The sequence below is a fragment of the Microcaecilia unicolor genome, chromosome 5 (genome assembly GCF_901765095.1).
Source record: "Microcaecilia unicolor chromosome 5, aMicUni1.1, whole genome shotgun sequence".
Lineage (NCBI taxonomy): Eukaryota > Metazoa > Chordata > Amphibia > Gymnophiona > Siphonopidae > Microcaecilia > Microcaecilia unicolor.
The window spans coordinates 110,395,834-110,525,969 of record NC_044035.1 but is presented as its reverse complement, the minus strand read 5'-3'; the positions used below and the strand labels follow the sequence as shown (position 1 = coordinate 110,525,969).

At 43.2% G+C, this 130,136-nt stretch overlaps 1 protein-coding gene across 3 annotated transcripts; it reads right to left on the bottom strand.

The window, feature by feature from the left end:
* Nucleotides 1-14,058: 14,058 nt before the first annotated feature.
* TMEM72 (transmembrane protein 72) lies at nt 14,059-92,477 on the bottom strand. Of its 3 annotated transcripts, XM_030203177.1 has the most exons (6): nt 92,195-92,477; nt 32,177-32,243; nt 32,020-32,091; nt 30,555-30,644; nt 21,843-21,982; nt 14,059-15,938 (listed from the first exon to the last, which is right to left on the bottom strand). In XM_030203177.1, the coding sequence occupies exons 1-6, from the start codon at nt 92,262-92,264 to the stop codon at nt 15,490-15,492; spliced, it is 888 nt and encodes a 295-aa protein (XP_030059037.1). In that variant the 5' UTR covers nt 92,265-92,477; the 3' UTR covers nt 14,059-15,489. The 3 variants fall into 3 exon arrangements, with proteins under 3 accessions (XP_030059037.1, XP_030059038.1, XP_030059039.1); XM_030203178.1 differs by lacking the exon at nt 30,555-30,644 and having other exon boundaries at nt 92,195-92,474; XM_030203179.1 differs by lacking the exons at nt 30,555-30,644; nt 32,020-32,091 and having other exon boundaries at nt 92,195-92,473.
* Nucleotides 92,478-130,136: the final 37,659 nt, after the last annotated feature.

Here is a 130,136-nt window from a genome sequence, read left to right as displayed (position 1 = left end):
CCCTTCAACCAAAAAGGTGCCTCCACTGCTCCTTCTAAACCGGGTACGAATGTTGTTCAGTCCTAAATGTAGCCCAGGCTCTAGCTAGTTTTCTTCCAGTCTGTCCCAAATGCAATGAACCTTCAGTCCGGAGTGCACAACAATTCAAACTAAAAACACCTCTACAAGAGCCACGTGAAAAGAAATGTGCTTTCGATTCGGATTCCGCCCGTGCATGCAAGTATAAACGCAGGATCAGGACAGCCGAGGAATCAGCTGGAAGCAGATTAAGGGGAAAAGTCAGATCTAGGAAATTCCTCTCCAGCCTCAAGAAAACCTCTCCCAAAAAGCCCTGGGTAAGAAGCTCGCAAGACACAACGGAGGTCACTTACCGGCTAAGAGGGACAGGGGCAGGAGGATCCAGTAGCAGAAAGCAGCCAACACCTGCAGCTCCATGATCCAGATCCAATTTCAGGCGCTTTCGGGACCAGCGAGTCTGGGCTCCCCCATGCCTAGCAGCGCCCCGCACTTTTCAGTCCTCTCCGGGCCTTCCCCTCCTGCTCTTTATAATCAGCGCAAGGCAATACATCCCCCACTACAGCACTTCTCTGAACAGGAGTCCACCCCACCGCAGGCCGAAGCATCTCTCGCAGGCAGGCAGGCAGCACCTCGCGTCTGCCCTGCTTGTAAAAGAAGTAAATCTTCTCCTCTTCGTCCTTTCTTCACTGTGTCCCGCCCTCGCGGAAATAGGAAGTTACCTCAGAGGAGAGCGGGACACAGTGAAGAAAGGACTAAGAAGAGAAGATTTACTTCTTTTACAAGCAGGGCAGACGCGAGGCGTGCCTGCCTGCAACTCCGCTTCACAAATTTTTTTTTAAAGGCAGGGTGGGAGCAGCGGGAGCGGAGCACCCCCCCACTTGCTGACACCCGGGGCGGACTGCCCCCACCGCCCCGCCCTTGCTACGCCACTGGATACAATGGATGCAGTGCATGGAAATTTATCTCATGCACTTTCATCGTGGATATCTTGAAAACCAGATTGGCTTGGTGTTCCCTGAGGACTGGGTTGAAAAACACACTGCAATGGAACTGAGTTAAATGAAGTTGTTTTTTGTTTTATTTAGGACTGTTTGAGGCTGTGCTGTTTTCTCTGTTGATTTTTGGTAAACTACAGAGAGTTGTTTTCCACCATTGTTTTTTTTCAGACAGACCTGTGATAGAAACTCCATTGAGGTTTGTTAAAAAAGTCCATGACTCTCCTGGGGGTGGTTGAGATTTCTGTTCATTTAAATTATAATCCTTAGCCAAGTGTTCATTTTAACAGTTCTAGAAGCAAAAAACATTAGTGCGTGGCCATTAATTAAAAAAAAAATTGAAAATTGTCCATTTTCTGACTGCGGCCTTAATGTATAGGAAAAACTACTACTACTACTACAGCATTTCTAAAGCGCTGCCAGGGTTACGCAGCGCTGTACAAGTTTAAACATGGGGAAGGACAGTCCCTGCTCAAGAGAGCTTACAATCTAAAGGTAAAAACTATGTAAAAACCCATATAAGGGAGCGCTAAAGCCAACTTTTCCCTCAGCTTGGTAAAAGGACCACTTATAATTTAAATAACACAAAATTAAACAGGTGATCAAATATACACCTTTCATCAATTCTCTGACATCCAGCCAGGGCCGCCGAGAGGGGGGCACAGGGAGGACAAAAGTCCCGGGGCCCAGGCCTCCGGGGGGGGGGGGGGGGGCGGCGCCGCCGCCGCCGCCACCTGGCCCGCCCTCCGTCACTCCCGGAACTAACCTTAAGCCTCCTTTCACTTCGTAGTAAGCAGCAGCAGGGCAGGCCACTCCTTCCTTCCGTGTCCCGCCCTCGCCTCACGTAACGTCCACGAGGGCGGGGCACGGAAGGAAGGAGGAGAGGTTTGCCCTGCCGCTGCTTGCTGCGAAGTGAAAGGAGGCTTAAGGTTAGTTCCGAGGGCCCGGCCTGGTAGCGGGTGGAGGGGGGGCCCGGCGACCTCGGGAGGGTGGGTGGTTGGGCGGCGGGGGGGCCTGGTGATCTTGGGTGGGCGTCTACCTTGGGTGGGGGGGCCGGGGGCGGCCTTGTCCCGGGCCCAGCTCCGGCTCTCGGCGGCCCTGCATCCAGCTTAATGCTATTTAATTAATTCTAAACAGAGTAGTCCAAATTGTTGTCCAAACAATCCCAAAGTGAGTTTTAAGAGTGTGTGTGTGTGTGTGTGTGTGTGTGTGTGTGTGTGTGTGTGTGAGTGTGCAGTTTAGACTTTTCTACATTTAGAGTTTTCAGAGGCCCTGGTGGGAAGGAAGGTCCCTGCCAGTGGACTGGAGAGTTGGGATTAAAGAATGACATGGGGATAAAATTTGTCCCCGTCCCTGTGGGTTCTGTCTCTGTTCCCACCCTGTCCCCGCAGGCCCCATCTCCATCCCTGTCCTGTCCCCGCAGGCCCTGTCTCTGTCCCCGCCCCTTGGGCTCTGTTCTTATCTGCAGAAGCCTTGAACACTTATGATTTTATATTTACGGTAAATCTTTTTATTAAAGTGTGAAAAAGAACAATATGCTGTTCAACTGTTGTGTATAAATTACAAATAGAAAACAATAACAACGAGAAGCTATAATAAACCCTTCCACCACCACCACCACCACCACCCTCTATCCTTCCAACCCCAACAACAGCTGACTTCTACTACCCCAAGAAAGCCTAATCCACCCTGTTAAAATGTCCAGGGGTATGTCCTAGAGGGTAGAAATATGCCCTATGAAGCACTGTTATGATTTTTTAACCTATGGATGAATAAGAAGTCATCAACAATCTCAGGATTCAGTCTAGCTCTCCTGCCTTCCACAGTCCCTCCTGTAATAGAAGACGTGTTCTTAGAAGATGTTCTGGTAGCAGGATGTACAGGATCCCCCATGCAAATTTTGCTAGCTGTGGCCAGCATGTTTGCTTGTTTTTCCAAAAAAAAAAAATACTGTCGTCTGCATCAATCAAACATAAATAACAGTCCAGTTCATTAACAAGTTTCAAAGTAGAAAGTGACACAGGGACAAAGTTTGTCCCCGTCGGGCTCTGTCCCCATCCCCGCCCCCGCGGGATCTGTCCTTGTCTTCACCTCATCCCCACGGGATCTGTCCCTGCCCCATCCCTGCGGGCTCTGCCCCCATCCCCATCCCTATGGTTGCCAAGGGTCCCCGTCCCCATGTCATTCTCTAGTTGAGGTGTCCCTGGGTGGGAGGAAGCCCAACCCAAGGCGAGTGGTGTTGGAATGAGTTGCAGAGAGAAAGTATTTCCCTGTAGAGAATGACAGCAGGAGTGAAGTTTTGTTTCCTTAATTCAGGGCTCAGTTGGTTGGTATACATGGACAGAATATGCTGAGGTTTCAGAATTACAAATACTCCAACCAAACCGATTCAGTGTTACAAAATATGTGCAGCCTTTTAGAAAATGCTCTGTACAGCATGAAATGCTGCTTAGACAATCAAGGTTTGAAACCATGAATGTTGCAAGGAATTTTCCAGAGGGGTCACTGAACTGCCACAGTTATATGCAGTGAGAAGCCAGCAGAGGGGATACAATAGTGCATTTCTGAAACACACAGAGGATTCAGTTTCTCATAGACAGAAAATGGTACAAACTGGCAGTGAGGGCCCTATATGTTAAAGTTTTGAACTTAACACCTGTTGACCCCAAAAGTCAAGGCACATTGGAGGTGTTCTCTGCTACCACATATTAATATATGTAACCCTAGGTCAGGGTCGTCGGCTAAGCTCCATGGGTTAGATACTCAGGATGACGAGGGCTCACAAAACAAATTCTGCTTCAGATGATGTGGGCGCAGGCCGGGCCCGAAGATAAGCCTCTGGTAGACCGAACAGTATTCCCACCCTGGGGGATGCAAAGGTCCGCTTTCTGAAACTGCTGGTCGTTATTTCAGAAAGTGGACCTTTGCATCCCCCAGGGTGGGAATACTGTTCGGTCTACCGGAGGATTATCTTCGGCCCCCTTGCACATCCAATCAAAGTCCATTAAAAGTCTGTCCCATCCTGGATTAGAGATCCTCTGGCTGGCAAGCAAAGTCCTAAATGGAGTGGGGCTCCTCTGCACCCATGTCCCTCCCACCTGGGGTGTCTTTTTTCACCAGGAACTCCTTCTTTTGCACAGTTCCCCTAGACAGGGACACAACTCAAACTCCCTCTGCTCCCCGGTCGAGGTTTCCAGCAACCAACCACTCCAGAGTCCACCTGTTCCTCTCCGGTTCTCGGTACTCAGGGTCTCAGCGGGCGTAAGGCAACCAAAGACTCAGCTCCACTTTTCACAGTAACTTTTATCTATTTTCTCTGCCCCGTCTCCAGAGGTTGAGCGCCCCTTATTTCCACACACCAGGCCAGCTTTACCAGCCCCCATTGTAGTTAGCTACACATCTGGAAGCCCTTGATAGTGAAGGTCTTGTTAATTAATGCAGACATTAACACATACTAATAGTTAATGCAACACTTTGTTGTTAATTCCTTGATTAAACAACTAACCCATTTTAGTAAATAAACTTCTCTAGAAGGGATTGCAAATTAAACATTTAAGAGTTGTTTCTATTCTTTTTCTGTTCTGTTTTATACATGAACAAAAGGCATGGATAGTGACCATTTCAATAAAACAAAGCAGTTGTGGGAAATGGATGACCTGTACGTCAATATTGTAGATTTCTTGAAATCAAACCAAATCTTCTGCTTAGCTTCGAATTCTGCATTTACTGTAGGGCAGGGCAGGGCTTTATTTGTGGGCTTAGATAAAAAGGAAGTGGAGCTGTTGAGAGGTGTTCCTGGAAGGGAGGGGCTGGAGTAGAACACTCCAGCTGCTCTGGAGTCTGAAAGGAAATGGTGGAACTGCATTCAAGGTTGTTTGCAGAGAAATTAAGCCATTCTTTTGGTTGTTTGATTATATCATATTCTTTCACCAATGTAACGCAGATTTTTAAAAAAGGTTCCAGAGGTGATCTGGGAAATTATAGACCGGTGAGCCTGACGTTAGTGCAGGGCAAAATGGTAGAGATTATTATAAAGAACAAAATTACAGAGCATATTCAAAAGCATGTATTAATGAGACAAAGCCAAATTGAATTTATTGAATGGAAATCTTGCCGCACCAATCTACTACATTTCTTTGAAGGGGTGAACAAACATGTGGATAAAGGTGAACCGGTTGATATTGTGTATCTGGATTTTCAAAAGGCGTTTGACAAAGTACCTCATGAAAGACTGCAGAGGAAATTGGAGAGTCATGGGATAGGAGATAGTTATCTATTGTGGATTAAAACCTGATTAAAAGAGAAAACGGAGAGTATGATTAAATGGTCAGTATTCTCAATGGAGAAGGGTAGATAGTAGGGTTCCCCAGGGGTCTGTGCTGGAACTGCTGCTTTTTAATATATTTATAAATGATCTAGAGATGGGAGTAACTAGGGAGGTAATTACATTTGCTGATGACACAAAGTTATTCAAAGTTGTTAAATTGCAAGAAAATTGTGAAAAATTACAAGAGGACCTTACGAGAGTGGGAGACTGGGCATCCAAAAAGCAGATGACGCTTAATGTGAGCAAGTGCAAAGTGATGCATGTGGGAAAGAGGAACCTGAATTATACTTAACGTGATGCAAGGTTCCACATTAGGAGTCACCGACAAGGAAAGGGATCTAGGTGTCATCGTTGATGGTACGTTGAAACCCTCTGCTCAGTGTGTGGCATTGGCTAAGAACGCAAGTAGAATGTTAGGTATTGTTAGGAAAGGAATGTAAAACAAAAATGAGGATGTTATAATGCCTTTGTATTGTTCTATGGTGCGACCGCACCTCGAACACTGTGTGCAATTCTGGTCACTGCATCTCAAAAAAGATATAATGGAATTACAAAAGATACAGCGAAGGGCGACAAAAATGATAAAGGGGATGGGACGACTTCCCTATGAGGAAAGGCTAAAGTGGCTAGGGCTCTTCAGCTTGGAGAAAAGACGGCTGAGGGGAGATATGATAGAGGTCTATAAAATAATGAGTGGAGTGGAACGGGTAGACGTGAATCGCTTGTTTACACTTTCCAAAAATGCTAGGACTAGGAGAAAATATTTCTTCAGTCAGTGTGTAATTAAACTCTGGAATTCGTTGCCAGAGAATGTAGTAAAAGCAGTTAGCGTGAGGGCATAATCGAATGGCGCTGGCCAAATAGCTGGCCGGCCATCTTTGGGGCTGGCGCCGTAAGTGGGCGGAGCCAACCGTATTTTCGAAAAAGAGTTCGCTGGGTTTGAGATGGCCGGCATCGGTTTTTGGCCATAATGGAAAATAATGCCGGCCATCTCAAACCCGGCAAAATCCAAGGCATTTGGTCGTGGGAGAAGCCAGCATTTGTAGTGCACTGGCCCCCCTCACATGCCAGGACACCAACCGGGCACCCTGGGGGCACTTCTAAAAATTAAAAAATAAAAATAGCTCCCAGGTGCATAGCTCCCTTACCTTGGGTGCTGAGCCCCCAGAACCCCCCCAAAAAAAACCCCACTCCCCACAACTCTACACCATTACCATAGCCCTAATGGGTGAAGGGGGGCACCTACATGTGGGTACAGTTTTGGGTGGGTTTTGGAGGGCTCCCATTTACCACCACAAGTTTAACTGGAGGGGGGGGATGGGCCTGGGTCCACCAGTGGCGTAGCCAGACTGCCAATTTTGGATGGGCCTGAACCCAAAGTGGGTGGGCACAAAATTTTCTCTCTACCCCCCTCCCCCAGCAAAATTTTGTCACGCTAATCAGATGCATTTGTCACACAGGGTAAAGTGCTGCTTTTCAGTGCATCAGATTTCAGAAAATTTATTTAATAGCCTAACACCCTTTTCAATGAGCTTTCAGAGGCCAAAACCTCCTGCCTCAGGTCAGTATAATGCTGTTACGGTATCCTCGCCTGACCTAAGGAAGGAAGTATTGGTCTCTGAAACTTCATTAACACAGGTACCATATTACTTTATCCTAAATTAAAAATAAAATTATTTTCTTTACCTTTCTTGTATGGCCATTTACTTTTTCTCATTGTGTCGCTCCCAGTCTCTAGATTCTGCTTTCCTTCGTTTTCGCTTAACTCTTCTGCCACGGTTTCCTGGCCATTTCTCATTTTTCTCTCCTTTTTCTTCGCGTTCTTCAATATTTTTCTGCCTCTCTCTCTCTATTCGACGAGGCCCTCCCTGTATGCCAGCGCCAGCCCCCATTGCCGGCCACTGCTGCTTTTCCTGTTGAGCAGCAGGGCCGGCGCTACAAAAAAGAAGAAGCGCTAACGGCGCTAAGGACGAGAAATGTTAAAAAAAAAAAAAAAGTGCGGCACCGGCAGGCACTGTCTCGGCAGCCTTGAGGCATTGGCTGCTGAGGCATTGGCTGCTGGCTCGCAGGCTCCTCCCGCAGACGGTGGGCGGGCCTGGGCTGAAATTGGGTGGGCCTGGGCCCACCCAGGCCCACCCGTAGCTACGCCCCTGGGGTCCACCTGTCTGAATTGCACTGCACCCATTAAAAACTGCTCCAGGGACTTGCATACTGCTATCAGGGAGCTGGGTATGACATTTGAGGCTGGCATAGAGGCTGGCAAAAAAGTTTTTTTTTTGTTTTTTTTTTTTGGATGGGAGGGGGTTGGTGACCACTGGGGTAGTAAGGGGAGGTCATCCCCAATTTCCTTCAGTGGTAATCTGGTCAGTTGGGGCCCCTTTTTGAAGCTTGGTCGTGAAAAAAAAGGACTAAGTAAAGCCGGCAAAATGTTTGTCAAGCCTGGCTTTTTTTTTCCATTATCAGGCGAAGCCGGCCATCTCGTGAGCACGCCCCCGTCCCCCCTTCACTACCCTACCGACACACCACCTTGATATTTCACTGGCTCCGCGACGGAAAGCAGTTGAACCCGGCCAAAATTGGCTTTCGATTATACCAATTTGGCCGGGTTCTGGAGATTGCCGGCCATCTCCCGATTTGTGTCGGAAGATGGCCAGTGATCACTTTCGAAAATGAGCTGGATAGTGGGGTTTAAAAAAGGTTTTGATAACTTCCTAAAAAAGACATCCATAAGCCATTATTAAGATGCAGTTGGGGAAAATCCACTGCTTATTTCTAGGATAGACAGCATAAAATGTATTGTACTGTTTTGGAATCTTGCCAGGTACTTGTAACCTGGATTGGCCACTGTTGGAAACAGGATGTTGGGCTTGATGGACCTTCGGTCTGTCCCAGTAATGGCAACACTTATGCTCTTATGTGACATTGTGTTTTCCTTGAGGAATTATCATGTTCTATGCCAATATTTTGTTTGCTGAAGTTTTCAGAAATGTTTTTCTATACATAGCTCTGAGGAAGTAAAGCTATGACTTGCAACAATCAGATGGAAATAAGTCTGGTTTTGGAGAGGAAATAATAAATAAGTAGTCCAGAAACAATTACTGCACTTTTTATTTGGTGCAAGTTGCAAATAATTATCCTTACAGCTAAACGTTATGAGTTGAATATTTGAAATGCTGATGAAATGCACAAGCATTCAGTTAAACTTTGTATGTTTTGGGGCTCATTTTCAAAACAGAAAAATATCCAAAAAATGGCAGAACAGGCAGATAATTATAATTGTTGCAGAAAAATATGTAAAATGTATAATCAAACCAACACCAAACAAACGCCCAAGTCCACTAGCCACTGAAAAGAAGATGTTCCGGGGGAGGGGGGGGGGGTTGTGGGTGTGACATGGGCGGTGTTACGTCATGAACATTTATTACCAATAACAGATAGCAAAACGACTTCCTGCTACTACTGTTACTACTGTTTATCATTTCTTTCGTGCTACTAGATGTAGGCCTGTACACTAAACGTGTAAGACATAGTCCCTGCTCGACAATGTAATTAAGACAAACGGAAAAAATGAGCGATAACGGAATTTCTTACAGACATGGGTTCTGAAAGGATGAATAGGAGTTAGGAGTTAAAAGCAGCCTCAAGAAGGAGGGCTTTTAGCCTAGATTTGAAAACAGCCAGAGATAGAACTTGAGTATTGACTCAGGAAGTCTGTTTCAGGCATAAGGTGCAGCAGGATAAAAGGAATGGAGGTTGGAGATGGCAGTGGAGGAGAAGGGTACAGATAAGACAGATTTACCTGATGAGCGGAGTTCCCAGGGAGGAGTGTAGAGAGAGATAAGAGTGGAGAGGTACTGAGGAGCTGCAGAGTGAATGCACTTGTAAGAGGAGTTTGAACTGTATTGAGGGTGGGGGAACTCAAAAGAAAACACCTGGAATTAGACCTGCTTTAAAAGTATCTAGGGTAAGGCTAAACTTGTCTTTAGACCCATTTGTGATTTTGCTGATTTGGAGAGTGGAGAGTTGAAAGCAGGGGCGTAGCCACGGGTGGGCCTGGACGGGCCCAGGCCCAGCCACTTTTGCTCCAGGCCCGCCCAGCCTCTTCTGCCCGCTTTCCCCGTCCGCGTGGTCCGCTGACTTTTACTGCCTTGAAGCGCCATTCTCCCTCCACCACCTTTGCGGAAAACAGGAAGTTGCAGAGTAGGCGGAATGCGCCTGAGAAGAGGCTCCGACGACGTGCACTGGCAGAAGGCGCTTCAGGTCAGTAAAAATGACCAGAACTGACCATGTGCAGGGGGCTGTCTCGGTGGTGGTGGTGGGGGGTTAGCGGGTGGAGAGGAAATGCGGCGGCGGTGGGGGGGGGGGGGTGGTAGCAGGTGGGGAGGAAATGTGAGGCCTGTGCCCACCCAGTCCACCTCCAGGCCCATCTAAAAATTGAACTCTGGCTACGCTACTGGTTGGAAGTAGTTTTTTGTGAGAAATAGTGGAGAGTTGCTGAGTGCTTTGTTATCTTTGTGTGTTTGCCCCAGTCTAAACCTTTTGACCCTCTCATTTCTTGCCTTGTCTCACCGCCTCCAGTCCTTGCCCACACCTGCTAGCCCTCTCAGCCACACCCATCCTTTTCTCTGTATCTCGTCTCCTTTTCTCTCCAAACCCTCACTGCCCACAAACCCCAACACTTCCCATTCTACATCCCTACCTTCTTGTCTCCTGTCTCTCATTGCTCTTCTGTTTGTCCAGTGTTAGTTTGTTACTCTGTTCTTTGCTGCTGCTGCTGCTGTTTGTATGAGGGCTGTATGCTGTTAATGGGAGAGTGAGTGCTTTGTGATGCTGCTGTGTGTGTGAGGACTGTTTGCTAGTCTGGGAAAGTGAGTACTTAGTGCTGTAGCTGTGTGTGTCTGGATTGTTTGTTGGTGGTGGGAGAGTGAGTGTTTTGGCTAGCTGTTGTGTGTCTTACTCACATCTGTGTGCTGGTGAGGGTGCCGGTGCCAGCTCTTACTAGGTGCTGAAGGTGTGCATAGTGGTATTTCTGGGGTCAGTGAGTTGCATCTGTGGTGGTGGGACACCTGCACAGCAATCATGGATGTGCTGCATTCTTTGTTGGCTCACACCTTGCTGGAGGTGGATGAGAGTTTGGAGGGGAGTCCGTGGAAGAAGTATCTCTATCAGAGAGTCTTCAGGCCCCGCACTAACTTCCTGGACCTCACTGACCAGGAATGCCTTATTAGGTTCCGATTTGACAGGGCTGCCATACAGCTCCTCTGTGACCATCCCCTCCTCCAGTCCAGGACACGCAGGAATAATCCTGTGCCAGTCCACCTGAAAGTTACTGTCTCCTTCGCCTTTCTGGCCACCAGTCAGTGCTAGCAGTCAATGCAGGCCTCACCCAGCCTGCCATCTTCAGCTGTCTTGCCCAGTTCTTCGATGCATTCCTCACACTTCACACTATATTACCTTTCCCACTACCGGCCAGGCACTCCAGAACAACATAGCTCAGTTCTACGCCATAGTCCTGAGGGACCTGGCCTCGCAGTTGTCCTACTGGCCTGGGGTGCTGTGGGTTCCATCCCACAGCAGCTGTAGCTGGTTGGGTCACCTGTGGGTTGGCTGTGGCTCCTCATCTGCCTCCTCTGCTTCTATTGGGCCATCTGCAAATGCCGCGGGGAGGGGGGGAGTGATGGGTTGCTGCACTAATTGCTCCTGTTCTTCATCCCCTGCAGGTGGCTCCTGACTGGTGTGCTTGGCATGCTCTTCCTCTCCCATGGAGCCATTGTGGTAGCAGCCACTGAGTATCGTATGGAAAATTATTACAATGAGCTGATTAGTATGTAAATGTGCATTCTGAGCGATGCACAGCCATTTCCGAGCAATGCACATAAAGGAACACCTACATTTTATGAGGAAATTTTAACGTGAGCTGTCATAGCATGACAGTAATGAAGCTGAAGAGGCAATCTTCTGTTCTTGTGCCTTTAATTCCTCCTTGTACCTGTTCTTGTATGTTTACCTTGTGCCTTTAATTCCTCCTTGTACCTGTTCTTATGTCTTTATCTTTATGACTTTAATCCCTTCTTGTACCTTTATCATGTGCTTTTTAACCCCTCCTTCCCCCTGAAGAGAAACTCATCTAGAGGGAGGTATTAAATTAATTTCTGTCAAGGTGGCTGAGCATTTGTCTTTTGGAGCAAAAAGCACGTTGTCGAGGCGCGCCCACTACAGTACACCTACTGTACAGTTTCACAACATTTATCATGTTTACAATGACAGTTGATCATGCTATTCTAGAACAATAATGTATATTAAAAATGATTCAGCATCTTGATAGCCTGTAGTAATCTACAGACCTTCAGTCAGTTGGGTTTTCAGAACATTAATTGAAAATATCATGAAAACTTGACTGACCGAGAGTCCCTCAGATTGGCAGCCAGTGGTCTGGAGTGCATGTGTTCTGATCTTAGTAGAGGCTTTAATTCCTCTGCTTGGGCATATTTTGAAAGCTATGATGACTTTGCCAGATTTGGGGCAGAATCCATTATTATTTCTACCTATCAGCAACTACCTCTGATTCCTAGTACTCAGCTTACAGAAGCTATTTAAGCTTTTCTGAAGATTTTGGTCAGTAAAAAGCAATCCCTTGTTGTTTGGCTAATACTCTCAAGTGAAATAGAATAAGGAGTAGAGGTACCGAATAGTCACGAGTTCTCATATTAATAAATGCCACAGAAGAAGTAAAGCAGATCCTTTAAATACAAAAACACTTTTATTATTATTTATTGATTAACATCATGTTGATTTGCTTTAACTTTACAGGAAAAGAAATACAGTGGTTAGGCTGTTTCCAAGAAAAATGGGGAACTATTAGTTCTCACAGTTTGGGGAAACAATCTCCAACCTAAAAATGTTCTATATACACGTATATTTCAGTAAGAAATTATGACACAATGCCCTTACACTACTTTTACAAATCTAAGAGTTTTCAGCAATTGGCATGAAACATATTTGGTGTATCTGGGTAGAGGCTGACCAAATTTTGTTTTTGAGTTTGGTAATGGCACTGAAACTGACCTAAAATCCTTTTTCTGCACATTTTTGGTTTTTCGTCCGAAAGATTATTTTAATTTTCAGTCATGTTTTTGGTTTTGGCCAAAAATGACCATGAGGGGCATTTTCGAACGGGGACGCCCATCTCTAAGGGTGCCCATCTCTGAGGACGCCCCCATGAAGGGGTGGGGCATCCCGTATTATCGAAACAAGATGGGCGTCCATCTTTCATTTCGATAATACGGTTGGGGACGCCCAAATCTCAACATTTAAGTCGCCCTAAGAGATGGTCGACCTAAATGTTGAGATGGTCGACCTTAGAGATGGACGACCTCAGTTTTCGCTGATAATGGAAACCGAGGACGCCAATCTCAAAAATGACCAAATGCAAGCCCTTTGGTCGTGGGAGGAGCCAGCATTCATAGTGCACTGGTCCCCCTCACATGCCAGGACACCAACCGGACATCCTAGGGGGCACTGCAGTGGACTTCACAAATTGCTCCCAGGTGCATAGTTCCCTTACCTTTGGTGCTGAGCCCCCCAACCCCCCCTCAAACCCACTCCCCACAACTGTACACCACTACCATAGCCCTAAGGGGTGAAGGGGGCACCTACATGTGGGTACAGTGGGTTTCGGGTGGGTTTTGGAGGGCTCACATTTACCACCACAAGTGTAACAGGTAGGGAGGGATGGGCCTGGGTCCGCCTGCCTGAAGTGCATTGCACCCACTAAAAACTGCTCCAGGTACCTGCATACTGCTGTGATGGAGCTGGGTATGACATTTGAGGCTGGCATAGAGGCTGGGAAAAATGGTTTTTTTTTTTAGGGTGGGAGGGGGTTGGTGACCACTGGGGGAGTAAGGGGAGGTCATCCCACATTCCCTCCGGTGGTCATCTGGTCAGTTTGGGCACCTTTTCGAGGCTTGGTTGTGAAAAAAATTGGACAAAGTAAAGTCGGCCAAATGCGTGTCAGGGACGCCCTTCTTTTTTCCATTATCGGCCGAAGACGCCCATCTCTTAACCACGCCCCCGTCCTGCCTACAGTACACTGCTGACACGCCCCTGTGAACTTTGGTCGTGCCCGGCGATGGAAAGCAGTTGAGGACGCCCAAAATCGGCTTTCGATTATGCCGATTTGGGCGACCCTGAGAGAAGGATGCCCATCTCCTGATTTGTGTCAGAAGATGGGCGTCCTCTTTCAATTATGCCGTTGCATGTGTTTTTGGTGGAAGCTGAAAATTTGTGCTTTGTCCCATTTGTCTCGCTCCCTCTCTACCCCTAAATAGGAGTTGCTGCTCCTCCTGGACCTCCTCGACTGCCACCCTCCCAGGGCCAGTGCTAGATATGAAGGGGCCCAGAGCACATGCTATGGAGGGGGCCCCAGAGCATGCTTGCATATTGTCTTTCAAATTCAGGCAGGTTTGGGGCCCCCAGTGACATGGAGGCCCAGGGCAATTACACTATTTACCTACCCCTAATGCCGGCCCTGCTCCTTCCTGACCTGTAGGCTCTCCTGGACCTCTCTTACAATCTTTGGTGGTCTAGGGCAGTGCTTCTCAGCCTAGTCCTTGGGGCACACCCAGTCAGTCAGGTTTTCAGGATATTACAATAAATATGTATGAGATAGATTTGTATGCACTGCCTCCCTTGGTATGCAAATCTTCCTTATGCATATGCATTGTGGGTATCCTCAAAACCTGATTGGTTGGGTGTATCCCGAGAACTGGGCTGAGAACCACTGGTCTAGGAATATAACCGAGGCAGGAGCGATCCACAGTTACATCTGCCTATTCTGGCTCTGCTATCAAAATGGCAGCCATGACTAGGGGCATTGCTTTGTCTTGACTACACCACTAGACCTCCAGGGATTGTAAAGTAATCCTGGAGAGAGGGAGGGGGGCTAATTTTTGCATCCTTTCTTTTTGTACTGCATTTGTAAGTACTGCAGTTATGATCTTGCACAATAGTTTATATGATAAATAGAGTACTCCAAATAAATGTTTCTGATGCAACATTTAAGCTGGAATTTGTCTATAAATTGGGGATGATAAGCTGCTTGGGAATGAGCCTATCTGTGGAGTTAAGACATCAGTTATCACTCCGAGTGTGGTGTCAGCCACTGTAAAAGCACTATGGCTTTAGCTGTTGTCCACGTGTGTGGAGGCTATTTTGCTTGGAGGTAAAATACATACTTTTTGATATTTAAATTATATTCTGGCTTGAATGCTGTAGGTTTAGCAGAGGGATACAGACTGCAAGCTTTGACAATCCCCAGTGGCCCTCACTGGTTCACATTCACACAAATAAATTTGAGGTTTCGGTTTCGACCAAAACCAGGTGATCAGTTTCAGCTGGAGTTTTGCTTTTGGCCGAAAGCTTTTAGACAGTTTTGGTTTCAACTGAAACTGAAAAAAAAAGCAGTTTTGGTTAGCCTCTGTACTTGGGATACAGAACAACGATGGAGATATTTGGTATAAAAAGTAAATCACAAAATGACAGTTTCCTAAACAAACAAAAAACATCAGGGCCGCCGAGAGACATAGCCGGGCCGACAGTCAGGACCCAGATGATTGCATTACCGCAATGTCTTGGCGGCACGCAGGAGCAGGGGAGGACAGACCTGAAAGTAGGCAGCAGGAAGAAGCTTGCTGGCACCGGGCCCGGAGAATTTTGCCCCCCGTGGCCCTGAAAAACATGTAGAACATAAGAAGGCTGTCACTGCTTTTCCCTCCTCTTATTGCAGGGGCCATCAAATCTGTTCGAGTGCCACAAATCAGTCTGGTTTATAGGACTGTCACAGTGATTATGCATGAGATATGTCTGCCTACCCTGCCCACATTGCATGCATAGTCAATGTGCATGTCCTGAAAATCAGACAATTTTGTAGCCTTTGATGGCTGCACAAATATATTACATCTAGCCTACACTAGCCCTTGGAGTGTAGTGTGGAAATCTTTAAAGAAACTCTAAAAGTTCTGCCTCATACATTTTGCACAAGATGCTTACATTTTAATGCTGATGCTAAAATCAAATTCATCATTAAAGTGAGGACGAGAAGGGGCAATGGGTGAAAGTGAACTGTAAATAGATTAAAAGAACTTTTGCAGTTTAGAATAAGCCAGTGGTCATTTGTGAGATCAGCATATTACGAGAGTCTGGTGGAGTAATAATTGGAGCGGTATCAGATGTGGTCTCCTCTGGTTCACTTTCCTGCTCCTCGAGACTTTCTGTTATTGATGGAATAATTTTTATAACCTTTTCCTGAAACTGCACCTGCCGTTTTTGGTCCACTTTGTCCTCTGTATCCTTTGGGGATAGCTTATCTTTCTTAACCCTTAGAATGCTTCCCATCTGATGGAAAAGTGATGCCTTTTTCTCCACGATGGTGCTGTTGAATGTATATGTCTGTTCTGTGTCTCCTGTGTGTGTCATTGCCACTGCTGTGGCTGTAGGGTCTGCATATTGTTCTGTTTGGCCAGATGATTCTTTGGTTGGCTTAAGCTTCTTTTGCTTACTTAACAAAAAGTAAGCCACTCCTGTAACAACAAGCATTGTACCTAAAAGGAGAAAATGTTTGATGTTTGTTATAAAATCAGTGGTGCAAAGAAGATATATAGGCGTTGCATACAGGTTGTAGTACTTTGCATTCAATCAGTAGTGTAGCTAGAACCAAATTTTTAGGGGGAGGGGTTGTCCATGTGGAAAATAGGTGGACACTAGGCATCTCACTTCTATGCTACCCCTTTCCTCTTGCATTCTTTTTTTTCCATTTAGAAATTTATTTATTGAACTAGTAGAGCAAGTAAATAGCAATCTCAAAAGCAGAGCGATAACAACAAACAAAGATCACCCCCAACAAACCCTTTACCCCTGAAATTCCTCTTGCATTCTTTCCCCCAAATCTGAAGCTGCCCGATCAGCTAAAGTGTGGCTGTTAGCGACTTAAAGTGCCGCCACTGACAGCATTGCAAACATGCCCAGTTCTCGCACATTCAAAAACACCCTGAAAAGTACAGAAGTGCAGAAATTTCAACATTTTGTTGGGTTTTTTTCTATTATGCAAGCCTCCTTTTGAAAAATACACTTCCTACTTTCAAACCTTATAAGTAGTAAGCTTTTGCACACAGTCCATTATGTGTGAAAGTTTGTTAAATTTACAATTAATGAGATGCTGCAATGCAATATTATGCAAAGCTGCTCATTAATTCACCAAGCAAAAACCCAGTGAGTGATGATGTCTTAGTACATCATTTTTCACAAACATAACTACACCCCACTGAGATATACTTATTTTTTACTGTTAGACTCCATAGCAAACGTTTCTCGGACAAATCTGCATCTATAGCCTGGTAATATTAAGTGAATAGTCATGTCTACTCCTTATATGACCATTACATTACATCATTTATTTATCTATTTACTTGCTAGTTTTATATGTTCCATCATAAAATTTCAAAATGGTTTACAATGAAAATCAACAAAACACATAAAAAGAAGCAACATTGCTCATCCATCTCAATATCCCTCAGGCTCCATATGCTGTCACAAACAACTATGCCTTACAGCTCTTAAAGAAACGTAAAAGGTCTGCAAATTCTATAAATCATTTGATTGACCATCCCACAAAGCTTGTTTCAACATGCCAAATATCCTCTGGCCTATCCAGCTGTCTTTCTGAGATGAACACAATGCACTTCCTGGCTTATAATACCTAATACGGCCTGTCAACTCTACTGGAAACAACCCACATTAAAATCTTAAGAACTAAAGATAAAATGTTAACCTCAGTTTTCTTCTCCATCTGTTCAAATGTGATGTAAAAAAATCGAAGCTGCTCAGTGCTAATGCCAGGGTTAATCTAGTTTAAATATTTCATTTGGGAAACTGAAGATGGGGAAGAAGGTTGGGGATGTGGTTGCCTAATACATGAGAAATTAAGTTCTCTCTTGATATATATTTAGCTGGAATGTATAACATAGTAACATAGTAGATGACGGCAGAAAAAGACCTGCACGGTCCATCCAGTCTGCCCAAGAAGATAAATTCATATGTGCTACTTTTTTATTTGTACTGTCCTCTTCAGTGCATAGACCGTATAAGTCTGGCCAGCCCTATCCCCGCCTCCCAACCACCAACCCCACCTCCCAACCACCAGCTCTGGCACAGACCCTATAAGTCTGCCCAGCACTATCCCCGCCTCCCAACTACCAGTCCCGCCTCCCACCACCAGCTCTGGCACAGACCGTATAAGTCTGCCCAGCACTATCCCTGCCTCCCACCACCGGCTCTGGCACAGACCGTATAAGTCTGCCCAGCACTAGTCCCGCCTCCCAACCACCAGCCCCAGCACAGACCGTATAAGTCTGCCCAGCACTAGCCCCGCCTCCCAACCACCAGCTCTGCCACCCATTCTAGGCTAAGCTCCTGAGGATCCCTTCCTTCTGCACAGGATTCCTTTATGTTTGTCCCATGCATGTTTGAATGCTGGAATGTATAAGTTGTTTATAGTTTAGAACAATGTTTTTGCTAGTGTAGGTATTTGCAACTAGACATGAGGTCACTATTCAAAACATTGATGCAGTCATTGTCACCACTGACCACATACTGTACATTTGGGTTGTATTTATCAACATATTACATTACATCCAGTTGACTAATTCTCTTGGCTCAAACCCTCGTCGTCTCTTTGCCACACTGAACTCTCTCCTCAAAGTGCCTTCACCTCCAACCCCCCCTTCACGTTCCCCCCAGACTCTGGCTGAGTTCTTTCATGATAAGGTTCACAAGATTAAACTTGAATTCTCAACCAGGTCACCTCCACCTCTCCTTCCCTTAGTCCATTCTCTCAACCCTCCAACCCCTGCCTCCTTTTCTTCCTTTTCTGAAATCACTGAAGAGGAAACTACACATCTTCTTTCCTCCTTGAAAGGAGTGTGGAGGAGTGGCCTAGTGGTTAGGGTGTTGGACTTTGGTCCTGGGGAACTGAGTTCAATTCCTGGCACAGGCAGCTCCTTGTGACTCTGGGCAAGTCATTTAACCCTCCATTGCCTGCCGCATTGAGCCTGCCATGAGTGGGAAAGCATGGGGTACAAATGTAATAAAAAAATAAATAAAACTACCTGTTCCTCTGATCCTATTCCCACCCATCTCTCCTACTGTCATCCTGTTTATCTGTCATATCCTCAATCTTCCACTGTCTACTGCGACTGTTCCTGATGCCTTCAAACATGCCATAGTCACACCACTCCTTAAAAAACCTTCATTTGACCCTACCTGTCCTTCCAACTATCGCCCCATCTCCCTCCTCCCTTTCCTATCCAAGATACTTGAACATGCTGTTCACCGCCGTTGCCTTGACTTTCTTTCATCTCAAGCTATTCTTGATCCACTTCAATCTGGCTTTTGCCCCCTTCATTCAACTGAAACAACGCTTGCTAAAGTCTCCAATGATCTGTTCCTAGCTAGATCCAAAGGTCTCTTTTCTATCCTCATCCTTCTCAATCTATCTGCTGCTTTTGACACTGTTGATCATAGCCTGCTCTTTGATACGCTGTCCTCACTTGGATTTCAGGGCTCTGTTCTTTCCTGGTTTTCTTCTTATCTCTCCCAGCGTACCTTTAGTGTATACTCTAGTGGATCCTCTTCTACATCTATCCCACTGTCAGTTGGTGTACCTAAGGGATCTGTCCTGGGACCTCTTCTCTATCTATACTTCTTCCCTTGGTACTCTGATCTCATCCCATGGTTTTCAGTATCATCTTTATGCTGATGACTCCCAGATCTACCTCTCCACACCAGAAATCTCAGCTGAAACCCAGGCCAAAGTATCAGCCTGCCTGTCTGACATTGCTGCCTGGATGTCAGTGCCATCTGAAACTAAACATGACCAAGACTGAGCTTCTTATCGTTCCCCCTAAACCAACCTCTCCTCCTCCCCCATTCTCTATTTCTGTAGATAACACTCTCATCCTTCCTGTTTCGTCAGCTCGTAACCTTGGGGTCATCTTCGACTCCTCCCTCTCCTTCTCTGCACATATTCAACAGACTGCTAAAACCTGTCGTTTCTTTCTCTATAATATCAGCAAAATTTGCCCTTTCCTTTCTGAGCACACTACCAGAACCCTCATCCACGCTCTTATCACCTCTCGCTTAGACTATTGCAACTTGCTTCTCACAGGTCTCCCACTTAGCCATCTCTCTCCTCTTCAATCTGTTCAAAATTCTGCTGCACGACTAATATTCCACCAGGGTCGTTATGCTTATATTAGCCCTCTCCTCAAGTCACTTCACTGGCTTCCTATCCATTTCCGCATACAGTTCAAACTCCTCTTATTGACCTATAAGTGCACTGGGTAAATCTCTCTTATCTGCACCCTTCTCCTCCACGGCTAACTCCAGACTCCGTTCCTTTTATCTTGCTGCACCATATGCCTGGAATAGACTTCCTGAGCCGGTACGTCAAGCTCCATCTCTGGCTGTCTTCAAATCTAAGCTAAAAGCCCACCTTTTTGATGCTGCTTTTAACTCCTCACCCTTATTCACTTGTTCAGAACCCTTATTTTATCATCCTCACCTTAATATTCCCTTATCTCTTGTTTGTCCTGTTTGTCTGTCCTAATTAGATTGTAAGCTGTCGAGCAGGGACTGTCTCTTCATGTTCAAGTGTACAGCGCTGCATATGTCTAGTAGCGCTATAGAAATGATAAGTAGTAGTAGTAACATAGCCCACCGTTAAGACGTGTTATTTTAGCACTAGCTTGGCTATTTTAGCACAGGTTCCATTTTATATAACTAAACCCAGTTATTAATAACTGGTGTTAACAGTAAAATAATATGTCTTAATGGTAGCCCATGTTGATAACTTTCCCCTTTTGTTTAAAATCCATGACAGTTCTATGTATAAAATTTTGGCTGTTCTATTTGCAAACGGCTAAAGCTATACACCCAGAAAAGGGACACGATTTGCGTTGAATCTTGTACTTCCAGTGCATGGGTGTATTTTGCCTGCTTATTTTGGGGAGGCATGTAAATCATACTGGCAATGGGGGAAAAGGGCTTCAATTTTGCATTAGCATCTGCAATATTTGGGGGTACACTGCCCCCTTATGCTCACACCATATCATGCTTGGTGAAATTCAGCTGCTGAATGTAAATGTTATACATTCATGTGTCAAGGGGCAAATAGCACATACAGTAATGTAGCCAGGAGTTTTTAATGGGGGGACGTCTCTTGTCCCCCTCCCCCCGCTCCCTCCAGTCTTCGTCCAGGCAGTGCCAGTAGCTGCAGCATTCATAGACTGAATGTGGCCTGCACCGAGGCTTTCTCTCTGAACCGTCCCACCCTTCAGAAAACAGGAAATTGTGGGGTGGGACGGTTCAGAGAGAAAGCCCCGGTACAGGCCGCAGGCAGCCTATGAGTGCCTCTGGCACTAGCAATGCCCAGGCGGAGATTGGAGGTAATATTAAAGCAAGGAGGTAGCAGAGGGAGGGAGGGAACTGCAAGAGCTTTATGGGGCTGGGAAAAGAAGGGAGAGATGCCAGACCTTGCACAGAGGGCAGGAAGCAGGGGCGTAGCCAGACTTCAGTGGGAGAGGGGTCCAGAGCCCAGGTGAGGGGGCACATTTTAGCCCCCCCCCCGGCGCCGCCAACCCCCCCCACCATTGCCGACTCCCCCGCCGCCACCACCACCAACAACTTTGCCCCCCCCTGCCAACGACCCTCTCGACTCCCCCTCCCGCCGCTGCCGTCATAATCGCCTACCTTTGCTGGCGAGGGACCCCAATCCCCACCAACTGAGGTCCTCTTGCTTCCCGTGCAAGGCTTTGTTCTGTTTCTGACGTCCTGCACGTTGTAAGTGCAGGACGTTAGAGTCACTGAAACAGAACGAAGCCTTGATCTGCCTTCGCGAAAAAAGGAAATGACGTCAGAATGAAGGCGGGACTAAGGCACAAACATCATCCGAAGCAAGCAGGGGAAGCCTGGAGATGGCCAGCACGCAGCAGGGCTTTAAATAGCGCGTGCTTCGACGGAGGTAATTAAAAAAAGACGGATGGGAGCGGGAGGGTGGGGGCGAAGGACATGGTTGGACATGCTTCGGAGCGGCAGGGGAGGTAAGCATGGCCTGTGATGGCGCCCTCCTGCCATGCTTACCTCCCGCAATGGAGCCGGCTCGCCCCCAACAACAACCGGCTCGCAAGAGCTGTCAAAATTTAACAAGCGGCTCTTGTGAGCCGGTGCGAGCCGGCTCCAGCACACCACTGTATGTGCCACTGAAAATATGTGCAACTTTGGCCAGTTATACTTTTAAGAAGTTAAACAATGGCTTTGCTGATGAATATTGACTTCAATGTGCTCTTGTGAAATGCTGTTTATAGAGTACAAGGGAATTTTGCTGTATGGTCTGACAGGTACATATTTTAATTAGTAACTGAAGTCAGGTTTAGAGTCTCCTGTACATTTACCTGGGATAGTTACATGCCAGACAAGGACTGGATGCAGAAAACAGGCAACAGACAGCAATACATAACCCAGGAACTTCTGGAAACCTCCAAGCCTTGCTATTTTCCTCCAACACACATACATCGTAGATTCTGATTGGCAGCTGAAAGACAAATATTTTCTTTGTTTAAGGCAGTGGTTCTCCACCCTGTCCTGGATGTATACCTAACCAATCTGTTTTTCAGGATATCCTGAATGAACATTCATGAGATATGTTTACTATACTCGTGCATTCAGACATCTCATGTGTGTTCATCATAAATGTCCTGAAAATCAGTGTAGTGTGCGGTGGTGGCGAGCAACTGGGCACAGCCCAGTTGCCCGAATGGTCAGCTGCCCCTGGTAGTTGTAGATAGTTTGTCTATTTGTGGAAAGGGCCTAAACTTCTTCATAATTTAGGTTTTATCACTATGGAGCCCATTTGCTAAGCTGCAGTAAGCACTAATGCGTGCTTACTGCAGGTTAAAATGCACTATTGTGGGGCTCGCTCAGGCACCCTGCGGTAGTTTTTGCATGTGCGTGTGCTACCCATATGCTAAAAAAATAGTTTTAAAAAATTTTTTAGCTCTGGGGTGGGTCTGGGATGGAGAGTAGGGGTGTTCTGCGCTAATCAGCGCAGCTACATTGCCGTGTGCTAACCGATTAGCACATGAGTGCTTACCACCCACAAAATAGGTGTCGGTAAGTGCTCGCATACTAATCATCATGTGCTCATGGGAAAATTAGCACGTGGCCATTATTGCTGAAATAGAAAAACTGGCCATTTAGCGACAGCGTTAGGAGTGGCCTTAGGGTGTGGTAAAGACCTGCTCTGGAGTAGCACAGGCCACTTTTTAACGCTGCTTTGTAAAAGGGCACCTTCGAATGGTGCAAGACATAAGCAAATGGAAGAAAATTAATAAACTTGCTGAGTCCGATGGTTCTTTATCTGTTATCATTGCCTAGATTATTGTGTTTGTATGAGAACATTTGCTTAATCAAGCACATTATTTTGGATGACAAGGTGTCGGACTATAACCTGCAAAAAGCAAGCTTAGGTTAAGTACACATTTAAAAAAAGAACAGTAATATGTTAATGTTGCATGCAAAACAGTATGTTACTGAGATCGGAGGATATGCGTAGTCTAAAAATATGTCATTTTCTATTATTCTGGCTAAACAAAAGGGATTTTATAAATAGAATTTTCAAAGAATTGGAATTATACTTTGCTGTGTTCTTTTTCTGCGCTCATTAAGTTCTGCTTTGTAATTGTATGCATAATGAGAGAAATGAAAAAAAAAAAGAAAAGAAAAAGGATTTAGATGAAATAGAAAACATATCTTACCTAATTAAGGCCTCTGTTTACTCACATCATATCATAGCAGGTTTGTGTGAGCTTTCTACCACAGGAAAATTTACCATGGGATTCTCTAACCTTTAGTGCCACAATAACACAGGCTAGTGAATCCTGCAGTTTTTAGTCAGGAAAAAAACAAACCAAGCATGAGTGACCTCTCATGTCCAGCCATTTTGGTCACTGAAAAAGTTATGAGGGGTGGGGGGGGGGGGGGGGGAGGGAATTGCCATGTACCTGTAGAATCCTGCAGTTATTTTTGGTTGTATGTTGTTGGAGCCAGGAATATTACATGTTCCTCGTCACAGCAAGATCAAGAGAAGAACATCAAGTTGGGCCTACTATCTTTCACAGGGCTTATCCTGCCAGTCAAAAAAAATAATTGCTCCCCCCACCAGTCCTATCTCTAACAGGTGGGCTCCTCCCATCCCTGATCTCCAATCCCTCATCCTTTATAAAATATCCAAGTTAAACTCCTCCCCCACCCCTTTGATCAATTTTCAAAATAAAGAGTGCGCCCCTACCACCCACCTGATCCCTTTGTAAAAATGTTCAAGTCCCCTCTGCTGCCCCCAATCCAACCCCCATCCTATCACCTACCTGACCCTTAGTGTAGTAATACAATACTACCACTAGGGTTCTGTGGCTGCCAGTTTGGAAGTGGCCACAGCCACTGATGCAGGAGCAACTGGGGATTGCTTCTGCTCCCCACTAGCCACTAAAGAGACCCTGGCAGTTGACAAGTAGGTGATTGGGGTTGAGGGTGGGTCAGGGGATGCCAGAGGGATCTCAAATTTGTACAGATTAATCAGGTGGGTGGTGGAGGTTCTGGAGGGGCTAAAAGGAACTGGGGTAATGGGTGTGGCCAGTGAGGTGCTTTTTTTAAATTTTAGAATGGATTGGCTCTGAGGGTGGGACTTGAATATCTACAGGAATGGGGATATTGGAGAACAAGATAAGTGTGGATACGGGGAGGCCCACATTTTTGTAGAAGGGATTTGGGAGTGGGAATGCTATTTTGGGTACATTAGTGGCCCCTTTCAGATGCTCCACAGTGCATTGCAAAAAAACTCCAGATATTGTTAAATTTTAATGGATGATGCAGTTTCTAAAGTTTAATGCAAACTGTGTTATTCATTTGACATAAGCTGCTTGCTTTAAACTTGCATTAGACTTTAGAAACTGCATTATCCATTGCTTTGCAGCTCATTATTATTTAATATGCATTGTGGTAAAAAAATCCTGTGTTAATCTGAATTATTTTCATGGGAATGTGTGCACTTATCTGCAAAAGTGCTAGCATGGTGCCTAAGTGTTATTCTGCAAATATCCACTTAACTGACAAAGCATGCATTTGCAAAGGGGGGAGGGGGCACACGTGGGCAGGACATGCATGAGCTCCCACATATGTGTGTACCTTAACCTGTAAGTTACACATCCCCCTTTTGCATTTAGGCATCTGCACCCAAGTTTCATTGTAAGTGGGTAGGAGCCTTGCTTGGCCACTTAAACTATGCAGAATATTGATGCCTGGGTGCAATTCTTCTACCTGTGCTCTCTTTCACTAACCTCACCCCTTTGATGACACTGGCAGGGGCTTAAAATTTATAGGCTCCTGAGATGTCTTGCTGAAGAGATGCGTCTAAGGGGCACACCTTTTAACGTGCTCCTTTATGTGACTTCTTTTGCATAATGTCATTGGTTTTAAAGATTTGTAAGACATTTTGAGTATTTTAAGATGTTATTACTGGCTCTGAAGACTATTTCATATTATATTGAACCAGTATTGGGGAGGAACTATTATAGAGCAGTTAATTATGAAATGGGAAGAAATAGGTTAAGGAGGTTGGCATTGGCAGACTACTGGTAGATTATCAGACATAGGGAACAGTCCGAATTTGGCTAAGAAGACATATTGGGCTAATGAACAGCGAATATATGAATGTGCATTCAGTTGTCTCAAAGGCTATTTTTATGAGAGCTGTGATTATGAACTATGATCTAGGTTTATTGTATATCACTGAAACATGGCTCCCCAATGGGAATGGCCCGATATTGCTGGAACTGTGCCTGCCAGGGTATGTAATATCCTGTATCAGCTGAGAACGATTAAACAAGGGGAGGATGTGGCAAATGTTTTTAAAACATTTTGAGACTTTTTAAAGGTTTCTTTTTCTAAGACCACACAATTGTGATTGACTATTGATTAAGCCTACTTCTGTCTCAATTCCAGTGATTTTGGTAATTTATAATCCTACTAGTAAAAAAGCCCCGTTTCTGATGCAAATGAAACGGGGGCTAGCAATGTTTTCTTCTGTGTGCATGTGGGAGTGTGTGTGTCCCTGCCCTCTGGCCTCTCTCCCCTCCCCCCTCTGAGTCCTTCACTGTTACAGCGATTTGATTTTGTGCTCTGCTGTTTTCCTTCACTGACTGTGTTATAGAGAGGGCGGGGCAGACACTCATAGGGAAACCGGATATCTCGCCCCCTTCACACTTCCGGCTGGAGGCTTCATAGAACGTTGGTGTTGTTTTTTATATAGAGAGATAATTCTAAATCCTTAGGCCCTTATTTATCTTGTCTGTCTATCTTGAGTAGATCATAAGATCTGTCGAGCAGGGACTGTCTCTTACATGTTTGTGTATAGTGCTGCATGTATGTACTGGTATTATAATAGTAGTAGTAGTAGTAGTAATGTGGCTCAGAAGAGGGATGGAGTGCTGATGAATTTTTGAAATGAAGTTGTTAATGAAAATACTAGACATTATTATATTAGTGACATAGTAACAGATGGCAGATAAAGACTAATATGACCTACCCAGAATGGTGACTAGAGTCATACCTGCTGCTCTGTGTAAAACATGCGGGTTACATCCTCTGTTGCTTTGTTTAGGACTGTAGCTGCCACTCCATGCTGGTTACACCTCTCTATCTCTTTTTGATTTGCAAAAGTAATTTGTTTTGTGTTGATCCTACCTATTTGCTATATAAGGATCCTCTGTGTTTATACCACTCATTTTTTTTAAAGTCTGTCACTGTTGTTGTCCCCATGACCTCCACTGGGAGGGCATTCTAGGCAAACACCACGTTTTCTTCAAGTCATTTAGGGCTGCATTAATTGAGTGATTCATCATGCAATTCAAGGTATGTTATTTATTTTCATTCCCACTGGGTAATGGAGGGTTAAGTGACTTGCCCAGAGTCACAAGGAGCTGCAGTGGGGAAAAAAACCCATACTTTTAATCGTGCAATTAATCACAATTAAAGCTTTAATTGAAATGCAGCCCTATTTTCAAGTATTTAAATATCTGTATCATTTCACCTCTGTCTCTCTTCTTCTATAACACATTATATTGCATTAAAAGATCTTCAGTTTAATTTCTACAATATCAAATAAACCACTCATTAATATGCTGCTGATATTATGAAGGAGGAAAAGACTTCAGATGCTCAACCTTCTCTGTTTTCGATAGAAATAACAGCACGTGGTTGACCCCTACAATATCCATCATCGAAGGGGTTTTCTTCTGGAAGTGGATATCGGGCGAGCTCCTCATCAGTCAAAAACCTCCAACTTGTAATCACTGATATGAGAACACTGTTTGTGGTCGCATATGTACAGAGAAATAGGCTGCACTTATCTGAGTTTGTAGCAATTGCCTGGCTGGGGACGCTCTACAGCAAGCCTCTGTTTTGCTTTGAGCTTCTTAAGGAGCGAAGTCCACCGCCTTGCTAGGTACTCTGAAATAATGCATATATCTATAAGCATTGAGGGGTAATCAGGGTTACGGTTACAGAGTAAGGTTATAAATCTTATGTAATCTTCTGGTTGCTTACCTAGTAGTGTTCAGCCTGCTTCCTAACTGGAAATAGACAGCAAGATGGCCGCCGGTATTTAAATCAGTGTTAACAAACCGCACCTCCCATTATGGAGGGTCTCATATTAATGAGTGGTTTATTTGCTATTGTAGAAATTAAACTGAGGTTCATTAGCAGTATACCATCAGTAGTTTGAATTAAAAAGATCTTACAACCCACAGTTACCATTCAGGTTCAAAGCAGCTAACAGTAGGAGCAACTAGACAGTAACTAGGAATTACATTGAAATAAAAATTATTATAAAATCAGCACAATGAATTAAAAGATGCTGACTAAAACAACAGTAACAACACCAACATGATAAATTAGTTAAAATGTACCCATTATGTAAGTCTGTAATGATATAATAAAATTATATCAATAACCCACAATTCTTCCTTTAAAACCCAATCTTTAAGTTCCCAAAGCACAGAGCAAAATAATGTTCACTTACCAGAGAAATGTCCTCTTCTCCCAGAACTTCTCTATATTCTGTCTTTGCTTACACTCTATACTGTCTATTAAAATGTTTTATTCTGTATTGTGTTGATACTGTAATGTAGCATATTTTTACTGCTGTAATTGTCTATTGCTTATGTTTGACTTATTCATGCTGTACACCGCCTTTAGTGAATTCCTTCAAAAAGGCGGTTAATAAATCCTCATAAATAAATAAATATTAAAAATGTCATAACATGCACCATTGAAATCATATGCACTTAAAACTTACATATATAACTAGAGGTGAAATGAAAAGCCAACATACAAAAGAAATGTTTTACAAAGGTGTCACCTACTTATTCAAAAGCTGGTTGGTGTTGTTACTGCATTTGTATTTATCATTTTGATTATCTCTCTTATGATTTTACTAACGTTGGAGTCCTTTTACTAAGGTGTGCTAACAGATTTACCCCCTGTTTACTAAGCTTTGCTAGCACCTGCCGTGCGCTAATGCCGACACCTCATTCAATTTGTCAGCATTGCCACACGGCAGCTGCTAGCACAGCTTAGTAAACAGGGGGTAAATCTGTTAGCGCACCTTAGTAAAAGGACCGCATTATGTTTTATGTATTTATTACCAGTCACTATTTTGCCCCTGAAGCAGCCTTTAGGAGGGAAAACATAGCTGTGTTGGGCACTTTAATGTTGTAAAATTATTGTGGTGACTAAACTTCTGGTGATGGACATTCTTCATTGCTCTGCTGTTTCTTGGTGACAGATATCCTGTATTGATCTGCTTTCTGTTGCCACCGTTCTGGATCTTGCAGATGGTTTGCCTTGCTGCTTCTAGTAGATTTTCCCAAGTCCATCTCAATAATGGCTCATGGACTTTTCTTGTAGGAACTTGTCCAAACCTTTCTTTAAACCCTGGTAAGCTTACTGCTTTTACCACATTCTCTGGCAAATGAATTCCATGGTTTATTTGCATTAAAGCTTAACTGCCAAGCATGTTCCATGGCTCAGGGACTGCTGTCAGTTATGTAATTTTATATTCTGGTTTTAAACTTTAAGGCTCCTACACATGTTAAGGACCATATCTGTTAGATTTTATTTTTTCCCCAGAATGTTGTTATGTTTACGTTTATTTTTATTAAAACTTAGTATACCGTCCTTTCTGGACAAGCAGGTCAGGGCAGTTATAAGCATATAGGACTAGATTCTATATATAGCACCAAACAATTGGCACCAAAAGAAATCACGCTTATCTTTATTCTATAAGCCCCACCTAAATTTAGGCGCGGTTTATAGAATACACGTAGCTTCCATTCCTGTGACTAAATTTAATCGCAGCCGTTTACACCAACTAAAGCCTGGTGTAAAAGTACACGACTAATTTAGGCGCGGATCAAGCATATTCTGTAACACTGCATGTTTTCGAACACCCATGACCCATCCATGTCCTTCCCATGTCCACACCCCCTTTTGAGATGTGTGTGGTACGATTTATATGCATCACTTTACAGACTATACTTAGCAACTTATGTGTATAAATCCTAATTAGTCCCAGTTAGTGCTGTTAATTGCTTGTAAACATCCAATTTTCAGCGCTGATTGGCTTGTTAACCAATTAAGTTCTTTCTGCTGATTTGTGTACAGAACTTTAGTCACCATTTATAGAATTTGGGGGGTGGTGTCTGACTTAGCAGTAGCAAAGCATGGCACCCCATATTAAACACAGCACCAAGGTCAACGAAAACAAGGTACCCCATTCCTCAATGATCCAAAGAGGCATATTTTCAAAGCAGTTAGCCTTCCAAAGTTCCATAGGTTTCTATGGAACTTTGGAAGGCTAAGTGGTTTGAAAATATGCCTAAAAGTGTCTCATGTGTCATCCAGTAATGGCACAAACCCTGTTTCTGTGGTAAAACCAGCACCACTTCTTCCGGAGCTGGTTTTCATAAAAAGACCATACCCCGGAAAGGTGGTCTTATCTGTTTTGGCCAAAATAGCAGCAAACATTTGTGTGAAATAATAGCTTTAAAACTTTTAGGAAATCTCATGGCTTAGTACCTCAGCCCCACAGTTACAAATGTGTTTCTACAGCTAGAAATGATTTGTTGACAAAAAGTATTACACTGTAGTTTTTAAGTCTGAGCAAGAGTAAATTTGTACCTGTTTGCATGCATACAAATTGTGGGAAGTCCGAGTTTCTGATTGTTTTGAGTGAGCTGAATATTTTTACACTTCTCACTTTGCATATGTAGAGGCAGCTAAAGTTCTGCTTGTGCAACAGTTCCAGAACCTTCAATAGAAGCAGTTCTGACCTTTCACTAACTACAGAAATTCCAGAACAGGGGCTGTGCCTTTCCTTCTCAACTGACAGGAGGGGAGGATACATCCCTTGGAGGAAAAATGGAGCTCATAAATACCCAGCCCAGAGGAAGGTTTTTGTCTTTGTTTTCCAGCCCCTGACCATTGCACCAGAACCATGCAAGAGACTAAGGCCCCGATGCACAAAAGCAGCCGTAAAATATAGCTGCTTCGCTAAAATCTAGCGAATCGCTAACAGCCAGCAATGCACAAAGGGGATTGCGTGCAAATGAGCTGCACAGATCCCCTTTGTGCATCCTCACTGGACCTCCCCGACCCCACACTTTTTAAAAAATTTACCCTGGTGGTGCAGTGGACCACAACCCCCACCATGACCCCAGACCCTTTTAAATATTTTTCCCCGGTGGTCCAGTGAACCAAACCCCTTCCCCTGCGCAAACACACACCCCTCCCTCCCGCACCCGACACACCCCGCCCCTCCCTGTACCTTTACAACAAGGTGGAGGCAGAAGGGCAGGAACAACAGCTTCTCCCTCCTGCCTCGGGCCTGCCTGGAACAAAATGGTGGCACCCAGACCCTGCCCAGTGCATTCTGGGATTCACTGGGCAGGGCTAAACACCATATAAGGATTTTTTCCTTAAACATTTTTAACCTCCAAGCTGGAGCAGCTCTTTAATAATGGAGAAACAGTCTGGGACTAACAATAACTAACCTTGAGGAGTCAGGAGTGGGACTAGCCTCAGAGCCTACCATGCTGCTGGACTGCTTCCACAGAGCACGGGACCCTGTCCTCCAACACTGCCTGAGAGGAGCAAAAGGAAGAGAAAACCAAGAAGTGCTATGCAAAACCACCTGGAGAAGGGCACCCAAGGTAGACTCTCCATCCTTCAGACATCTCTTTGGAAGGAACCAGCTATACGCTGAGATTGTAAATAGGAAAGAAGAATTAGGAAGAAGCCCATAGCAATTGCAAGTGTATGCAAGTGTGTCCAAGTATGGATTTCTACTTTAAGTATCTTTACTGGAATATCCTAAGATGTAGATAGTTGCTTCAATGGACATGACCCTGTTGAAATATCCAAGTTGTTAGTAAACCTTTCACAGTTTGAAGCATATTTAACTCTGTGGACTGTTTATTGACTGTGAGAAGCTTGCTGAGTGAGTGGATTATGTTCCAGCCACCCTCCTAGATTCATTAGTCCCAGCTCTGCCCGCAAACCATGTGTGTGTAAATCTCAGAGTGTGTGTGTATAGAAGTCTCAGTCAGGACAGACTCGGGGGTTGGAACTAGAGATGGACAAAGTACTGTTGGTGATACATCTCTCCTTTATGATGTGCATTTTCCTACATACAGAACTGATTCACTTTCATTCACCAGTTAAGATAATCCAAAGACCATACATGAAGGAAAAATTAACAGAGCTGTTGAACATTTCCTTTTTGGCCTGGTACTTCTTCTTTTCTTTCCAACTCAGTCAGATCCAATGTTGGGATCCTGGCATCATGAACATTAGAGAAAAAGATCCTCAAGTATTTGCAAATCATTGTATTGTACCCACCCTCTCACTGATCTTAGTCAAGTCATTGTGGCAATAATGCTGGGACTGACGGTCATACACCTGGATTCTTTCCACAATGAGTATTATGTTCTCTAAATCTGACCACTAGGTATTGTCCTTATTGGTGTCTATGATTCCCCCTGCAGCATCCCTAGTCCTGGCTGACATGGGGTGCAGAAGACCAGATCTGGAAACAAAAATAGGGATCTTTCACGTGGCAGTGCCACTCAGCCATCAGGTTGACCTTTTAATTACTTATTTGATTCAGAACTCTCTCCTTCCCCTCTTATATTTTAGAATAGCATAATATTTAGAAACAAATGGTGGAAATAGTTAACTCACTGGCAAAATTAAAGGTACGTCTGGCAGGTCTGTATCTAATTGTTTTAATGTACAAAGGTTCATGCCATACATTTACTTATCAGACTAACTGGTTTCCTGCTTCTACCTTACAACGGTCTATAAACTTTCATGCAGGATTAATTTATACTAGAGTCGCTGAGACTGCCGGGACCTTTCCTTGGACATTCCCTGCATCTTTCCATCTGAACTAGGTTCCCCATCTATGTAATCTAAGCTGTAGTATAAAATGACAGGCAATATGTTGCCAGCACTTACGTGAAGCAAGAAGATAGCAGAAGGTGCAGAAAGAATGACAGCTCACATATGGCAACGGCTGCTGCTGAAAATCTTAAAATATGAAAACAAATGGTGGTATTACTGAAATGGATGAAGGCAAATGGAAACCCAGAACTGTGGTAATATATGTACTTACAGTAAATAGTAGCCCAAACTTTTAAACCGTCCTTGTAGTAGAGTCTCTACTCCCACTCCGGTTAGCACTGTTTTAATAAGGAAAAAAGAGACAAGAAAAACAATGAATTTTATATTAACGTTAATGGAAAACATTTATTATAATGTAATTTAAAAACAGGTGATTATATTCTGCTGGACCACTTTCAGTTCATAAAATATAATTTACCACATACAACCAAGAAGAATAACATTTTCTTCCGGATTTTATATTTCGCGCCTAATGTTCTGCGCTTAAATCTAAATGTATTCAGTAACAATGCGTATAACTTAATTGGCTTAACAAGCCAATCAGCATTGTTAACAGCACTTAATGAGCAACAATGAGCAGTAATTAGAATTTACGCACATAACTTGCTAAGCGTATGCTATAGTGAACTGTGTTTAAATTCTAAAGCATGCAGTTCAAAAGGGGCATGGCTATGGGCGGAGAAACGGGCGTTTCCAAATTTAGGCACGTTGTTATTGAATATGGCCCAGTCCACGTAAATCTACATGCAGGGATTTACGCCACATTTTAATTGATAAATGGACGTGCATAGTTCTAGGCACTGGGCTATCAACTAAGTTTATTTTATATACCACGTATAAATCTTATAGAATGTGCTTAAGTGAAAATGATTTCTGCATGGATTTTCCAGGCGCCATGTATACAATCTCCCCCTTTATGTTTAAAACATCAATTTATGTATTTTTTTTAACATTTGTACCCCGTGCTTTCCCACTCATGGCAGGCTCAATGTGCCTTACATGGGGCAATGGAGGGTTAAGTGACTTGCCCAGAGTCACAAGGAGCTGCCTGTGCCTGAAATGGGAATTGAACTCAGTTCCTCAGGACCAAAGTCCACCACCCTAACCACTAGGCCACTCCTCCACTCTTTAAACAATACAATACTGTTAATAAGTACCTGCAAAATAACCAATAGGTCAATATTCAGCTGGTGGCAGACAGTGTTTTCTTAAATGCTGACCATGGCTGGATATTCAGTGTTGGGCCATGTGTAGACAGGGAGATATGCATGGAGATAAGAGGGTGACAAAGCAGTACAATTTTATGGTTTATAATGGGCTAGAAAACCCAGATCTTTGTTAAGTCCTGTCTGGTGGGTGTAAAAATATTTAATTATTCTGACTTCAAAGGTCTTACGTTCCTGTATTGTTTTAAAGTTCCCTTTTAGGATTCTTACCATAAAATCACTGGTACAGTGTTCTGGTTTTGTAAAGTGTTTCCCCACAGAGGTGACATCCTGGTTGGTACTAGCATTTTTTATATGGTGTCTATGTAAATTAAATCTCTTCTTTAGCATCTGACTTGTTTCTCCAATGTAGCAGCCTTCATTGCATTTTTTTACACTGAATGATATATACCACATTGGAAGATGAGCATGTGAAAGATTCCTTAATGTTGAATATTTTCCTTTGTAAATGACCGTGGGGTCCTGTGAAATGTTTTGGCATAGTTTGCAGCTGGATGTATTGCAAGGATGTGTGCCATTCTCTTCTTTTTGAGTCTGTTTGGAGCTTACTTCTGATTAGCTTGTGTTTTAAGTTGGGTGGCTGTCGGAAGGCCAGCACTGGTGAGGATGGGAATATCTCTTTTAGTAATTCATCCTCCTGGAGTAGAGGCTGAGATCTTTTATGATTTTTCTTAATTTTTCCAGCTCTGGGTTGTATGTCACTATAAGGGGGATTCTGTCTGTGGCTTTCTTTTCCTTGTACTGTAGCAGATTTTCCATGGGTGTTTTGAGGGAGGAGGCAATATTCTTAGAGATTATTTTGGGGTTGTAACCTTTCTGTTTGAAGGATGCAGTCAGGATTCCGAGGTGTCTGTCTCTGTCCCCTGGGTCAGAGCAGATACGGTGGTACCTTGTGGCTTGGCTGTAAATAATGGATCTTTTTGTATGTGAAGGGTGGAAGCTGGAGTTGTGGAGGTAGCTGCATTTGTCTGTGGGTTTCTTGTATATGGATGTTTGTATATAGCCATCGCTGATTGAGACTGTGGTGTCCAAAAAATCGACCTTTTCTGGGGAGTAGTCAATTTTGAATCTGATTGTAAGATGGTATGCATTGAAGGAACTGTAAAATTGTTTCAGAGTTTCTTCCCCCTCAGTCCAAATCATAAAAATGTCATTGATGTACCGGTAGTATTTTAGGGGTTTGGTCTGGTATGTATTCAGAAATGTCTCTTCTAGCTCAGCCATAAAAAGGTTGGCATTTTGGGGTGCTGTCCTGGTGCCCATCGCAGTGCCCATTATTTGTAGATATCATTGTTAAAACGGAAATAGTTGTGAGTTAAAATTAATTTGATTAGTTTTGTCATGGTTTCTGGTGATTATTGATGGTCCAGTGTGGATGGTTTTAGGAGTTTCTCAAATGCAGCTATGGGGAATGTTGCTGTATAGTGATTCTACATCCATTGTGACCAGAAGGGTACCTGGTGGTAATTGCTTGATATTTTTCAATTTATTTAGAAAGTCTGTGGTGTGTTGTAAATAAACTGCCAAGAATGATAAGAACTTTTAAGATAAGTACCATATGTATTATTCTCAGATAGGGAGTCTTTTACTAAAGCGTGCTGACATTTATAGCGCACACTAAAAATAGGTACGCGCTAAATACTAGAGATGTCAGTGTATTCCTACGGGTGTCTCTAGTGTTTAGCGCGCACCTATTCTGATTTTCCAAGATTTTTCACCAACAGTGCAAGAGCAACGTCGACAGTTCCACCTGCTGTGTACAACTCTCATAAAGAAAGGCATAAAATTTATACTATCATACCCTGCACAACTGAGAATCTTATTGCAGGATAAGTGGCACAGTTTTAAAGTTGTATCTGAAGCGAGAGCCTTCCTGGCTGAGAAAGGACAAACAGACGTTGCCTGATATAGGTACAATACAGATTTCAATTGGGAGCTTTTGTTTTAATGAATATGTTAATGAAGTGAGTAAGAGCATTTTGTATGGTGATGGCTGGGGGGGGGCGGGGGTCTCTTGCATCCTTAAAGATCTCTTCTCTCCAAGATAACTAATCTGGGTGAATGGATTGGGGGTGTTTGGGGTGTTGTAGTGGCCAAAGAATGGTTGAGTGGGGGGGGGGGGGGGGGGGGGGAACAGAGAAGTTGTAATATTTCTGTGCCAACAAAGAGATATATTTGGAAATCCTGGGGGTAAAAGTAGAGACGCTTTGATGGGGAAACAGTGGAATGGAACACAGAGATGATCACTTGGGGATCAGCAAGCAGACTGACAGTTCACCTTAGAAAGAATAAACCTGTTTATGTTTTAAAAACACTTTACCAGGATTTCATCTCTTTCCTTACCCTCATCACAACTCACCTCACCGAGGGGGGGGGGGGGAGGGGGTCAGGAGGTTTATAGGTGATTTTAATATGCCAGATGTTGATTGAGGTATCCCTATTTTACAAGCAGAGGGATCCTGGATTCTCTACAGAGGGAACTATTCAGCAATTCGTAATAGAACTCATGTGGGATAGGGTCATACTGGACTTAGTGCTTACTAATGGGGAGAGTGTTTCTGACGTTATAGTAGGTGATCATCTGGCATCCAGTGATCACCAGATGGAATGGTTTAATATTAAGATAGGTGTGGAGAGGGTTCATTCAAAAGTGAAGGATCTAGAATTCAAAAAACCTAACTTTATTTAGACGGGGAATTACCTCAAGGAATTTGCTGTCTGGATGGGAACATCTGGAAGAAGTTGGAAAGCAGTGGGCAAAGGAGTTAGTGTAAGGACAACAAGCTTTTTGTAAGGAAAACAATAAAAGTAAGATGAAAAGGAGGTCACTTTTGTTCTCAAAAGTAGTAGCTGAAAAGATAAGGAAAAGAGGTTAACCTTTATAAACTACAAGAGATCGTAGAAAAAGAAAGACAGGCGACTGACTATCTGAAAAGCTGAGAGAAGCTGGTAGAGGAGTCAGGAAAGCAAAGATGCAAATAGAAGAAAAAATAGCAAATACGGTAAAATGGGGATGGGGGACAAGACATTTTGTTTTAGATATGTTAGTGATAGGAGGAAGTGCAAAAGTGGCACTGTGAGACTCAAAGGTGAAGGGGAGGAATATGTAGAAGCTGATAAAGATAAGGCTGAATTGCATAAGAAATATTTCTGTTCTGTGTTCACAGCTGAAGTGCCAGGAGCAAGATAACAGAAGACAAACACAAATAAGAATGGGGGGGGGGGGGGGGGGGGGGTGGTAGTCCCTGAACAATTTTCAGAAGACTGTGTTCATGAGGAGCTGGCTAAACTAAAGGTGGACAAAGCGATGGGGCCGGATGGCATACATCCAAGGGCACTGAAAGAACTTAGGGAAGTTCTAGAAGCTCTGCTGGCTGAACTTTTTAATGTGTCTTTAGAGTCAGGAGTGGTCCTGGAGGACTGGAGAAGAGCAGATGTGGTCCCTCTCCACAAAAGCGGAAGTAAGGAAGGGGTTGGGAACTACAGGTCAGGAAGTCTGAATTCTGTGGTAAGTAAATTAATGGAAACATTTTTTAAAATAGAGAATAGTAAAGTTTTTGGAATCCAACCTGAGGCAACATGGTTTCACTAGAGGCAGGTCTTTTCAGATAAATCTGATTAATTTATTTGACTGGATGACCAGAGATTTGGATCAAGGGAGAGTGCTAGATGTGGTATATTTAGATTTTAGCAAAGCCTTTGACAAGGTTCCGCATAGATGGCTAATAAATAAACTGAGTGCCCTCAGTATGGGCCCTAAAATGACTGACTGGGTTAGGAACTGGTTGAGTGGAAGGTGACAGGGGTAGTGCTAATATGCCGGGGGGGGGGGGGGGGGGGACTGATTGCCTTTTCAGAAAAACAAAACGAAAAACAGTGCATACACAAGAAACTAAAGGAAATTATTTTGCTGGCACACTCCTAATTATTGTTAGCAATCTTTAATGAATATCAGGAACAGTTGTTGCTCTATTGGTAACAGGCCAGATTACACAATTTCCAAAGCACAATAAAAACAGAAAGTACATTTGAAATTAATCAACAAAACTCAATTACAACATTAGTTATGCTATTGATTTTTTTTTTTTTTAAAGTCTGGCCATTAACCAACATTTGCCTACTTAACATCACCCCTGTTTAATAATTGACAAAGATGAGCATAATACCACAACATCTATTCAATTGCAAGATGCATTCATGTTTATTGAAGTCATAAAATAACTGAGCTGTACCTTGATCAAAATAATTCAGATTGAGAGGGCATGAAATGTTTAATAGTTTTCAAATGTTTACTTTGACCAAAAATATATTAAAGCAACAAGTTATATTAAAAACTTGAAAATTAAATTTATTGTTGTTCTTCCATAAAATAGTCTATCCATGCATTGGTGATGTTGGTTAATATTTAATTTCAAATCCTTCGATTTATGACAATCAGCTTTTGTTTTATTTATTTATAATATCAAACATGTAGAACCAAGCACTATTTCAAGAAACCAATACAGCCCACATCACAGGAAAAAGAAGAGAACAATTAAATAAGAAAATAATAAGGAAATTAGGACAACTAGTCACAACATACCTGGACTAAACTTAAGGTGATGTTACTTCACACCACTAATAATGACAATCAGCTATTAAAAAGGGTAAAAGAATGTCTAGCTCTCATTTCTTTGTCTCTGTGCTAGCTTCATTGCTTTAATACCTATGATTTAGTGTATATGCACCTATGCAGAATAACTGATAGCAGACAATCTGGTTCACAGAATAGCCTGGTACTGGAATTGAAATCACTTTGGTATTGCATATCTAAAGGTGGTTAATCAAGTAGGTAAGCCTTAAACTTTATTTTCTAGCTCCCCGTTTAGTCATAGTAAACCACTTTGGTTGTACCACAGAAAGGTGACATTAACACTCGTGGAGGGGCATTTTTGAAAGAAACGTCTAAGTTTGAATTGGGACCTCTTTGTAAAATGTTCAAATTCGGAGGCGGGGAAAAGGTCATTTTCAAAAAAGATGGATGTCCATCTTTCGTTTTGAAAATACCAAGGACGTCCTTGGATTTGGACATCTTTGATTTTCAGCGATTTTCAAAACCAAAAATGTCCAAGTCTAAAACATCCAAATGCAAGCCATTTGGATGTGGGAGGAGCCAGCATTTGTAGTACACTGGTCCCCCTGACATGCCAGGACAGCAATAGGGTACTCTAGGGGGGCACTGCAGTGGACTTCATAAAATGCTACCAGGTGCATAGCTCCCTTACCTCGTGTGCTGAGCCCCACAACCCCCCCCCCCAAAACCCACTATCCCCAACTGTACACCACTACCATAGCCCTTACAGGTGAAGGGGGCACCTATATGTGGGTACAGAGAGTTTCTGGTGGGTTTTTGAGGTCTCGCTGTTTCCTCCACAAATGTAACAGGTAGGGGGGTATGGGCCTGGGTCCACCTGTCTGAAGTGCACTGCACCCACTAAAACTGCTCCAGGGACCTGCATGTGCTGTCATAGACCCGAGTATGACATCTGACGCTGGCACGTAATATTTTTAATTATGTTTTTTGATGGTGGGAGGGGGTTAGTGACCACTGGGGGAGTAACGGGAGGTCATCCCCGATTCCTTCTGGTGGTCATCTGGTCATTTCAGGCATCTTTTTGTGCCTTATTCGTAATAAAAACAGGTCCGGGTGAAAACGTCCAAGTTTTAGTCATGGACGTCTCTGCTTTTTTCCATTATGGCTCAAAGACATCCAAGACTTAGGAACACCCAAGTTCCCGCCTTCACCACCCCTCCGATACACCCCCTTGAGATTTGGACGTCCTTGTGACGGACTTTCGCTAGAGACGTCCAAAATCGGGTTTCGATTATACCGATTTGGACATCTCTGAGAGATGGATGTCCAAGTACCGATTTATGTCGAAAGATGGACGTCCATCTCTTTCGAAAATGAGCCTGATAGTCACTCTCATCCTCACAGTTTCTTTACTCCTTGTCCTCCTCTCAACTCCAACCTGTCCCTTCTCTGCATCACACACCTGCTATCCCCTGCTCCGCTCACAGATCTTTTCCTCTTCTTCCATCCAGCATCACCTGTATAACCTTCTCTCCCAGTCAACATTTACCAGTTTCTCTACGGAGCTTCCAAGTTACACCATTTCAGGACAGATTTTTGGTCTTACCTGGTTTTGAACTCATATTCTAAAGCAGTGTGTATCTGTAGTCCCCAAATCAACCCATTAAAATCAGTGATTCAGGTCCCATAATGCAATAGGATACGGTTGTTAGAAATCCAGGTCTGACTTAAGATCTCCCACCTAGAACTGGGTAACTTGGTAGCTCTGCCTTTATCAGCCCTTCACCCACTCTTTAACCACTCCCCCCATCTCCTCTTCATTTCTCATTCTCTTTCCCATCCTCTCAGTGTCTCCCCTAAACCTATTCATCAGGCAATCCTTAGCCAACCACCAGGCGGCAGGGATGGAAAGGACAGTACTGTGGGGATGGGAGAAGGGGAGTGAAGAAAAGTGATTCCTGCCTTCCTCTCCCACTGTCTTGCAGCACAGAGCTCTCAGCCCCAGATTAGTCCAAATGTGGGAGACAATACTGGTGATGCTTAAGTACTCAACACAGATTTAGATAGTAACAATTTGCTTTAACCTTCATCAAGACATACAGATGCATTGTGTGGTCCTTCCAATATTCCTCCATTTTATTCATTATTGTGTTTATGTTTATTATTGCATTTGATATTCCGCTATTTCTAATCAAAGGTCAAAGCGGTTTACAAAAATAAAACATCAAGAGAAAGGAACACCACATTTTGGATAGGAAAGAAATCAATCAATCAATCAATCAATCAAGTCAGCAATCGAATCAGTCAATACCAGTTTAAGCATGCAAATGGTGCTTAAATTTAGGCAATGAGATGGACAGTATCTATCTATGACTCCTCCCATAGTTGTATTTTAAATATAACCGGGCTTCTTATGATTAGGGCTTCTTTATTAGGTATTTATAAATTTAGGTGTTTCGTTTCCAGCTAAGTAGGGTTCTTTAAGCATTTAGCTCTTACCTCCTATCATCCAACCTGTCTGTTCTTTACAGGCAAATTTACTGTAGATTATGACTTGATACTTATAGCTGTATGGCTTTTAGTATTGTGGGTCCTACACTGTACAATTCTATCCACTTGGAATTGAGGCAAGGGGTCTTCAAAGCTGCCAAGTTACCCATTCCAAGAGGGAGACTTTTTAGATTTCCTGGATTTCTGCCAGCCTCATCCTGGTGCATTATGGAACCTACAACACTGATTTCAATGGATAGAAACGTGGACTACAAATACTGCACTGTTTTGGGATGTAAGTTTAAAATCAGGACTGGTCAAAAATTCTCCCTCCAGGAATGGGTAATTTGGCAGGTCTGGACCTCATATCAGAAATATAAAAAGGGCCTTCAATATTTGCTTTTCAGACAATTCAGTATCATGAACTAATGAGATTCCCCACATTATTAGAGTTACTGGCATCTACTGTACCTTGTGCGTCTCTGGATTCACAGTATCTATTGGTGCTAAATTATTGTGCAGTTTGTTACACTTATCCTTTGGTGGTGTTCTTAACCCTAGTCTCTTACTCTACCTTTAGAAAAAAACTGAAAACCTTTATATTCGACAATGGCTTAAGTGAATTTGTGAATCATTCTACATGTTTCAAGGCATTCACGATGAAGGCCTTAAGTTAATCGTTTGTAATGTCTATTGAATGTCTTATGTAAAAGTATGTAATTGCAAGAATAGTTTACTGTGAACCGTAGTGAACTCTTTTAGGGGATTCAGCGGTATACAAACAATAAATTGATATTGATAGTCTAAGCTTCTGTTTTTATGTACATTTTTATTTCAATGTTTTAATGTTTATCTTGGTTACTGTTAAAGCAATGTTCTGTTTTATTGTAAACTGCCTCTATATCTCCTATTGTAAGGAGGTACATCAAATTCATTTAATTAAATAACCCCCCCCCCCCCAGTGTTTTCATGCCACGGGAACTGATACAGGTACATTTTCCATTTTTCTGTAGAATCAATTATGTACGTTTGTGTCACAATTCATCAGGGCAGAATAGGCATAAAAATTGAGTAGAGGATACAAGACAGGCCGAGGAGGTGTGAGAGAGTACTAAGTGGAGTTTGTTTGGTCTTTATCCAATAAACACCTATTTAACTTTTTTTTGCATGGGGGGAGGGGGTGTTTATTGGTTAAAAGCTAAAACCAGAAACCCTGTTTATAATCTGTGAAATTTAGGATTACATTTCTGTGTGAAAGAGATGAATAATCTTTGAGTCAGGTAAAAGGTTATCTGTTTGAGGTAAATCATATAGGGTGGATGATTTATAAAATCATTTAGGTGGATGATATCTAAGATTAAGAAATGAAATGAAATGGAGGATATGCATGAAAAAACATGTAAAACCATTGAAGTGTGTTTTTTGGAGAATCTTGCCTATTTGCATTTTTGTACGTAGGTCTCCTGTTATTTGCAAAATTAAGGGGCAAGTTATCAACGTATGCTACCGTTAAGAAGTGTTACTTTATTGTTAACCCAAGTTATTAGCAACTAGGCCTCATTGCATAAAGTGGGACCTGTGCTAGAAAAGCTTGAGTTACTGGTAAAATAACACATCTTAATAGTAGCCAACTATGCCTGTAAATTTCTTCTTGATAACAAATTAAGGGCCTCTTTTACACAGCTGCGCTACTGATTCTCGGTGCGGCAAATGAGAGGAAGCCTATTCAATTCCTATGGGCTTCCTCTTATTTGCCACATGGAAATCACTAGCGTGGCTTTGTAAAAGAAGCCCTAAAATGTGTCGAACCCTGATATTCTCGCACAACTTTGCTTCAAAGCAATCAAGCTTTCTCTAGTATTGTCATGAAGTTCTTTTTGCTTTGCAGAATGTTAACCATGGCTTGCCAAATATTTATTTACACTTTTATAATACATGAAAACTTTTCAATAATAACAAACAATGCGGTGCTTTTACTAAGCAGTGATAAGCACTAATACATACTTCCTATTCCAAAATGTACTATTATGGGGCGCGCTCAGGTGCTCAACAGTAGTTCAGGCATCTGCACACGCTTTCCTGGTGTGTATTTTGTAGTGCCAAGGCGTGTTTAGGGGGTGGAAAGTAGGTGTCTTAGCACAGCTACATTGCCACATACCAACTGATTAGTGCATGGTGAGAATGTGAGCCCTTTCCACCAACTAAATAGGTGTTGGTACGACTCATGTGTTAATGGCCATGTGCTAATTGGGAAATTAGTTCCAGGCCATTAATGGAAAAAATGGAAATGCAGCCATTTTACAGCCACTATAAAAGTGTCCTCAGTGTGTGGGGAAACCCATGTGCTATTCATAGCACATGGTCCCTTTTAGTGTAGCTTAGTAAAAGGACCCCAATGTCTCTTACAATCAGGACAGAAATAATAAACAATAATAACTAAGACAAAAGACAGCTCATCATCAATAGAAGAAAAGCAACTAAATTAAGCCTTTGCCCAAAAATTAATACCATATTTACTCGATTCTAAGACACTGCACCCCCCCTTTGAATACAAGGGGGAAAAAACTTGATTCTAAGATGCCCTTGATTCGGAGACACAGCCTCTTTTTGCATGTGACAGAATGAGTCCAGATAGGTCCCCAAGATCCCTGGTGGCTATGTGGACAGAATAAGGAATTAGGCCACGTGATGGCAAATTTTGGACCTTGATTCTAAGACGCCATCGAATATAAGCCACACTTACTTTCCACGGATGTCAAAACTGGCAAAAAACTGCATCTTAGAATCGAGGAAATATGGTAGATTCTTTCCTCCCACGTTTAAAGTAGTTTTATGCAGAGGATACCACAAGATGGCAGAGCCTAACCATGTTAACGTTAACTGAAAGTGACCAAGAACTGCTGTCACTTATGCTTAATGTTTAAACCTTTTTATATACCACACATCATAATGTTCTGAGAGATTTACAATTTTGCATATACAAATAAAATCACAATCATGTGATTGTAGAGATTGTAGTGGATTATATTATATGTGGTGTATGTGCTGCTAAATTCAAAGCTTTCAGGATATTTCTATAGCAGCTCATTCTAGTCACAATTGCAGACTAAGGGGCTGCATATGTCTATACAGCATGTATGCTAGACTTGATTCATCTGCCTTCCAGAAATGTTTCTGTGGCTGCTCGAACCTACCTCAATTTACACTATCCAAGTTGCAGGAATGTTAAATATAAATTACTTTATGCATCAACCTTCTCATACATCAGTCCAAAATCTTGGAATGCTCTTCCAAGTCAGCTGAAAGAGACTCTTGACCACCAGCTCTTCAAGACATCCTTAAAGACGTTTTTATTCAAGAATGCTTATCCCACTGCCAATGCTATACCCTAGTCTTCCTCATCCCTATCTTATCCACTTGTACTAACCCCTCCCTTAGACTTTATTGAATCCATTCCCTCCCTGAATTGTACCATTTGTAATATTGTAAGCCACATTGAGCCCGCTTTTGTGGGATAATGTGGGGTATAAATGTACCAAAATAAATAAATAAATATATAGGCTCCTTGGAACTGAAAATGATTCAGAGGTCAATATTCAAAAGCTTGCTGAACAGATATGATAACCCGCTAAGTTTAACTGACTATTTTTAGGTGAAAGATAGAAAGAGACAAAGAAGGAAGACAGAACTTAAAATGAAAAGAAAAAATGAGGAAGACATCAGAAAGTATGAGGAAGCAGAGATGGAGAACAGTCAGAGAAAAGAGAAGATAAATCAAACTGCAGACACACAGGTAGGAAAATTATTTTAAATTTTGGAAAAGAAATACCTGCATTTTATTTTCTGTAGAAAGATAGCTGTTATCTGTCCTTATAAATCCCTGTTGCCAATAGTGTGAGAATAGTCAGGCTGATATTCAAGAGAAGATGTACATTTAAATAAAAGTGATATTCTATAAGTTACGCACCTAGGTGTGAGACCTGCCTATGCTCCACCCATGTGTACACCATCATTGCATTTGCATTCTATGCAGATTGGGCACTAAGTTTGTTAGAATAATGCTTAACACCCAACTGGCACTTACGTGCATGAATTGAAATTCTATGTGTAAAGAGAAAGGATAGTGATAGGAGTGTACTATCGTCCACCTGGCCAGGATGAATAGACAGATGTAGAAATGTTACCAGAAATTAGGGAGGCTAACAAACTGGGGAACACAATAATAATGGGTGATGTCAATTACCCCGATATTGTCTGGGTAAATGTAACATCAGGGCATGCTAGGGAAGTAAAATTCCTTGATGAAATCAAGGACTGCTCTATGGAGCAGCTGGTACAGGAGTCAACAAGAGGAGGAAAAATTCTAGACCTAGTCCTTAGTGCAGCATATGATCTGGTGCAGGAGGTAATGGTGCTGGGGCCGATTGACAACAGTGATCATAATATAATCAGATTTGATATCAGCTCTGGAGTAAGGAAATCCAATATGTTAGCATTTAACTTTCAAAAAAGGAGACTATGATCAAATGAGAAGAACAGTGAAAAAAAAACAGAGGAGCAGCTGCAAAGGTAAAATGTTTACATCAGGCATGGATGATGTTCAAAAATACCATCCTGGAAACCCAGGATAGTTATATTCCATCATAGGCGCCCCGTATAAGAGGCTTGGGGAGGCTAAGCCTCCCCAGCCCAACCGTGACCTTCCCCTGGCTGCTGCCCCCACAAACGCAGGCATGGTCCCTCCTTCCTTCCCACTCTCAGCTCCCCGACCGGCAGCCCTCCTCCTCTCAGTTCCTCCTTCCTCCCCCCCCACGCGTGCATGTGTTTAACCTTTTTACTTTCCGTGGCAGCGAGGGCGGGACACTGTGAAGAGGGAAGGGAGAAGCTGGAGTCGAGCCTGCAATGCCTTCTTCACTGACGTCCTTGCCATGGAGAGTAAAAGGGTTTAACGCGTGGGGGGGGGGGCAGGAAGGAAGGGAGAGGAGGGCTTTCAGGGAGCTGAGGGAGGGCATGGAGAATTGCTGGACATGGATGGGAGGGGAGGGCAGGGGGAAAGAACAGATCGCTGGACATGAAGAGGAGGGGAGGGCAGGGGGAGAGAACAGATAGCTGGATATGGAGAGAAAGGGAGGGCAGGGGGAGAGAAGAGATTGCTGGAGAGGAGGGGAGGGCAGGGGAGAGAGGAGAATTGCTAGCCATGGATGGATGGAGGGGAGGGCAGGGGAGAGAGGAGAATTGCTGGCCATGGATGGATGGAGGGGAGGGCAGGGGAGAGAGGAGAATTGCTGGACATGGATGGAGGGAGCAGGGGAGAGAGGAAATTTGCTAGAGATGAATGGAGGAGAGGGCAGGGGAGAATGGAGAGTTGCTGGACATGAATGGATGAAGGGGAGGACAGGGGAAAGAGGAGAATTGCTGGACATGGATGGATGAATGGGGGTAGGGGAGAGAGGAAATTTGCTGGATATGGGTGGATGGAGGAGAGGGCAGGGGAGAATGGATAGTTCCTGGACATGGATGGAGGAGAGGGCAGAGGAGAGTGGAGAGTTGCTGGACATGGATGGATGGAGGGGAGGGCAGAGGAGAGGAGAATTGCTGGACATGGATGGATGAATGGGGGCAGGGGAGGAGGAAATTTGCAGGATATGGGTGGATGGAGGAGAGGGCAGGGGAGAATGGAGTGTTCCTTGATATGGATGGAGGACAGGGGAGGGGAGGGGAGAGAAGAAATTTGCTGGACATGGATGGATGGGGGCAGGGAAGTCAGGAAGGAGATGCACATGGATGGAGGGAAGGGAAGAGAGGAGAAATGCTGGACATGGATGGCGTGGAGGGCAGTGAAGAGAGGAGAAATGTTGGACAAGGATGGAGGGAAAGAAAGACGAAGGAGATGCACACGGATGGAGTGGAAGGGAGAGAGGAGAAATGCTGGACATGGATGGAGGGGAGGGAAGACAGAGGAAGTAGATGCACATGGATGGAGGGGAGGGGAGTGAGGAGAAATGCTGGATATGGATGGAGGGCAAACTGCTGAATTTAAGGGCTAGATTGGAACACTTTGAGGGCAGATGTTGAAACTGGAGAAAGGATAGGGACAGGGCTACAGATGGTAGACAGGACGCATAAGGACACAGAAGGATGGTGGACATGGTGAGAGAAAAAGTATAAAATGGAAAAAAGACACTGCATAAAATAGAAGACACTGGGACCAAAGCTAATAGAAAAACTAAATGCTCAGACAGCAAAAGGTAGAAAACATTTTTTTATTCAGAATTTATTAATTGGAATATGCCAGCTTTTGGAAATGTGCATCTGTGATATTTTGCATGTAAGTTTCAATTTTTTTAGTATTGCTGCATGAGGAGTCTGACTTCTTGCATTAACTTTCCAGTTCATTATTTTGCCTTCATATCTGTTGTGTCATGTGTTTTTCATGTATGATCAAGATGCAGTATTCTGCTAGTGTGTAATATTTGCAGCCCTTTTGGGGTTTTTTTGGTGTTTCACTAGGTTGTGTACTGGTGTTTTAGAGCCCGGTGTAATTATAGCGCTGCCTTTCCACGCATAAGGTTGTACCTCGTCCTGTCCTTGGAATTAGTGCTGTTATGGTTTGGTAAGGTTATGAGTGTGTTTTTGCACAAGTTTGTGTATAGTGTTTTATTTTATTTTTGTTACATTTGTACCCCGCGCTTTCACACTCATGGCAGGCTCAATGCGGCTTACATATTGTATACAGGTACTTATTTGTACCTGGAGCAACCACTTTATTCTTTGACACATGATACATATCTAATATCTAAATTTAATAAAAGGTATTAATTGTGACTATTTTATTTATACTTATTTTTTTTCTGTGTGTTGTCAGACAATTATGGATGTAAGCTCTGCCCCTGGCCCCACCCCTAACCCCACCCTAACCCCACCCCCTTTAGCCTCCCCAAACAGTTGGGCCACCGACCGCCTATGTACTCCATGTATTAAAAAAGGGGGGAGGAAGGCCAAATGACAGCCGGCATGGTTAAAAAGTGAGGTGAAGGAAACTATTAGAGCTAAAAGAAATTCCTTCAGAAAATAAGAGTCTGACTGAATATAATAAGGAACAGCGTAAGGAATGGCAAGTCAAATGCAAAGCGCTGATAAGGAAGGCAAAGAGGGACTTTGAAAAAAAAGATTGCGTTGAAGGCAAAAACATATAGTAAAAACTTTTTAGGTATACTAAGAGCAAGAAGCTGGCAAAAGAATCAGTTGGACCACTTGATGAGTGAGGGGTAAAAGGGGCATTCAGGGAAGACAAAGCCATAGTGGAGAGATTAAATTAATTCTTTGTTTCTGTCTTCACTGAAGAAGATTTGGGAGAGATACCAGTGTCAGAAATGGTAATCAAAGCTGATGAGTTAGAGAAACTGAATGAAATCTCTATAAGCCTGGAAGATGCAATGGCGCAATTTGACAAACTGAAGAGTAGTTTGCAGAACTATTGTTAGTAATATGTAATTTATCTTTAAAATCAAGCATGGTACCAGTAGAGTGGAGGGTGGCCAATACTATACCAATTTTTTAAAAAGGTTCCACAGGTGATCCGGGAAATTATAGACCGGTGAGCTTGACGTCGGTGCTGGGCAAAATGGTTGAGACTATTATAAAGAACAAAATTACAGAGCATGTTCAAAAGCATTGATTAATGAGACAAAGCCAACATGGATTTAGTGAAGGGAAATTTTGCCTAACCCATCTACTGCATTTCTTTGAAGGGGTGACCAAACATGTGGATAAAGATGAGCCGGTTGATATTGTATATCTGGATTTTCAAAAAAACATTTGACAAAGTACCTCATGAAAGACTCCAGAGGAAATTGGAGAGTCATGGAATGGGAGATAGTATTCTATTGTGGATTAAAAACTGGCTAAAAGATAGAAAACAGAGAGTAGGGTTAAATGGTCAGTATTCTCAATGGAGAAGGGTAGATAGTAGGGGTCTGTGTTGGAGCCGCTGCTTTTTAACATATTTATAAATGATCTAGAGATGGGAGTAACTAGTGAGGTAATTAAATTTGCTGATGACACAAAGTTATTCAAAGTTGTTAAATCGCAATAGGATTGTGAAAAATTACACCAGGACCTTACGAGACTGGGAAACTGGGCGTCCAAATGGCAGATGACGTTTAATGTGAGCAAATGCAAAATGATGCATGTGGGAAAGAGGAACCCGAACTATAGTTACTTGATGCAAGGTTCCACATTAGGAGTCACCAATCAGTAAAGGGATCTAGGTGTCATCGTTGACGATACGTTGAAATCCTCTGCTCAGTGTGCAGCAGCAGCAGCTAAGAAAGCAAATAAGTACATAAGTACATAAGTAATGCCACACTGGGAAAAGACCAAGGGTCCATCGAGCCCAGCATCCTGTCCACAACAGCGGCCAATCCAGGCCAAGGGCACCTGGCAAGCTTCCCAAATGTACAAACATTCTATACATGTTAGGTATTATTAGGAAAGGAGTGGAAAACAAAAATAAGGACATTATAATGCCTTTGTATCGCTCCATGGTGTGACTGCACCTCAAAAACTGTGTGCAATTCTGATCACTGCACCTCTAAAAAGATATAGTGGAAATAGAAAAGTTACAGTGAAGGACAACAAAAATGATTGAGGAGAGATATGATAACTAATCTGCAAGGCTTCGTTCTGTGGTGCAGGACGTCAGAAACAGAAGGAAGCCTTTTGCGAGAAGAAGAAGACCTTGGCTGGCGGGGGTTGGGGTCCCCTGCCAGCAAAGGTAGGTGATGGCGGGTTGGCGGCGGGAGGGGGGGGTCGAGAGGGTCGGCGGCGGGAGGGGGCAAAGTCAGCAATGGTGGGGGGGGGGGGTCAGCGGCGCTGGAGGGGGGGCTAAAATGTGCCCCTCACCTCGTGCTCTGGACCCCCCTCCTGTCGAAGTCTGGCTACGTCCCTGTTATACCCAATGCCAGTGATTCCCAAACTGGATTCCTGTGAAGCCTAGGGTTTCCTCAAGAAATTAGATTATAGAATCTGTTTGTATGAACATACAATACAGTCTCGATTATCCAATCTTCACTGATCCGACCATCCAGCATATCTGACACACATCTAGTGATGTCACTTGGTTTCTCTTTCCGAACTTGGGACCCTTTTACCACCGTTGTGAGCTGGGACCCTGCTTTTACTGCCTTTGTTTCTGCATTGTTTGAGGGGTTATCATTATTTTCCATATTATCCAACTTTTCATGTATCTGACAATGGGTCGGTCCCATTTAAGTTGGATAATTAAGATTTTACTATATATTGTGATAAGCCAGGTAAGCAGGTATATAGCCAAAAGCAGGGCAGCCCAGAACTACAACGTCCAGAATTCCCTGGGGGATGGGGAGAAAGGGGTGGTCCAAAAAACCCAGGAGGGTTTCTCAGCAAAAGCGGAAGGGAAGGCAGCCCAGGAAATTGGGAACCATTTTCCCCAGTTACCAGTAGGGGGAGGAAGAACCATGAGGACACCCAGTTCCCATGGCTGGGTAATCAATACCAGATTCCTGCTGCTAGCTGTGAAGGGAGGAGGGGAGATTTTCTGAAGGTTTTGAAGCCCGGGGAGGAGAAGGGGAGGGAGAGAAGGGAGGAAGCTGAGTTGCCTGAACAAATGGATTACAAAGAGGAGGAGCTGGACATGCCTGCTGAATTGCCAGGCTGAGAGGAGACTGCCAGCATGGACTGGGAAAATGCTGAAGGTTAACCTCTCCAGCAGTGTTGCCAGGTGGGCGGTTTTCTGCGACCCGCCGCGGGAAATTTTTGCCCGCGGCGGGTCGCGGTTTTTTGGGCTTCTTTTTTTTATTTTCCGCGGTTTTCGGGCGGTTTTTTTGGCCGCGGGGGGCGGGGTTAGTGACATTTTGGGCGGGGTTATTGACGTTCTGGGCGGGGCCGATGACAGGGAGGCGGGGCCGATGACGGCGGGGGCAGGGTTGATGATGGCAGGGGCGGGGTTGATGACGGCGGGGGCGGGGGTGATGACGCGGGGGTGGGGGTGTCAGGGGCGGGGTTTGAGTTTGGGCGGGTTTTGGGCTATTTTTAGGCTGGATTGGGTGGGAAAAAAATTTTCCACCTGGCAACCCTGCTCTCCAGGCACAAGAGCAGGTGGGAGGCCACAGGTGTTTGTACTGTGTAGAGGGAGGTGTGCTGCCAGCCCTGCTTGGGACAAAGCTGGTGGAAGTGCTGGAGGAGGAAAGGTATGCTGTTCCTAGTACCTATAATTTCGTCCTCGTCCCTTGGAGAGTTTTTTTTTGTGGAACTCAATTTTGCTAACAGACTAAACTGCACTTTGCTAAATGCAGGGTGAAATTTTGCTAAAAGACTGAACTGCACTGGGCTAAGTGCTGAACTGAACGTGCTAAATGCTGGGGGGGGGGGGGGGGGGGGTTGGGCTAAAGATAAGTCTGATTGAATGAGGGAAAGCAGAACTTTGCTATCAAACTAAGGGGACAGAGTGGATAATTAGGACTGTTCCCCAATAGGGAGGGGATTTGGTTTGTTTTGGTTGCGGATGGAGGTGGTATTAAATCGTTTTCTGTTCTGAACTGAGTCCTGCTTCAAGAGTACTACACAAGCCTGGAAACAGAGGTCTAGAGTGCTGCATACATTCCCCAGGAAAGGAGGTGGTATCACAATATCTGTTTACATAAATTGAGGGTTCCTTGGTGTATGAAAAAATATTTTAGGGATTCCATCAAAGTATAAAGTTTGGGAATCACTGCCCTATGCTGTCTATTAATATATTTTATTGTGCATTGTGTTGACATTATAAGTAGCACACATGCCATTAACACGTGTGCTACTTAAAATATTCAAATAATATGTACTGTTATATGAATATTGTTTCTACCAAAATTGTCTATTGCCTTTGTCCAGATTGTTCTTGCTGTACACTGCCTTGGGTGAATTTCTTCAAAAGGTGGTAAATTCTAATAAATAAAATAAAATATTCATCAATGTGAGTAAGACTTTGAATTGAATAAATAAGCTAGCAGGTGGAAATGCCTTAGAACAGAGGTGATACAATGCTTCTTCTGTGTATGTCTGAACAACTGGAAAGCACTGTCCTGACCAAAATGGCGTCTGAAGGGTAGCAACATGATGGGCTATTGGAACAGAGCTAGAGCAGTTGCGGTAGGAGAACAGTAAAGAATGTATCAACATTTCAGAATTGGTAAAATCAAGAGTTTAGCTTAGTTTAAACTGAATTATTATTTGACTTGATAATCCACTTACATTTCCAGAGTAACAAAGCAGAGTACAATAAAACAATATAAAGCATTCTTGATTTAAAACTCTTTAAAAGCTTAACCCAACCAATCTCTCCCCTTAATTACAAAATAGCCAAGTTTTCAAATCCTTCCTAAACACTAAATAGGACAGTTCCTCCTGAAGGACAAATGGTAGAGAGTTCCACAGTTTAGGCCTTTCACAGATACAAGCTGTTCTCCTTGTGCCTTCCAGTCTTATTACCTGTAGAGGGGGTTATTTCAAATAATGTGCCTGAGAAGAACTCAACAAATTCCCTATGACATCGTCCAACAGTGCTTGCAAATGCACAAGACACATTCCATGAAGTGATTTAAAAAGCAAGCATAAAATTTTAAACTGTATCCGCTGAGATTCTGGAAACCAATACAAAGCAATCAACAATGGAGAGACATAATTCAGACAATTAGATTTTTTCAGAATACGAACTGTTGTATTCTATATAATTTGAATCTGTGGTAAACCACAGTACAACAGTACAATGCATTACAATAATCTAACTTCAAGAGCATTAAAACATGTATTGTCGAACAAAGATCTTCCAAAGACAAATAAGTTCATAATCGTCTTATCAAGTATACCCTATGTAAAAAAAGACATGGAGGGGCATTTTCGATATGACGTCTAAGTCCGACTTTGGACGTTTTGCAAAAAACGTCCAAAATCTAAATAGGAAAGAAGGTCATTTTTGAAAAAGAAAAACGTCTTTTTTTTTTTTTTTAAATACTGTTTTGTGATTTGGACGGTTTTGTTTCTTGGACATTTTGTGATTTGGATGGTTTTTTTGGTCCATTTTTGAAAAAAAAAAAAAAGTCCAAGTGCAAAATGCACAAAATCAAGCCATTGGGATGTAGGAGGAACCAGCATTTTTAGTAGACTGGTCCCCCTGACATCCCAAGACAGGAATAGGGTGCCCTAGGGGGCACTGCAGTGGACTTCATAAAAACCTCCCAGGTACCCTTCTCACTGTTGTTCCCTTACCTTGTCTGCTGAGCCTCCCAAAACCCACCCAAAACCCATTACTCCCAACTGTATACCAATACCATATCCATTATTTATTTATTGCACTTGTATCCCACATTTTCCCACCTATTTGCAGGCTCAATGTGGCTTACAAATACCTGTCATGGCATTGCCATTTCAGGGTAAAGAAATACAATTGATGTTACAAAGATGTCAAGAATAACAAGGTTAACATATCAATATAGTCAAACAGTTATAGAAAGGAAACAGTTATAATCAGGAGTCATGATGTTATATTGTGGTTAGTTATGGATTCTCATGGTAAGCTTTAGTGTAGAGAGAAGTTTTTAACGATTTACGAAAGTTGGTTATTTCATTAATTGTTTTAAAGTATTTTGGTAGTGTATTCCACAATTGCGAACTCCTGTAGGAAAAGCTGGATGCATGTATTAGTTTGTATTTTAATCCTTTGCAACTGGGGAAGTGTAGATGAAGAAAGGTACGGGCAGATCTTTTAGCATTTCTGGGTAGGAGGCCCACTAGGTCATGCATGTATAATGGGGCGTCTCCATAGATGATTTTATGAACTATTGTGCATATCTTGACTGTGATACGTTCTTTAAGAGGGAGCCAGTGTAATTTCTCTCTTAGGGGTTTTGCACTTTCATATTTTGTTTTTCCAAATATGAGTCTGGCTGCGGTATTTTGGGTGAAGGGGGCACCTATATGTGGGTACAGTGGGTTTCTGGTGAGTTTTGGAGAGCTCACAGTTTCATCCACAAGTGTAACAGGTAGGGGGAGGTAGGAGCCTGGGTCCACTTGTCTGCAGTGCACTGCACCACTATTAGACTACTCCAGGGATCTGCATGCTATTCTAATGGACCTGAGTATAACATCTGAGGTTGGCATAGAAGCTGGCAAGTAATGTTTTTCATCACATTTTTTTGGGGGGTGGGAGGGGGTTAGTGACCACTGGAGGAATAAAGGGAGGTTACCCCTGATTCCCTCCAGTGGTCATCTGGCTATTTAGGGCACCTTTTTGTGCCTTATTCATTATAAAATTAGGTCTAGCTCAAAACGGCTTAGTTTTAGTCCTGGGCGTTTTTGTTTTGTTCTATTATGGCTGAAAAACGTCTAAGTCTTAGGAATGCCCAAGTCCTGGCCTGAACATGCCTCTGACATGCCCCCTTAAGATTTGGACATACTTCTGACAGACTTCATAGAAAAATGTCTAAAAATAGGTTTCGAAAATACTGATTTGGACGTTTTTGTGAGAAAAACCAAATGCTGCTTTATGCCACTTTTTAGACATCTTTCTGTTTTGAAGATGAGCCCATTAATAATTGTCAAGATGAACTTTAAAAAGGATAACTCATTATTCAAAGAAGCTCCTAGATCATTAACTCAATTCTTCCATTGTAAAGGAACCCCTGCTACAATGACAGGACACAACCAAATAAGGCTTCTTCCATTAAATCCACTGCAACTCACTTTTTGCCACATTCAATGTCATCCTATAGCAGTGCATCCAGTGGAATATAGCATCCAAATGAGTTTTTAAAGTGGCACAGAGATCACCCTCAAATATGTGAAAACAAAATCCAAAGTCCTCTATACAAACTATCAAGGGGGCCAAATATATATTAAACAAAAAGGGGACAAGATTTCTTATCAGGCATGCCACATGAATCAAAGCTTCTCCCTAGGTCTGCCATCTTTCATCTGAACCAGAAACAGCCTATCGGCAGCTCAGTTTACACCATAAAGGTTCAATGAAGGCATCAGTTGAAGAGGGAGATTAGAAGGTGAGAGTTGTGTTTGTGGATGATGCCTATCAGATTTTTGATGAGGGTTGGCTCTTCCATTAAGTAAATGAAAATACTGTACTGGGGTTGCCACAGAAAGATTTGCTGGAGGCAGTTCTGAACAAGCAATGAAGCTGATGAGGGTTCCCAGGCACTGCCTACTGAAGAGTTGCAGGAGTTGCTGCTGGACCAAGCTGAGTAATTGTTGGGGATCCCCAGATCTCACAAGCTGAAGAAATGGAGGAGTTGGCAGTGGCTGAAACATTGCTCCCTACTCTGGGTCAGGACCATGAGCACATTTATACCTCACAGACCAGTACTTCTTGTGGCTGATTTCATACATCATGAGATCAGCCATCGCCTGACATGTGATTGATTGATTGTTTTCATAAGGCTGTCTCAGAGTGGCAGGAAGCAGTTAATCTGAGGGAAGAGAAATACTGGGGATGGAAGCTGAGGAAGGAAGGAAGGAGCAGCACTGGAGGCAAATGGTAAGGGAGGGAGGTGAGCACTAGGGAGGAGAGGCAGAGAGGAAGGATGCTGAGAGAGTGGGTAGTAGAAAGGAGGGGGAGGTGGATGCTACTACTACTACTACTGAGAAAGGGAGTAGATAGGAGGATGGCCTGAGGGGCAGATGTTGTGGAGAGGGAAGGAGATAGGATCAGATGCTGGGGAAAAGGAAAGGCTATGAAAATGGGGTGGGTGGTGGGTGGAGGGGGCATGGAGAATATAGGAGGAGGAGGAGGAAGCTGCCACAAGTAGGAGAGAGTGCCGTATTGAAGCACTCTCTGTCCTACCAGTAGTAGAGCTAGTAGTTAAGTCCTGAAGAGGCCTAAGGCTAAAAATAATAATACCATACCTGACTAAAGATTTACCCAGGGTGCCTAATACCCTTGTACCGGTCCTGATTTAGACTAAACAAAATTGAGATAAAGCCACAAGTTTACTTGGTTAATGCCAGCAAAACATTGTGGAAATGGAAGGAATCATAGAAACTACTGATGTGTGCCTGAAAGTCCTCAATGCAAAAGTAGCTAGCATTAGAACTTGACAAAGAGGTTAACAGCACAGAGCAGAAATGCCAATTGCGTTTACAATATAGCTCTTTATTTTGGTATCGCCATTCAATAAATCTTAGACGGACAAAAGATGACCATAGTGTATAGAAGAATGTCATTCAGTAAGCCTCAGACTCTGAATGACAGTATGTTCTCCCTCCCGTTGCTCCATAAAAGGAATTTGGTCTTGCTGGGAATATTTTACTTGTTATTTTATAGAAACCACTGACTACTGTATTTTGAGACAAAACCATGCATGTTGTACAAGGCAGCTGTTCTACTGGACTTAATGCTGTTGTTCATAATTAATCATATTGATTAGGGTTGTTTAATTCAGCTGCTACTTGTGTTTTGTTCTACTGATTAAACTTCTTTGGAAAACACATAAGTGCAGAAGTAGATTAAAATGGTTTCAAAAATATATCACTTTTGGAAGCGACACATTATAAAACACAGAGAGGTCTACACCAAACACTTGTGCAACAAAATCTAAGTTTAGCATTTATTACGGTCAAGCTAAATAGCATGAGAAAACTTGGCATGCTTGGTCCTCTTGTTCTCTTAATTCTAGTTGCTTAATTCTAAGGGGTATGCAATTAAGCCTGGTAGGTAGAACTTTCTTGTGAGTGCAGAGAGAACTGTGGAAGAGCCGAGTCAGCTGCTATTTCTTTCTGCTGTTTCTTCACTTCTTTATTTTGTAAATGATTTTCTTTGTTTACCTGAAATGTTGAAGAGGACCTGGACAAACCTTTTAGAGCTGATCAATTGTGTTGGTTTCAGAACAAAAATCATGTTGTGGTGGAGAGATTGATTCAATACCAATGCCTTTCTGAGTCAGGGCAGCCAGATTGCTCCCTAGATGTCCTCTTGTATAGGTGACAACATTTTGGGGGTGCCAAACACAATACACAAAAGAAGGAACTTGCTCAATAGTAGGGGTGTTCAGCACTCATAGAGTTTTTCCTATGTCGTGCCCTCATCTATCCCTAATCATATCCTCTCACACCATTTTTTTAAAGATCCCTACTGACACAGAGCCTAACCATGCAGTCTGTCAGTTCTCTGCTCTTCTGGAACTGTATGTCCTCTTTTGATCACCTCACATGGAGTGCAGTAGGTCTCTTACAGAGTAGAGGAGTAGCCTAGTGGTTAGTGCAGTGGACTTTGGTCCTGGGGAACTGAGTTCAATTCCCACTGCAGCTCCTTGTGATTCTGCACAAGTCACTTAACCCCCCATTGCTCCTGGTACAAAGTAAGTACCTGAATATATGTAAACTGCTTTGAATGTAGTTGCAAAAACCTTGGAAAGGCAGTATATCAAGTCCCATTTCCATTTCCTCTGCATGTACATAAGTATTATACTGGGACAGACCGAAGGTTCATCAAGCCCAGCATCCTGTTTCCAACAGTGGCCAATCCAGGTTACAACTACCTGGCAAGATCCCAAAACAGTACAATACATTTTATGCTGCTTATCCTAGAAATAAGCAGTGGATTTTCCCCAGGTCCATTTTAATAATGGCTTATGGACTTTTCTTTTAGGAAGATATCCAAACCTTTTTTTAACCCCACTAAGCTAACTGCTTTTACCACATTTTCTGGCAATGAATTCCAGAGTTTAATTAGAATTTGAGTGAAGAAATATTTTTTCTGATTTGTTTTAAATTTACCTCTTTGTAGCTTCATTGCATGCCCCTAGTCCTAGTATTTTTGGAAAGAGTAAACAAGCGATTCACATCTACCCGTTCCACTCCACTCATTATTTTATAGACCTCTATCATATCTCCCCTCAGCCATCTTTTCTCCAATCTGAAGAGCCCTAGTCACTTTAGCCTTTCCTCATAGGGAAGTTGTCCCATCCCCTTTATTATTTTCGTCACCCTTTGCTGTACCTTTTCTAATTCCACTTTATCTTTTACGAGATGCAGAGACCAGAATTGCACACAATATTCGAGGTGTGGTTGCACCATAGAGCGATACCATGGCATTATAATGTTCTCATTTTTGTTTTTTATTCCTTTCCTAATAATGCCTAACATTCTATTTGCTTTCTTAGCCACCGCTGCATAATGAGCAGAGGGTTTCAGTGTATCATCAGTGATGATACTTAGATCCCTTTCCTTATCGGTGACTCCTAATGTGGAACCTTGCATCACGTAACCATAGTTCGGGTTCCTCTTTCCCATATGCATCACTTTGCACTTGCTCACATTAAACGTCATCTGCCATTTGAATGCCCAGTCTCCCACTCTCGTATGGTCCTCTTGTAATTTTTCACAATCATCTCGCGATTTAACAACGTTGAATATCTTTGTGTTGTCAGCAAATTTAATTACCTCAGTAGTTACTCCCATCTCTAGGTCATTTATAAATATGTTAAAAAGCAGCAGTCCCAGCACAGACCCCTAGGGAACCCCACTATCTACCCTTCTTCATTGAGAATACTGACCATTTAACCCTACTCTCTGTTTTCTATCTTTTAACCAGATTTTAATCCACAATAGAATACAACCTCCCATCCCATGACTCTCCAATTTCCTCTGGAGTCTTTCATGAGGTACTTTGTCAAATGCCTTTTGAAAATCCAGATACTTAATATTGACCAGCTCACCTTTATCCACATGTTTGTTCACCTCTTCAAAGAAATGTAATAGATTGGTGAGGCAAGATTTCCCGTCACTAAATCCATGTTGGCTTTTTTTTTTATTAATCCATGCTTTTGAATATGCTCTGTAATTTTGTTCATTATGGACAAGTAACCTCCATGTATGAGTCTTAGTTGTATATTCCTTGGAAACCATCAGGAGAAGCTACAATAAACAAGAACCGAGTATTCTCTGAGGACAAGCAGGAAAGTAAATCTTCATAATTGGGCAACATTATCTAATAGAACCTGCTTGGATGAGCCTCTCCAATTTTAAGCAAAAACTTCTAGAAGCCTTAACCCATATATGGAAGTTAAACTCTGCCCAGCACATCCCAGGATGCACTGGGCTGGGCACCACCATTTTGGGAAGGTGCCCGAAGATGAGGGAAGGAGTGTTAGTCCCTCCCTCCTCCAACTACTACTATGGAGAGGTAGGCTTCCAGGGGGAGGGAGGGAAGGAGGGCTAGCTATATAGACAGTGGTCCTACTAGACCACCAGGGCATTTTTGTTTTGATGTAGGGGGTGGGAGTGGGGAAGCTAGTGGTCCCACTGGCCCACCAGGTCTTGTGCTTGGGGGGCGGGCTTAGGTTTGATAGGTCTGGGAGAAAATCCCGGACCTCTTGAAACTCTTCAGGGGTCTCCCCCATTCTTCCCTCGCTGGCAAACCCTAACACCAGCTCCGAGCTGGCGTAGAGTTTGCAGCAGGAACAGCGCCTTTGTTTGGTGTTCTGCCTGCTGATCAAGAGAGAGTAATGCAGGAGATCCTTGTTTGCATGCATTTGCATGCAATTATCATTCAGAGCCATTGAGCATGTTATTACATGTGCTCGCTGGCTCTGATCATTGGGTGGGAGCAAATTCCGAGTGCTAGTACAGCACTGTTGGCCTCTAGCATCCGCGTTTGCTTCTGATCATCGGCCCATGAAGGTCCATTCTTCATCTTCCTCTCTGTATCCCTGAGATCTCCTTTTCCGCTCTCATTTCTATGATTCCCTCCTTCTTCAAGATCCTCTCTATACTTTGATGCCAGAGACAGGGGCGTATCTGAGGTTCGGTGGTAGGGGGGGCACATTATAGCCCCCCCTACCGCTGTCAACCCTCCCCCTACCACCGTTAACCCTCCCTCCCCCGCCTACCGCTGTCACCTACCCCCGAGGTCTGCTTCCTCCTGCCGGCTTTTTAAAATATTGCTTCAGCTGGCGGGGGACCCCAACCCCCCGCCAGCCCAGCCGCAGTCTTCTTTAACTTCTTCATTCTCGTCATGCTGAAAGCTGCATGCATCCTTAGTTCCAGTTGGACGGAGTCTGATGTCGCAGTACGTTGACGTTACAACGTGCTGCGACGTCAGACTCCGTCCAACTGGAACTAAGGATGCATGCAGCTTTCAGCACGACGAGGATGAAGAAGTTAAAGAAGACCGCGGCTGGGCTGGCGGGGGGGTTGGGGTCCCCCGCCAGCTGAAGCAATATTTTAAAAAGCTGGCAGGAGGAAGTGGACCTCGGGGGTAGGTGACGGCGGTAGGGGGGTCTGGGGTGAAATCTGCGGGGGCCCAGGCCCCTGTGGCCCCACGCAGATACGCCCCTGGCCAGAGATCTCTTTTCCCTCTTCTAAGAAATACAGATGGAAAAGCAAGGTTGGAAAACTAATTTTATAACTTAAACTTAAATTTTATTTCATATCCAAAATGGACTACAACATTGCTGATTCTTTGCAGCAGAATTTTGTAAATGTTGTCTCAGAATTTACTCATGTGTTGGTGCAGGAAACCAGGGACTCTGAGTTAAGGGGCCCTTTTATTAAGCTGCGGTAGGGCTACCATGTAAATGGTGCATGGCAAATCGGCCCTACTACTGGGCTACCACAGGAACCTGTCAGTAGTGCCAGTGTGTACCGCACACCATTTCTGGCACTCAAAATTTTAAAATAATTTTTACCACCGAGTTAGTGCAGAAGCCCTTACCATCTCATAAATAGGAGGCGGTAAGGGCTTCCCCAGGAAATGGCCATGCTGCAAGTGCTTAACTAACCGCACAGCCATTTTTGTTGAAAAAAACCTTCATCCTTTTACTCGCTGGGGTAAAATGGGGTCCCAGCGTGTGATAAACCCGCACGCTGAAGTCACCGCAGGGATACGTTTACCACAGCCTGGTAAAACAAGGACCCCTAAATTTGTTTCATACCAGTATCCAACTTAAGAACCATTTTGTTCAAGTTCAACAGTGTAAGTCAAAAATAATAGTCAGAGTCGGGGCTGGTTTAGATATAGCAGAGTCAGGCTGGGTCAGCCTGGATTTACTGTAATTTAATCTGTACTGGGAAAAAGGCAGCTGAGCCATGGAGTACACTTACTTCCTTTACAGTCTGTTGATGGCTCACATTAAATCCATACTTATAAATGAGCAAATAAAGATGTAGCACATGATCTGATGGTACTCCCTTTGTAGTCTGAAAAATTGATGTAATTTTATCTTTTTCTCGGTCCCTTAAAAAAAATATCACAGCCTGTTTTTCCCCCAGGGTGATAGGTCTACTAGAATAATTCCAGGTGTAAAGTGCTGTATATTGTTTCCTATTGTTATGTCTAGCTTGGGGTCTTGTGCTTTAGACTGCTCTCTAAATCCTTAATTAGTCTTTTATCAGGAAACAAACAAAATTGAACTTTGGCATCTTGATGAGAGTCCAGTAGGAGGCTAGACAGGAAACTGAAATGAAACAAACAATCCTTACTTCACTAGACCCAGAGCAGAAGGAAGGATGACTGTCAGATCATGTTTATTTTACCCCAGCAGCATGTACTGTATTCATATATTCCCCTGAGTAGTATTTCAACAAAGTTAACTGTGTTAAAATGCTGCTTTAAATCTGGCCAATGAAATGCATAATAAAAAGACAAAACAAAATATTCAAACATACATAGTAGTAACATAGTAAATGATGGCAGATAAAGACCTGTACTGTCCATCCAGTCTGCCCCACAAGATAAACTCATTTTACATGGTATGCGATACTTTGTATGTATACCCGAGTTTGTCCTTACCATTGTCAAGGCATAGATCACAGAAATTTGGCCAGCACTCTTCTTGTACTAAAAGTTCTGAAGCTGACGCTGAAGCCCCTTAAAATTTACACTCAAGCCAGTCTATATCTATTCAGTCTGATCATGGCGTAGACCATAGAAGTCTGCCCAGCACTGGTTTTGCTTCCCAATTACTGATGTTGCCACCCAATCTTTGCTAAGATTCTGTGGATCCATTCCTTCTAAACAGGATTCCTTTGTGTTTATCCTACACATATTTGAATTCCATTTCCGTTTTCATCCCCACCACCTCCCGCAAGAGGGCATTCCAAGTATCCACCACTCTCTCCTTGAAAAAATACTTCCTGACATTACTCTTGTCTTGAGTCTGCCCCCCCCCCCTCAACCTCAATTCATGTCCTCTAGTTCTACCACCTTCCCGTCTCCAGAAAAGGTTTGTTTGCGGATTAATACATTTCAAATATTTGAACGTCTGTATCATGTCACCCCTGTTTCTCCTTTCCTCCAAAGTACACATGTTCAGGTCGGCAAGTCTCTCCTCGTATGGTTTGCAACGTAAATGCCATACCATTTTCGTAGCATTTCTTTGCACCGCTTCCAGTCTGTTTACATCCTTAGCTAGATATGGCCTCCAAAACTGAACACAATACTCCAAGTGGGGCCTCACCAATGACTTGTAGATGGGCATCAACACCTCCTTTCTTCTGCTGGTTATACCCCTCTCTATGCAGCCTAGCATCCTTCTGGCCATGGCTGTCGCCTTGTCACATTGTTTCTTCACCTTTAGTTCCTTGGACACCAACACCCCAAGGTCTCTCTCCTGAGTCAAGCTTACTAATTGTCACATAACTTAATAATATAAAAAATATTGGACTGGAATAAAAAGCTTATTTTTTTAAATGCTGGCTATTTTGTTTTTAAAAAATAACATATTTGAGGGGGGGGGGGGGGGGGCTTATTATAAAGAGGTTCCAGTCTTCTTCAGTTTACCAAGAACTGAGTATTAATAATCCTTAAATTCTGCAGTTTTCCCTCTTTGGTGGGAGCAAAATCCAGAGGCAGAGACAGTGGTGCCTGTTTTGGACCTCTAAGGGAGTAAGACTAAAGGCAAGGCCTGATGTAGATTCCTTTAAACCAGGTCAGAGAAACTTTCAGGAAATTGCTGGACTCACTCAGCCCCTACTGGCAGTCACAGAGTTAACTTACACAGGTTCTTTTGAACTCTAAGGTTTCTAATTCATATGGACAGTGTCAGGAGTTGAGAGGGAATGGAAATGGTATAATTGTGCTGCAGCAATCCACAGGATTTAACCTCTGATTCTCAGGGCCTCCAGCAAGTAGAATGATTCCCAAACCAGAACTACTATAGAGATTCAGTCAAAAGAGAATGATATTTGCCCACTTCTCTGAGTACAGTGTTGAGACCCATCCTGCCTTAATCCAGAGCAGACACAGAGGGATTTCAACAGGAAAATCTCCATCATTAACAAGAGCTAAACTGTACAAATTTCACTTAGAACTGGGAGCAGGAAGGTACAGAATTTGGAGCCAGTCAGCCCAGGAAGGGACTACTGCCCAAACAGGGCTCTCAAAGGTTTTGTTTCAGCACATGTTAACGTGGAGGGGCATTTCTAAAGGGGCGTCCAAGTTGCAATTTGGACATCCTTGTAAAACCCGTATTTTCGAAAGATGGATGTCCATCTTTTGTTTTGAAAATACCGTCAGAGACGTCCAAATCCTTAAATTTGGACGTCCCTAGATTTGGTGGTCCCTAGACATGGACATTTCTGACTTTCAGTGATTTTCGAAACCAAAGATGTCCATGTCAGAAACGTCCTAATGCATTTGTAGTGCACTGGTCCCCCTGACATACCAGGACACCAACCGGGCACCCTAAAATGCTCCCAGGAACATAGCTCCCTTACCTTGTGTGCTGAACCCCCCAACCCCCCCCCCCCAAGACCCATTACCCCCAACTGTACACCACTACCATAGCCTTTACGGGTGAAGGAGGCACCTATATATGGGTACAATGGGTTTGTGCTGGGTTTTGGAGAGCTCGCCGTTTCCTCCACAGATGTAACAGGTAGGGGGGTATGGGCTTGGGTCCTCCTGTCTGAAGTGCATTGCAGTACCCACTAAAACTGCTCCAGGGACCTGCATGCGCTGTCATGGACCTGAGTATGACATCTGAGGCTGGCATAGAGGCTGGAATGACATATTTTTAAAGATGTTTTTTGCGGGTGGGAGGGCAGTTAGTGACCACTGGGAGAGTAACGGGAGGTCATCCCTGATTCTCTCTGGTGGTCATCTGGTCATTTCGGGCACCTTTTTATGCCTTATTTGTAATAAAAACACGTCCGGGTGAAAATGTCAAAGACTTCCAACTGTTAGGCACGCCCAAGTCCCGCCTTCGCTATGCCTCCGCCACGCCCCCTTGAACTTTGGACGGACTGCAGTTGGAGACGCCCAAAGTCAGATTTCAATTATACCAATTTGGACGTCTCTGGGAGAAGGATGTCCATCTTCTGATTTATGTCGAAAGATGGACGTCCATCTCTTTTGAAAATGAGCCCAATAGTGGCTTCATATGGTTGAAGGTTTTCACCTTAAGTAACGATTTATCATCTATTAGGGCTCTCGGTGAACTATCTAGGAAACTGACATCTCCAGTATATCACAGTGGGCCCCATCTGAACTGTATGTACATCCTGCAGAGTGTTTTACTTGTTTTCTGTTTGTTACTCTCAGCCTGTTTTGGCTGGCTGTATTTGCCTAAGGACAGTACTATGGTCCTTTACTAGTGCTGCAGGGCTAGAGTTCATTTATATTTTAAACTAATTTGAATGCTTTATGTTAATGTCTGCTTGATGATCAACCTGATTGCTTATACTTTTGCAAATACTTTTGCATGATACAGTGTACAGTACAGTTAAAATGTATATGCCAGTAAAGCTGCTTGCTGTTGAACACTATAGTAAATGGTGCCCAAAATTGGGTGCCAAAAAAAAAAAAGATCGCTGAGTGCTGTTGTATAAACAGTGCTCTGAGATGGGTGTCATTTATAAAGCAGCATGTAGCAACATGTAGTAACTGATTGTTAGTAACCAATGTGTAATTAAACTCCATTGCCAGAAAAAATGGTAAAAACAGTTAGGTTAGCAGGGTTTAAAAAAGGTTTGGAAACTTTGCTAAAAGGAAAGTCCATATGCCATTATTAAGATGGACTTGAGAAAATTCACTGCTTATTTCTAGGATAACTGTCAAACACCTTGGGCCTCACTTGGTCCTCTATAATCTTCAGATATCAAAAAGTTGCTAACCAAGTGTTGAGCAAGTTAGCTATATAAATCGGCTAAACGGGGTAGAGTCTCATATAATTGGCACGACTGTTCTCAGTTCACCCTAAGTGAATCACTCACTTGTGCTCGTAAATTAATCATAGACTCATCCCCCGCCTCCAAATAATGCATTTATTATTGCATTATAACCTAATTCATGCGTTTACTTATGGTTCCTTACATGTCTTCTTATCTATGCACACAACACTTATCTTAGGCAGGTTGGTGAGCTCTTATACCCCGACAGGTTCCCGTTTCGTTTCACTTTGTCAAGGGGGAGTATCACCAAATCAACTTATCAGCCTCAGCGTCTATGTGTGCTGCAGCATAAATTCTATTTTACTGTTCAGGAATCTTGCCAGGTACCTGTGACCTGGATTGGCTACTGTTGGAAACAGGATACTGGGCTTGATGGACCTTTGGCAATGCTTATGTTCTTAAAATTGGCTCATTAGTCAATTAAATTGCATGTGCAAATTGGGCATGCACCCTAATTTGCATACACAACTTTGGGTGCTATCCCCCAGATTAAATATAGCGCGACTTAAATTGCGCATGCAAATCTAGTCGTATTCTGGATTTGCATGCACAATTTAATTGGTTAACAAGCCAGTCAGTACCAATAATTGCCACTTAACAAGCAATTATTGACACTAATTGGCATTAATTAGAATTTATGTGCACAATTGTCTTAAGAGTATTCTGTAACATGATGCATGTAAATTCTAAGTCCCATAGTTGAAAAGGGTGTGGCTGTGGGTGTCGAATGTGCTGGTCATGGGTATTTCTGAAATCTATTGTATTTTTATAGAATGCACCTGGTCCATGTCCAATTTAGGCATTGGCATTTTCACCAAATTTTACTTGGCGTAACTGTCCATGACTAATTTTAGTCACATAGATGGGCGCTCGGCATATTCTTTAATCTGTATGGAAATTTAGGCGTATTCTATAAAGTATGCCTAAATTTAGGCTTACTTTATAGAATACACCTAGTGTTTGCTGGAACATTGTATTTTCCATATCTGTATGTTGTGTTTCTCTACTTAATAAAAACATTATAAAAAAAAAGTATACACCAAAGGTGTATTTTTTCGGCACCGATTTTTCAGGCTCCATGTATAGAATCTGGTCCTATATAATCCAGGGGTAAATAGTTTTGAGGCAAATAGAGAAATTTTCAGTGGCACTATTTGGATAGTGCTACTATAAATCCACGATAGAGGATTTATATGTTCTGCAGAAGCTGCTAATAACATATAAATCCCATTTGAAAATTCCAATTATTTTCTTGCCAGTACCATAATCAGTTTTACTGTCTCTTAGCTTTCTCTATAAACACTTACTTTAACATTAAACTTTGTTCTCTTAATGTGGGTTTCCTAAGGGAGGCAGCACATTTTTGGAAAGTATCCCTGCTGTGCTAAAGTATGTTAATTTATAATTGTTGCCATAACACTAAAGCTACTTATTCTACTGGCATTAGTGAAAGTAAATAACTAGCATTAGCCATTTCAAAGAATCTTTTCTTCTATTCTATGTGGTTTGAGTCACTAATGAAGGAGACCTGCTGCAATTTCATGTTTGAAACAAAATGAAAGAAAAATGAATGTTCACTTTATTTCATTTTGGCGTTCATTATAAACAACAACAGCCACTGATACTATTTGACATATACCAATACAAAAAATCCCACACATCCTGGTTTTAAATCTTTTTTGCGAAGGGCCATTTTGGTGGGGAAAAAGGTAACTTTGCTCGACTGGAGAGAACAGAGGCCACCCTCCATAGGAGCATAGCGGACACATATGATTGAACTGCTAAAATTGGAGAGATGCGAGATTAAAGATCTATCATCTAGCAAGGGCTTGCGATTGCAGCAGATCTGGACGAGATTTTGGGATACTCTACAACCTGCAGCTCGAAGCAGAATTCTCAACTAGACTGTGCACTTATAAGTCTGATAGGGACGTCGGTGCTGAGGGAGAGGGTGGGGGTAGGGGAAAGTTCGGGGGAGGGGGGAGTTATGGAGGGGAGGGGAGTGGAGGGGGGGAAAAGCAGCTTAGAGTTTCTGATATGTGTATAGCACTCTAACGGTTAAGAAGGAACCCTGTTGTGATAGTAATAAAGATGATTCACACATAAAGTATATCTTTAGCATGGATGGGGGGTGGTATTGGGGTTACATGTAAAATGTGTGATGGTTTCATGCTCTATTCATTCAAGCATTATAGTTGTACTCATTGCGAACTTACCATCAATAAAAATGATTTAAACATAAACAACAACAATAAAAAAATTAAAAAAACCTCTGTCCACTTACAGTATTTACCCACCCCCCTCTTGGGTCATTTCAAGCCATTATCTAACCCTATCTGTGGGTTTTCAGTGCGAATAAGTGGACTTGAGGCAGCTTCTGCCACATAAGAAAATGACACCAGCTTCACACATTGAAGACTCATGGAAAGGGTAAGGAGAAAAATGGGGGATGGGGGAAGAGATTGAAGATTTTGGTGGCCCAGGGAGAATCAACATTGAGCCTTGGGGGGGGGGGGGGGTAAGTTTAAAACTTGCAGAATGGGCTGGGGCCTGCCAGTTTTTCATGTAATCTTTCTCTATGGTTTTGTTCTACAGAAACTAAATGCATAAAATAACAAGTAAAAAGAGCAAACAGTATGAAATGACAAACCTTTCAGTGCACAGGATTTCACAACTTTGGTTCATGGGTCCCTAGCAGGTCTGATTTCAGGGAAACAGCTATGTAAATCAACCTAGTTCCAAAACTCTATGATGAATATTCATTGAGGATATTATAAAAACTGGTTCCTGCCTGCAGCTCTTGATGAGAAGTTTTATATTAATGGATACTCAATTCTCTATTCAATTAAAGCTAGGAAAACACCATAATTTTCTATTGTAATGAGGTACAAGCCATTTAATATTCAATGTATAAAAATGACAATGGAGTTTTTCTATAGCTTGATCATCTCACTAGTGCTTCATTTGCCTTAGAAGTACTGTGATTAGAGCTAGGATTTTACCAATTTTCTTTACTTATGATGAAAGTGTCTCAAGTTCTTCTCTACACAGAAGAAGAGTGAGACCTAGAAGTTGATAGTACTTTATGATTTTAAGGTGAGTAAACAGGTAGAAAAGGCAACAGGAAAAGCTAAAATAATCCTGGTAGCATTAGGAGCAGAAGGACCAGCAGGATGAAGAAGGTGACAGTGTCTGTGTAAGTCTGTGGTGAGACCTCATTTGGAATACTGTGTAGAATTCTGGAGACTGCACTTCAAAGGGATATATACAGGATGGAATTGGTCTACAGTGCAGCTAATAATATGGCTGACAATCTGTCATAAAATATATAAGGATAATTTTAAAGATCTAAACATGTATACTGTGAAAAGGCAAGCCCCAGAGATTCCCCAGTGAAGCAGTTGAGCCCAGAACTATGGGTCCCAGAAGTCCTTGCGAGAGAAGAGAGTAGTCTTAAAAAAATGGAATGGATTCCCAGCCCTAGCAGGGGGAGCAATGGCTCGAGGCAGGGTGAGCCTGTTACTCCCTTCCCCACTAGAGGGAGAGGGAAGGATGAAGCTCAGTTTCCCTGGCTTCGCCATCAGTATATAATTCCCCCCAGCTGTGAGAAGGAGAGAACAGATTTCCTGGAGGCTCTCAGTCACCTGGAGAGAGAGATTCCATGGAGTATGTGGAGGAAGGAAGTAGCCTGCTACTAGAGCTGCCTAAGGGAGAGGAGCCAGCTACCATGGAGTGGGAGAATTCAATGGTTGCCCTGCCCAGCACTTGAAAGCAGTGGAGGAGGCCACACTGGGCATGGTGCTGAGAGGTGGGAGAAACTGCCAACCCTACTCCTTACAGGGTTCCCTCTGTGCTGGGAAAAGGCAGGTGATTTGTGGTATTGGTTTTATGTGTAAAAAGACTGTCCATGAAGATTTGTTCTGAACTGTTGTGCTGTATTGGAAGTGTGCTGAACTCTTACTAAACCCTTCTGAAGGAGGGGGAAGGGAAAGCTAATGCCATAATAGAAGACCTGAGGTCTTGAGGAGCTGAGCATTTGCTGAGGGATTTTGGGACCTGGACTGTACCTTTTTTTTCTTTTGAAGATTCTTATGAGGACTGTAACTTTTTCTTTTGAAGACTATATTAAGAGGGCTGTACCTTTTGTTTTGAAGAATATATTATGATTTTTGGTATGAAATTGCCTTGATAATAAAATACTTTGGCCCTGAGTCCCAGTATCAGCAGCATTCTGTCCTGGAACCCTGGGAGCCCCGCAGGCTTGCGGGCTCCACCCAAGAGGAGGAAGCAGACCCTCCCTTTACAATTACCTAGATGAGAAATAGGAAAGGGGAAGATAGAAACAGGAATATAGGTATAAAAACATGAAAATGAGACTCTGGAACAAGTGATCATAAGATCAGAATAAAAGCGGGTAGACTCAGGAGTAATTAACAGCCTCCCAATGGAGCTGGTGGAGACAAGGACAGTATTTGTATTCTGGACAAATACCAAAGATTTCTGACTGAGAAGAAAGGGTTGTAGAGACTGGACTGTTGGTTTGCATGGGTAGACTAGAAGGGCCATATGGTCTTTTTCTGATTTCATGTTTTCTGTTTCAACTGAGGAACCCCCAGGCTATTGAACTTTGCACTCTCCATCACTGTTTCATCTCCCTTCTCACATCTGCTACATTATTAGAGTCTGTTGATGAGATAGCCAAACACTATATTCTCTTTTCCTTTTGTTTCTCCCATATCCTTTCCTGTAAGGCATATCAAACCTGAGACTTGGCTGATCTTCAGACTTTGTTCTCTATGTTCCTATCTGTTATACAGAGAGGGGCATAATTGAAAGGGACGCCCAAGTTTTGTTGAGGGCGTCCTCGCAAAACGTCCCGATGGAGGGGCAGGGAAACCCATATTATTGAAACAAGATGGACGTCCATCTTTCATTTCGATAATATGGTTGGGACATTTGTGAACCAAACAAAGAATTTTAAAGAAAGACCTAAAAGGAAAAGGCAGCCAGTGAAGTCTAAAAAGTAGAGGTGAAACATGGTCATAACGTTTAGCTCTGCAAAGAAAACGAGCAGCGGAGTTGTGAAGTGTTCTAAGCCTTCTTAGTTGTGAATTTGGAAAACCTGCGAAGATAGAATTACAGTAAGCAAGTTTAGAAATAATGAAAGCATGCACCAAAGTGTGTAATGAAGCAAAGTCAGAATAAGAGTGAATAGAGTGACGCTTACACAAAGAGCGGAAACCTGACTTAGTAACAGAAGAGATGTGCTGAGCAAAAGATAATTATAAATCCAAGATTACTCCCAAGTAATGAAATTATTGAACAGGTTGAACTGATAGATTCAGAGATTGAAAGAGATAACAGGAATAGGAAGACTACCAGTTATCCAACATGCGGTAGTTTTATCTGGGTTTAGAATAAGTTTATGATCCAAAAGCTAAGACTGAATAGTACCTAAACAAAACTAAATAGGAGCCAGAACAATCTGAAATGGTGAAAAGGGAAAAACCAAAGGAATGTTGGCGGCGTAGGTATAGAATTTAACATTAAGATCCTGTAGAAGAGATGCAAGTGGGCTAAGAAAAATGTTGAACAGGGGGGTAGAACTGAACCAGGTGGAACACCACAGAGAATAGGAGTAGGGGCTGAAGTTGAGGAACCAAAAGTGACCGAAAAAGTACACCAAGATATAAAAAAGAAGAGAACCGAGCCAGAGCTGTTTTAGAAATTCCAATATCAGAAAGATGAGTAAGGAGAAGTGAATGGCCTACCATATCAAAAGCAGATGAAAGATTTAATGAAAACATCTGTAAGAAAGAAAAGATATTGTGTGAGGCAGTAAGGACTTAGAAGTAGCCCAAATCACAGAATCCCCATCACTCTACCCAAACATCCATAGCAATAAGCCTGCCAGGCCATCCTTCTCTTGCCCTCCCTTTCTTATAATTTTCCATGCTAATCTGAGTTTTCCCATTGACTCCCAGGTGTGGCACAGTTGAGAAGGAAGGAGCTGTGGCATTGTGGAAATACACAGGTGTCATTCTGTACTTGTATCAGCCTTTACCCCCTTTACCACACTTTAATAAGTGGTCTTGCCTCAGAGATGGTTTTCAGACAGGATTGGGGTTGGCCCAGCTGTTTGCATTTTGAATGTGATTGCATGGTTATCACTAGTGGACACTATTAGGTGACAGTAGATCCCTGCTCCATTTTTTGACTTATGGGCAAAGGTTGTATATACACCCATGTGAGGTGAAAGGCTGTTAGAAGTGAGCAGATGGTAACATCAGGCCACCTACCCAAGGCATTGATCCTAACCCACTCCCTAAGAATCATGCAGCCAAAGGACATTGGAGTTTTTATGCAATGGAAGGGAGTGTTCTAGGATCCTATATCACCCCCTGAAAGATAAATTTACCTCTTCATTGTCTTCTGATCTTCTTCCATATCCAGAAAGTTTGGAGATGGTACAGCCACCTCCTCCTCTGAAGAGGATGTCCCCCTTCTCTATTACAAAAGTGGACAGGGGCAGGTATTCTTGCTTGGTGAATATTGCTCTTTCCTGGTATGCACAGTGTTTTATTTGTCTATGGAAGGTGCTGTAACCCAGGGTAGGCAATTCCAGTCCTCAAGAGCCCCAGGCAGGTCAGGTTTTCAGAATAACCACAATGAATATGTATGAGATAGATTTGCATGCACTGCCTCCTTAGTATGCAAAGCTATCACCTAAGTAATTCATTGTGGGTATCCTGAAAGCCTGACCTGCCTGGACCTCTCTGGGACCAGAATTGCCTACCCCTGCAGTAATCCATGGGGACAGATGACATGTATTTCTGGCTCCAAACAGCAACAATGCTAGTTGTATGTGCATGTTCATGTTTGATGAGCTCTTTATTATTATTATTATTTGTTACATTTGTAGCCCACATTTTCCCACATATTTGCAGGCTCAATGTGGCTTAATACCATGAAGGCATTCGCCAAATCCGGTACAGGATAGGTACAAAATGTTGTATTGGGATAGGGAAGATAAGATTCAATCAAGTTGGGTTGAGGTAAAAGAGTTCATTAATGTCCAATACGATCTTTAATAGTGAAGTAACATAACTGTCGCGTTCCCGAGGACCTTGGCATACTGTCAGGCTTCTTCCCCGGGAGCACTGGCTTCGTGAGTCCTTGGGCCACTACCGTAGAGCGGCAGTGGCAGGCAAAATCACCTTCAAGGTAGAGACAAGACTGGACTGGAACCCCGGACTGGAGTTCTACACAGGACAACCCAGGACTGGAACGCACCGGACGGGTGCGCACTGGAGTGGAGCCCGCTGGACTGGAACACACTGGAGTGGACCCACTGGACTGGAACCCACGGGACCGGAACCCGCTGGACAGGAACACACTGGACCTAGGCTTCACCTACGCTTAGCCACCTTTCCCCGAGGGTTGAACCCTCAGGTTCGGGCAGCCGGCAGGGCTTACAGGAAAAACCGGAACTGGAACTTGCAAGCAGGAACAGCAGGAATCAGGATACAGAAGTGCCCCCAGGCACCTAGGCGAAAGCAAGGCAGACAGGCAGGGAATGTCCGGGTTCCGGCAGTAGGCAGGTTCAAAGCAATACACTAAGCAAACACAGGAGAACTGGTAAAGCTGTACACAGGCTAACAAGCCAAGCTGTGCCCAAGCTAACAAGTCAAACACTAGGAACTCACACTGAGCTGGACAATGTAGCAGTGCACAGCGCACTCTACATACCAGGGCCCTTAGACGATGCAAAGGCCAGGGCTGCAGTCTCTAAGTGATTAATAAAGCCCTTCAACACCAGAGGCACAGCTGCAGCAATCTCCTTGCCTCCAAACAGAGGCTTGACACACAGAGAAGTCAGCCCACAGGAAGGACAAGCGGGAGCCATCTTGGATACTGGCATAGAGGAGTTGGCAGCCATCTTGGAAGAGGCATAGCCCACACAGGTGAGGTCCAGTAAGGCAATCAGCACACAGAGCCAGAGAGAAACTAAGACAGAGACAGACACAGAGACAAGCAGAAGCCAGCACAGCCACTGACTCCCAGAAACAGGGTAAGAATGAGGGTGGTCATGGCCACAGACGTGACAATAACATAGTAACATAGTAGATGTGTTGCAGGGTTGAGTCATTTAAGTTGGGTCATTCGGATATGCCCTTCCGAATAGGTGAGTCTTTAATGACTTTCTGAATTTTAGGTAATCATAAGTTTTTTTCACCACTTGTGGCAATGCGTTCCACAGGCGTGTGCCTATGTAAGAGAAGTTGGACGCATGGGTTGTCTTGTATTTTAGTCCTTTGCAATTTGGGTAATGGAGATTCAGGTAAGACCATGATGAACTGGTACTATTTCTAATTGGGAGATTGATTAGGTCAATCATGTGATCTGGGACTACTCCATAGATAATCTTATGGACCAAGTTGCAGATTTTGAAAGAGATGCATTCTTTGATAGGAAGCCAGTGCAGTTGTTCACGGAGTGGTGTGGCACTTTGGAATCGTGTCTTTCCAAATATCAATCTGGCTGCTGTGTTTTGTGCTGTTTGGAGTTTCCTTGTGAGTTGTTTATAAAATCCATGCCCAATTTTGGGTATCACAACTTGGTTATCTGCTTGGGCACATACCCTCCCTATTTTCAACTGTATACACATTTTATCTTACCTCTGTCACCTTCAGAATAGAAAGTATAAAGTATATACAGCTTAGGTAGTTTCCCTTTGAAAATTAATTGCAAGTAAACAAGATAAAAATACCCATATACTGTACGACTACACAGGCTATTTCAAAATTGCTCCCCAGAAGATTCATCTGCCTAAATATAATATGCGTGACAACTCAAAGGAAGGATTTATACTTTGTCAAAATAACTCTGGAAGGAAACTCAACTATATGCCAATCTAGGTAAGAACCATGCTTACAACTCCCATATAAGGCAAAAGAGCTGCAAAGTAAAAAAACAAAACAAAAACAAACAGTGTCACATGCAATAGCTTAAAACTGGATCATTGTTCAAATCCTGCCTATAATACTAATCCATTCTCTGATACACAAGGCACATGTTAAGAAAATCAGGGCAGAGGTGAACTCATGATGTAACATAATCCAAAAGCTGTCCAACACATACCAGAGTGTAAAGGCATCAGCAGAATATGCATGCTGTCCATGATAGAGGTCTATAAATGCAAAATACCCGGACCGATGATAAAATGAATACTGTAAAAGTCTTACTGGCTATCTTAAACCAGGTTTAGGCAAATATTTTGGCCCAAGGCAACATTGGGAACTCTGACTAGGTTGGTGCATAGGGGAGGCCAGTAGAGGTCTGAGTCTCAGAGTTAGGGTTAGGTTTACTAGTATGCATTGATTCATTAATCCATGTTATTCCACATTAACACATTTTGTTACAAATTCTGGTGTGCTAATGTGATTTAAAGCATGTTAAATTGAAACAAGTGTTAATGGGCAATAACGCACATTAATGAATCTAGCACTTACAGAGTTGGTGAATTGGAATTCACAATAAGGACAGGGCAAGAAAAACTGCATCAGCGGGCCAGGTTTGTCCCACAGACTATAGATTGCTTACTTCTGTTTTAAACAAGTCATCCTTCACAGACTTTACACCTTGGCAGATATCATACTTCCAAACATCAGAAGACATGAGAAATTTGAGACATGAGAGATTTGACTACTGAGAGGTTCCTAGAGGCCTTGTCCTAAGAGGACTACAGTGTTAGAACAGGTTGACATTTGGAATGCACACTTGGCAATGGCCTTAGAAAAACACCGCACAAAAGAAGGTCCTATACTCTACATATAAACACTCCCCTGAATTCTCCCCAGAACTACAGATCCTTAAGCATCAAGGACATAAACTTGAAAGCAAATGGATGGTCTCACCTAGATGAAGATAGGATCAACTGTAGAAAACATATGATAATGTACCACCAGGCCTTAACAGTAGTCAGTAAACAATATTTCTCTCAACGCATTGAACAGGCTGCAAATTCAACCAATATGGGCCTGATATTCATTTATTTTTGTTACATTTGTACCCTATGCTTTTCCCAGTCATGGCAGGCTCAATGCAGCTTGCATGGGGCAATGGAGGGTTAAGTGACTTGCCCAGAGTCACAAGGAGCTGCCTGTGCCTGAAGTGGGAATTGAACTCAGTACCCCAGAACCAAAGTCCACCACCCTAACCACTAGGCCACGCCTCTCAATATGGGCCTGATATTCATTGCTATTTAACCGACCAGGAATGGCTCCTGGCCAGTTAAATAGTGCTTAGCTGTCTAAGCGCTAATATTCAGTGCGAGATAGCCAGTTACCTCTGCTGAATATTAGTGCTTAGAGCAGTGATGGGCAACCTTTTGAGCTTGGTGTGTCAAAATTCGCCAAAAAACCGAGCATAACTCGGGTGGTGTGTCACTTCGAGAAAAAAACCATAATTTCGCGATATTTATAGTTTAAATAACAAAAATGTATAATTGTAATATAAAACTGTATTTAATAAACCAAAAACTAATTATTTAACTTACCTACTTAGTGACTTCTTTGTTCATCTGTCAGTCGGTTTCTTTTGTTGGTCTTGATATTATTTAACTTGTGTGGGGTGCCATGAAGTAAGATAAGTGAGGGGGAGGGGGAATTCTTTAACTAATCTGCCTATTAGTGACTTTTTTGTTGCTGAATTTCATTGGCTAAATCTTCAATTGAAGGTTGGTATTTTGTACACTTCAAGCCCAAGCAAGCGCTACTAACTTCATCTGTCAATCTGTTTCTTTTGTTGGTTTTGATATTATTTAACGCTGAGAATAAGGTTTCACAAAAGTACGTAGAGGGAAAAATTGTGAGTAAAGCCATTGCTATATTTTTCAGGGTGCTAAAAGTGTCTGGTAATCGGATCCAGGCACTCCAAATTTCCTGGTAACTCAGATATTCTCTTAATAATTGCATCTTTATTCTGCATATCGTGAAATAGAACTGGTGCACATCTTAGGAGAGTTTCTTTAATAAATTCTCCCTCACTGAGTGCTTTTCCATGCTGAGCTATGGAGTGAGCAATGCTCAAACTTGCAGATGTTAAATTTGTAGAACCTTTTACAAATTTAAGGATGGACTTAGATTGGCTCTTATAAAAGTGTAGCTGCCTGGAAATGTATTCCTTCCGTTCATCCTCACTTTTTTTCAAGAGCTGGGAATGATTAGTTTCAAAATGTCTATTTATATTCCACGTTCTGCTTACTACCGTTTCAGTACATAGAACGCAAAATGATTTGCCATTTTTTTCTATAATGCCATACATCTCGGTCCATGTCTCTTGAAAGGGTCGGCTACTGCTACTACCACTTCCTTTACTTAACCTTGGTTTTTTATTTTTTGAGTTCTCCATCAGGGGGGCAGAGACAGAAGATAGAATTATAGATAGCCTGTTAGCCCTGCAGGCAATTAAGGGTTAACTAGCCTAACTGACCACCTTATGTAAATTAAGATGGCTGCCGCTATTTCTAATGGCGGGAAACGGCACCCATAGCACATGCCCTCGCCTCTCCCAGCCTCCCCCTCACCTATCTCAGTAATGGTGGTCAATTACAAATCCACGACACCCCAGAACAGTAGATTGGATGATGGTTGCTGGTAATGGTGATCACAGGGCCCTCAGAGATGCGTCCCCCATGGCATTCCGCTGCTCTCTGCTCCGCCGGCCGGAAGTGAGGAGCCGGGGCAGAGGGAGCAGCAGGGAGGGAGCCAATAGGAGCGCACACGGCACACCCCCAGCGGGTAAACATGCACCGGGTGATTTCGCCGGGGGGGGGGGGAGGTCGCGCTGCACCGGGGGGGGAGGGGGGGCGCATCGGCGATCCGCCCCGGGTGTCAGCAAGGAACTCCGCTGCTTCTCTGTATGCGGCCACATGCGGCCGCGTGTCACTGAAAATGGCTACGCGTGTCAGTACACTGACACGCGTGTCATAGGTTCGCCATCAGGGGCTTAGAGCATAGCAAGTGAGCCTTCTCTGGAGTAGCCCCCACACTCTGGAATGCACTGCCTGAAAGGCTCTGCTTAACACACAAGACTATTTCTACTTCAGGAAGCAGGTGAAAGTTTGGCTCTTCAACCAGGCCTCTCACTCACACACACAAGGAGTGACTCGGGCTGCACATACTGCAGCAGGACATGTTTATCCACTCCTACCCTAGCTGAGATAATATTTAACCATCTCTCTGACCTCATGTGCAACTTTCTTTAAATTAGTCACCTTACTTTCTAACTCTTCTTACTCTTATCTATATATTTCATCTTTGCTTTTACCCTTCACTGTCAATTAAAATGTTCTATTACATATTGTGTTGACATTTTAAGTAGTAGCCATACTTTGTATTGTTATTTGAATATTTTTACTGCTGTAATTGCCTATTGCTCATGTTTGATCTATTCTTACTGTACACCGCCTTGAGTGAATTCCTTCAAAAAGGCGGTAAATAAATCCTAATAAATAAATAATAATAAATAATAGCGGCTAGCCAGCTAATCATACAATTTAGCTGGCTATCTGCAAATACTCAAGCGTTGGCTGGCTAAATTTAATGGGCAAATCAGACCACCTAAATAGCAGTCCTATCTTTGCCCGCTATTAACTTAACCGACCAGTGCTGAGTATTCACATAGCCAGTTACTTTAAACCTAGCTAAAATACACCTGGATATTCAATGCCAGTCACTAGAAACGGCCTAGCATTTAATATCCAAGGTCAGCTGCCTGCCACCATCTGAATATTGAGGGGGTGGGGGTTGTAAACGTCTATGGCAACCCCCACAACAGAACCAGCCTTCCCAGTCACAACTAACCAGCAATAATACTTTGTCAGCAAAATTAAAGGTTTTCATCCATTCCATTGAGTTTCCCATCTGATAATGAACACTTCCCTCCCTTCCCCCCCCCCCCCCCCCCCCCCCATGCACAGCCATCTGGGACTCATTCAACCAGGTAGCAGAGAAGGATCTTGAAAAAAAATCTTGAAAGACCTTCAGCCAAAATCCTGTCTTCTTGATCTCTGCCAGCAGAAACACACAGCTAGCAAGCAAAGGCCTTATTGAAGGGAGCTACTAAAATTGTTAATTTTTCTGTTGTAGAAGGGCAGCTGTGAATGACAATAAAAAGGGCTGTGGTGTGCCCCCTACTGAAAAAGAGCTCCCCCTACTGAAAAAGAGCTCCCTTGACTGGTACAAACTTGGCAACTATCAACCAGTTTCTAATGTCTCTTTCCTGCAAAGCTTATAGAACAGGCTGTCTGCATTCAAATCAATGACTGATAAAACTGGCTAGACCAATATCAATCTGGTTTCTGATCTGGGTATGGAATGGAGACATTTTTTGTATCCCTTCTTAATCTGTACAGAAATTGTGACAGGGGATTCACATTGATCCTAGTTTTGCTGGATTTCTCAGCAGCCTTTATCAATATGGATCAAAATATCATGCTTACAAGGCTGGCAGAAACAATTATTAGTGGCATAATATTTTCATAGCTCAGATCCTATTTGTCAAACAGGTAACAATCAGTTCTGTTCAGCATCAGCACATCATCACCTTGGGCACAGAACTGCAGGGAGCCATAGGGATCCATACTGTCTGATATTTTATTTAATATCTACCTCAAGTCTTTAGCTGAGGTGCTGCAGTTGATGGCACAAAATTCTATATCTATGCTGGTGATCTGCAGCTACTCATACTCACTGAACCAGATCTACACACAGCTTTGAGTAAATTGATTACCTGTCTAACAGCAACTCAGGAATCGGCTAAAAACAACTAACTCTGCCTGAATCCAAGCAAAACAGAGATTCTGTGGGTTCTTAACACAACTGGAGTGGCCTAGTGGTTAGAGCACCAGTTTTACAATCTAGAGGTGGCTGGTTCAAATCCCACTGCTGTTCCTTGTGATCTTGGGCAAGTCACTTAACCCTCCATTGCCTCAGGTACAAACTTAGATTGTGAGCCCTCCTGGGACAGAGAAATATCCAGTGCATATGAATGTAACTTACCTTGAGCTACTACTGAAAAAGGTGTGAGCAGAGTCTAAATAAATAAGTGGACAGATATCTGACTTCAAAATAACTTTGTGGTATATTTATTTAGATTTTGCTCACACCTTTTCAGTAGTAGCTCAAAGTGAGTTACATTCAGGTACACTGGATATTTCTCTGTCCCTGGAGGGCTCAAAATCTAGGTTTGTATCTGAGGCAATGGAGGGTTAGGTGACTTGCCCAAGGTCACAAGGAGCAGCAGTGGGATTTGAACCAGCCATCTCTGGATTTCAGGTCTGGTGCTCTAGCCACCAGGTTACTCCTCCACTGAGTGCCACTGAACTCCCCCTATCATCACAGGTCAGGAATCTTGAGATACTGCTAGACTGATCACTTACTTTTGAACCTGAAAATTCAAACAACCTTTAAAAAATGTTTCTATCAATTGCAGCAACTTTGAAATCTCTCTCCACATATCAAAAATATAAGCCTGAGTGGTCCATGCTGTGATAACATCTTGACTGGACTAGTGTAACTGGTCAATCCAATAAGAGTCTATACCACCTCCAACTAATTTAGAATGCCATCATGACTAATAAAGGGCTACAGTGTGACCACATCACACCCTTTCTGCAAAAACTGCACTGGCTACCAGTACCTTTCAGGCCACATTTAAAACTCTATTTGATTTTCAAGATCTTCAGACAAAATGGGCCAGAGTACCTAAAGAACAAGTTAGCCTTCTATATGTCCTTTAGGCTTCTAAGGTACTCTCAAGGAGTACTAGAAATTCCATGATGTGATACCCACCAGCAAACCTTCTCAGGAGTAGCCTGCACACTTGAATGCGCTCCCAGAAGGCTGATACCTAAATCAAGACTACCTCTACTTCAGGAAGCAGGTGAAAGCCAGGATCTTCTCCAAAGCCTTCAATCCATGTGGTCACTGTATTTCTGTTCTGTGTTCACAGATGAAAGGCTGGGATTAGGACCACAGGAGACAAACACAAATAGGAATGGAAGTTTGGTTAAACCCTGAATGATTTTCAGAGGATTGTGTTTGTAAGAAGCTAGCTAAACTAATCTAGCAAAATTAAAAAAGCAAAATTTAACTATTACAAGTCATATATAGGTGAAGATCAAATATGTATTTTTTGTTACATTTGTACCCTGTGCTTTCCCACTCATGGCAGGCTCAATGTGGCTTACATGGGGCAATGGAGGGTTAAGTGACTTGCCCAGAGACACAAGGAGCTGCCTGTGCCTGAAGTGGGAATTGAACTCAGTTTCTCAGGACCAAAGTCCACCACCCTAACCACTAGGCCACTCCTCCACTAATTAATAATCTATTAAATACACAAGAATTACAAATGTCAAATGAAAAAACTCCTGCCTACTTTTTGAACAAAAAAAATCATTAATATTAGGAAAGAACTGCCTATATCCAAATCAAATATTGTAGATTACATCGGAAATGATAATTCCACTTATGAAGAATCAAAGACTAACAGAATATGGTCTAATTTCATCCTATGATCAACATCAGAGATCTCATCTCTCCTAAAAATGTATTCCTCATCACACTGCATACTGAACATATGCCCTAGTTACATTCTAAAAGAAGCTTCAAGCTCTTTTACTAATCTGCTCCATAATTATTAAACATACATGTTAACACATGGTAAATTCCTAGAAGAAAAAGGTAATATCAGGCTCACTCCCATCTCTAAAAATACCTCAGCAAAAACAAGTGATGTCTGACATTACAGACCAGTGGTCTCTATCCCTCTACTGGTAAAGGTAATGGAAGGTCTAGTGGTTAACAACTCATGAACTCTCTCTCCTACATAAATCACAATCTGGTTTCAGACCATTCTATAGTACAGAAACAGTCATAACTATCTTATTATCAGAGTTTAGAAAATGAATCAGCACTGGAAAGAAAATAATTATACTCCAATTTGATATGTCCAATGCTTTCGATGTTGTTGACCATGATATATTAATCACTCTACTAGACAACATAGGAATCTGTGGAGAAGTTATAAATTGGTTTAAGGGATTTCTGAAATCCAGATCTTACCAGGTCAAGATGCCTAGCTCTATATCTCTTCCTTGGTCATCTAATTATGGTGTTCCACAGGGCTCTCCTATTTTACCCATCCTATTCAACATTATGATGGAGCTACTAGGGAGAAAATTAGAAGACTTGATTAAGTCATTCATATATGCTGTTGATGTCACCATCTATATTCCTTTTAATAACCAAATTAATAATATTTTACACATTATCAGACAAGGTCTAAATTTAATGGAAAAAGGGCCTCCACTTTCAGACTCAAATTAAATAAAGATAAAACTAAATTTCTGATCTTATTGAATCCTTTCAGCCCTATATTAGAAGCCAGCTTCACAATTAACCAGACTACTTATCCACTTGAAACCAACTTGAAGATTCTAGGAGTTATAATCAATCAATACTTAACTTTAGAAGCACAGGTAAATTCAGTAACTGCAAAACTTTTCAGATCATTGTGTAAAACAAAGAGTAAGAACATTTTTCCCTACTGAAACCTTCAGATCCCTGGTCCAAACACTAATTCTTTTGCAAATCGATTACTGCAATGCAATTTATGCAGGCAGCAAAGAATTGTTAATTAAGAAACTGCAAACAACTCAGATCTCAGCTGCATGGCTGATTTTTAAAGTTGCTAAATTTGAATGGACATCTCCACTATCGATAAGATTGCACTGGCTTCCAATAAAAGCCAGAACTGTTTTTAATATTTATATTTTTGTATTCAGAATATTATATGGAATGGCACTGGACTACATGCTTAATTTGATAGACATTTGTACAAGAAATGCCATACCGGGCACTAGAGACTTTCTCATTTTCCATTTCTCCAATTGCAAGTATATCAGATACAAATCAGCTTTCGCTAGCGGTTTCATTTACCTAGCCACAAAATGGTGGAATATACTCCCGAAGGGAATACGACATATACCTACTATTCTGGAAATCTTAAAAAGCCTTTTTATTCAAAATCCTATCACAAGTGCCAATTAACTCTCTAAAAATGAAATGCAGCTCTTATAATAATGTATGTTACAAAATGATCTATATGCATTTAAACCACTTTTTCTTGATTTATTTGTAATGTAACTTCTTATATATGTAAGCTACATTAAACTGATATTACTTTTCGGCAAATGTGGGATATAAATACCAATAAATAAATACAAGCTGGAGAAAGCGATGAGGCAGATGACATATATCTGAGGGTACTGAGGAACTTAGAGAGTTCTGGTGGCTCTGCTGTCTGACCTTTTTAATGTTTCTCTAGAGTCAGGAGTGGTTCTGGAGGACTGGAGAACAGCAGATGTGGTCCTTCTCCACAAAAGCAGAAGTAAGGAGGAGGTTAGGGACTACAGATTGGTTAGTCTGACCTCTGTGGTAAGAAAATTAATGGAAATGCTTCTAAAACAGAATAGTGAGAATGGATTGCAGGACCTGAGGCAGCATGGTTTCACTAGAGGCAGGTCGTGTCAGACAAATCTGATTAATTTCTTTGATTGGGTGACTAGGAGGGTTTGAGGGAGTGCACTAGATGTGGTGTACTTAGATTTTAGCAAAGCCTTTGACACAGTTCCACCTAAATTGACTGGGTTAAGAACTGATTGAGTGGAAGATGACAGAGGTTAGTGGTAAATGGATCTCACTCTGAGAAAAGGGATGTTACCAGTGGTGTACTGCAAGGTTCGGTTCTTGTGTTGGTTCTTTGTAACACTTTTTGTAAGCAATATTGCCGAAGTGGGATCAGAGCAGGGTTGGGATGGATAGTGGGGTGAGGAGATAACCTGTAAGTTATGCAGATGCTTACTGATATTCAGTGTCAGCACCTGCATAGCAAAGTGGCAAAATTAGGACTACTTTTTGTATGGTCCCATCTACTCAATTAGTTATGCATGCACTGGCACTAAATATGGCCTGTGTCCTCATAACTAGTGTCCAGCAGGTTGAGAACTATGGAAGCCAGATTCAAATCCCACAGGTGCTCTTTGTGATCTTGGATGAGTCACTTAACTCTTCACCGCCTCATATAAAATATATTGTGAGTCCTTGGGGGACAGGGAAATACCTACTATACCTTAATGTGACTCATTTTGAGCTACCTACTGAAAGAAGGCATGAGCTAAATCCAATATTTCCTTCCTATCCCCTTCCCTCTTTCTTTAAAGAAATAATTCCTTATGTTATTGCTAACTGCATCCTCTTTGAGCAGCAAATTACAAACACTTGTTCTAAAACATTCATTTAACTGGAAAAATTTGCTTTTGGGCATTATTAAGACCTGGGAGGTATTTACTACTACTACTACTATTTAGCATTTCTATAGCGCTACAAGGCATACGCAGCGCTGTACAAACATAGAAGAAAGACAGTCCCTGCTCAAAGAGCTTACAATCTAATAGACAAAAAATAAATAAAGTAAGCAAATCAAATCAATTAATGTGAACGGGAAGGAAGAGAGGAGGGTAGGTGGAGGCGAGTGGTTACAAGTGGTTACGAGTCAAAAGCAATGTTAAAGAGGTGGGTTTTCAGTCTAGATTTAAAGGTGGCCAAGGATGGGGCAAGACGTAGGGGCTCAGGAAGTTTATTCCAGGCGTAGGGTGCAGCGAGACAGAACATCTCTATCACATTTCCAACCTGTGTAACTCACTACCCATGTGACAAGTGCTGCTCTATGCAGTAGTTTTTGCTAATCACATGTGGTAGATGCAAAACCTTGCGGTAACTGAACACAAAACATCCCACAGAGAATCCAACACCGAGTCAAGAAGTGGGAAATGAAGGAAGTCTGGACAAACCACTGGTTCAACAAGTGAAATTTATTCCTCATACACAAATATCAAGACTCGACATGGCACCGGCAAGCGGTTTTTCTTGTGCTGAAGCAGTGGTGCTTGCCCTTCTACACTACCGAATCATTAAGTGCGAACTTGCCAACTTTTTTTGATAGTGCATTGTCTACACAAGCATGGTCTTTTAAAAGACCAACTCATTATTTCTAGTTTGTTTAGCACCATCTCATTTTCATTTCTGCACCACCAGGCTCTTGAGGCAGGCATCTTATATATGCCGAAACATGGTGCCGTATCGAGTCTTGATATTTGTGTATAAGGAATAAATTTCACTTGTTGAACCAGTGGTTTGACCGGCCTTCCCTCATTTTCCACTTCTTAACTAGGTGCAAAACCTTCCCACACTTTAATAAAAGGGCCGTTAAGGTGGTTGTCTTCACTTAGGTGCCCTGAGGACACGCAGCAGAAGCCTAGTCTATAATGGTGACTAAGTTCCATTATAGAATACTCGTGCAATCCATTATCAGTGTGCCTAACGTTTAAGTGCCTACAGTTACACCAGCTATAGAGCTGGTGTAAGTGCAGGCACTGAAATGTGGCAGGTAAGTGTGTAACTTACAGTAAGCTGTAAGCGATGAGTGTAATTGGGAGCCCTACCTATATCCTGTAATGACAATGTTTACAAAACTATGTAAGCCACATTGAGCCTGCAAATAGGTGGGATAATGTGGGATACAAATGCAATAAATAAATACATAAATAAATAAAATATCCCCTGAGTACACCCCCTCCTTTGCACTATGAAAGTTAAGCAGGTATTTGCAGAATATTTCTTAGGGACCTTGCTAGCACTTGTGCAGGTATGTGCACATCTACACTCTAAGTGCTAGTATTCTAAACATTTACACATAGTTATATAGTAACATACTAGATGACAGCAGATAATGACCTGCCCGGTCCATCCAGTCTGCCCAAGAAGGTAAACGCATAGCTTAAGGTATGATGTGATGCTACATATGTATACTTGATCTTGATTTGTCCTTGCCAATTTCAGGAACCAGACTGTAGAAGTCTGCCCTGCACTGGCCTTGTTCTCCAACTTCTGAAATGGTCATTCAAGCCCCACTCCGGCCCATCCAAATATGCCCATAACACATGTTACGTATGCTGAAATGTGGGCACCCACTTTATAGAATTGCCTTTCATGTGTTTTTCCTACACACACACAATGGGGGAAATCCTTTATTCATCAGCCTTTTAGACTGATTTTACAGGGTCGACAGCACAGGTTCTGCACCACTGTACTAGCCCTTCCCTAGCACGCCTTAGAAACCAGAATGAAAATGCATCTGAAACCCATTTAAAGAGTATAATTCAAATTAAATTCATTTTAGAATCATTCTAGGAAAAGTTATATGAGGGCTTTGAATACATATAATTTCATTGAATACAATTCCAGTTACTGGATTTCTGGTCAACACCCTGTGCACAGTGCTTAGCCATTTACTTCCATTAGGCCAGAGGTAGTATGCTAAAAGAAACTAGGATTATGAGGGAAAGTCTGTTTGCCCCAAAGCTGTTTAAATTCTATAGTCCATGCATGTTCTTTGTGTGTTATGCATGCAGTGAACATCATATATCTTTAATAATCATTCTATTTATTTAGGGATCCTTTTTCTAAAGTGCATAATATTTTGCAGTTATTATGGTAAGTGCAAATTTATGGGCCCTTTTACTAAAGGGTTGCCAAGTGGCAACCCGGAACTACCGCTGGCCCAACGTGGCCACCAGTGGTAGTTCTGCCTCAAGCGCAGTCATTTCCAGCACTACAAAAAATTATTCCATAATTTCTTTCACAGCGCTAACTCAGCGGTAATCGGTTACTGCCAGGTTACCACGGGAGCCCTTACCATCACCTCAATGGGCGGCTGTAAGTGCTCCCCTCGCATGGCCACACGGTAAGAATAATCTTTATCCTACCACAACATCAAATGTATTTATTCACACCGGAGGCTGCTAACGACTCTCCAGTACTATGTAAGCCACATTGAGCCTACAAATAGGTGGGAAAATGTAGGATACAAATGTAACAAATAAAATTAATAAAATAAATATATCTGATGTCGATACAAAATCAAGTACACACTAGACTGTTAGCATCTCAATAATATTTGAAAAAGGATGCGCTCAGAGAACGTATTGACTATGCCAATTTGCGCACAAACCTGAGGAGTCCATAAACTTGCACACCCAAATTTATACCTAGGACGCTAATAAGCATGTGCAAGTTATAGAATGAGGGCAGTTACGTGTGCATCTTAATTTAATAATTGACTTTTAATTGGAATTAACAGCCAATTATTGGCTTAAATTGGCATTAAATGGTGCTAATTGGTAGCAACAATTGCACATGCAAATACCCTTAGTTGCTATTCTAGACGTTGCATGTGCTATGGATGTGGGAGGGGCATGAGGGGGCTCGGGGACGTGCCAAGGACTTAGGCATGCAGGTTGTAGAATACTAGGAATTAGGGGGGATTCTATATATGGCGCCTAAAAAATCCACATGGAAAACATTTCCGCCTAAGTGTATTCTTTAAGCAGCACCTAGATGTAGACATGGTATATAGAATACGCTTAGTTGGCATGCTAGCACTTAAAATTACACGCCTCCATTTACACCAATGAAAACATGGTGTAAATCACTGAGCGAAGATTTAAGCGCACGGGGCCATATTCTATAATTACATGTGTAAATTTTGGAATGCCCATTAAATGCCCATTTCCCCATCCATAACTATGCTTCTTGTTACCTGCATGCATTAAAATTTAGGCGCTCTGCATTACAGAATACACTTGGCGATTTGTGTACTAAAATTCTAATTATTGTCAATTAGTGCTCATTATTGGCTGTTAAGTGCTGTTAACAACACTGATTGGCTTGTTAAGCCAATTAAGTTACGTGCGCTGTTATAGAATCCACTTGGATTTCGGCAAGGAATGCTAGGCTCACTATATAGAATCCGGGTGTATGCGCCTAACTGCCAACAGATAGGCATGAGCATTTACACCAGCCCTTGACATGGTGTAAGTGCTCGTAACTAAGTTAGGTGTGAAACTGCGGATTTATGCTAATATTCTATAATGACAATTCCATGTGGAACTGCCATTATAGAATTTATGCCTAGCGCACATCATCCTGGAGCCTAAATTTTGGCGCTCTCTTTAATCTACCCTTGTGTCTTTTAGTAAAAGGGCCCCTTATCTATTTAAAAATAATTCTAGATCGCAGCATCCAATGTTTTGAGCAGGGAGAGATTCTTTAATCGCTGCCTGATCCTACCACAGAATAAAAACATTCGTAAGAAAGAGGCATAAAGCTGCCTTTTGAATGAAAGCCATATCCATTGTCTTAGTGTAAGAACACTGGGAGGGATCAGTATGTAGGGCATCGAATGTAGTTTAGTGATGAAAAGTGCTCCTGCAGTTAGCTATGTTTATGTTTCGAGCTGTTCTATGATGATATTTAACATTTGAAGTAGAAGGTACAGACCACAGGAAGTCCTGCATGGCTCTGTTTTTGCTTATACATCAGAAAAAGGCCTTAAGGCATTCCAGCTTTTTAAGCCGCTTAGAAAATTAATTTGTTTTTTTCTTCATTGTGGGGGATGGGGGCACAGAAGAATTCCAGTAATCCATGTTATTAAAACACAAAGATGAAATGATTGTCAGTTCAGAATATTTTTGGCTAGCTAGCACTGTTATCAATAACAAAAGCCGCTTTACATCCTCTATAAGTGTTTTACATTTATCATTTTACACTGAATTGTCCATTTCGGAAGCATTTGTTAATTTTACATGTTGTCTTTCCTTCCCTGCCTGCTACCTCCCTGCATAGTTCACAAGAAAATCATAAGGCGATTATGTGATAAAGAATGAAATTTCAAGTAGGACCACAGATACCCTCCTTGTCAATGTTTGTTTTGAAAACAATTCATATGTCAGCTGTGCACAAGACATTCTTTGTAATTTCACAAGAATATATACAGGTGAACATTTAATGATGTCTTCCTTATTTTTCTTTGTATTGTTGAATTTTAACATGACCTTTGGTGAATAACATCGATTGCCTTATCCCAGATCCCTGTGAAAGGCGCACTATTTTGCATGAACAAGCCCTAAAAGATGGAGTACAGGCAGAAGCGGAGCCAGGTTGATGGTGCGAGGGGAGCGAAAGCGGACTTCTACCGGCGGCGGAGCACATTTTCAATGCAGCACATTGAGAAAAAAATAGGCACTGGCGCCGGCAGAACTCCATTTGGGGGAGCAGCTGCTCCCCTGGCATCCCCCCTAGCTACGTCACTGGGTACAGGTTTCAGCATCTGGAGCAATGACTTTGCAGCAGGGGCATAGCCAGACCTCAATGGGAGGGGGGAGCCAGACCTCAAGTTGTGGGGGCACATTTTGGGCCACCTCCCTGCTGCTGCTGCCCTCCCGCTACCACTTCCACCCCCACGCAGCCTCTGCTTCCCCCCCCCCCACACCGCCACCGTGAGGGTACCTTGGCAGGTGGGGGTCCCCAACCCTTGCCAGCTAAAGCATTTGTCCTGTGCTGGTCTCACATTGCCTGGTGCATTGTTCTGTTTTCAGTCGCTGTGCACGCTCATTTTAATGAAACTGAGCATGCGTAGGTTCATTAGAATTAGCATGCACAGCGACTGAAAACAGAACAATGCACCAGGCAATGTGAGACCAGCACAGGACAAATGCTTTAGCTGGCGGGAGTTGGGGACCCCCAGCAGCCAAACCAGGGGCCCCAGAGCCAATTTTGGGGGCAGGACCCCGTGGCCCCCGTAGCTACGCCACTGCTTTGCAGCAGCGCTGGTCTGCAAGAGTGTTCAGTATTTTCTATTAGCACAGGATAATTATCTCTTGCTCTGATAGCAGTGTTTGTATCAGTGATAATCTGAAAGAGAATTATACTGAATGTGATACTATAAGATGAGGATCATATTTAAATTCTGAATCAAGCTGACACCTGCAATCTATTTCAGGAAGCAGAGCTGGGAACTATGCAATGCTGGGCAGTTCCCAGTACACTGTAAGTTGCAGGGCCAGATTTACGTATAAATCTAGACAAGCTACAGCTTAGGGCCTCACATTACAAGAGACCTCATGCTTCACTACAAAAGTATTAAATGCATCTGCAAATAATAAAAATTACAATAATTATTATTTTTATTATTGACTGTTGTATTTTATAACCTATTAAACATAAAATTTACTTCTGCTTAATTGAGGGGAGCTTCTTAAATGTTACAATATGCATAAGTCTAACCCTGTGTTTAAGGAGCTGGAAGACAGTTTGATGAATGTTCTGTAACGGATATTTTATACATTTCTTTGCAATGTCTTTAATCCTTGTGCTAAGTGGCCCTTTTAGTAAAGTGTGGTAGGTTTTGAAGTTGCTGCACATTTACCCCAGGATTCTCTTTATGGTACGCGCAAATTTGGGCATGCGGCCAATTTGCGTGCACAACTTGAGTAACAAACCAATTTGTGCTGATAATTGGGTGCTAATAATTATTTTTGTTACATTTGTACCCCGCGCTTTCCCACTCATGGCAGGCTCAATGCGGCTTACATGGGGCAATGGAGGGTTAAGTGACTTGCCCAGAGTCACAAGGAGCTGCCTGTGCCTGAAGTGGGAATCGAACTCAGTTTCTCAGGACCAAAGTCCACCACCCTAACCACTAGGCCACTCCTCCACAAATATCGGTGCTAATTGACAATAATTAGAATTTACGTGTGCATCTTGCTAGGCGCTATTTTATAAAGATGTGTGTGTAAATTCTTGTGTGCGAATCTGAGAAGGGAAGGGGCAAGGGCATTCCAAGAATTTGTGTGCACTGTTATAGAATATGCCTGATCTGCACCTAATTTAGACACAGGGATTTACACTATGTTTCAGTTGGTGTAAATTATCGCGCCTAAATGTTAGGCGTGGATCCCGGCACTAGGCACTATTCTATAAACAGTGCTCAACTTGAAGCACTGTTAGAACATGGCGCTTAGTACTAATTATTTTGGCGCTGATATAAGGAGTGCGGTCCTTAATTCAAAATATAGTGTATGGTAACTGCATACCCTGAATTTACTGCACAGGATAGTCAGAAAATTCAACACAGGCACTGCGTTACATGCAGTACCAGATGGTGCTCCCATGCTATCTTTCAAGGCATGTAACGCTGTGCAGGCCCAGCAAATAAACACTGGTATGTGGCATTGCCATGATGGTCTCCCTGCAGCTCTGTTCCCTCCCAGAGCACATGCCCTCCAAACACCCCACCTAACATAAACAGAAACCCAATACTCCTCCTGACACCCCAACATGCAGAAGCATAGGCCCGATTCCCCCCCCCCCCATTCACAATGCCATTCACTCCCTCCTGTTCTAAATCCAGCCCTGCTCCCTGACAGCCCAACTCTCTCCCACCCCAGTCCCCCTCCTGAGATGTATGGAGGATCTGAATGGTGGTCCAGTTGTACACAGGAGGCAGCAAAGCCCCTCTGCTGCCACCCAGGAATTCGCTGGGAAACAAAATGGCTGCCATGACTCCTAGTGGTCATCTCACAGGACTACTGGAACAACAGGGATACCCCTGGAAATGGGGATTGGGTGTTGTGGGAGGGTTGGGCTTTTAGAGGGTGGGGCTGCTTCTTTGGGAGATGGCTGGATATAGAAGAGGAGGAAGTGAATAATGTTGTGAATGGGGAAGAGAATCGGGCCTATGCTTCTTTTTAGTGAGACATTGAGAGGGGGATTGGGCCTATGCTTATATTTGGTAGAGTGATGGGAGGAGGTTCAGATGTGTAGGGGATGAGCACCTGGGCAGTTTGACAGCTCACTGATCGGTGGTAAGTTCAGCTGCACTATTGGCAGTCATGACAGCTAGCGCACAGTATTGAACCGTGTGCTAGCTGTCCCAGCTGATCGCACCTCTGTTCATCCATGTTAAGCCCAGATACTACCCACTTCCACAGTAGGCAGCTAATGTGGGTTTTTTTAACACAAAAGCTCCCATTTTTGCATGGTGGACAGCAGGGGCGTATCTGAGGTTCGGCGGTAGGGGGGGCAGGGGCTAGAGTGAGGGGGCACATTATAACATTATAGCCTCCCCTGGCCGCTGCCGCCCCACCTACCGCCGTCAATCCTCCCCCGCTTACCGCCGTCAACCCTCCCCCGCCTACCGCCGGCACCGTCACCTACCCCCGCCGAGGTCCGCTTCCTCCTGCCGGTGCCTTTAAAAATATTACTTCAGCTGGCGGGGGACCCCAACCCCCGCCAGCCCAGCCGAGGTCTTGTTTTAAGTTCTTCTTCCTCGTGCCTTTGAAAGCTGCAGCATGCATCTCTTCCAGCCTCGTGCCTTTGAAAGCTGCAGCATGCATCCCTTCCAGTTTCGGACGGAGTCTGACGTCGCAGCACGTTGACGTCCTGCACGTACAACATGCTGCAACATCAGACTCTGTCCGAAACTGGAAGGGATGCAGGCTTCAGCTTTCAACAGCACGAGGAAGAAGAACTTAAACAAGACCTCGGCTGGGCTGGCGGGGGTTGGGGTCCCCTGCCAGCTGAAGTAATATTTTTAAAGGCACCGGCAGGAGGAAGCGAACCTCGGCAGGGGTAGGTGACGGTGGTAGGGGGGGTCCAGGGCGAAATCTGCGGGGGCCCAGGCCCCTGTGGCCCCACGCAGATATGCCCCTGGTGGACAGTAGCACTGGCCTGCATTGCTGTCTACCGCACTGAAAACATTACATTAGATGCTTAATGCAGCTTAGTAAAAGGACCCCTATTACAGTAAACAAAGCAATACGGGTTCTGGATAGACGTGCATGTGTCTCAATGGACACACATCTTTTGAAAATCCTTTAAATCTATTATAGCAAGCCTGCCCCTCTATTTACAAATGCAAGCTTCTCTTTTTCATCCTCCGCCAGGGTACCACAGGCAGACACGTCTGACATCTATGGGGCTTATTTATTAAGGGTTATCCCCCTCATAGGAAAGCCTCTGATGCATTTTTATTTGGTGTAAAAGGCACAGTTTTCCCTGAACTTTCTTTGCCCTTGGTTCTTCTGTAAGGATTTGTAGGAGATGCATTTTTTTTCATTATACAAAGCAGTTTTATTATGATTTTGATGCACAGGTCAGTGGGCAGCATATTACTATTCATATTTGCTGGTACCATTAACAGATATTATTGACTCCTTCTCGGCAACCACCTGCAATGGTCCCTGAGAACGTAGCAAAGATCAAATACGAGTGATGAGTTTCTATTTAAAAACAGCCATTCTTGCTTTATTTGGGGCAACGAAGCATACTTCAGTCTTTGGGGGTGTGAAAGGAAGACCCAGCTTTCTCATTTTCCCAGATGTAACAGAACAGACCTGATAGAGGACATCGGTTTCTGCTACTCCATGACTAGAGCAGAAAAATATTAATGGCAGTCCTACTTCTATTGCACTATGCTGTGTATTCATGTATCTGCTAAGAGCCTTTCTGCATGCATACATCACCAGCGACATCTCCCTCATTAGTATTAGATTTACATTATTATAACTAGAATTTATTTTTCTGCATACATTCACTATTAGCAGGTTACAAGGTACAACTCTGATTTTAACTGAATTTAGTTTCCATATTTCAAACACACATTCATTCCAATGTTTTTACTTGTGCTTTTACAACTGAAGATATAAACTCTGTGAAAGAAGCTGGGTTAGTAAAACAAAGATAGAAAGCCAAACTCAGTGCTGAAGAGATGAGGTTGCTCTTACCTGCTGCAGTCGAGATACCCAGAAACCTGCAGATGCACTCCAGCACAGTCCAGTACACTTTGTGTTTCATTGTAAATGATCAGTGCAGTGGAAAACCTTTAGCGTGAATTATTTAAACAGACTCACTGTCCACATGGCTCTTCATTTCTGACAGGCCACGGATGATATCTCACATCCCCAAAGCCCAGACCGACCTTGCAGGAAGAGGCTCCAGACTTCAAAGCTTGTTTTGCAAACAATGGCCCTTCGGGATATTGTTGAAATCCGGCAAGTTTTCTCTAAACTTAACCAGTTGATACTGCTTCTGTCACCTCCTCAAGGAGCTAATGAATTCAGGTTTTCTGGAGGCTGTTTGTGCTTTTTTGTGCACCCCTCCTTACCTGGTCCCAGTGGTTTGTTTAATAATTACCATGAAAGAATGCAACGGTAATACATACTATAAGAGCAATTGAAGGATTTTTTTGAGTGTTGTTGTTGTATATAGAAATCTGATTAAAGCATGTAACCTGCTTGATGCTGGAAGGCTTACGGTACAACTTTCCTTAACCATTTGTGGTATGCATAAGGATCACAGAGTAAACATTATATCTAGAGCAAAGACAAAGCTTTAAACTGTTACAAATCTTAAATCTACTTGCTTTCTTGTACTCAGCAGTGTATTCAAACCAATAATAGCATGGACAGTGGCACATACACAGTCAAGGGGAAATCAGAGCAAAGATTCTTTTATTATCAACATCAAAGGTCTGGTCTTGTCACAGATCTGGTGTTCAAATATAGGCAGCAATCAAATGGAAGTTCAATTTCATATGGTTCCACATAGATGTCAAATAAATAAACTGAGTGTTCTCAGTATTGACCCTAAAGTAACTGACTGAGTTAGGAACTGGTTGAGTGGAAGGCGACAGAGGGTAATAGTAAACAGAGCTCATTCTGAGGAAAAGGATGTTACCAATGGTGTGCTGCAAGGTTTGGTTCTTGGGCCAGTTCTTTTAACATTTTTGTAAGCAATTTTGCTGAAGATTGCTGATGGGCTGCCTGGTGCTGTCTGGTAAAGTTTGCTGTCAAGTTCATGCTACAACAAAGTCTCTTCCCTGAGGAACATGGCAACATCCTACTCACCCCAATACCAAAAGACGCCAAGAAAAACACAAACGACCTAACCAATTACCGCCCAGTTACGTCTATACCACTAGTAGTCAAACTGATGGAGAGTTTGGTAACCAAACAGCTAACGGAATACATGGACAAGTTCTCAATACTACACAATTCATAGTCAGGGTTCCGCTCCCACCACAGTACTGAAACTGTCCTAGTCACACTCCTGGCCAAATTCAAGCAAGAAACAGCCACAAGTAAAAGTATACTTCTCCAATTCGACATGTCGAGCGCATTCGACATGGTAAACCACAATATACTACCCAGATACCTTGGCCATTTTGGGATCGATGGGAATGTACTTAACTGGATAAAGGGTTTTCTAACTACCAGAACTTACCGAGTAATATCAAACTCAAACATATCATCACCATGGAAAGCTACCTGTGGATTACCCCAAGGATCACTACTTTCACCAATACTCTTCAACATGATGATGATCCCACTGGCAAAGTCCCTATCCGAGGCCTCAACCCGTTCATCTTTGCAGACAACGTCACAATCTACATTCCCTTCAGTCATGACTTGACAGAAATAACCAATGAAATCAATGACGTCCTGAACATTATGAACTCCTGGGCAAACTCATTCCAATTGAAACTAAACTCTGAAAAAACACACTGCCTTATCCTCTCATCTCAACATAACAAGTACAAACGTACAACCATAAACACACTAGAACACATCCTCCCTACCTCGAACAGCCTAAAAATACTCTGCTTCACAATTGACCGCAACCTTACCCTTGAGAGCCAAGCAAACTCCGTAATAAAGAAAATGTTCTATTCAATGTGGAAACTTAAACGAATAAAACCTTTCTTCCCGAGGGAAATCTTTCGAAACCTAATACAATCAATGGTCCTAAGCCATGCAGATTACTGCAACGCAATCTATGCGGATGTAAAGAACAACTCGCAAAAAAACTCCATACCGCCCAAAACACAGCTGCCAGGCTGATATATGGTAAATCACGCTTTGAAAGCGCTAAACCCCTCTGAGAAAAGCTGCATTGGCTCTCAATCAAAGAACGTATCATCTTCAAATTCTGCACCTTTGTCCACAAAATTATCTACAGCATAGTCCCAGGATACATGACAGACCTCATAGATCTACCAACAAGAAACAGAATCAGATCATCACGATCATACCTAAACTTACATTATCCAAATTGCAAAGGACTTAAATACAAAACAACTTACGCATCCAGCTTCTCCTACGTAAGCACACAACTATGGAATGGACTCCCAAAAGCTGTAAAAACAATCCATGACCATCTAAACTTCAGAAAATCACTAAAAACCAACCTCTTCAAAAAGGCTTACCCCACCGATCCAACGTAAATCCCCACACCTAGCAACACAACACAACTAATGATCATACTGGACAATACACAATCTTCATTCCCTATGACCTTCATGGTGCCTGAAACACACCTACTTCATTCGACCACAATTCAACTTTATATTTGTTATTCAACCGACTGGCGAACGCCATTACGGTACCATGTAAGACACATTGAGCCTGCAAATAGGTAGGAAAATGTGGGGTACAAATGTAACAAATAAATAAATTTGGCTGTTTATCTGGCCTGAAAGTGTCTGAATGTGGTATATGGTGTCAGAAGTAAATTAGCCATGAAATGTTGGACGTCAGTTCCGCTTCCTCCACTACTGAGTTTGGCAGAAGATTGCACTACAAACTTAAAGTTTTCTAAAGCCAGTGGCATAGTTATAAAATTGCAGCTGACCTGGAGGAATAGCCAATGAAAAAACATGCTGCCATTTTCCCAGCATACCTTTGCACAGAAGCATATGAAAGGGAAGTGGGACTTGATATACTACCTTTCTGAGGTTTTTTTTTTTTTTTTTGCAACTACATTTAAAGTGGTTTACATATATTCAGGTACTTATTTTGTACCAGAGGCAATGGAGGGTTAAGTGACTTGCCCAGAGTCACAAGGAGCTGCAGTGGGAATTGAACTCAGTCCCCCAGGATCAGTCCACTTGGCTAACCACTAAGCATTGCACTAACCACTAGGCTACTCCTCCACTCCACTGAATTGAATGAAACTCTGACCTTTGAGATCAAGGCAGAAAAGTCCTTGATGTTTTTGAAAATTACTGCATTGGAGAAAAAACTACGAAAGGTACATCCTACAGGCTGCAGGAAACCAATCCCCTTGGTTGAATCTCTTCATAAAGGTGGTTAATGAATCCCAATAAATAAATAAATTGATGCATATCTAGCAGACACTATCCCCCAGATTCTATATTTGGCATCGATCCAGGATGTGTGCCCAACTAAACTGGCTCACAAACCAATTAGGGCCAATAATTGGGTGCTAACTGCCACAAATTTGAATTTGCATGCACATCTTGCTATGCATTATTCTATAACAATGTGTGCCCAAATCCCATGGTGTGCAACTCAAAAGGGGACATGGCCATTGGAGGTGTATGGGCAGGTCAGGGCCATTCCTAAAATGTGTGCACAGTGTTATAGAATACTTGGAGTGTGTGCCCAAATTGGGTGCTGGAAATCACACCTGGTTTCAGCGGGAGCAAGTTTTGGTGTCCAACACTATTCTATAATGGATGTTCATCTTTGAGTGCCTATTATAGAATAGTGTTGAGCACCAATTTTTTCCAGCGTCAATTTTTTTGAGCACTGTCTAGCCCTATGTGTCTAATAAAGTCATGCAAATCCGGCGATTTAGAAAACATGATCCTACATGATAGAATTGTTATTGGCATCAGAGATGACGCTATGCAGTGGAAGCTCCTCCAGACAAAAAAAGCTAACCCTGAATGATGCCATTGCAATATGCTGTGCAAATGAGATTGTTCATCATGTCCTTCATTTGCATAGAGGCAAAGACATAGTATGGCGGCTGTTCCAGCATTTCAGAGCACAGGTGGTTGCAAGTGCACCAGAATTTCAGGCATCTAGAAGCTGGCCAGAAGGGCATATTTCACTACTGTAATGGCAGTCATGAATCAAAGAAGGAAGTTGCTTGGCAATCTCTGCATGAAAAAGAATCACTTTGCCAGTGCATGCAGAAGCCAGCTTAATGTACATTTTCTGGCTAATGACTGATGATAGAGAAAGCCTTTTAGCCTTAAGAAGAGGTAAAAACAAAAACCTAAGAAAGTTATACGAATGCTTGCAGATTGGAGAGAAGCTGCTTAGGATACAGGGCCATGATAAATCTCTTGCCAGAAGAGATGACCAGAGAAGCTCTCAGATCAGGATATGCTCCTTCGTTTCCTGACGCTAATATCTATGTGTTTGACAACATGGAGCTACAAACAAACATGATGAATCCCAGTGACAATCAAAGTTACAAAGAAGGTTTTCACATCATTAGATGACACAGAGAGCCTCTGTTGGGTGCTGAAGTCTATCTGTGATTGCATCAACAGATGTTTGCTCTGGTGCTACTGAAACAAATGCTACGTGGACAAGCACCTGGGTATGTGACCAGTTTCTGGATATCTTTACTAGGTATGATAAATTGTATAGGCAGCTGCACTTAGAAGTAGACCCTGCTGTCGTGCTAGTTCAGACGCCTTTGTGATGTCTGCCAAACCCTATCAAGGAGAAAGTTAAAGTGGAGCTACAAGATTAAGTTGCAGGAGCTGTGTGAGTGGATACATAGCACTGCTAGCAGTCAGAAAACCTAATGGGAAGATCAGAATATGAATAGACCCCAAACCACTTAATTAGTCTCTCCGTTGAAACCATTACCCCATGCCAACCCTGGAGGATATTCTTCCAGATTTACACAATGCTAAGGTTTTTTCCTGCCTTGATGATGAGTGGGTTCTGGCATGTGGTCCTAGATGAGCAGAACAGCAGATTGACTATGTTTGAGACTCCATTTGGGAAATATAAGTGACACAGACTTCCTTTTGGAATATCTGGAAGAATTTCAGAGGTACCTTCACAATGCACTGTCTGGCATGAGAGGGTGGCCTGTATCATGGATGGCCTGCTGGTTTATGGGTGTGGGGATATTATCGAGCAGGCTCAAGTGAACCATGATTGTAACCTCAAAGCCATCTTAGTCAGATTCAGACAAAAATGTATTTGTTTAAACCAAGAGAAGTTGGCCTTATTTGCAAGTCTGTAGAATTTATAGGACATGTGCTATTGGTGGAAACACTGCAGCTGGACCCCTTGAAGGTCAAAGCAATAGACAATATGCTTGTGCTCACAGATAAACATGGGGTCTCAAGATTACTTGGGGTGGCAACACATCTATAATTTGTACCTGGATTCTCTGAAGTATGTTCACTCATTAGAGAACTTCTTGATCAGGAAAACAAGTTCATTTGGCAACCCCAGAGACATGGCACAGTGTTAGATGAGCTGAAGTACTTATTGAGGGAGGCTCTAATGTTAGGATTCTATTATGCCTGTGCTGATCTTGTGGTGCAATACAATACACTTGCATATGCTACTACTACTACTACTACTATTTAGCATTTCTATAGCACTACAAGGCATACGCAGCGCTGCACAAACATAGAAGAAAGACAGTCCCTGCTCAAAGAGCTTACAATCTAATAGACAAAAAATAAATAAAGTAAGCAAATCAAATCAATTAATGTGAACGGGAAGGAAGAGAGGAGGGTGGGTGGAGGCGAGTGGTTACAAGTGGTTACGAGTCAAAAGCAATGTTAAAGAGGTGGGCTTTCAGTCTAGATTTAAAGGTGGCCAAGGATGGGGCAAGACGTAGGGGCTCAGGAAGTTTATTCCAGGCGTAGGGTGCAGCGAGACAGAAGGCGCGAAGTCTGGAGTTGGCAGTAGTGGAGAAGGGAACATTGATAATGATGGAGCAAACCTATGCCCAAACAGAGAATTTCTAACATTGTTTATGCACTGGCGTATTTCCATACTTATGACTATGCTAGACAAGTGACTGTTCAAACTTAACAGAAGCCTCTGGTCTCCATCTTCAAGAAACCTCTGGCCACTGTGCCTAAAGGACTACAGAGAATGATACTTCATCTTCAGACATATACTTTTGAACTATAATACCCAACGCGTTCACCCAACACGTAATTAAACTCTGGAATTCGTTGCCGGAGAATGTGGTGAAGGCGGTTAGCTTGGCAGAGTTTAAAAAGGGGTTAGACGGTTTCTGAAAGGACAAGTCCATAAACCACTACTAAATGGACTTGGGAAAAATCTACAATTCCAGGAATAACATGTATAGAATGTTTGTACATTTGGGAAGCTTGCCAGGTGCCCTTGGCCTGGATTGGCCGCTGTCGTGGACAGGATGCTGGGCTCGATGGACCCTTGGTCTTTTCCCAGTGTGGCATTACTTATGTACTTATTGCTGATACAGTCAGAGATTTTTTAAGGAAGAGTTGGCCTTATTGATCAATGAGGCGTCTCAACCAGAGACAGTGCTGGTTGTGGCACCTAAAATGAAAAATATTATTTGGTAAGTTGGAGAAAGTGATGAGATCTACCAGGCCATGAAACAGCAGATCTAGAGAGGGTGGCCCCCTAATGATGAGCTATTGCTGCCAGAGATTAAACATTTTCACAACTTCCATGATTGACTGTTGAACAGGGCCTGATTTATAAAGGACAATGACTGTATGTTCCGGCTGGAGCCAGGCAAAAAAAGCTTGAAAGAACTCATTCAAGTCATATTGGTATCAACAGATGCATTCAATGTGCTAGGGAGGTACTTTTCTTGCCATCCATGGATAGTGAAATTGAGAACTTTGTCCAGAGATGCTAAGATCCGGTTGAGCACTATCTGAGAACCCCTAATTCCTTACCTGGTGCTTACTAGGCCATGGCAAAAGGTGGGAATCACAAGCAAAGAAGCACAATAAGCCTTCAGAGCTAGGAAGCATCAAAAGGTGAGTTTATTGAAGGACCCGATTTGGGCCATGTTTTGGAAAATATCTGCATCAGGGGTCACAAGTGTAACAAAAAACCCATCAAATTCTTGTTCCTGCTTCTTCGATTGCCAAAGAGTAATATAGGTCCTCTCTCCTTTGTCCTTTGCTAGTGGATTAGTAGTTCAATCTCTGCACCCAGAAGTAGGAAGGCTAAAGGATTCACAATCCCAACTAAAATATGCAAAATGCTCAGCAACACAATGCTCACAGCAGCATGAACGCAGACTGTTCTCAATACAAACAGCAAAAAAAAAAAGGTGGGAATCAGCATATTTTAATTCATGAAAGTTTGAGTACCTCCTAGTAGTGGACTACTTGAGCAATTACTTTGAAATTGATTGCCTGGATAGGAAAAAGTGTGCATCTTGGTACTCGAGACGAGGTGTTTAGTGATGGCTCTCCATTTAATTTCAGAGAGTTTGCAGAATTTGTGCAAGTGTGTGAATTTCAACATATGATGTTGTTATGATTCTGCTAGACAGGCAGGGGAATGTTTGGGACTCGATTCTGATTGGCCTGTCAGGGGTTGAACTGACGTCTGAAGCAGCAGACGTCAGAAGCCTGATCTATCTATTTAAGCTTACCTCTCCCTACAGGCCATGCTTTAGTGTTTGATTCCTGTCAGCTGAAGCCTGTTCCCCTTTCTCTCAGTCTGTGCTGTTGCACACTGTGTGTTTGTTGGACTTTGTCTACTCTCCTCATAGCTTGTAGCTTCTGTGTTTGTTGGGTGTTCCCAGTGTGAGCTTGACTGTTTCACTCCCCTGCACCTGAGTCTGTTCCCTGATTGCTGCTGTAGTGTGGTCTGTGGTAAGCTTGTCCCTTGTATTGTTCCAGTTTGTTTGTTTAGTTTCCCTTTCCTCAGTGTAACCCTTTATGTGCTGAATTTAGTATTTGCCTTGTGTAGTCCTGCCTCTGTCAGCAGCCTCCCTGTCCTTGTATTTTCTCCTGTTTAAGTTTTCCTTTGTTTGCCTTACCTTTGTCTGCTGTGTTTGCCCTGCTTCCTGCTGTTTGGTGTCCCAGAAGCAGCCTTCCCTTTAGCATTTTTCCCCATTGTTTGCTGAGTCTGTCTCCTGATTTTGGTGAGCATTGCTCCTTGTCTGATCTGTGTATGTTAAGGCAACTTTCTTTGTTTGCTACCCTTGTGCGCTGTGTGGCATAGCCTTGTGTATTCCTATAAGCAGCTTCCCTTTACCCTTGTGTGCTGTGGTGCCAGCCTTGTGCATTCTTGTGTGTGGATTCCCTTTATCCTTGTGTGTTGTGTGGCTTAGCCTTGTGTATTCCTATAGGTGGCTTCCCCTTACCTTTGAATGCTGTATGGTACAGCCTAAAGTATTCCTTTGAGTGACTTCCCTTAGCCTTGACTGCCATGTGGCACAGCCTTGTGTATTCCTATAGTAGCTTCTGGCTGTCGACTTTCCCTGGTGTCTCTAGCTTCCGCTGTGTGCGTTGTTTGTGCTCCAGTCCCTTGGGGACCCCTTGTTGCTCCTTCTCCCTTCCCAGTGTATGACTCAGTTCCTGTTCGTCCATGAGGCCCGCACGCTTGGACTCTGTATGAGTGGGTTCCCGTTTGGCCGTTCGGCCCACCTGAGTGGTCTATCTCCCTTTTCCTGGTGGTGCTAGTTGCTTGTCCTGTGTGTGCGGGGCTTGGTGGCTGGGGTTGTGCGTAGCGCCTGTTTGGTCTACCCTAGGCCTTGGCCAAGATCCTTCCTAGGCCTCGGCCTGGGCTCAAGGACTCATGAAGAGATTAACAGATGTCCTCTCTCAGATAACCTCAGTCAAATGGGAAGGCAGAAAATGAGGTTCAAAGCAAAGAGAAATTTTATAGAAAGCCTTTGAGGCCAGAGTTGATCTATTCTCGTGTCTACCAGATTGGAGGAATACCTCATCTGGGGCATTAAGAGAATCTCCAGTTGAAATCATGTTTGGGCTATGGATCCAAACTCATCTGCCTATTATGAATGCACTGCTGGAGACTCCATTATCATAGACAAGGCAGCCAAAGATAAACAGGCTTACTAATACAATAAGGGACCAAAGAAAGACCAGTCCTGAAAAAAGGCCAAATTGTCTGGGTCAAAATTGATGGTGGAGGAAGGCAGAGGTTACCAAACAACTCCCATATCACTCACTCTTGGTCAAAATGGAGAATGGATCAGAGCAGAGAAATCATCCAGACATATTTGACAGAGTTATGATTCTCCAATTGTGGTTAAAGATTGCATAGGGGTACCTTCAGTTACTACCAAAGAGGTACTGTATAACCCAGACACCCTACACAAGAATACTCCAACCAGGAGCCCACGACACATAGAAGCATTGAGCTCCTAATATCTGAGCCTCAGTTAGCAATGGAACTACCGGAGATCACGATACACACCAGGACATGTTTTGGCCAAGACATAAGAAAACCAGCCTGATATATAAAAAATTGTTAAAGAGAGGAAGATGTGACGGGTCGTGCTAGCTGTTGTATAAGTCTCTTTGATCCATCTAGGAAGTGGAGGGTGCACAACACTTCCTGTTGTTGCTGTGAGTAATAAAGCAAGTAGTTATGACTGTTTATCTGGCCTGACAGTGTCTGTATATGTTTGTGAAGAAATAGTGTGTTTTAAACCTGTAAAATGTATTGGATATTTTCCTGTCTTAAACATGTCTGAAGTGTATTTCTCCTGTTTGGCCAGCAGGTGGTGCATGTTTATGCTTAAAGCTGTTACAGAGGACTGACTTCTTTCTTTTATTTGGTACACAGATAATAGGAAGTGCCTGTAGTGATGTAACCAGTTTTTATTTGAAACTTGACTGCTCTAGGCTCTGATTGGCCTGGAGTTTTGAAATTACCCATCAGTGGCTGGCTGTTGCTTCAGTTTCAGCCCAGGAGGAAAGAGAAATCTCTTTGCTGAAGCTCTGTGAACAGATATATGTCCTGATCTCCCCAGGTACTTTTTAGGAAGTAAGCAAATCTTTAGTTAGTTTTATAATTGATCCGTATTTCAGTTACCTGTTATTGTTTTGCTGGTTGCACATTTTTTGTTCATTGTTCAATTTTTAAGACAATAAATAATTGTTTATTGCCTCTGCCTGTTTGGACTGATAAAGAATCCTGGTGGTTTGTGTGTTGGGTCTGTGAGTGCTTTCTGGGAACTGTGGAACCACTGGGAGTGAGGCTCCAGTAACCTAGAAATCACTGGGGATAATTGGAGAGCGGGAGACTCGCCCAGAGGTGGTTGTGACTCAGTTGGTGGGAGGAGGGTGCTAGTGTAGAGCACAAGTAGCAGGTACAGGCAGACCTGAGCTGTGCTGGAGATAGACCTTCTAAGTAGCCGAGGAGTAACCCCAGGTGTGTGGCTAGGCATTTCCTGACAACATTACACTAGGAAATCTCCTTATGTCTCTGGCAGGACTGCAAAGTTAAAGTGAGTGATGAAAGTCCTGTCCAGGGGAGGAGGCTGTTTTAAATTGAAACCCAGGTCTCCCAAATAAGTGGGCTCAGTTGAGGAAAGCCAGAGGAACTGTTGCTGGAAAGAAGTTGTTCCCCACAAGACTGGAACAGGGTGCTAATAAAGTGGATTTGCATCTGTTGTATCTAATTTGCATATTTGTGAAAGCTGAGAAGCCAGGGTTATATTCCCAAGAAAGGTGACAGGGGGTGCCTCAGGTGTACCAGAAAGGTGATCTGTTACCCGAGGATAGATCAGAGAAGAATTCTAAGAAATGATGATAAATTAAGAACCGTCACCCTGAGTAAAAGAGGAGTCCCAAACATTGAGACTAGGACTACAGGTTGCAATAGAGGAGATTTGCCTGTGAGCCTCTCAGAGGTAAAGTGCTAGTGAGTCCTGGCTGTGGGCTTGTGATGCTGGACAAGAGCCACAAGAAGGCCCTCAGCACATGAGAGTAACCCTGGGGGGGATTACAAGTGGTACCCCAGGTGAGACTTTATTATTGAACAACAACCTGAAGGCAAGGATATCAGGGGGTCCCTGCTTCCCTTGGCCAGTTGAATACTGCTGTCTGAAAGCTGAAGCCAAGGGAGGGGCAGAGGCAGGGCCCCTTTTTGGACCCAGGTGGTAATAGTATCCCCAGGGAAGTGTGCTGAAATGCCAACTGGCTACAGTTTGGTTCAGGGAGAATCAAAGAACTCATAGCGAAGCCTCAAGAGAGTGGAAAAGTTGTCAGAATCTCGAGAGAGTCTCCAGCGCGTGAGGTAGTGGGATCTGTCGAGTCTAAGAGGCAAGTTGGAGGAGTTCCAGAATCCAGACCAGACGAGTAGCCTGAACAAGGTGGTGGTGTCCTGGAGATTCCTGAAGCCCGTCGAGGGGGCCAACACTGATAACGGCGTATTACTCACCTACCAGTACCTAGGGGATACCTAGGGGGGAGGCGAGGGAGGATCCAGTAAACTGAGAAGTGCAGTTCCTGTAAATTTGTAGAAAATCTTGTTGTGGGATTTCTGGTACGAGTTCCAAGAAGTAGTGCAAGTGTAGGACCAGGGAAACAGGCAGTCTGCACTTGGATTCTTCTTTTGTGTTACAGGCTGCACCCCATCAGACAGTTGAAGAGGATGTCGGAGCCATGGGAAGGTGGAGACAGCCCAGACTGAGGACAAAAGTCCAGAGGCCAAAGGAGCCAGAGCTCAAGTCACAAGCAGAAAGAATGGACATGGCAGAGATGGACACCATGATCCAGGTTCTGGGACTTGGAGGGTGACTTTGTCAAGAGACTTGTGGGACAATGCTTAAGCCTGAAGGGGTGTCTGGGGAAGACAGGACCCTGAGGAGAAAGAAAAAGGTTGAGCCAGTATCTTACCAATGTGGGGAAATAGGCCATGTCGGAAAGTGGTGTCTGGCAGTATCCAGTTCAGAGGATGAACTGGGAGACTGGGAGGAAAGAAGAAATCCTACAGTCAGTAAGTGGAGGTTAAGTGACTTGGCAGGCAAGAGGAAGCCCAAAAGGCCATGGGAGTCGAGAGGTGACCCATTCCTCAGGGGCAGACTTCACGGCTAGGCTGGGAATCCAAAGGGAAAGAGGTATCTGTAGGGAAGAGGGTCAGGAGAAACCCACTGCAGGGAGAGCACCCAATGTCCCAGGGAGCGGGGAGGCTACAAACCGAAAAAGTGCCAAGAGGGAGGAGGGGTACATGGACAAGGAAGAAAAACCCTAGTTGCAGGACAGTAGTAGTCCTGGAAAGAAGGGTAAACCCTCTAGGAGGGTGAAAATGGGTGTAGGCCCAGGTGAGGACATCCCAGGTGACAGGATGAAAAGTAATCCTGATTGTGTAGGGGTAGAACTCAAGCAAGGGGAAGTAAATGTACACTGTAAGGACGGGGGTGAGACAGCTGAAGGAAAAGTAGGCTGCCCATGCTACAGTGAAGAACTGGCAGTATTTCCAAGTGGTGGGGAACCAGGGAGAGTTGCCCCAAGGGAGAAATACTGGGAAACCCAGGGAGTAGAAGGTAGTCAACCTATCACCCTGGAAAGGAGATTAAAGGAATTTCCCAAAGATGGCCCTGAGTTTGGTGGGAAAGTCCAGGAGTAATCCCAAAAAGAGAAGGTAAATCCACTATTAAATCCCTTAAAGAAAGTATCTGGCAGGTAGAATGGGAGTTACAGGCCCTATGTAAACCGGGGAAACTCTATAGGCACCCATAGCAATGTCTGATGGAGGTCCTGGAACTAAATAAGGGACTGATGGTAACTTTAGTGGGCAATATACAGCAGCAAGAGGAGTTCCAGAAGGTAGTGGAGAATAGTCTTAGGGAGACTGAACAGAAATGTGTCCTATTTGAGTCAGCTTGTAGGAAGGAAATGGCTACTTCAGTGCATGCCTTAAAGGCCAAACAGGCAGAGTCCCTTAAGCAGAAAGAAATCTGTGAGGCACTGCTAACCACTGTTAGGGCTGAGCTGCTCACAGAATGTAAGCTAAGGAAGGAAAAGGAAGCAGAAGTAGCCCATCTTACAGCTACCTTGAAAGAGACCCAAGCCTTAAATGAGACCCGATTAGCAAAGCTGCAGTCCATACATGAGCAGGAGATAAGGGACCTCACTCTAGTTAAAGCTGAGTTCCACAATGCTCGCCAAGAATGGCAAAAAGAGCAGGAGGCCCTAAGGGAAAGTATAAGGGAACAGCAAGCACTGGCTCTATTCCAGAAGCAAAGGGAAAATAAGCTTGTCCAGTGGCGTTCCTAGGGGGGCTGACACCTGGGGCGGATCGCCGATGTGCTCCGCCCCCCACGTGCAGCGCACCCCCCGGCGCAGCGCGACCCCCCCCGGCGAAAGAACCCCCGGGTGCACGCCACTGGGGGGGGTGCCGCGCTCCGGTCAGCTTCGTTCGTTTGCATGCTCTCTCTGCCCCGGAACAGGTTACTTCCTGTTCTGGAGCAGAGGGAGCATGGAAACGAACGAAGCTGACCGGCGCATGGCACCCCCCCAGCGGCGTGCACCCGAGGTGGACCGCCCCCACCGCCCCCCCCTTGGTACGCCACTGAGCTTGTCACCTCTGTAAGGGCAGAATTGGAAGAGGCCAGGCAGGAGGTGAAGCAAAAGGAAGTGGACTGACCGTTCACTTGTCTATTAGACTGTAAGCTCTTTGAGCAGGGACTGTCTTTCTTTGTTAAATTGTACAGCGCTGCGTAACCCTAGTAGCGCTCTAGAAATGTTAAGTAGTAGTAGTAGAATTTGCCAAGATGGAGGAAATTATTAAGGAGATAGTGTAAGGCCTCCACCACCGGGAGACTCTTGGAAAGTCTCCTACACTGAGAGACTCTTGAGTCTCTCGGCCCTTTAGCTGAGCTGTGTGATGTAATCCACTGCTAAAGAGCACATGTCAATCCACAAGGTCAGACTTTATTGTAATCCCTTGGTGTCAACTTTTCCTTCAAAGGTAGTTCCCACCACAGCATTTCTCAAGAAGCATAGCAGTTCAACTGCATAGTATTCAAAACAAAAGAGAAAAAACCCAAAAGGTTCCAAAATCTCAGCAGTTCCTTTTAAAGCAGTTATGCAAAGCAATTCTTCAAACAAAGTAGCTCAAAAAGGGCTCAAACTCCCAGCAGTTCATGTATAGCAAGTATGCAAAGTAATTCTCCAAACACAGTAGCTCCAAAAAGGGTTCAACCCCTCTCCCCAGCAATTCAGCAAAACAATTCCCCAAACACAGCAGTTCAGAAAGGGTTCAAACTCCCAGCAGTTCATGTAAGCAGTTATGCAAAACAATTCCCCAAACACAGCAGTTCAGAAAGGGTTCAAACTTCCAGCAGTCCATGTATAGCAGTTATGCCAAAACCCACCACTCCTCCTCTCTCCCTTTCAAACGAAATCATCCCAGGGAGAGTGGAAAAGGTCCCACCCCAATCAAGCCAGCATTATACCCTGACCACCACCCGCATGACCCTTCCGTGGTAAACCTATTTTCTCAGCTTCCCTTGTGGGATAGCCACCTTTTCACTTCTTCTACAAGCAGCCCTCCTCCCAAGCAGCCCTCTGCTGTTTCACCTCCTTTCCTTCCAGTTTAGTTAGAGCAGCAATCTCCATCAGCTCCTCTTGCTCCCCCTTTTCTTCCTCTTGCTAGTCCATAGGTTCCTCCCCACACCCATTGCTCAGCTGCTCTCCATTTACTTGATTGGGCAGATTCAGAACTCCTTCCTTCATCCTGGCTCTCTGGGGCAGGTTTTTCCAACTCCCTTCTCTTGCCCTTCTCCTGACCTCCTCTGGGGACTGTTGGGGATTGAAGTCCCGGTTTCTACCATGGGACCTACTGAGGGGCTGCTGGGAATTGTAGTCTTTTCCTTTTCTCCAATCCCCCAGGGGAAAAGACTCCTTCCTTTCTCTACCTGGTCTCCCTCCCTCTCGAGCCTCCTCGTTCCTCCATGTGCCTTCATTCTCCCTGTCATCCTCATATTTCCCACAATAGGCAAACAACAGCAAACAGCCATAGGAGAGCTGAAGGGGAGTTTGACCCAGGTAAAGGCTTGGCTGAGGGAATTAAAGGGCCAACAGGAAATCCAGCTGAGGGAAGTACAGCAGGGGTATGCTAAAGCTGTGGCAAAGTTAACCGTGGCATTGCAGGAGACCCAAGCTGAGGTCAGGGACCTGGCAAAGCTTAATGGGGAGAAGGTAGTCCAAATAGAAGACCTGCACAAGATATACATATATGCCAGTACTGTAAAAATATACAAGTGCAATGGGCATATAAATGTTAGCACCTAGTTTATAGAATTGCCCTTTAAGTGGTTCAGATAAGCATCACTCCCTAGGGTAAAGAAGCCTGGCCCAGGAATCAAACCCAGAGAACCCACATGACAGTATGAAACACTATCACAAAGTCACTCAGCTGGTTTGAAGGCTGCTAGTTTTAACCCACTGATTCGGTGTTATATCTTTATAGAATGGTGGTATTTATTTCTAGGCTTCAAGGGCCACAGATGTTTTAAGATATTCCTAATGACTATGCATGAGATAGATTTGCACACTGTGAAATTAGTCTCAAGCATATTCATTATAAATCTCGCTGCCAGTTAATTCATTTTTAGAAAATACCTTTATTTTCTAAAAATGAATTAACTGGCAGAGAGATTTATACTGGTAGTATTGTTGGTTCAGTTAGCAAGTAGGGTATAGCCCAGTATTATAAGGTTGTTAAAGCATATTCATTAGGGATATCCAGAAAACCAGATCTGTTTGTGGCTCTTGAGGACCATAAGTATTTATTTATTCCATTGTTTATCCTGTCTCCCAACAGCAGCCTAAACAGGTTACAAAATTGTATACTGTGATGAGTCAAGGTGAGGAAACCCCACCAGAAGGAGAGAAATGAGGAAAATTGAACCTCTAGAATCCCTTTTGAAAACTAAACTGAAAGGAGAAGTCAAAGATCTGAAGCGTTTTCCAGGAAGGGGAATTAGAACGAATCTCCTAGAGAAAGGCTTGCTATTCCCATAAGCGATTACTAGAGGGGGCAGTAGGGACAAGGCCCAGTTCCCCTGGATAAAAAGACAGAATGTGATCCCTACAGGCAGGGCGAGCAGAGAGAGAAGTTCCTCTTAGCACAACCGGAACTGGAAGCAAGTAGTGACTTCCCGATGGATTACACCGAGGAGGGGAAGGAGATACCACTAGAACATGCAGGACAAAATGGCGAAATGGAGTGGGAAGTGTCTGCCCAAACCCAAGCCTAACAAGTAAGTGCAGCCATGGAAGGACACAGCCAGACTCAAGCTGTGTGGAGGGAGGTGAGCTGCCAGCCCTTCTCCAGGTAAGGGCCAGTTGTTCAGAGCTGAGAGTTTGTTTGAACTGTTGAACTTTACAAGCTGAGTATACCCAGGAGGACTCCTTGCCATGGAACCAGTAGTGTGCTGGAGCCGGCTCGCACTGGCTCGCAAGAGCCAGTTGTTAAATTTTCTTACGACTTGCGAGCCGGTTGTTAAAATGCGCGAGCTGGCTCTCCTCCCTCCCTCCTCCCTCCTTCCTCCCTCCCTCCGGATCCGGTACCTCACCAACCTGACTGAGGAGTCACCCTTGTCCTTCGAATTCTTCGGGGCAGGCAGTCTTGCCTGCCCGCTGCCAGCGCTGACTCTCCCCCGCTGCCGGTTTGCGCTTTAAAAGTGGCCGCTGAGACTTCCAGAGGCAGCCTCGCGAGACTTCTGCTGAAGTCTTGGAGGCCGCCCTTGTAAGTCTCGGTGGCCATTTTGAAGCGCGATCCGGTGGCGGGGGAGAGTCAGCGCTGGCAGTGGGCAGGCAAGATTGCCAGCCCCGAAGAATTCAAAGGACAAGGCAGGGTGACTCAGAGTCAGGTCAGCGAGGGACCGGGACCGGAGGAGAATTTGCTGAACAACTCAGGAGGGGGTGACAGGGGAGAGAAGGGTCACTGCTGGACATGGGTGGATGGAGGGCAGGGGAGAGGAGGGTCACTGCTGGACATGGGTGGATGGAGGGCAGGGCAGGGGAGGGTCGCTGGGTATGGGTGCATGGAGGGCAGGGCAGGGGAGATGAGGGTCACTGGACATGGGTGGATGGAGGGCAGGGGAGAGGATGGTCACTGGACATGGGTGGATGGAGGGCAGGGGAGAGGAGGGTCGCTGGACATGGGTGGATGGAGGGCATGGGAGAGGATGGTCACTGGACATGGGCAGATGGAGGGCAGGGGAGAGGAGGGGAGAAAGAAGAAATGCTGGACATGGATGGAGGGGAGGGAAGAGTGAGGAAGGAGATGAGATGAGGGGAAAGGAAGAGAGGAGAAAAACTGCACATGGATGAAAAAAATAGGCAGAAGCTGAGGACCAGAAATGAAGAAGAAAGGAGGATAGGAAAGAAATAAATGGAAAGGAAGCCCTGGAAATTGAGTTAAGAGGACAGATAGCAGCAGAATCGGATACTGGGCCAGCATGATCAGAAAAACAGTCACCAGAAAACAAAGGTAGAAAAAAATCATTTTATTTTCATTATAGTGTTTGGAATATGTTCACTTTGAGAATCAGGTGCTCAACATTAAAAGTTTATATTTATTTACTTATTTATGGCATTTTATCGCACATTAAACATGAATTAGATTGGAACCTGGGATCATTTCATTTTTTTCCTGGAGTAATGATTTGCCCCCCCCCCCCAGGCTCTCTCCCCGGCTATAGCTAGCTCTGCAATTTGGGGGAGGGGGGAGGTGCAGAGGGGGACCGGGGAGAGAGCCTGTTAAACATTTATCAGCACACCACTGCATGGAACTGATGAACTTTATAACCTGGAACATACCTAAAGGGAGTGTAAAGACGCTGAGAACATTTCATTGTATGTGTGGATCCTTTTCTTATTTTTTGACATTCATTTATTTGGATTTGAAAGTAGGAAATTTGAGGTAAAAAAAAAAAAAGAACACAAAACCCAGACTGGCTCATTTCTTTACCCTGACCTGAACTGTGTGCAAACCCAAGCCTGCAGGGAAATGCAGTCTTTTGGAGGGTGGAAAAATGCTCCCATACCCCGGTGTGACTACAATACATAATATAATACAACAATACAACTTAAAACCAAAACATAATTACTATAAAACTAAATAACAATTTCAGCCTGACATATTCCATTACAACTCATCAAAATACTAATTAAGCAAATATGTTTAACAGCCTAATGAAATCCCAACAGATCATTAATGGATCTCACAGAAAGAGGAACCTTATTCCACAGCCAGGACATAGAACAAGAGTATGTTCAAAAAAGAGCACACTCAAGATGGAAAGACCTGGCAGAAGGCAAAAGAAAATGTCTCTCACTCTGAGAACATAATATTCGCTTAGGAGAATAGATTGGCAATGTATCAGAAACATATTTTGGTACTGTTCCTTGAAAAACTTTAAATGCTAACAGTAGCATTTTGAATGTACAACATTTCTCAATTGAAAGCCAATGCAAGGAGGAAAGAGTAGGCGTAATATGATCACGCATGCCTAAGTTCTTCAAAAGTCGAGCAGCTGCCTTTAGAATACGCTAAAGTCTTTTTAAGCTCTTATCATGTAATCCAACAAACAATGCATTACAATAATCAGTACTTGAAATTACATAAGCATAGAGCAACTGGGCAAAATCGGATTCTGTAAAGTAAATATGAATCCTACATAGTTGATGTAAATAATATAATGAAGAGCCCAACTGAGAGATAAGGTTCTCAAAAGTTAGTCCGGCATCTAACAAAACTCCCAGCCTATGCACTTGATCTTATGCCATTATTTTAGACCCTTCCCACAGTAAAGATGGACAGGGAATCTGACGATTACTTTTACGGATCCACAAGAATTCAGGTTTTAGACACATTCGGTTGCAACTTATTTAGCATCGTCCACTTCTTTATTTCAGTCAAACAAATCTGCAATATCTTCAATTGACCTTCTCAGGCTGATCCCAATGAAACAAATAATTGAATGTCATCAGCAAATGAATGGATATGAATTCCGTGTTTGGACATAATATCGGTGACTGGGTGCATATAAATATTAAATAGCAGTGACAATAGAGCACCTTGTGGCACTCCATATTTCAAAAATTTGGGTTTAACAAGTTCAGATTCAACCAGCACACACTGGGATCTATTCTCTAAAAATGATCTAAACCGAAGTAACCCAACATCACAGATCCCAATTTCCATTAATCTAGTTAGTAAAATTACATGATCAAATTATCAAAAGCAGCATTTAAATTCAATAAAACATTGTTCCCTTTATCTAGGTACTTCCAACAATCAACAACCATATCCAACAAAACAGTGGAGGAGTAACCTAATGATTACTGCAGTGGTCAGGGAACTGGGTTCAATTTCCACTGCAGCTCCTTGTGACTCTGGGCAAGTCACTTAATCCTCCATCCAGGTACAAAAATAAGTACCTGTATATAATATATAATCTGTTTAATCTTCTGCTCTCCCCCCAACCCAATAGAATGTTCCACACACTCATACAGTTAGGGAGAGAAGAAGTGAAGGCCACACAGAGATGAGAAAATATTCCCTTTATTACATACCAAGCAAGAAAACAAACTATGATTCTTTTCTCATGAGAGAGAGTTACAACAAAGCTGCACAGGAGTGCTATCTCTGAGTACTTGTCTAATTTTGTCTTGTCATCTATCACATTTTATTCTCTTCTAACATTATACACTCTAACAGTTTGTTAGCATTAGTTTCGACCACAATGTAGATAATTATTAGTTCAGACTACACTGATCAAGATTATTGGTAAGGGCTAAAGCAACATCATACTGATTAGCATGTTTCATTTCAACAGCAACCATTTATCTATGTTCCAGGCATTATATCTGAAAAAGACCCTAACCACATTCTTTAGTAAACACCTTGCATGGAAAATTGCTTCATGTTCTTCTTTCTGCAAGCCTGTCAGCAAGCCTGTCACCAGAGCTCATGAGCCTCTGGGTCACACAGAGGCCATAATCCTTAGGTCTGGCTGACAGCTTCAGGCCTCTGGACCTGGTTTTGGAAAGGCCTAGGTAGGTTCATTATTTACAAATCCACTTTGATTGTAACCACAGAAAGGTAGTATATGAAATCCCATCCACTTTCTTTAATAAGGATATACCACTGCAACAGGATATACAGTCATGAGAGCTCACCAGTTTTTACCTTTTGGGGTAAAAAGTTTGCATTGAAACCTACAGTGAAAGCTTTTAAAATTTTGTGGAATGAATAAAATAGCAGTTTCTCACAAAAATTATTTACTGACAGCTAGTTACTAATGTACGCTACTAGATTATTAGTAAAAAAAAAAGTACCATTGCATAAAATCGTTTATCGTTTATTCATTTGCTAGACTGTTACTTATTACAAAAGTAAGTCGGAACCTGAAGTACAATAATGTGTGTTAATGGCGTTACTGTGTGATAATACTGTAGTTCATGATAATTAATAACTATACTTGAAAATGAATTATTTATCTCTCATCAGTTGTGTAAGTTCAAACTACTACTACTACTACTATTTAGCATTTCTATAGCGCTACAAGGCATACGCAGCGCTGCACAAACATAGAAGAAAGACAGTCCCTGCTCAAAGAGCTTACAATCTAATAGACAAAAAATAAATAAAGTAAGCAAATCAAATCAATTAATGTGAACGGGAAGGAAGAGAGGAGGGTAGGTGGAGGCAAGTGGTTACAAGTGGTTACGAGTCAAAAGCAATGTTAAAGAGGTGGACTTTCAGTCTAGATTTAAAGGTGGCCAAGGATGGGGCAAGACGTAGGGGCTCAGGAAGTTTATTCCAGGCGTAGGGTGCAGCGAGACAGAAGGCGCGAAGTCTGGAGTTGGCAGTAGTGGAGAAGGGAACAGATAAGAAGGATTTATCCATGGAGCGGAGTGCACGGGAAGGGGTGTAGGGAAGGACGAGTGTGGAGAGATACTGGGGAGCAGCAGAGTGAATACATTTATAGGTTAGTAGAAGAAGTTTGAACAGGATGCGAAAACGGATAGGGAGCCAGTGAAGGGTCTTGAGGAGAGGGGTAGTATGAGTAAAGCGACCCTGGCGGAAGATGAGACGGGCAGCAGAGTTTTGAACTGACTGGAGAGGGGAGAGATGACTAAGTGGGAGGCCAGCAAGAAGCAGATTGCAGTAGTCTAAACGAGAGGTGACAAGGGTGTGGATGAGGGTTTTGGTAGAGTGCTCGGAAAGAAAGGGACGGATTTTACGGATGTTGTAAGGAAAGAAACGACAGGTCTTGGCGGTCTGCTGGATATGAGCAGAGAAGGAGAGAGAAGAGTCAAAGATGACCCCAAGATTTCGAGCTGAGGAGACAGGGAGAATGAGAGAGCCGTCAACAGAAATAGAAAACGGGGGGAGCGGGGAGGTGGGTTTGGGGGGGAAAATGAGAAGCTCGGTTTTGGTCATATTTAATTTCAGGTGGCGTTGAGACATCCAGGCAGCAATGTCAGACAAGCACGCTGAAACTTTGGTTTGGATGCAAGGTGAGATATCAGGGGTAGAAAGGTAAATTTGGGAGTCATCAGCATAGAGATGGTAGGAAAAGCCATGGGATGAGATTAATGAACCAAGGGAAGAAGTGTAGATAGAAAAGAGGAGGGGACCAAGAACAGAACCCTGAGGTACGCCGACAGGCAGAGGGATAGAAGTAGAAGAGGATCCACCAGAGTGAACACTAAAGGTGCGGAGGGAGAGGTAGGAAGAGAACCAGGAAAGGACAGAGCCCTGGAATCCAAGTGAGGACAGGGTATTGAGAAGTATGCTGTGATCGACAGTGTCAAAAGCAGCGGAAAGATCAAGAAGAATGAGGATGGAATATTGACCTCTGGATTTAGCCAGTAATAGGTCATTGGAGACTTTAGTAAGCGCAGTTTCGGTTGAGGGGAGAGGGCGAAAACCAGATTGTAATGGGTCAAGAATAGCATGTGAGGAGAGAAAATCAAGGCAGCGGCGGTGAACAGCACGCTCAAGTAATTTGGAGAGAAAAGGAAGGAGGGAGAAGGGTCGGTAATTAGAGGGACAAGTAGGGTCAAGTGAAGGCTTCTTAAGGAGAGGTGTGACCACAGCATGTTTAAAGGCAGCAGGGACAGTCGCAGTGGAAAGTGAGAGGTTGAGAATGTGACAGATAAAAGGAATAAGAGTAGGAGAGATGGCATTAAGAAGGTGGGTGGGAATGGGATCAGAGGAACAGGTGGTACATTTTGAGGAAGAAGCTTCAAGCAAACTTTTGCAGAAATCCCCCCTATGGCAGTGGGGCTGATCCCCCTCTTTTTTTAGGGGCCAGAGAGGAGGGGACAGTGGTATTTTCTTTCTGTATTTCTGCATCTAGTCTAAGCTTCCAGGATGACATTGTTAAACAGCATCAATACCACCTACACATTGTTAACCTATACAGCTACGCCTTTCTTCTTTTTTTCTAACAATTTCCTCAGTTTGATGTGAGTCTCTTTTAAAGCTAAATGTTACTGAAGTAGTTTTTTTTAAGGTCTTCCTCTCAGTAAAGTATGTTAAATTTGATGACGAAGTTTTATTAAAACGAGCGTGCATGGCGCTGAAAACAGGACAGGGCGCCATGCAATGTAAGACAAAGCCGGGACAAACACCTTAGCTGGTGGGGGTTGGGGACCCCTGCCAGCCAAACCGGGGGCCCCGGCGCCAATTGGGGGGGGGGTCAGGCCCCCGTGGTCCCCCGTAGCTATTCCACTGCTAGTAGTGCTATAGAAATGATATAGTAGTAGTAGTGGGGTTCCAGGGCCTAGCTGGTCCATGAAGCAGTTATTAATAGCATCTAGTACCTCTCTAATATGTCCAGTGAGATACTTACCTAATCAAAACTTGAGTAAGTGAAATCTCCCCTTATTACTGTCTTGCAGATTTTATTTGCTTTTCTAATATCTGCTAGTGTTTCATTGCCCATTGCTTCATACTGGCCAGTTGAATCCACATTCCTCAGTAATAAATTAGTTCTCTGTCACACATTCCAATGCTTAAGGCTAAATAAAAAGAGAGAATGAGAACTGTTAAAAAGGAAAATATAGTGAAATAATTATCTTCAATGAGAAAAAGGAAGCCCCTCTTTCAAAAAGAGCATTAACAATCTAGTTCTGATACTGGAAGATACTCTTAGAGAAAAAAAAAGAAAATAAAGGCGAATGATATAACAGAGCTATATTCTAAAGGCCATCTTTGTTCCAAGAGGAACTGGAGGTTGAGGGTTCACACTTCAGTCTTTTAATTGGGGGAGGGGGGAAGGAGAGGACAAATACTAAGTGGTGTTCATTCATTCATTCACATTCCCAGGGTGGGCTTTTATGCTGTTTTTCAGCAGCAGGAGAACGAAGAACCAGCAGTAACATGGCTCCCAAAAGTTCTCACCAGGAAGGAGCTGATCATGTCTTTGACCCTTCTGCGCTAGAAGCTGCCAGAAATGAATTCTTGCAAACTGTTGTTAATCAAATGTTTATAAAATATATTAAAATCAAAAAAAGAAAGAAAGTTATGATTATTCTTGAAAAACCTATGGAAAATCATGCAGCATGACCTATTTGGTCAACTATATTATTTCCTTGAACATATAAAGGGCAATTCTATAAGGAGCGCCTAAATTTAGGCATCATTTACGTGCACAGATTTATAGAATAGTGCACCTGTGCACATAAATGACGTTACTAATTAGAATGTGCATGCATAGGTGCTAGGCACTATTCTATAAAGACTGCACCTAAGTCACATAGTAGGGGATTCTATAAATAGTGCCAAAATATTGGTGCAAAAAAAAAAAATCAGCACGGAGCGCTAGTCTATAAATAATGCTCTGAGTTGAGCACCATTTGTAGATTAGCCCTTAAGGCCTATTTGCATGCCAAAAGTCGAGCACTGGAATTTATGCCAACTGAAACCTGGTGTAAATGCCAGCACTCAACTTTGTAGTCACAAAGAACCAGAGTATAACCTTAAGGAGACGAAACAGTGAAAGGATTGAACCAGTAAACATGTAAAGAAGATTTTTGTGAATAAAGGAGAAGTTCTCAGAGTATTAACTCACCCAAGCAGGGCAACACTACAAAGTAGATTACGCCTCTAAAGGGTGGACAAGTTTCTTGATCATGGAACTTTTTAATTTTTATGTGAGCAAATACCAGTGCTTTTCTGTAAATAATAACAAACTTTTCGCCTACAAAAAATATTAATGTTAACTTAATTGCTAGGTCAATCCTGTCACTTTCTCCATTAACCTCATGAACACAATTCACCTTATCTAGCAACTTTCAATGAAATTGCAGATATACAACTCTCATACACTCTTGATCACACTTGTGTGCTAACCCTATATCAAGTCAACCTTTCATCTCAGTAATTTCAACTATAAACAATAATAACTATAGGCACACTTAATTTTATCAGGTGTGTGCACACCTGGATGATTTCTGGTTCGTGTCTGCGTCTTTTTACTTCATTTGGCAGCACAGCGGTACTGTGTTCTTCGACATTGAGCAACACTAATGTTCTCTGAGTCTCAGCATCCCAACATCCCTAAGCTACTCGAATCGATGTGTTGCCTTCTTTAGCTAATTAACGTCAGTAATTGTTAGGACCTGATTATTGATCTTAATTGGCTCAGTTGCCAATAGATGTGTGTGCAAATCTGTGATCCATGCACAAATTTCAATGTATTAGCTCTGAACCATGATCTTAATGTTTGCAAGCAGATCATTAAAAAATGACGTATCAGAAACAGAACTCTTCACTGGGAAGTAGAACTAAATATTGTCAACAAAAAGACAACAGTGATCATCTAGACATGCTAACACACAGCAAATCGGACTCAAATATATGTTAAATAATGTAGCAGAAAGGGCGGACCCTTAAGGCAAACCTGGTGAAATAGAAGACCAAGAAGAACTATCTTCCTCAATACAAACTCTGAAATAACGTTCAGACAAAAAGAGCAGAACCAGTCTAATGCTGTTCCTTGAATACCCAAAGAGTAAAATCATATGATGAACTGTATCAAAGGTGGCAGAAACATCCAAAAAAATCATTAGATATTTCTCACCATGGCCAAATCCAGCATGAATTGAATCTAAAACCAAATTGAAATGCACCGATCAGTTCAGTCTGATCAAGAAAATCCTGCCATTGATCTAACACAAGTTTCTGTATAATCTTCCCCAAAAATTTCAAAGATGAAATTGGTTGATAGTTAGCAAATACTTTAGGGTCAAGAGTACTACATTTTAACAAAGGGCACATAGAAGCCTTTTTTAAAGACTCAGGAACAATTCTGCCATGTCTTCTGAATTCCTTTGGGAACTTCAACTAAAATAGTTGAAGCATGAAATTAAAGAGTAGCAGTTTAAAATTATATTTTTCTTTTCACATTTCTGGTTCTAACTGATTTTGAAGAAGTAAAGATTGCTGGGAAACAGAAGAAAGAAATACACTGGTTAAATGGTGAGGTGAAAGAGGCTATTAAAGCCAAAAGGACATCTTTTAAAAAATGGAACCTGGATCCTCAGGAAGAATATAGGAAAGAGAATAAGGACTTGGAAGTTAGAATGAAATGCTTCTATAAGGCAAACCAAAAGAAAAATTGAAAAGAAGCCAGCCAGAGTGGTAAAAATAAACATTTTATCAAATATGTTTAAAAGAAGATGCCAGGGTGCTTAAGGAAGACAAGGCTGTAGCAGAAAAACTAAATTAGTTATTTGCATAAGTCTTTATTGAGGAAGGTCTTGGAGAGATACCATCTCCAGAAAATTAATTGAAGGACCAGAAGCAAATCATGGTGAACTGGGAAGATGTAATAGAACAAACTGACACACTAAAGAGTAACAAATCACCAAGACTAGATGGCATATATCCTAGAGTACCAAAAGAACTAAAATATGAACTGGCAGACTTATTACTAGCAAACCATAATGTCTCATTCAAATTGGTTACAGCGCCTGAGAATTTCAGAGTGGCTAACATAATAGCAATTTGTAAAAAGTAATGATATTGGAAACTACAGATTGGTGACCCTGAGGTTGGTGATGGGCTATATGGTAGGTGTTGGTAAGTACTCACTTGCTAATTATTTTGTATTGGCAAGATTAACACATGGCCATTACTTGAAAAAAAAAATTGAAAAACAGCCATTTTACTTCTGTAGTAAAAATGGCCTTAGTGCGTGGGAAAAACCTGTGTAAAGGCATGCTAAGGCTACTTTCTAATTCAGCTTAGTAAAAGGACCCTTACATCTCCTGTGGTAACTTGAAGTATCATATATTATGGTAATATTACATATTATTGCACATTAAATGCATGTTAAGTGGCAAATATTATTACCCTGTCTCAGAGGATGCTCAGCTCTACTATACCAGATGTTTGTAGTTGTGACAAATACCTCGAGCTGTGTCCAGTATGAGTCACATTTATACAATTAAACTAACCATATCCATTTAACCCCAAAATTGACCCCTCTTTTAAAAGCCGCACAGCAATGCAACACAGCCCCAGCGCGGCTTTGTAAAAGGGGGGGGGGGGAGTGGAGAAAAAAAGAGGATTTTTCAGAAGATGGAATTTGGAACCAGTTTGTACTTAGAGACAAACCATAAAAACTGTTTTAACTTTCATAAAATATCTGACAGTTGTTATTTGACCAGAAATTTAATTTTCTAAACTTGTGAATTCAGCTGAACTTTTACCTCTTGATATTCAAAAGCATTTAACCAGCCAGGATTGGCACCTGGCCAGTTAAATGCCCCATAACTGGCTTTCTGCAAATTTTTCTGCATGATATTGTCAACCATGACCCGTTGAAAAGTTGCGGTTAGCGGCTAGCTGGTAATATCTTAATAAAAACTACATCAACGCCCCATTTTACCATATATCAATTGCACACTTTTTTCCAAATTTAAAATAGGATTCCAAAGAAGACGATACCAAATTTCTTCACAAAAAATACCTGAAATCCACCTGACCCCCCCCCCCCAACATCACTCTTAAAGCTTGGAACATGACCTCAGTCATGGGCACAAGCAATGGGAGCCTGAAATGCGCACCTAAAAGCCTAAAAACCTGCCCACGTGTAAAACTGCCACAAAATCAATTAAAATAATTTTATTAAGAAAACCTCTTACCACCCTTACCCACTTCAGAGAGACCCTGGATCTCCCAAAGGACAAAAAGAATTTAGAAAATTTACCCCCAAGATCCCCCAGCACCACAGACCTTAAGATCCCCTTTTAAAATTAAAATATTTAAATCCCCAGGACAGGAAACCTCTTACCTGACTCTCCTGCTGCTCCTCAGACTTTCCCTGTACTTCTTCAGGGTCTGGAAAAACCCGCAGTGGCAAAAAGCCACATTTTGCTATGGAACTCCGCTGGGAGGCCTAAAATTGAGGCTGTGGCTTCACTTTGGGTCTAGTTCCAGCTCTGGAGCTCAATCGCGCATGTGCGAAAAACTGCACATGCTACGGAGCTCTGAAACCAGGGAAAGTCTGATTTTAGTTAAACAATGGTATCATGGTTAAAACTTGAAATTCTCATAATTATACTTGGGGTTCACAAACTTTTTCTCAGCACTATAAATATTTATAACACATAGGAGAACAGGGACAGGGAAGATATGGTACAGATGTTTATATATTTGAAAGGATAGGAGAACTACAAGACAACATGAAGCTTTAAGGAAGTAAATTCAAAAATTAAGCCAGGTAATATTTTTTCATGAAAGGGTGGTAGATGCATTGAATGCCCTCTCATTCTTTAAAAACTAAATGAAGGCATGGGGGAGGGGGTGTTATCTGCATGGAAGATCAGTTGCAATTGTAACCACCTTACTGGGCAGATTAGATCAGTGAGTTTGATCTTTAAGAGAATAACAGGGCACCCTATAATAACAACATTGGTTATGATACCTATTTTAAGCCTATTGTATAAAAAAAAGTAGGCATCTACTTTTCTTTATAGAATACTAGCACAAGTGGCCAAAAACATGTCTATATTTAAGGCGTCATCCCTTCTACTGTCCCTACGACTGGAGTAAATGTCAGTGTCTAGATGTGATCAAAGTGCGTAAATGATAGAATTCTATAATTTACACATGTCTGCTTTGCCCACACTCCGCCTAAATTCTGCCCATGCAGATGACCACCAGCAACCTCATGACCTCATGTGCAACTTTCTTTAAATTAGTCACCTTATTTTCTAACTCCTCTTACTCTCTCTCCTATCTATATGTTCCATCTTTGCTTAAAACCTACATTGTCAATTAAAATATTCTATTACGTATTGTGTTGACATTTTTAGTATACAATCGCCATACTTTGTATTGTTACTTGAATAGTTTTACTGCTGTAATTGTCTATTGCTCATGTTTAATTTATTCCTACTGTACACCTCCTTGAGCAAATTCCTTCAAAAAGGTGGTAAATAAATCCTAATAAATAAATACATACATTAAATCATGGTGTGAACTTTGTATAAGAGGTTATTTAAATGTGTAAGTGGCCATTTATGTGTGTAAATAACTAGAATATCATCATTGTGGCTCCTTACAGAGTTACCCTCTAAATACTGTCATTTCCTATGGTAGATTGTACTTGATCATCTATGTCTGGATGGACTTCTCAGCATCTCTTGTCCCTGGGTGAAGAAGAAAGGTGGAATGGCAGAAGTAAAATTTCCTAGTCTTTTATGGAGGTAAGAGATCAGATATATATTGTAAGGGTAACACATCAGAACAGTAAAAGATGGCAGATAAAGCCCTGCACAGTCCATCCAGTCTGCCAAACAAGGTGGCCAGAGCTGTGTCTGTCACTCTGTGCGGGTCCCAGCCACAGAGTGGTGGCAGAGTTATCTTAATGAAAGTGGATAGGGATCCAAATAGGGATTTTTAGTCCATCCTTAAAATTTTGATATTCCTGGTCCATTTAGACGTAATTTTCTTGGAAGATTTCAGCATCCCATGGGATATGAAAGGCTCAGTGAAAGTTAATTATGCAGTGAAGGTTAGTGACCAAATAGGTCTTGCACAAATGGTATTTGGCCCCACATACCAAACAGAACACATACTGGATTTACTCTTTTATCATTTTGGTTACTGATAATGGAAGTACTATGGTCACATAGCTCAATTTATTATAAATGGGAAACAAGAGGAGTGTTGTCAGTTGTCAAAATTGATGCTAGGTTGTCCTTGCAGTGAATTAATTCTGGCAGAATTTGTGAAACTTACAGAACTACTGCCTGTGGAATATGTTGGGGGAGGACATGATGGAGTTAGAAGAATTATGGAGCAGAGAGATGACTGGAGTTAAGGCCCGTAGAACAGAGGAAATGACTGTGTCATAGAACAAAGCTCTTGTGGATAAAGTTCGATATAAAACAAAGCTTCAGAATATATTATAATTGTTAAAGATGTAAAAATCATTGTTGGTTTTATTTGATTAATGAAAATGCTGATAGACTTGCAGTTGGAATCTCTGTTTGACCATCACATTCTGTGGAACAAATTATTTTTAAAGCATTGTCTGTAGATTCACTGGAGACTTTAAAAGATCCCAAACCCCAGATTACAGAACAACTTTCCTTCACTGCATCTACCCATCTGTAAATAAGTCAAATCCTTTGCTATATTTGCAACTAAATAGTATGTACTGCATACAACACATACACAACACAGAAGGCTGTTTTATAACCACCAATTTTCCATTGTTCGTGACTACAGGAAGCAATTTTGTTAGTATGTAATTTTATTAGTGTTGCAAGGCTTGTGCTGTATTTCTCACCACTCTTGGCCGTTTCTCTTTCATTTCTACCAAAGGACCTTTTCTGTTGTAAATTAATCCAAACCACTGGCTTACACAAGAATTCCAGAGACCGTCAAACTCTATAGCACATGGCTTCAAAAGTACTTCTGCTTTCTGTATCTTTAGACTAGACTCCTTTGTTCACGAATAAATGTAAATATGCAAACTAAATATACATCTGTTTTATTTGGGACGAAGGGTGCTGCTGCCCTTTAGAAGACACAGCTTGTCTATATATCACATTGGAAGACAGCTTGTGATCAAGGAGAAATAGTTTAACTTAATCAAAAGAGTGTTTCATTAAACTTTTGAAAAAAAAAAAAGCACAATTATCTGTGAAAAACATTAATAGTGAGATGACCTTGTATGTGGCTTTTATTTCATTAAAATCCAAAAAAGTTTTGGCGCTCCTGTCTTTGACAAAGCCCTTTTTTTCTCTAGTGGGAGTCAGAGACAACATTCTGACCCAGACGTGGCTTGTGTTTGCTCCCGAAGACCTGCTCAGCCATATTTCATCAAGTTGTTCTTTTGAGGCAGGTTAATGGAGGGTGCTACACTGACTTGGCCTATGCTGAATTGGAAAAAAAAATCACTTTCCTTCCACCTCATAGACAGATGGATGATGGAAGCCTTCTCTGTACAACATGTTGAGGGAAATATGTAACATATACACAAGGCAAAGACAACCAAAAATAGAAATGTAGCAACACAGAGCGCAAAAGGACCACCAAGACAGCCGCTGAGACCCTGAAACAACCATATTAGGGGATATTTCATTTAGTTTAGTCTCCCATGGGGATATTAAAGCACTTCCTTACACTCTTGTGTGTTTGAATTTCTCACTTTCACTGTTCATAGTCTCAAGGCTGAAATACCATGGCTGACATGCCCATTGGAATCAGCTGGAATTTTTTTTTTTTAATTGCAATGCTATTACAATAAGTCAGTTTTCAGTTAGGAAACCACTATCTGTAGAACGAGCCCTTGAAATTTTTTCCAATGCAAATCTCTAAAGACTGGCAATTTTAAAGGCATTTTTCCACTTGCATTTTTCATAACTCAGACTAAGATATTCTCCATTATTGGCTGCACTCTAGAGCAGTTTCACCATTTATCCTGTAAAATAATGTTGGTTTTATAATGAGTCAATCACCATTTATTGAGTCAGAGACATTGATCTGGTACTTAGGACAATTAATATTTCAACAACAGAGTTGGACACATTAATAAGTGCATCTACAGCTCCCCTCCCCCTCCCTGGCTCTTGCCCTCTGTCAAGCACTCTTCAGATGCAGGAATCGCTGCAGTGTCTTAATAGGGTGCTTTTCAGTAGGGAAACACAATTTTGTGATCATCTAACTGAAACTGCAGATGACACCCCTTATTCTATGGCAGCATCTCATATATTGTTATTAACTTATAGCAGCAAAGTGTGTTCTTATTTTCAAAATGTAACAGAATACCCTTGGTCCTGATCTTGAATCATGACATCATTTTGATGTAGATCAGAACAAAACAAAACATGAGAAGAACATATAATCCTCATTAAGCAAATATAGAAAAATGACCTTCCTTGTTTATAGTAAATGTAGGGGCATAGTTATCATCGGGAACCTTATTTTACCACTAACTCATGCTATTTTAGTCTAGGTCCCGTTTTATACAATGAGACCTAGCTACTAATAACTGGGGTTACCTGCAAAATAACACATCTTAGCAGTAGCCCATGCTGATAACTTCCCCCCTTAATGAATCTCAAAGATTTATATATTTTACAATTACCTCTAAAGGCTGGTGGAGGCTGCTCTTTCAAATCTTTCCAAGATATCTTTTGTTTTGATTTTAAAGAGTTGAAAGATAGCAGAGATGAAGTAAAAGAGTGTTGTCTGTTTTATATATATGTCTTCTGCAAACTGAGGTGAGGAATGTGTGAAATTTATGAATGACTCAATTGCTTGTCTCAGTTTCAAGAGCACTTTAGAAACATTTTCGTATTTTTCTTTCAAAAGCAAGTTTTTTTGTTGCTGCAGTTTCTAAGAGAGCATGAGATAGGTGAGAACGGGAGAAGCAACCTGCATGAAACTGCAATAATAACCCCAACTGAAGGCATAAGAAGGGGTTAATCTGCATGGAGCAGCAGTTACACCTCTAAAAAAGGTGGGGGGGGGGGGGGGGGGGAAAGAGACTGCATGGGCTATTTTGGTTTTTATCAACCATCATTTACTATGTTAAAAACTATCGGCTTGATATTGAAAACATAGAAACATGTAAGTAAATAAAAAAAACAAATAGCCTAGCCTTTCCACTCCCCCTATTTATTTATTTTCAGCATTGATATACTGCTTAGACCTAAGTGGTTAATAATTTCTTTATAGGTACTTACACTGTCCCTAATGTGCTCACAATCTAAGTTGCATATTGTACCTGGGGCAACAGAAGACTAAGGGGCCCTTTCATAGAGTGGCGATAAGCCCATTGCAGGCTTACTGCTCGCTATTCTGGGACTACCGGTGGCCCAACGCAGCCACTGGCAGTAGTTCCAGGTTGAGTGCACACCATTTCTGGGGAAAAAACCTACCTGGAAATGGTTTGTGTGGCAGTAACCTGCCGGTAATCAGGCATTGCCGTGCACTGCCCAGTTACCGTCGGGTTAAAGTGGGAGCCCTTACCACCATCTTAATGGGTGGTGGTAAGGGCTCCCTTCCGCATGGCTATCTGGTAAGAGTTTTCTTACCACATGGCCCTTTTTCCCACAGCTTGGTAAAAGGACCCCTAAGGGCCATGTTTACTAAGGTATGCTAGAAATATTATGGGCCTCTACATGGTTAGCGTGTGCTAAAAACACTAGCATGGCTTAATAAACAGGGCCCTAGGTGACCCAGGGCAAGTGCAGCTCCATGTGACCCAGGGCACATGTGACTCCATGTGCCCTGGGCCACATGGAGCTGCAGAGGGAATTGACAAATGAGGCCACCAAAGTAGACTTTAAAGTTGGTTTCTCAAGAATATCTGAAATATTAGTAAGATCCAACTGTTTTTCTTGAACATGCTCAACTAACATTTCATTCTGCACTTTTCTTCAGAGGAATGCTCACATAAAAATAACTTAAAGGAGGAATTAAATCAGGAGAAAACTGTCCAGTGGTAGTATTCCAGGAACTCAAGGAAAGTTTAATATTCTAAGATTCAATCTTCTATTAAAGTTCTCCAACTGTTCGATTTTTCTATGGAGTAATAACTCCTTAGCAACCAAAGCCTGAAGATACTGGAGAGACTTACCTGCTTATAATCGAGCGAGACAAACGCCCAAGTTCTGACCTAAATCGGGAGATGGACGTTAATCTCACAAAAACGAGTAAATCCATATAATCGAAAGCAATGTTTCAGTGCGTCCGTGTCGCTCGTACGTGGACGTAAAAACGTCCAAATAAGAGGCGTGTCGGGGGCGTGTTAGGGGCGGTGATACGACGTGGACGGGTACAACGTATAACGAATAGCGAAATGGCTCTGGTTGAGCGGGAAGATGGGCGTAATATGATGGACCCGAAATAAAAGCGACCAGAGCAAGGGGGAAAGCGTCTTTAGACCCATTAGCGATTGTGTGTAGTTGGAGAGTGGCGATATTGTTGGTGGAAGAGCTGAAGTGGTGGTTGCAGAGAGAAAGCCGAGCGTGTTGAGTACCTGTGACGGTCGTCTGTGTGCCCTGCCTCTTTTTGTGTCTTACCCTTTGACCGTTCCTTACTCCTACTCCTTTGCTCCATCGCCCCCTTCCCCTCCCCCTATCCCTCCCCATTCACTCTTCCCACGTGTATACTCTATTCCCTGACCTCCGTTTGTCTCTGTGTTCCTGTACTGTTTGGCGAGTGAGTGGCCAGAGGGCGTGGTGGCTGGAAGTGAAAGATCTGTGTGTGTTGCTGTTTGTTTGACTACTAGTCCTAATACTTGCACTGGTGGTGGGGATATGGATGCACTTAATGCACTTGTGGCATGCATGCTACACGAAGAGGCCACCCATCGCAGGAGGTATTCACGGCCCCGAGTGTTTAGGCCCCGCACCACCTTCCTACAACTCACTGACCAGCAGTGTCTAACAAGGTTCAGGTTTGATAGGGCCACCATTCGTCAGCTGTGTGAGCAGCTGACACCCCTCCTTCAGCCCCAGACACGTAGGAATAACCCCATCCCTGCCCACCTCAATATCACTTCCGCTCTCTCTGTCCTGGCCACTGGCAGTTTTCAATCCGTATTAGCTGCTAACACAGGCCTCACCCAGGCTTCTATTTCACACTGTCTCACCCAGTTCCTGGATGCCTTCATAACTCACACCTCACACTACATCACTTTCCCACCACCCCCCAGGCCCTGCACAACAACATGACCGCCTTCTATGCTGTTGCTAGATTCCCCTCGGTCATCGGTGTGATAGACTGCACACACGTAGCCCTCAGACCTCCCCGGGCACACGAAGCCACCTACAGAAATAGGAAGGCATTTCATTCTATGAACATGCAAGTTGTATGTGATGCCCAGGGGGAGATATTAGACGTGTGTGCCAGGTACCCCGGCTCCAGCCACGATGCCTACATCCTACAGCACTCGGGCATCTTCCACAGGTTCGAGCGAGGGGAGTTCATTGGTGGATGGCTACTAGGTAAGTGCAACATGCATGTACCACCCATACTAGACCTCCTCCACTGGGCAACCCTCCGCCCTGGCTTCCTCCACCACAACCCACTATCCAAATCCCCCCGCCCCCCCTGTACCTGCTCCAAGCGATACACACTCATCTATCTCATTCTGCTTTTCTGCAAAGGTGACCGAGGCTACCCGCAGAGGACATGGCTCATGACCCTCCTGATCCACCCACAACCAGGGCCAGAAGAAACCTACAACAGGAGACATCGCAGCACCCGGGGGATCATTGAGCGCACCTTTGGTTTATTGAAAAACCGCTTCCGCTGTCTGGACCGGTCTGGAGGAGAGCTGCTCTACAGTCCAGAAAAGGTGGCCAAGATCTTTGTGGCGTGCTGCATGTTACACAATTTGGCCCAGCGCAGAGGACAGCCTCTCCCAGAGGAGCCACAGCCACCACCAGAAGAGGCCCCAGATGAGCTGGAAGAGGAGCCCCCTCCACCCCCAGCCCACAGAGCAGAGCTCAATGCCTACCAGCTTGGCTTAAGAGCAAGACAAAGACTCATTGAAACAAGTTTTAGGTGAAAGTAAGTGAACATTTATTTTTTACATTCAGTGCATGTGTGTGTTCAACCCCACCACCACCACCACCACCACCACCCCCTCCCACACCCACCCCCCTCCCACCAACCCTCACCCTACAGCATGTCCCATCATTTTCCCCTTCCCTTCCCCCGTCCCCTCCTACCCCTCCCACGCCCTTCCTTTGCAGCTGGTGCTGCACGGGAAGTCTCTTCACCCTCTTCTGAGCTGCTGCTCCCAGTGTCCTCCTCCCTATCCCCACGGCAGCCTGCGGCTTCGGCTGCACCGTGGAAATCGGGCCACCTTCTTGGTTCTAGTGGTCTGGCCACAGGACCCAGAATGGGAGCAGATTTGGTGGGTGCTGCAGGAGTGGGTGCGGAGGCTGAGGATCGCAATGCCCACCTCTTAGCTGGTGGTTGCTGGTGGTCAGTGGAGGAGGATGTTGATGGCAGGGGCTGCTCCAGCAGCACGGGGGCTGGAGTAGGCGCGGTGCCCTGAGGGCGCAGGTGTTGGATGCTCTGCTCCAGCCGTCTCAGTTGCTGGAGCACCTCCTGGTGGCCTTCACGTTGCGCCTGGAGGAGTTCCTGGTGTGCTCGCTGCTGTGCCTCCAGTGCTTGGCGCTGCAGCTCCAGTTTCTGCTGCCGGTACTCCTCCAAGCGCACGTTGTGGCGGAGTAGTTCCGTGGCCAGCCTCAGGAGTTGCCTCCTTTGGCCGGATGGCCTCTGGCGGGGAGCTGGGCCCTCCTCCTCCTCAACAAAGTCCTCCGGTGCTGGAGGTGCGGCCTCTGCTGGTGCAGGTGGTGGTGGTGGTGGCAGAGGCTGGACAGCTGGTGCAGGTGGTGGTGGTGGTGGTGGCAGAGGCTGGACAGCTGGTGGTGGCAGAGGCTGGACAGCTGGTGCAGGTGGTGGTGGACGCAGAGGATGCATAGCTGGTGCAGGTGGTGGTGGACGCAGAGGATGCACAGCTGGTGCAGGTGGTGGAGGCTGGACTGCTGGTGCTGCAGGCTGTGGAGGTTGAGGCTGGACTGGTGGTGTAGGGCGTTGGCCTTGCAGGCCACTAGGGCCAGCCTCCTCTGAGTCATCACCTGTATAGCACAAGAGTGAGGAATAGTGTTGGTGCAAATAACCCACTTTTGTCTTTCAGCATTCATATACATTGGTATGTCCCCCAACCTGATGACCCAGCAAAGAGATGGTGAGGAGGAATGGAATTGACACGGGTACGAAAGAGAGAGCCCCGCAGGCAGCTGGGTAGAGGTGGTGGATGAGCAGCCAAGAGAAGGACACCACTCACAACGTTGTGCTCAAGCTGTTAGTTGTATAATTGTTAAATTGAACAACATTGCAGCATGTGTTGTGTTACTACTGACTTGCTAAACTGCATAGAACTGCTTTATGACCCCCATTACAGGCTCCTTCAGTTGAATGCATGTGGCCCACACTCAGTAGAGCACAGAGGTCACAGGAGGAACTAGGCACAGTTTGGTAATGGGAAAATAGGAGGGAGTAGTAGGGAAGGACGGCCCCCAAAGTTCTGCCACAGTAGTAACCTACACACACCCATAGGAGCCAACTGGAAAGTAGTATTGGGGGTGCTAAGCCCAGTGACCAACACTCCTCCCTGCACAGCTACATGATCTTTCCTCAATATTGGGGGTGCTCACACACACACACAGCACCCACCCTGTCTGCTTGCTCCTATAACACACATGACCACTACCACTACTCAAATAGAGCTTACAATTAATTCAATAAATATGGGCACACAGGACAAGTAAGAGGAAACCCAATGACAACGGTAGGGATAGGGAGTAAGGGTAGAGAGCTAGTGAGTAGGGGTTACCAGGTCACAACAGCATCATAAAGGTGGCCTGTTAATATACATAAAGACAGCCAGAGATACTCCCCCCCTCACCACCTACCTCCCTCCTCCTGCCCCCCACTCCTCACCTCCCTCCCCCTGACCCCAACTTCTATAACACAAGTGTACTGCAGCACAACAGATACCCCAACTGCATAATGAAACACCTACCTGAGTCCTCAGCCTGGCCCGAGGTGTCCAGGGAGCCAATCCCGTGGATGCGCTCCTGGGGTAGGAGGGAGTACACCATCAGCTCCATGGGCGTAAGGTTGGCAGTCTCATTGCCTGGGGGATTGGCCCCCGCCTTCCTCCGAACATCCCTCCTCAGCTTCCGCCACTTCCTCTTGCAGTCCTCCACGTCTCTCCCAGCATGGAAGACAGCATTCAGGCTGTCCCGTACTGCCTCCCATTCGCGCTGCTTTAATGTTGCTGCCAGCCTCTGCCCTGTGGGAGCAAACAGACTCCGGTGCCGCTGTACTATTTCTTGCACCAGGAGCTCCACCTCTGCTTCGACAAAATTACCCTTCCGGGTCGGCGGCATGCATGGTGGCATTGTACCAATGGGGTTTTCGAAAATACGGAGTGGGCGTATATATAGGCGCCAAGAACGCCCATTGAGACGGGGGAATAGGCGTTTCTGATATGGGCGTTTCTTTTTCAATTATACACATAATTCCTAAGCGTGCCCAGCTCAGATAGCGATTAGGAACACATGGTTTCGATTATGAGTAGATAAGTATGGGCGTCTCCACCTGCCTTCCCTTTCTTCATTGCCATTTTACCTGCCATTTCCTGCACTTAGACCTTGCCGGTTGTTCGTAATAATCATTTACAGGGTTTTACCCTCACTTATATGAAGGTATGTGTTTAGCAATGTATGCTTGGGTACACCTGTGTATTTTTTTGGGGGGGAATTATTGTTGGCCCTCAGCCACCACGCCTTCCGTTTCCTGTCTTCCACATCCCCTGATGCTCCCTTCCTTTCTCCCATTCTCTCTGCCTGGTTGTAGCAGGCAGTGT

Bases quoted from the DNA above. Each gene is read 5' to 3' on its own strand.
- TMEM72 (XM_030203177.1), bottom strand. From the start codon at position 92,264: ATGAAACACAAAGTGTACTGGACTGTGCTGGAGTGCATCTGCAGGTTT. The intron at 32,244-92,194 runs GTAAGAGCAACC...TTATTAAAACAG, and splicing joins GGGTATCTCGACTGCAGCAG to TGCTAACCGGAGTGGGAGTA. The intron at 15,939-21,842 runs GTAAATGTACAG...TTCTCCTTTTAG, and splicing joins CTGGCATGTAACTATCCCAG to GTACAATGCTTGTTGTTACA.